General features: G+C 49.0%; 5 protein-coding genes across 5 annotated transcripts in view; 3 read left to right on the top strand and 2 right to left on the bottom strand.

The window, feature by feature from the left end:
- The window catches only part of Pcnt (pericentrin), an 84,353-nt gene extending 46,255 nt beyond the window's left edge, over positions 1-38,098 (bottom strand). Inside the window, exons 1-17 of the mRNA XM_032911050.1 lie at positions 37,916-38,098; positions 35,751-35,963; positions 32,202-32,279; positions 31,314-31,569; positions 29,082-29,137; positions 28,717-28,891; positions 28,046-28,182; positions 24,549-24,660; positions 21,668-21,908; positions 20,724-20,811; positions 15,048-15,502; positions 13,286-13,850; positions 11,551-11,757; positions 2,689-2,840; positions 2,228-2,379; positions 1,686-1,918; positions 402-564 (exon numbers count right to left, since the gene is read on the bottom strand). Coding sequence (XP_032766941.1) covers positions 402-564; positions 1,686-1,918; positions 2,228-2,379; positions 2,689-2,840; positions 11,551-11,757; positions 13,286-13,850; positions 15,048-15,502; positions 20,724-20,811; positions 21,668-21,908; positions 24,549-24,660; positions 28,046-28,182; positions 28,717-28,891; positions 29,082-29,137; positions 31,314-31,569; positions 32,202-32,279; positions 35,751-35,963; positions 37,916-37,969 — 3,337 coding nt within the window. The 5' untranslated portion in view covers positions 37,970-38,098. The remainder of the gene's footprint in view (positions 1-401; positions 565-1,685; positions 1,919-2,227; positions 2,380-2,688; positions 2,841-11,550; positions 11,758-13,285; positions 13,851-15,047; positions 15,503-20,723; positions 20,812-21,667; positions 21,909-24,548; positions 24,661-28,045; positions 28,183-28,716; positions 28,892-29,081; positions 29,138-31,313; positions 31,570-32,201; positions 32,280-35,750; positions 35,964-37,915) is intronic.
- Positions 38,099-43,956: 5,858 nt separating this feature from the next.
- Positions 43,957-55,551, top strand: C8H21orf58 (chromosome 8 C21orf58 homolog). The gene is made up of 7 exons (XM_032910247.1): positions 43,957-44,198; positions 45,204-45,240; positions 46,291-46,364; positions 47,167-47,325; positions 50,273-50,384; positions 54,415-54,530; positions 54,788-55,551. Exons 1-7 carry the CDS (start codon positions 44,136-44,138, stop codon positions 55,028-55,030), a joined length of 804 nt encoding a protein of 267 aa, XP_032766138.1. The 5' UTR covers positions 43,957-44,135; the 3' UTR covers positions 55,031-55,551.
- A 4,623-nt stretch (positions 55,552-60,174) lies between these two features.
- On the bottom strand, positions 60,175-66,444 carry Ybey (ybeY metalloendoribonuclease). Its single transcript, XM_032911046.1, has 4 exons — positions 66,383-66,444; positions 65,917-66,039; positions 62,085-62,153; positions 60,175-60,440 (listed from the first exon to the last, which is right to left on the bottom strand). The coding sequence occupies exons 2-4, from the start codon at positions 65,989-65,991 to the stop codon at positions 60,354-60,356; spliced, it is 231 nt and encodes a 76-aa protein (XP_032766937.1). The 5' UTR covers positions 65,992-66,039; positions 66,383-66,444; the 3' UTR covers positions 60,175-60,353.
- Positions 66,445-67,391: 947 nt separating this feature from the next.
- On the top strand, positions 67,392-104,697 carry Mcm3ap (minichromosome maintenance complex component 3 associated protein). The gene is made up of 28 exons (XM_032911045.1): positions 67,392-68,741; positions 68,909-69,132; positions 70,005-70,083; positions 70,258-70,402; positions 70,918-71,108; positions 73,630-73,769; positions 75,268-75,465; positions 75,761-76,029; positions 77,537-77,699; positions 80,733-80,893; positions 81,736-81,977; positions 82,280-82,479; positions 83,214-83,314; positions 83,820-83,951; positions 84,487-84,600; positions 87,310-87,462; positions 90,495-90,692; positions 92,037-92,105; positions 92,189-92,323; positions 93,828-93,981; positions 94,640-94,898; positions 95,108-95,205; positions 96,012-96,402; positions 96,977-97,234; positions 97,981-98,110; positions 99,966-100,166; positions 101,401-101,551; positions 104,422-104,697. Exons 1-28 carry the CDS (start codon positions 67,529-67,531, stop codon positions 104,578-104,580), a joined length of 5,928 nt encoding a protein of 1,975 aa, XP_032766936.1. The 5' UTR covers positions 67,392-67,528; the 3' UTR covers positions 104,581-104,697.
- Positions 104,698-111,603: 6,906 nt separating this feature from the next.
- On the top strand, positions 111,604-139,508 carry Lss (lanosterol synthase). Its single transcript, XM_032911044.1, has 22 exons — positions 111,604-111,717; positions 111,893-112,061; positions 113,774-113,912; positions 115,346-115,454; positions 116,067-116,188; positions 118,177-118,273; positions 119,456-119,591; positions 120,093-120,201; positions 120,621-120,739; positions 121,575-121,672; positions 122,213-122,240; positions 123,906-123,962; positions 124,578-124,649; positions 125,505-125,555; positions 126,104-126,253; positions 126,796-126,892; positions 127,458-127,563; positions 130,221-130,286; positions 130,892-130,972; positions 132,003-132,173; positions 136,488-136,566; positions 137,105-139,508. The coding sequence occupies exons 1-22, from the start codon at positions 111,704-111,706 to the stop codon at positions 137,234-137,236; spliced, it is 2,202 nt and encodes a 733-aa protein (XP_032766935.1). The 5' UTR covers positions 111,604-111,703; the 3' UTR covers positions 137,237-139,508.
- Positions 139,509-140,477: the final 969 nt, after the last annotated feature.

Here is a 140,477-nt window from a genome sequence, read left to right as displayed (position 1 = left end):
GGCAAACCATGTGGAAGGGTGACAGAGACTGCAGCGGGGCCTGTACAAAAAGCTGATGTGGCTGGAGAACTGGAAGGTCAGAGCAGATCGCTCCTAGTCAGTAACCCTCAGAAGGGTTCTAGACAAGACCTGATCCCTCAAGAGAGCTGAAAGCAGGCAGCCCATTCATCTGCACAGAGGTGCCATCTGTGTGACAGAGCAGGTGGCCTGCCAGAGGTGCTCCTGTGACACTGATTCACAGAACAAGAGAGCTCAGGACCATGTGACTCCAGTCATTAGGACCCTTGTAGCCCACACACAGACCGATCAACGTGGCTTCCCAGAGCCAATGCAACTTACCAGAGAAAACTACCGAGGGGCCGAGCTGGCCCCTCACCCTCATCCCACCACGTACCACTCACCCTCAGCCGTGTGCAACTCCAGTGCCAGCCCGTCCTTGGCCGCACTCTCCTCCCTCAGGCGTTCCAGCAGCTCCTGCTGCTTCTGCACAGCCTGGGCCATCTCCTCATCCCGATGCCGGAACTCTTTCTCAACACAGCGATGGAGTTGACGGGCGTCCTCCAGCTGTTGAAATACATTGGAGAATCCCATGTATACATGAATACAGAGGTGTGAAGAGAAGCCGGGGTGGGTGTTAATATCAGAGTCCCCACCACTAGTCCTGGGGGCAGGGCCGTGCGTTGTAACAGAGCAGTCTCTACATGGGTCGAGGCTCCTCCTTACCCTCCTCTGACATCCCCTCCCAGTAAGGCCTAAATGGGCCTCAAACATGAAACACCCATACCCCACGAGCCCCCATGGACAACACAGCATCAGGGCCCAGGAAAGTTTCACACAGAAACCCTTACTGGGTGACCCCTAAGCTCTGGAGAAGTCATCTGTTGCTTTCTCCAGCTTCGTGTTTCCATGTTTGTTCTAATAACAAACTCCACTTCTTAGTGACAATAAGCTCCAAATACAAAGCATTATAGTATGAGTGAATTGCAAAAGGTGGATTTATAGGTTTTGATTGATGGTGGTCGTTTTTAGTTCAAAGGCAGGGTCTCACTATACAGCCCTAACGGGCCTGGAACCTGCTGTCAGACCAGCCTGGTCTCCCACGTGCTGGGACTAAAAGTCCACACACGTGGCCCTGCGGTTTGCTTTTGAGGCAGGACATTATCTACCCTAGGTTGGGCTCAAGCTTACTGTTAAGCAGAAGATGACCTTGAACCCCTGATCCTTCTGTTTCTACCTCCTAAGTGCTAGGACCACAGGCGTGCACCACCGTGCCTGGTTTACACGGTGCTGAGGATCGGACTGGGGAATCAACCAAGATTCTGGCTGTCCTTCTCACGGGATGCTTCCTTGAAAATTTTAGTTCAGAAAGATGTCAGCTAAAGAAGCGTACATGAAAGCTTACACAATCAGCCGTAAGAGAGTAAAATCAACGAGAAAGCAAACATCACCCAGAAAAGGTTAAGGTCTCTGTCTCCAACCACATGGTGGAAATAAGGCATGCTGGGAGCACCTGTGAATGCGGATGTGCCTGGACAATGACGATATCTTTGCGTCCTGCAAGCCGGGATGAGCTGGGAACACCGAGTCTGTGCCAACATAACCGTCTGTGCGCCCCGTCGTCGGTGACTCGTCTGTCTCCTCTACCCACTCACCCGGCGGCCTCTGCTGTGGGGCTTGGGCCTCACCTGTTTGGAGGAGTCCAGGGCCATGTCCAGGAGGCCCTCCACGGCGGTGCTGAGGCTCTGGTAGACTTTCCGAATCGGCTGCTCACACTCCTGGGTGTTTTCGGGGCTCATAAAGAAACTCTCACACACGTGACTGCTGATTTCGCACACGGACGATGTCTCTGCCCCTTCTGGCAAGGCTCTGTCTATGTCTAGTAGACCCTCGTCGGGCCACATTTCGCCAAGGGCTGCAGCTACAAGGCAAACACACACAGACACCCACACCTTCATTCAGTGAGCTCACTACCTGGGCCGACCTGGGACCAGCGTGTGGGGGTGGGGGTGGCGTGGGAGGTGTGGGGAATGGCGTGGGGAAGACACAGATGATTCACCTCCTTAGCACACTAGGAACCAACCTCACACTCAGGTCGTTCTACCTAGGCCTGATCCTTGCTCTCCAGAGTATGGGAACCAATGGGGAACAAAGATCCCGAGGGCATTTGGGGTCCCCTTCCTGGGCTACAGAGGTAACAGGCAACACCCATCTTGGTGGGTGTCTGTACCTGCTAACTGGGCACCGCTTGTATCTACAGCATCTTCATGGTCCAGGAGGAGCCCCGCACGCTCACTGATCCGGCTCTTTAGGGTCACAGCTGCCTTCAGCGTTTCCCCAAACAGATCGAGAAGTCTCCTCAGGGCATCTCGGAGGGCTTTCCTAAGAGAGGGGAAAAAAAAAATCTATCATCAGAGCTGTTCTTGCTCCTTCACAAAATGCTAACCACATGCCTGCAAATGCTTTCATTTGGGGGGCGGTTGGGGGAGGGTGGCCATGATTACAGGACTTCAATAAAGCAATAGATTTGGCTGCTCTTCGGTAAACTGTGAGGGGCTGTGAACGCGTCCGGGTATCATTAGGACTGGAGAACAGCATGGCTGGTGTCTCTAAGCCCCGGTGACAATATGTTCAGAAGCCCAACAACAAGCACAGCGGGCCGGGAGCGGCCGTGCAGGACGAGGCACTGACCCTTCGCTCTGAGCCAGGTCCACGTCAGCCCTGAGCATGCAGATCAGAGTGGCGCCCTCCTGGTTCTCCCGCTCCCGCCTCTGCTGCAGCTGCTCCAGCTCGCCTCGGCACTCCTCTAACTCCCGGCTCAGCAAGAAGACCTGGTCCCTCACCTGGTGAGAAAAAGGGGCAGACGGCTGTGAAAACAGCTTGGGCTAACACAAGTGCCTGCTGGGAAATCCCGTCACGACTTTTAAATTATATTAAATAAAAACATGGCTGGCGATGAGCGCGAGAGTGAGTAAAGGTCAAAGCGCTGCTCTTCATCGTTTATTACTTCCTGAAGTATATATATTCCCTGATACATGAGAAATGAAAGGGCAGATTCATATCGCAAATAATCATTCAAAATAAAAATCCCCGGGCCTCATCGCTCACCATGAAATTAGTCAACATGCAGACACGGGTCCTTCATATGTGTTTCTCTTCAAAAACAGAGGCAAGCCTGGAGCGGTGGCTCATACCTTCTCTCCCAATACTCAGGAGGCAAAGGCAGGAGGATCTGAGTCTGAGGCTAGCCTGGTCTACATATTGAGTTCTAGGACAGCCAGGGTTATGTAAGAGGCACTGACTCCAAAACAAAACAGGCAGACAAAACAAGGGCTCAGAGTCTCAGCCGCCATTCAGGACAGGTAGCAGGTAGACCTGTTCTGTTGCTGGCCACTCAGGCTTCCCTTGATGTCCTAAGCAGTAGCTTGGCATACAAGGGAAAGATACCACAGCAGCATTAATCCAAGGCTCTTTGGCCTGGGCCAGCTGTGAGTGACAAAGAATTTTGGCATTTTCCAAATGAAAGAGAAAAGTACAATTACCACACAGGCCCATGGAGGCACCAGGCAGAACAAAGCAGCCATCTTCCTCTGGTCAAACAGAGGCACACTTCCACCCCTCCAACACACATCCACATCTGTACCAGAGCCCGGATCAGCTGATGTACCGACACGCTCCAGGTCAGAGGAAAAAAAGACAAGGAGCCTAAGACCAGTGGCCTCCAAGCAGAGGCGCTGTACGCTGCACAGCACTAAGTGGTGAGCGCACGTACCCATGACCATGACAAGAAAGAACTATACAGTGGGACACAGATGGGCCAGCGGCCCATGAGAAGTCAGTGGCCTAGAAAGCACAAAAATTAAACAGGATATGCTAGAGAGACGGCTCCGTAGTTAAGAGCACTGGGAAGCCATGAGGACTGCAGCTCAGAAATCAGCATCCACGTAGCAACCCAGGCGTCCTGAACAACAAGTCACAAACCCAGCTCCGAGAGGGTTAGAGGCAGGAGGATCACAGGGACTGGTTGGCTTCCAGTCGAAAAACACAAACTGACTATAAACATATGAGCTGACATTATCTTCTTAGTAATAAGGAAATGCAGATTACGACTCGTGATGTCATATCATAGCCACAAAACCAGCAGGGCGAGAAGGGTGGAAGAGAGGAGGAGGTGCCAAGTACAGGAAAAAACACAGGCGCTTTCAGTAGAGAGAGTCCAGAGACGGAAGCATCCTGGATGTGTGCAGAATGCTCTGAGCTCTGATGTGAGAAGATTCACAAAACAAAGCTCACAGGAACAAACCTGACGAAGGTGGGAAAATGGAAAAAGCCAACAGCCCCACTTTGGTTCACGTCTCAGAAGGAAGCCCAGCCATGAAAAGGGACCAATTATCTTTCACAGACCATGCCGATCCTCTGTTACCATGGAGGCAATTAGGCCAGCAAAATGGCTCAGCAGATAAAGACTCTTGCCGCCAAGCCTGAGGACCTGAGTTCAAAACCTGACTCCCACATGGCAGAGATGCATGATGACACACACATATGCACACGCACACACGCAAGCACACACACACACACAGCAGTAAATAAGTAGAGTAGGGATAATCAAAATTTCAAAAACAAAGTTACACAGTGTATTATTCAGAGGTGCATTAAGAAAAAAGAAAAGCAGGGGTTGGGGATTTAGCTCAGTGGTAGAGTGCTTGCCTAGCAAGCGCAAGGCCCTGGGTTCGGTCCCCAGCTCCGAAAAAAAAAAAAGAAAAAAGAAAAGCATTAGTAAGTGTACAAGAAACCTAAAAGCAGAGGATGGAAGGGAAGGGGTATGAGCTCACGGAGGAATGCTGCTGAGGCATGAGCTACTCTGGTAGCATGGACATAATCACACGATGTTATTTTCTCAATGTTACTTCAACTGAACATGTAGAGTTCTAAAGATGCTAGTAAGACTATGTCACGATAAAAACAGAATTTTTTGGAGTGTGGTCTGCCTAAAGGAACGTTTGCCCTTCTCTTAGCTGGAGTTACCACTGAGCTTCACGGGTAACTCCCGTGCAAGTGGTAATGTGGTAGCTTACACTTAGTTTCCCTTGCCGTACGCACGCACCGCCATACGCACCGCCAGAACAGCAGATGCAGCCGTCCGGGGCCACTGACTGCACTGGCTCTCAGGCAACTGCAGGCCCCTCTGTGCCTTTCTCATACACACGAAGTATGAACCTCACTTCCCCCGGGTAGCCACCGCATCACCTTCATGATTTCCTTATCAGTGTGATTTCTAACTCTGCTAACTGCCTCCCCTCTGCTTTTTTGAGAGAGGGCGTCACCATGCAGCCTAGGCTGGCCCTGAACTTGAGATCCTCCTGCCTCAACGTCTTACATGTATGCAGTTTCTTTTTACTGAGTTTGCACAAGCATACACGCTGATCTTAAGTGGCCTTCGCTATTTTTGAGAATTTCTGACATGTAAATCATGCCTTTGCAGAATACTTTGAAGGCTACGCCCCCTCATGTAACCTCACCCCACACATTTGGATCCAACTGTCTCCAAAGCCTCACCTCACCTAGGCTTTGCTTGCCCTGTTAGCCACTCACCTTCCTGTGCAGTCACCACCATGTCAGTCCACCTCTCAGCACAGGCAAGGTCTCTGTAGTTGGACTAAGCCCTGCTGATCTGTTACTGCCATCAGACAACTGCCCTGATCCCATCAAACACTCTGACAGAATGCTTACTACAGATAGTAGTGCTAGCATTTAACAGCCACCTGATTTTGAAAATCACAGAATTCCCACTGACTTCTTAGGGTTTTACTGCTTTGAACAGACACCATGACCAAGGCAACTCTTACAAGGACATTTCATTGGGCCTGGTTTACAGGGTCAGAGGTTCAGTCCATCATCATCAAGGCCAGAGCATGGCAGCATCCAGGCAGGCATGGTGCAGGAGGAGCTGAGAGTTCTACACCTTCATCTGAAGGCTGCTAGCAGAATACTGACTTCCAGACAGCTAAGACTAGAGTATCAAAGCCCACACCCACAGTGACACACCCACTCCAACAAAGCCACATCTCCAAACAGTGCCCCTCCCTGGGCCGAGCATATGCAAGCCATCACCTTTCACTCCCAGGCCCCAACAGTCTTGTTCAATGGGGGCCACACCTAAAAGTAGCATTTCAAAAAAAGTACATTTTAGTTCAATTTCCAAAGTCCACCGAGACTATAGCAGTCCCAACAATGTTAAATGTCCAAAGTTCAAAGTTTCTTCCGAGATTCACCCAATCACTTAACTGTAACCCCAAAAGCAAGACGGGAAACCAGCTAGGCAAACTCCAAACATCTCTATGTCTGATGTCAAAGTGCTCTCCAGATCTCCACTCCTTTTTTAACTTTGTAGAATGCAACGAACTTTTCCCCTGGGCTGGGTCCACTCCCTGTTAGCAGATTGCCTTGGCAGACATCCCACAGCTCTGGCCTCTCTAACATCTCGGGGTCTCCAAGGCAACTTTAACTTCACAGCTTCTTGTTCCAATGTCTGGGATCTACACATGCTCTTCTGGGCTCTTCCAGAGGGCTTGGGCCACTTCTCCAGCTCTGCCCTCTGTAGCACTCTAGGCTCTGGCTGATTCCTCCATTGCTGCTGCTGTTCTTGGTGATCATCTATGGTGCTGGCAACTGCAGTACTCTGGACTCTTCTGCTGTAACTAGGCTTCACTAATGGCCTCTCCTAGGCCCTCTTCATGATGTCAAGCCTCAACTCCTTTGCCTGACCCCATCAGTCCTGGGCCATCTACTCGAACTGAGGCTGCACCTTCACCAATGGCCTCTCACAGTGCCAAACCTCAGCTGCTCTTCATGACCTGTCATGGCTTCCTGGGTGACTCTTACACATTACCAAGTACAGCTGCAGCACGAGGCACAACCTTGGCTCTCTCTGGAACACAGCTTCTTTGTGCTCTCAGAAAACACTTCCCAGATTTCACCTCACTAACGCTGGTCTCATCTTATTACCACTAAAATTTCTTAGCTCCAGTTAACCACCATCATTTGTGCCAGCAGTCCCTTCTATTCTGGACTCCGAAGCCAGAGCCACGTGACCAAAGCTGCCCAGCTCTGCTCCTTGCAGGAGCTGGAACACGGCCCCCTTGTTCTATTACGTTATCACCAGCTCTCTGTTTTCCAGCTCCTTCACTGCCTAAGCTTGGCTGTCCTGGATCTTGCTGTGTAGATTGGCCTTGAACTCCGAGATCTGCACACCCGTCTCCTGGGATTAAAGGTGTGCACTACCACACCAGGACTCAAGCTTCTCTTCACCTAGAACTTGCTCCTCTGTCTCAGTTGGCCTTGAACTCAGTGACCTGTTTGGCCTTATCTCCTGGGTTCGATGTGTGGAATCTTGCCCCAAGTCCTATTCTCTCCATTTGCTGCCTCCTAGAACACAGGACTCAGCTCCAGTTCACCTCTTGGTGCCCCCTTAGTACTCAAACCATAGACTTTATAGTTTTCCTTTCTAAACTTACCATGCTTGTTCAGAACGCTCTTCATAAGACCTAACCAGAGAACAAAGTCTCTGCTGGGCGTATCTGAGACTTCCTTTGTCAGTGCAATTGACATAAATCTCTTCACCTTAGCCTCAGGTAGACACTTCAGACCAGGGAAAAAGCAGCCACATTCTTCACCAAAATTCCACAAAAACAGTCTCTATGCCACATACTGAAATGCTTCTCCCTTGAAACCTCTTGGGCCAGGTCTGCACAGTTCAAATTGCTCTCGATAACAAAGTCTTCATATTCCTACTAGGATGGCTCATTAAGGCCCATTGATAGCATTCCACTGCTTTCCAAATCTAAAGCCCCAAAATCCACATTCGTCTGAACCAAAGCATGGTCAGGCCTATCATAGCAATACCGCAGTCCCTGGAATCAACTTCGGTCTTAGGGTTTTACTTCTTTGAACAGACACCATGACCAAGGCAACTCTTCTAAGGACAACATTTAATTGAGGCCGGCTTACAGGTTCAGAGGTTTGTCCATCATCATCAAGGTGGGAGCATGGCAGCACCCAGGTAGACATGGTTCAAGAGGAGCTGAGAGTTCTACATCTTCATCTGAAGGCTGCTAGCAGAAGACTGACTCCCAGGCAGCTAGGGTGAGTCTTAAAGCCCACGCCCACAGTGACACACCTACTCCAACAAGGCCACACCTCAGGCCACACCTCCAAATAGTGCCACTCCCTGGGCCAAGCATATACAAACCATCACAGTCCCAGTGCCCAGTGTTTAGCACACAAGCAAGAGACACAGAATTGAGATTGGGCTGTTAAGGTCCTGTTACCCTGTCGTGTCAGCAGCTAGAAGAGAGTAGTGATGCACTGAATCACTAAAGACCAACTGTATGGAAAGGCATTCATATACATTAGGAAGCCATCAATTACAATGTTGAGATGGCTTAGCAGATAAGTGTGTGTGTGTGTGTGTGTGTGTGTGTGTGTAACATTATAGACTAAGCAGGTTGTATTTACACACACACACACACACACACATATATGTATAGATATAGTGTGAATAAAAATAAATCTTCAAAAGGGAAAACAAATGATACTTTTTCAGTTATTTTTTGATTTCTTCTGCAGTAGAACAGGAGAGCCTACCAGACTGGTCATCTGTACTCTCTGTGACCTCACTGACCATGAGCAGAGAAAACAGTGGTTTCATGTAGGATCCCACTAGGAAAGGCTAGCAAAGAAGCAGGGAGTCCCCTGAACTCAGCTAAAAAGGCTGACACTGGGCCCTCTGCCTTAAAGCAGAGCTGTAGGACCCGTGGCTGGAGGCACAGCTCTGCAGTCTTCACTCTCCCTCTGTCAGAGGAAGGACTTGAAGGCAGTTGACAGATATATGTATCTATAAGGACGTATGACTCCATGGGAAGCAAGCAGAAAGCAGGCAGCCCGACCTCCCACCAGACGGCCGAACCATCAGGCAGAACACCCTGGTCTGTCCTAGGGAAGCCTGCAGCAGGATAGACCCAGAGCATTCTACATGTTCAGGAGTGGGTGAGGCACTTCCGCAGGTCTGTGACCGGAATCTTACAAGGTTTCAACGACAGTCACAAAGCTGACGTGACTAGGTATGGCCAATATAAAAAATGGCATTTTAGGGGCAGGAGAGATGGCTCAGCAGTTAGAGATACTTGCTGAACTTCCAGAGGTCCTCAGTTTGGTTCCCAGCACCCATCAAGTACCCATTGTCCAGTTCCTGAGGATCCAATACCCTCTTCTGGTATCACACACACCATACACACAAACACACACACACACACACAAACTCACGTGCCTGCATACATAAGTAAAAATAAAAAGAAACTTTTCAAGAACTTTTTTAAAAGAACATACTTTTAGATTTCTCCAAACATTCATGTATTTTCATACATGAAAGCATTACATGTGGTTAAGTGGTTAGCGAACAGACCAAACATGCCTGGGAAAGTGTCAGGAGAGACGGTGCACAGAGAACACCACTTAGAGCGAAGGTAAACACTATAGTAAGGCACAGACATTCAAACGCCATAAAACTGACTGACTCAGTTCTCTTACCACGTCCAAGGGTTAGCCTGCAAACAGGTTTGGGTTTTATACAAGAACATATGGAACAGCCCTGGACAATGAGCACTGGCCCCTCTGTAGCTACTTCCGGACCACGATCTTGCTTAGGGTCAATGGCCAGGGAGACTTCTTCACGGGACACGCCCTTCTATCTGAAGAAGACCCAGCTTACGTTTTCAGAGAATGATTTTCACAAACTGCAAATGGCGGTAATCCGGAAAATACCCCGCCCAACCGTTCTGCTGAGAAGAGGCTTGGCTCTGCGGACAGGTGCAAGATATTTGTGGCTCGCCAGAGCCTGCGAGGCAGTAAGGACAGCGCGTCCCTGCTATTTTGAGATGCCAGTCCTGGCATCCTGGGTAGCACTCTGAGAAGACACTGGAGGAAATGTCTCAAAGCCAAGCAAGTCTGATCATGTGGCAAGACTGACCGTGCTTACTGACCTGCCCGCACGAATCCAGGGTAAAGGGTAAAAGGCTGACTGTCGCAAGAACGAAAATTAAAACACTCAGTGCCCACCCAGCCCTGTCCAGACCCCAACTCACACAAGCACAGTGAGAAAGAGGCAGAAGTGTAAGCCAGAAATGGGATGACACGAAGGTGACCTGCTGTACCACGGCAGTGGTGGTCAACCAGACACGGCTCTTTCCAGCCCCAGAAGATCATGAAACAAGTCTTTCTGATCTAAGAACACCCAGGCGGATGAGCCTGAGGGGTCCTCAGGTGACTCTAGGGAGTTGGGGTGGGGTGCGGTTCTAGCCTACAGGTACAGAATGAAGACTATGTGCATACACTGTGTTCTATGTATATGTGTATACAAACACATATGTGCTGTGTACATGGACCTATAGGAGGATTGGACTTGCCAGGGTCAGGGCCTCTTAGCATATTACATACTGGGAGACCAAGGCAACGAACAATACCTTGCCCTGATGTAGAAAGGGGTCTCAGCCAGGTCCCTCCAAAAGCTTCACAAGCTGAAGGGTTCCCATTGCTTTGTTAGACTCATCTCAAAATTGCCATGTGATATTGTCAGGTCATAAAGACGAATTCTGAAGAAGCAGCCATACTGTGTGTACAGACTTCTAAGTGTGTCCAGTTGTACTGTGTCCATTGCCACCTCCACTCTTCCCATGTGGAACCAGCAGGTTCACCTGATGCCCGCTGTGGCTGTCATTGTGAACAGGCACTTAGTAAACCCTGCTTTGAGACAGGGGAGATGGCTCCGCGGGTGCTGAGCTCACAAGAGTTCAAAACCCCAGGACCACATCCTTATACAAGAGGGTTTACCCATAATCCCTGCGTGCAGGAGGCAGAAATGAAACCTCAGGGCACAAGGGCCATCTAGACTGGTTGAAACAGTGAGCTTTAGATTCAAGTGAGAGAACCAAGTTCCATAGTAAGACGGAGTAATCGGGCCCACAGAACCAACCAAGCAGGGCTCACAGGGGCTCGCAGAGAACAAAGCGGCAAACACAGACCTTGTATGGGGCTGAGCTGGGTCCTCTGGATATACCTATGGCTGCATAGCTTGGTGTTCGTGTGGGACTCCCCACAGTGGGAGTGGAGGCCTCTGACTCCGTCACCTGCTGCTCGGGACCCTTTACCTCCTTCCGGGTTGCTTCGCCCAGCCTTGATGTGAGAGCTTGTGCCCAGGCTTATGGTAACTTGTTAGGCCATGGATCTCCCGGGCAGACCTGCTCTCTTTTTTTTTTTATCTTAAGGGGAAACAGAGGAAAAGTGAGAGGAGGAACTGGGAGGAGTGGAGAGAGGGAAAACTGCAGTCCGGATGTAAGTTATGACAGAAGAGTAAAGAAAAGATGGTGTGAGCTCAAGCGGAGACCTCAGTACCCTCCGCCAGCGGCTTTGCTGCGCTCCTCGACTGCTTGCCCTAGGGAGCGCGGCGTCACCCAAAGTGCTGCCCTGAGGGACTGACTGACTGTTCAGGGCAATGCTTACCTGCGCAGCCTGGTCCTTCGATGCCTGCAGCTCCTGAGGTTTGGCCAACTCTGCTTGTGACGTCTGCATTTCAACTGTGTGTGGGTCTCCCCGCTCCCGAGGCTCAGCGTGGTGCTGCAGGCCCTCGGTGTCCGCACCACCCAAGGCTGCATCGCCATCCTCCTCCAGCCGGTGCCCTTCATTGTGCAGAGCCATGGCCGGGGCCTTCTGCTGAGAGAGTTTCCACAGGGCTCAAGGAAGGGCAAACCCCAGATTTCCCCACCCCAAGGAGCATAACACATGCAAGAAGTGGCCAAGATTCCAGTGCTTCCTGTAATTAAACTCTGCCGCCAACGAAACTCAGCCATGGTTTAAAACAAGTATTTGCATGTGATCTGCATGTTTCTGCTTTTAGAATATTATCTTAACATTTTATTTTATTTTAAGATATATTTCTTGTTGTTATTGTTGCTGCTGCTTTGTTTTGTTTTGAGGGATTTCTGTGTAGCTCTGGCTGTTCTGAACTCGCTATGTAGACCAGGCTGGGCTAGAACTCACAGATCAGCCTGCCTCTGCTTCCTGAGTGCTGGGATTAAAGGTGTGAACCACCATGCCTGTTAATTCTATTTCTATTATTTTTAATTATGTATGGTATGTGTTGTCTGCATGAGGGTACGGGTACATGACAACAGCTGTCCCCAGGAGCCAGAGGTGGACAGAGATGTCCACAGGCCCCTGGACCTGGGGTTACGGGCTGAGCTGCGTGTCATGAATGCTGGGAACCGAACTTGGATCCTCTGGAAGAGCAGCAAGTGTGGAGACATCACTGCAGCCCAGAACTTGGTTTTCTTTCAAACGAATGAATCAAGATGACCTGCAGGTCTGGGGACTGGGAACAGGGTCCAGTTCCTTAACTGTACTGGTTTGTGGTAAGTGCAAACAGAAGTCTACTAAGACCAAGGTTGCAGCTCCAGGACCAGACTGAGGGAAAACCTCTCAGCAGCATCAAACCTTATCCCGGCTCCGAGCTCTGGGCCTAGACACGAGGACGGATGCACCATTTGCACTAAGTGTCCCCAGCTGCTCTGGCTATTGTTATGTGCATCCGCCATCTAAGAAGGTCACAGGGGGTACACAGCACACTAGATGGTTTTAAGTTAGCTATGGCTTAGTCATGACCGCAGGCTCCTGAGTCCTGTGAGCAGACATAGGGCACCTGGGAGTTTGCCAGAAATTCCCTCTTCATATATAAAAGTTAATTTCAAAAAGTAACAATAGGAAGAGAACCGAGGCTTTGCACATAACAACAGGAAACATCAGATCCATCTACTGAGGTCTCAGAACTAAGACTGACGAGAGGGCTTAGGTCAGCTTCGTGGAGCGCCTGAAGCCTCTCAATGCCATCAGTGCAAATGTGACCTGAACCCCGACTGTGACCAACCCTGACTGTTACCGTATCATCTACAGTGAGACCATAAATCACCACCACTATCAACCAACCATCTGTGAGGCTCAGACACACACACGGACAGGGACACACTAGCACACACACAGACACAGACACACAAACACACACATATGCGCCAACACAGAGATGTACACGTATACACAGAGGCACACACAGGCACAAGGGACACGGGTACACGAATACACATTCCGATGTGGAGCCAAGACACGCAGATGCATGTCCACAAATGCCCAGACACAGAACACGTGGCCAATGCAGCAGGCGCAGCGCGTGGCCCTGGCACCTCACCTGGTGGGCTCCCTGCAAGTCAGCGGCCGGGCCTTTCCCGCTCTCTGTGTGCTGGGCACTCATTTTGACTCTCAGACTATTCCTTACGGACTGAAGCTCCTCCGCGTGTTTGAGTTTCAGCTTTTCCAACTCCTGCGTCAACATCTCTCTGTGACAAGAATCCTTTTTCTGTAGCTGTTCCTCCAGCTCCGCTCGCAAGAGCTCCAACGCCTTTTTGTGCTCATCCCGAATGGTCTGAATGTCGGCCACGTAACAGGATTCTAACTCATCCAGGTTTGACAGGTGTCTCTTCTCCAAAGCACTAATCTCGGCATCGTGTTTTACCTGCATTTCGGCCACGTGAGTCTCCAGGAGCGCCTGCTGCTTGCTCTGCAAGGAGGCGAGCTGCTCGGTGAGCTCAGAGTGGTGCCTGGTTTCAAGCTCCACCCGCAGAGCCAGGAGCTGCTGCTGGTGCCCCTGCTGGAGGAGCTGCAGCTCGTGGTTGTGCTTCTCCTGGGTGTCCAGGAGGAAGGCATCTTGCTCCTTGGCAAACTTCTCCATGATCTCTTTCCGCTCTTCCAAAAACCTGAGACAACACTCAAGGAGAACACAGGCAGTAAGGCACGGGCCCTCAACCAAACTTAGCCTCTCTGAGCCACGAGATACACTGCCCACAGGGAGCTGCCTCAACCCTGGATTTGAACCTGTCCTAGGAAACACTTGGGGGCCACAGGAAGCCTGAGGAACTCCAGGACAAGTAACTCTAAGAGCCACAGAGCCACCAGTGGGGAAACTGTACACACGCCCCTACAGGAAGGACCTCAAATGGCAGCCTCACCTGCTAAGTTGTGACACCATTTTATCCCAATGAAGGACATGCCCACAGAAGACCTTGTAAGGGACGTTCAAGATTGCTACTGAATGCCAGGCATGGTGGCACATGCCTTTCATCCAAGGTCTTGGAAGGCAGAGGTGGGAGGGTTTCTATGGGATCAAGGCCAGCCTGCTCTAGATAGTGAGTTCCAAGACATCTAGGACTACAGAGACACCTTGTCTAAAAAAAAAAAAGAAAAAAAAGGACCCTGCCACTGAGTGTGAAGAGATGTTGAGAGGTTAGACAGACATGGGCTGCTCTTCCGGGTCAGGGGCTCCCTGCACGAGGAAGGCTCACAATGCTCTGTAACTCCAGTTCCTGGGGAGCCGATGCCCTCTTCAGGCCCTCAGAGGTAACAGGCAGGCATGCAGGGCATAGCGGTACATACAAACACCCCCACACCTAAAGTAATTTAAGTTCTAAGAACTTAAATACATGAAAACAATAAGATAAAGAATAAAAAAATTAAATTTATTATAAAAAGACAGGAGTTAAGAGACTAGCCTGGGCTATACACAGAGAGGCCATCAAAACCTATAGAGAAGGTTCTGTGTCAGAACAAAAGTTAGATGTACCTACAGTTAGTTACAGCACTGAGGAGGCTGAGGAGGGGACTGTAGTGTACCTTAAGTCACCTTAGTGACAGAAGGGACCTCTTCTCAAAATCAAGCAAGCACGAATGGAGGTGCACAGGCCGAATGTACACTTAGCTTTATACAAGGGACTCGAGCTCCCCCGGGCATGGGGCTATGCTTCTCCCAGCAAGCCCATCACAGAGCACAGGGCTGTACAAATATCACAGCTTCTTCTACCCGCTTTGAGAATTTCTCCACAGCCAAGCTCTAGCCTCTGCCGGCACTTTGGACAGGGGGCTCCACACCAAACCCACCATCCCACAGCTTCACCCACCTATTCTGGGCCATTAGCAGCTGGAGGGCACAGTCTTCCTTCTCTCGGAGGAGGATGGCATTCTTCTCATCCTGGGCCACAGGGGGCTCCTTGCCGCACTGGCTACACAGCAGAACTTCGTCTCTGGTGAGTTCCTGCTCCAGCTGCCTCAGGTGACCCTGCTGCTCCCTCAGAGATCGCTCCAGGTCCAAGATCTGAGCGGCCTGCTGATCCTGCAGGTGCCTCATGCTGGCCTCCCGCAGCTCAAACCTGTTTATTATGGACAGCTTCTCAGACTCGGCCTTTCCCCTCAGCTCCAGAAACATGGAGGCTAGTTTCTCTTCAGCGTCTCTCTTTAGGTCCTCACGCGAAAGCTCCCACTCTGCTTCCTTCTTTTGGAACTCTTGCTTCATTAGCTCAATCTTCTCAGCGTTGCTGAGTTTCTCCTGATAGTCGTCAATCAGACTGCCCTGAGCCTGTAAGGTGGCATGGTTTCGTTTAAGAGGAGAGGCATTCTCTTGATCTGGATGAAATGACGCTAGCACACCCCTACCACGAAGGCTTCTACAACTTACTTCAAAATACAGCAGTGGGAATACAGCTTGGGTTGATGGGAATGGGAAGACTCTAAAATTAAAAGTAAAACTACACTTTGCTCTACAAAAGCAACACCGGGAACCATGCACACAGCAGGCAGGCACACGCTCACGCACCCCTGGAGCAAAGACGGACCCATGGGTCTGTTTCAGGGGAGACCTCACCCAACAGCGGCAAGAGGAAAAACCCAAGAGACAGTTTCAGTCACCTGATCTATTTAATAAACCAAGGGATTCTAAAGGCCCCTTGAACAGGGAGACAGATGAAAAGGGTAAGAATGGACAGATACCTAAAGTTTCAAGACAGAAAAAAGGACAGAATAAACTCTCGTCAGTAAGAGGCAAATCAGCACTGCAAACGGAAGTGGGGGAGCGAGTGCCATCCTCTGGTAAACAAATCTAAGCCAACCGACTCTCCCTGGTGTGAAACCTCTAGGCTGAGTGCAACATCAGACATGGCCCAAATTCTGACTGACCCCGAATTAACGCAGATGTAGGACGGGCCCCAAAAAGCAGGCTGGCTAAAGCTAAAAGAACTGAACGAAACACTCGCCGCCCCAAAGGTGCAGAGGCGAGCGATCGGTCTGCATTTGTCAAGGTTACTGCCCACTAGAGCCAAATTTCAATGTGCTGCGGAAGCCGCTCTCGAAAGATATCCCTACAATATCCAGATTAACACAGAGCTAGAGAATGGAAAACAAACAAAGCAAAACAAAAACAAACAAACAGGGAACTGTGACCCACGCTAACATTACACGGATAGAACAATCCATTTAACAATCCCAAGGCGGCACAGAAGAGGAAGTCATCAAACCAGGGTCTGACTGATAGCCATAAATCTTAACCAAAACCACCGAACAGTTCACTGCAGGCACATTGCTGCAGCAAGGGCACTAAGAAGGAAGATGGGATGAGGCCTACTCGATCATGGTGGATGACGGTTTAGTGTGTTCCTCAAGTCGGTCTGTGAGCATTCTATTGAGTGCTTTGGTTTGTTTTTTTAAGATCTATTTATTACATATGAGTACACTGTGGCTGTCTTCAGACACACCAGAAGAGGGCATCGGATCCCATTACAGATGGTTGTGAGCCACCATGTGGTTGCTGGGAATTGAACTCAGGACCTCTGGAAGAGCAGTCGGTGCTCTAACCACTGAGCCATCTCTCCAGCCCTCTATTGAGTGTTTTTACATCAGGGAAATCGGTCTGGAGCTCTCTTTTTGTTGAGTCTTTGGTTTAGGTGTCAGGGCAACTGTGGCCTCATAGAATAACTTGGGCAGTGTTCCTTCTCTTTCTATTTTGTGAACTAGTTTGAGGAGTATTGGTGTTAGCGCTTCTTTGAAACTGGTAGAATTCTGCACTAAAAACCCTCTGGCCCTGAGCTTTTTTTTGGGGGGGGGGAGGGGGTGGAGTTAGCAGGGAGGGGTGAGAGACTTTCAATGACCGCTTCTACTTCCTTAGGGGTTGGTTATAGGGTAAGTGGTATCTTTTTTATAATAAATTGAATTTTATTTTTCCATTCTTCATTTTATTGTCTTCATGTATTTAAATTCTTAAATTACTGTGTGTGTGTGGGCGTTTGCCTGTATGTACCTCTAGGGCCTGCATGCCTGACTGCATGCCTGAGGGCCAGAGGAGGGCATCAGCTCCCCAGGCACTGGAGTTACAGAGCACGGTGAGCCATCTCGTGGGTGCCGGGGACCCCTTGGCCTCAGCGTCTCTCCATGATCTCAACCACAGGATCTCTGTTTGGACCCAGACCCCCCACATATTCATCACGGATGTGCTTGGTCTTCATGTAAGTCCCCTGACAATGGGGTGGAGGCTGTCTTGGTCTCTGCTCCTGCCACTGGCTTCCCTTCCCCTCACCTGGACTGCCTGGTTGGGTCTCAGTGGGAGAGGGATGTGCCTAGACCTGCTGGAACCAGATATTCCAGGTTGGGATAGTACCCAAGTTGGGGGAGGGGGGTCCCCTTCTCTGAGGAGAAGGGGAGAGGGACCTGTAAGGGTGGAACTGGGAAAAGGAAAGGGGGGGGGGCTCTGATCAGGATGTAAAGTGAATAAAAAATTTTAATTAAAAGAAAACACAAAAGAATAAAGATGGAAAATACTTTAAATAAAGAAAACTTGTGTGAAAGAGTCACACAATAATAAAATGATAAACGCTGAAGAAAATTCTGAAAATACGGAGAAACCATGCACGCGTGAACTTGTACCCTCGGGAGGGATGAAGGCCAAGACTATCATTCCCCTTCATTTCTTTCATTTCTTTTTGAATTTTTTGGGGGGATTTTGTTGCTGTTCTTTTTTTATTTTTTTATTTGGGATAGGGTCTCATAATACAAGCCAGGCCGGCCTCCAACTTACTACGTGGTCGATGATGGCTTTGAACTCCTGATGGAGGGCGGCCCTCAGCCTCTGGAGTTCTTAGAATACTGAGTTAGGGGTTCACGCCACATACTCAGCTCCCTTCTCGCCTCTCACAAACGGGACTTGAGAGCAAACCTTACAACACTGCTGTTGCCATGACAACGACACACATGGGCGGGACACGAGGAAAGTGCAGCAGGAAAGGCAGAGAAATGGAACAGAGGAACATGCTGAAAACTATTAAAAAGATGGCAGACCTCAAATCTAACCACATCAATAAAGGCTTGAAACAGTCACAGGCTTCGCACTGTAACTAAAGGGCAAACCGTATCGAAATAAGTTAATAAATTTAACAAGGCCATTTACCTGACACACTTCACCTCCTCCACTAGCCTCAAGACTTCAGGATTTAAGATTTTTAAGGCAAAGAGTAGCAGGAGATGTTTTATTAATAATAAAAAGATAAATTCTTCAGGAGGACACAATCACAAACTTGTTAAGTGTAAAACCCAACTTCAAAATGCTTAAAGCAACTGAACAAAATTTAACAAAATTACTATAAGAGAATTACATAGTCCTTCATTATTCTGTTGTTGTTGTTGGTTGGTTTGGGCTTTTTTGGAGACAGGGTTAATCTGTGTAGCCCTGGCTGTCCCGGAACCTTCTATGTAGGCCAGACTGGTCTTGAACTCAAAGATTTGCCTGCCTCTGACTTCCAAGAACTAGGATTAAAGGCGTGTGCCACCATGCCTGGCCACATTCCTTTCTTGAACTGGATCTCCAGATAGACATGCGGCCTGGGAAACAAGCATCTACTGTTTAGGAAACTGCTTTGTCCACGGTGTGTGGGACAGATCGCAGGTCACAGACTGCAGACTGCCCACATACATGCCCGCACACAGCTGTTGGTTTGGGGAAGCTGGCTCGATAGGTTTCCCACAGGCCCTGTTCTATCTTACGCCCAGACATTACCGGTTCCTTAATTCTAAAGACAACTTGGTGATCAAACCTGCGGGCAAAAAAGAAATCCTTCTAAAGCTCTCTTCTGATGGAGGAGGATGAAAATCCCAAAGTCACTCACAAAGAACAAGGCATGGATGCGGAAGGCATGAAAATCATGGTACCAGACATGGCCATACGCATGACGAGGAGACCACGGTTTAGTTAACATAAAAGCAGCAAAAGACAGGAACCAGTTCACAGCCCTCGAACGGCACTGGCTGCATCACGAAGCCCTTTTGTAACTTTGAAGAACCTGACATTTTTCCAGCTGTCCACACCCATGATGGAGAGGCCACAACTTTCAAGCTCACAAAATGTCTGATTTTTCTACCATAGTTGAACAGTCACCATGAATGAAGACTGTGAAGAATCAGGACACAGTTGAAGACAGAGGCATGAAGATCAGAAAGTTGTCAGAGCCTCTCCTGGGAGCCCCTGAAGATGTCTGAGATTTCCAAAACCCAATTATGAGGCGCACAGGAGTGACAGGTGACAGAAAACCCACAGGCCAACGAACAGTACAGCCAGAAGGAAAACACAAGAAGGGAGAGCCTGGGAAGCAAGGGCCTCACCTTGCAGGTAGGGTGAAAAAGGGTGTGGGGTCCTCATACCCCAGAGCATCAAGAGACACAGGATGCAGCCATACCAAGGGGTATAAGATAGGACACAGGGAAAGTCTGTCCCACTGACCACAGCAGGGAAACAGGTATTCAGAGACATGGGCAAAAAAAGATTTCAAGGGCTGGAAAAAATTCTGTCATGCATTGAGCTGTGATCTGCTCGCAAGTTCAAACACTATGGCCCTAATCACTAGGACTCAGGACAGGCCTGTTTAAGACAGGGTGTACAAAGTGCAAATGAGGACATTGAACAGGCCACAATCCATGCTGACGACATCTTTATACGGAGATGACATCAACGGCCTGGGACAGAACAACGCAGTTGACAGGAGCCTGAGTGCTTATCTGGCTTTGGTCCCCGGCACTGCAGAAAACCAAATGTGATGGTGCACACCTATAGTCCCAGCCCTTGGGACATGACGGCCAGAAGTCAAAAGGCCAAAGTCACCCTCAACTACACAGCAAGTTCAAGGCTAGCCTTGGCTACCTGAGACCTTATCTTAAAAAAAAAAGGATGGAAAGGATAGAATCCATACCCACACACGCAACACACACAGAAAAAAACCTCGCTTGCAAGTCAAGAAGCAGCATCCCACAAAAGACTGAGCTGACCTTGGATATTATCTGTTCTCTTAATTCCTCCGTCCATGATTCCTCACGGCAGCCTCGAGCCAACTCACACAACGTCATGAGGAGCAACCACTCAGCCACTCACAGCAGAAGCTGGTGCTCAGACAGGGCAGGGGACTCCTGCCGTCGGTCACACACACACACTCACACTCACACATACGCACACTGAATAGACAGAAGTTTTAAATAAAGCCTGGCTTCACACCCGCCAGAGGATGCCCCAGTGACAGCTGGGAAATGAGCAGGACAGCAAGCAAGCGGGACTAGGGGAAGGGAGGACGCAACAGCCTCCGACTCGGTCCTGATTCCTTAGACAAGCCCAGAGGCACACGTGAGGTCAGAGAGGCCTTCCAAGCACCTGAGCGACGAGGCAAACAAGGACAGAACGGACTCTAGGACATGAAAGACGGACGGCCAAGTGCTAACTTAAAGACGAGTGACTCTCAACCTTCTCAGAGTAAAACCACACAGCCTGTCACCTTCGGCTGCTCAAGCTGAAGATCAAGCGGGTCGGGTGGCTCCTTCCTTTCTCTGCCAGATGTCTCCTCTGGAAACATACAGGATGAACTAGAGAGAGAAGACATGTATAAACGCTTTAGTGTGCTGGCCACGGGGGTGCGCACCTTCAATTCCAGCACTCAAGAGGCACAGGCAGGAGAATCTGTGAGTTCAAGGCCAGCCTGGTCTACACAGTGAGCTCCAAGACAGCCAGCCACAGGGTGACACCCTTTCTCAAAAGCAAAAACAAAAATAAATACAATAAAAACAAAACCTGCGGCTGAAGAGATGGTTCAGGGGCTAAAAGCACTGGTTGCTCTTGCAAAGGACCTGAGTTCAATTCCCAGTATACAAATGGTGGCTCACGACCATCTGTAACTCCGGTTCCAGAGGTGGCTATACCTTCTTCTGACTTCAAGGGCATGTGATACACAAACATATATGCAGGCAAAACGTTGATTCACAAAAAATAAATAAATAAGTAAATAAATAAATAAATAAACCTTAGATGTTTTTCAATAAAGTAAAAGCTTTAGTGCACACACTCTGTCCCTGGCCCAACCACACAGAGGGAAAGTAGCCATGTTAAGGACCAGATGATGCTAGGTCTCCGTGCTGTTTAGCCGTAACACAAGGAGATTTGACCACAGGGCCACATGCTGGTAAGGCTGCATCACACGGGGTTCTAGGGCCAGCCAGGAAGTACTGATATAGTGATTCACACCTTTATTTCCAGGATTAGGAAGGTAGAGGAGAGGCAGTTGGACCTCTGTAAGTTCCAGGCCAGCCAAGACAACAACAACATCAGAAAAGGAAAAAAAAAAAAAAAAAACCCAGCTCTACCTTACGCCATTAGTGTGAGGTCACAAACAATAGTGCACACTTAGCTCAGAAATTCACTGAACCGGAAGAACGTTTCTACTACCTGATTTCTGCAGACTCCAGGGAATCCTCCCTTGCCTCCTGCAGCCGTTGTTGGAACACAGTCAGGTCTTCCTGGTATGTCTTCTCAGCATCGTTCAACTTCTTCTCAAAATAGACCCGCAGGTGCTCCAGCTCGGACTCGTGCTGGGCTCTCTCCTGCTGCTGCTGCTGAGCGAAGTCTGACCTCAGGTGCTGCAGCTCTTCCAGGTGAGATGCCTGGGCCAGCAGTGGCTCCCATGACCCTGTAGCAGGAAGAAGCACGTCGTCACCCCAGAGGGGAGCACACAAAGCAAGAGAGCAAGGTCACCGGGAGGACTCTGACAAGGGCCTGCCCGTAAAGACGGAGTAGGTGAGGGCCTCCTGCCTCGTGCCTCGTGGCTCGATCAACATCTCAGGAGTCTCTTAAAAAGCTACAGCAGGAGGGGTTGGGGATTTAGCTCAGTGGTAGAGCACTTGCCTAGCAAGCACAAGGCCCTGGGTTCGGTCCCCAGCTCCGAAAAATAGAAAAAAGAAAAAAAGCTACAGCAGGGCTAGAGAACTGGCTCAGCAGTTAAGAGCACTGGCCGTTCTTCCAGAGGTTCTGAGTTCAATTCCCTGGCTCACAATCATCTGTAAAGGGAACTGATGCCCTCTTCTGGTGTGTCCGAAGATAGCAACAGTGTACTCATATAATAATTAAATCTTAAAAACGAAAAAAGAAAAAAAAAGCTACAGCAATTTGGAGTCAGAGCGACTGGCTGCAGCAAGGAAATGGCCCTTAGCAACAAAGATCTCTATACTATCACAGTCTCAGTTACTCTAAAAATGTGTTTGGACCAAAGCACAGCCGCTGACACCCAGATGTGAGCTGTGGGAGTTCTTGGGCAGAGGGACACGACATCCCAAACGTTCTTTGAGCTCCAATTTTGAGGCTATCAAAGTGATAATGTTCTACACAGCACCGCAGACCACATGTAAGCTCAAGATCCAGCAAATGCTGCCAGCTGGTCTATGGCAACCTCTAACAATGTGGACCGAGCAGGTACATCCCAAAAGGTTTACGTCAAACTTCCCTGCAGGGTGAGTGAAATCCCATAGAAGAGCGTGCCAGACTTATCAAGTCACCTCTTCTCCAGTCTCCAGTGACAGAGGGCCCTAAGGGAGCAACAAACTGACAAGCTGGCCACCATATCTGGTCATGAACAGCGCTCCAGGCTAGAAGGTAGAGGCCAGGCCCCACTCCCCACCCACCGTGTAACAAGGTAATTTGCCAAATGTCCCTGATTCTGGTCCTTTCAAATAACTAACTGTCCCTTGCTCCAAAGCACATTTACCCTCCAGGGCAATCAGCAGGCTTAAAGGCTCTGCTTACAGAGAACCCAGGAAGAGGATGCTAATTGGGATGAGGCTGATGTGACCCTGGATGCCAGGGCCTGAATAGGACCTAGCTGGACACTAGTGACTCTGCCTGCTCTCTGAGTGGCCATGTCCACCTGGCTACATGGCCACGTTGCTGCCACAGGAGAGAGTAGAGTCGGAGGGTAGGCTCGATTCAAGGCAGGATGAGACTGGAGTTGCCTCCAGCAAGAGCAGCCACAGTTGCTGGGCCCTGGTGACTCAATGGTTAATTGCCTTATAAAACCGGAGCTATAGTTACAGGCATCTGACAGCAGCTACCCTGGGGAAGCTCACAGGATCCCTTAGTGAGCAGAAAGACCCCATTTTAGAGCCCCAATCCTGGCTAAGGCTCGCCCGGCCTTGGCAACCAAAAGCATTGCCAGGTGAAGCCTACACATGAAGGACACTTTACACCAGAAGAGCCTGTACCAGCAGGGACGCAGCCATGTGAACTACACTCAGCTGATATGCTGAGGGACAAAGAAGAAAAAGGAGGAGGAAACCTTTCTCTATATACAAATTTCCCTTCCTTGTTTAAGGATTCATTTGAGTATGAATGTTTGCCTGCATACGTGTATGTGCATGCAGTACCCACAAAGGCCAGAAGAGGGCATCTGCTTGCCAGAACTGGAGTTATACGCGGTTGTGAACTGCCATGAAGGTGCTAGGAACCAGGCATGGGTCCTCCATAAGAGAAGCAACCACACTCTCATATCAAAATCTCCATCTGTATATCAAAGTCAATCCTCCCTCCCTTCCACCCTTCCCCTCCCTCCCCTGACTAGTAAACTCTACGGTTCAAGTATCAAAAGTCAGAGTTTCAGGCTGGGCCTTGATCAGTGGTACAGCCCTTGCTAAGAATGTACAAAGTCAGGCTGGAGAGATGGCTCAGCGGTGGTGGCTCACAACCATCTGTAATGGGATCAGATGCCCTCTTCTGGTGTGTCTGAAGACAGCTACAGTGAACTCATATCTTTAAAAAAGGAAAGAATGTACAAGGACACCTTATTAGTGGTGTTGTTCTTCTACCAGTCAGGGGCGAGGAGAGGGCAGTTCTTTGATGCCTGGCTCGGTGGCCAAAGCTGTCTTATACCTGAGACTCATAAAAATCAAGTCACATCAAATCCAGAAGAGGGCACCAGATCCCCATTACAGATGGTTGTGAGCTACCATGTAGGTGCTGGGAGTTGAACTCAGGACCTCTGGAAGAACACGTGTGTGTGTGTGTGTGTGTGTGTGCATGTGTGTGTGTGTGTTTGTTTTTATTTTGTGGGGGGAGGTTGCAAGGGGCGAGCGGTAGAATCTGAGAGGAGATTGGGGAGGTGAGCGGAACTGAGGTACATGATATAAAACTCACAACTAAACAATTTAAAAGTTAAAAGAAAAAAAAAAAAAAAGAATGCACAAAGCCCTAAGTTCCAGCATGACACTTCAAAAACAACAAACAAATAAAAATCTGCAAAGCTTAGCTCTGAAGGATCTAAACGTCCCACAAAAGTCCTCACCATTCTGTTCCTCTCTGTTGGTTTTCATAGACTCGAGCTGGGACCACAGGTGTCTGATTTCTTCCTGGGACTGAGCCTTGAGGTCTTCATAGGATGCCTGAAGGGTCTCTAACTGCAAAGAAAAAAAAAATGTTCACGTTAGAACCAAAGGAGATGGGCAGACGGCCCGCGTGTGGCTCTATACTGAGTGCCACCCGAGGGATCCACGTCTCAAAAGGAATCATGAGACACAGAGAGTAAAAGCTCGGATCCTGAGCCTGCAGCTCAAAGAGCAGCAACGCAACAACCAAAACCAAGCAGTTTGAACAGCCTCAACCAAACAGGGCCAAGGCGACTTCGAAAACAACAGTGCTGTACACGTTGTTGTCCAGCTGTTAGAGTGTGCGGCAGAAAAATCTCCTGAGCGCAGCCCTTTGGGGCCAGCCTGGCCAACATAGCAATACTCTTTCAAAAATAAGCATTAAAAAAATAAAAAATAAAGTAACTTTGTTCACAGTGCAGCTTCAACCGTGCCCATGCCTGGGAGCAGTGTGCCTCCTGCCTGTCTACTGACCTGAACTATAGATGTAATATTTCCATACCCTCTGCGCCATGTATGCTCACTGTGAAACCATGGATGCCCACATAGAACAAGACATGGTCACTTTGAAACTACTTATGGAGTTCTAGGTCAAACATTACAGGGGGTTCCACTCCAGGTTTGTCTGGAGGACTCTCAGAAAACAGCATGAACCACAATAACTGTCATTTGCAAAATAAGGAATCTCCCGCATTTCACATCAAGGAAGTAGGTTCCCTCTAACCTTTTGATACAGTGGAACACCCCATTGCAAAGCGTTCACACAACTACAGACAACAACTTAGGGAAGAAATCTTCAGGTGTTGGGAACAAAGATGGGGCCAGGACCAAGGCTGAGGTGAAGCCCTGGCTGATAGGCACCTCTAGTTTCCACACGACGGCCTCCGGGACCACCTAACCACACCCAGCAGGAGCCTGAGTGGCCACTTCAGGCATCCTCAGCATCGAGGCCCAGACAACACATCAATGAAAGAGAGTCATGATTTAGACTGCTGTCTGGCACCGTGGGCCGCAGACCCAGCACCTAGAAGATGCTGGGTCTGACCTGAAGGACCCTGCCCGAGACCAGCTCTCCTAGTTCCAGAGGATTCCATACAAGCTGCCCAAGAGGGGAAGCCATCAACAGTCTACGCAGCTGTGACACCTGGGGACCGCAACGATAAACAGTTCAGCAAGGCACCCCTAGGTACATTAGCGGCCCTCATACCTTGGCGGGAACCAGCAGCTCCCTAAGTGAACAGAGGGCCGCCTCGGCAGCAGGGGAACATGCCTGCTACTAGAGGCCTAATCAGCTACCTGGGGCTGGGGAGGCCATGGATGTTAGAGGACAATCTACTACCCCGTAATTAGACCAGCATAATCCCCGATTTAGACTGCATCTAAATGCTCGACCTTATATGCACAGCTAAGTGTAGCTCTCACCCCCACAATCAAAACAGCTTCTCCTTGTAGCAGGTATCATCACAGAAAACCACGAGCGGTGAAGATATGGATGGCCAACGTTTGCGGTGCCCAGCACTAATCCATCCATCTACAGCACATCTCTTCCATCTAAGGCTCAGAGAACACGGCAGAACAAGGGGCAGAAAGATTGTCAGAGCCAGCAAAACCAGGACGTCGGCTGTGAAACTCTGTCTTAGAAACGACAGGGAAGCCTCGCTTACAATGGCTCAATAACAAGGGTTGCCAGTCTGTGAGATCCCAATAGCAGGGATGGGGAAACCTCCAAGGGCCACACTACTAGACAAAGAACCACAGACAACTAAGGACGACTGAGAGCCTTAGAATTAGCCCTCCCCAATGATGAGCTCTAATTAGTTACTCAACATCAAACACACATGATACACACAGAAGCAACACTAAACAGATCCAGTAGGGGGCAGTTTTATATTTATGCATATGTAACACATAGATGTGGGCTGGAGAGATGGCGCAGAGCACTGGCCGCTCTTCCTGACATCCGGAGTTCAATTCCCAGCACCCACATAGTAGCTCACGACCATCTATAAAGGGATGTGATGCTCTCTTCTGGCATGCAGGTGTACATGCAGCAGAGCGCTTGCATACTTTAAACAAATAAATAAATGAACAAAATCAATATGCATTTGCACAATAGTAATCAGAGGAACGGAGACCATCATTTTGAGGACTGTGGGCTTTGAGGACATGGGAAGGCTTAGAGGGAGAAAAGGGAAGGGCAAAAATGATATACTTTTAATTAAAACTTTCAAAATCATTTTTTAAATGAGTATTGCCTGCACGCAGTCTAGTTTTTGGCCTTCTTTTCAGGAACCTGGGCTCCAGCTCCTTCTCAGGTCAATTTCTCTCTCTCTCTCTCTCTCTCTCTCTCTCTCTCTCTCTCTCTCTCTCTCTCCCTCTCCCTCTCTCTCTCTCTCTCTCTCTCTCTCTCTCTCTCTCTCTCTCTCTCCATGAGCAAGGATACACACTGCCAATGACCAGTGGGGAGGCCAACAGCCCTGGGCTATACACCTGGTCAGGAAGGCTGAAGGACCGCCCTCATGGGCATCTCCTTGTGGGCCCCGGCCTGGGATCAAACATGGAGAGACAAGGCCTCTGTGGGCTCCGGTTTACAGCATGAGTGGCGGTGACTGCGAACCGAGCCCGCCCTGCTCACAGGCCCAGGAACAGAGGTACACAAAGCCGTTTTTTGTGGAGAATCTAAAATGACGTGAGGTCAGGACGGGTTCACACCAGACCGACCTCTGCGTGAGGAGGGTACAAGCCCTTGAGCTCCAAAAGGCCAGGTAGGGCCTCCTGCAGATCTTAGGACTCGGCACTTCCTCTGCTCAGGTCTGCAGCTCTGCACACAGCCACAATAACTCCTGCTTCTGACTTATTTTTCCCTAATTATTTTTTTTAAGATTTATTTAAAAGAAATCTTAAAAAAAAAAATTGAACATTATTTCGTGGGGTTGGCCTGGAAGCTCTATGCCTCTTGTACCAAGAACTCAGTCTCTTCGAATTCAGCACTTAAGTTTCAGCAGACATCGAAATATGAAGTGGGCCACCTCCAAACTGTTCCAGAACTTCTCTAATAAACCATGTAATTGGCTGTTGGGACGTGGCTTGGGATATACACGGTCTGCTACCAAGCACGCGAGAACCTGAGCTCAGATCGACAGCATCGTGTAACAGGCAGGGTGTAATGGGAGGATCGTGACGGCCACCAGCACTGGGGTAACAGGCTCCGAGGGGTGCCAGGCAGCCTGGCCGACCTGTGAGCTCACGGGTCAGTAAGAGATCCTGTCTCAAGAAGTAAGACAGCGTGCAACAGAGGAAGACACCGACACCAACCATGGTGGACGTGAATCCACACGTATCCTGCCCACATCAGAAACGCAGACACACATACCCCGTCCCCACACACAATCAAATGACTCGAAATGCTTGGGCTTACCTCCAACTCTTTTGCTTTTTCCTTCTCTCTGAATCTCAGCTCTAAATCCTGTAAATACTGGCAATGCTCTGACCGCAGGTCTTCTTGCAGCTTCCTGATGGCTGCCTGGTGCTGAGCCTCCAGGTTTTTCAGGGAAACTAGAAAGCAGCACAGAGGTCACCGATGACCTAGTGACAAGGTGACGCTTCCGTCTTTGGTAGCGGTGACTGATGGCATTTCACGACAAACCCACAGTTTACACGCACACTACTGTGTCTACCATGTTTCGATCCTGAACGCCCAGGATTGCCTGACACGGGGATGTACCGAGGGCACAAACAAGGGGGCTCCATCTGAGCACCGCCTCAGGAGCCAGCTTGTTCTTCCCACGGAGGGAAAGAGCCGCACGGGCACAGACAAGAGCACATGTCTCTCACGAGAACCTCCATGTTACAGAACATCCGGAGTATCGAAAGTGACCAGCCACCATACTCCTGCTTCGGGAGGAACAGTAACTGAAGATGTTAGAGGGCCCTATGAAACACCCGTGCCCTTGTATGTGTGTCCCCAGCAGCTCGCACTGGAAACAAAGATGGGAAAAGGCAAGTCCACTGCAGACAGTGCTCTCCCTAGCAGGCACTCAGCCCCCCACCGCCACCCCCCATTACGCTCACCCTGAAGCAGGGGCTCACCTTCAGCCTCATGCTTGGCCTGAAAAATCTTCTCCAATTCAGCCTTCTGTTCCGAGAGCTCTTTCTGAAACTGGTTTTGCAAACCCTCCATTTCCGACTGATGCTTTGCAGACAACTCTTTGCGGAGATTTTCCAAACATAACTCTCTTTCAGATTCCCAATCCTGCTTCAGGGTCTAATTTAATAGAAAAAGCAGGTTGTGGCACAACCCAATCTCTGAGGAACGTGGTCAACAAAGAATTGACTTCCTACCAGCACATTCCAGCTCCCTTGACTGACTTTTCTGCCTTATGATGGGGGAGGTCAGTGGAATGTGAAGGTAAAACAGAATACGCACAGAACTATAGTCCCAATCAATCACACACCTCCATCATCTGAACGGTCTTCTCCATTTCTGAACGCAACTTTTCCTTAAGCTCAGCTGCAAGACAAAATGTTAACAAGTTGTTCAGACCACAGGATCTCAACTTTCTCCACAATCTCCTTACCCAGGAAATGATGATGGAGCGGTGGACAAGATGATGATGAGTGGACAAGTTCCCACTGTCCACTCCATTGCACACAGGATGACAAGACATCCAGATGATGGTTCGTTTAAGTATGAGACTTAGTCACATCAAAAGAAAGAACGCTGAGGTTCCCGGGCTCTCAGGTTCTCCTAAGAGTACAGCTGAAGATCAGCTGCTGGGGTCCCATCCCCAACCCCTCCAAACCCGTGTGAACCTTCAGACAAGAGAACTGTGGGGCACTTTAGTTCATGGGCCCACTCCAGGGCCAAGGTAAGCTACTGGAGAGTAAGACATGAGGAACTAACTGTCCTACCACCCAAGAGCTCCCAACTCAAGCAGGGAGAAGCGCAAGAAGATAGAGTCCAGGAAGACCTCCTCGGATGGAAAGGTGCACAGAGGGCAGGCCTGAAGAAGCCAAGCAGGGCAGGGGGCAGGGGCAGGGGGCAGGGGCAGGGGGCAGGGGGGGCAGGGGGCAGGGGGCAGGACAAGGCAGCAGCAGACAAGTCTAAAGCTGACTGAAGTCTGGAGTCCATCATTGCTGGGTAAAGTACTACTTCCCAGGACCAGGGAGCCCTTTGCCTTCCTTCCCTAGGGCTGCAGGCCTAACCAGGGGGCCCCAAGGATGACAGCCTCTGCAACTGAGATGGAAAGCGGAAAAGGCTAAAAGAGAGAGCTTCTATTGGAAAAGAAAATGAAACAAAAACACGTATGTATTTTGTTTTAAAGCGCCAAAAGACACGTAGAAAGCATTGGGAAAAGAAAACTGGTCTTTCCCACTGAGGAGAGCCAGGCAAGGGAGAAGGTTCTCTTCAGCGCAGCCATGCTACTCAGCTAGAAAGAAAGAAGTGTTTGTTGCAGGGATGCTGGGAAGGCAAATAGAAAAGTAAGCCCTCTCTCCAGGTAATAGACTTCCTCACCCTTAGCTATGGAAACACCTACGGAACCTACGTAGATACAGCAATGGCTACCGAAGTGTACTGCTTATACACAGAGTCTGTGTGACAAGGGAGTTATTTCTCAATAAAGCTGATACTTAGTTATATTTAAAAAAGACGTGGGGTGGGGTTGGGGATTTAGCTCAGTGGTAGCCTAGCAAACGCAAGGCCCTGGGTTTGGTCCCCAGCTCCGAAAAAAAAAGAAAAAAAAAAAAAAAAGATGTGGGGCTAAAGAGATAGCTCTCAACAGTTAGACGGCTCAAGAACTTCTAGATGACCTGGGTACATATCCCAGGACCACACGGTAGCTCAGAACCATCTGTAACTGCAATGCTAGAGGAACAATGTCCTCTTCTGATGGCCACAGGCACTAGACATACATGTGGACCACAGACATAGGTGCAGGCCAAACATCTATACACACAAACTACCACTAACTAAATAACCAACTAAAGAGAAGGGCACCCCGGGCTGCTCTATGGGCAGATGGCAGCAGACAGAGTGTATCTGACCCAGCACACAGACCTGCAATACGACCACATCTAAGATGAATAGCCAACCAAGCACGCCTAGTCGAGTTTGCCTGTGTTTGCAGGGGGCCTGGCTGGAACGCGATCAAGGACTTGCCAACAGAGAGAACCCACTGGACGGCTTCCCTCCCTCACAGAAGACCCACTGAATGGCTTATCTCCCTCCAGGAACAGAAAAACAAAAAACAAAACAAAAACCAGGAACATGGGCTGGAGAGGTGGCTCAGCCGTTGAGAGCACCGACTGCTCTCCCAGAGGTCCTGAGTTCAATTCCCAGCAACCACATGGTGGCTCACAACCATCTGTAATGGGATCTGATGCCCTCTTCTGGTGTGTCTGAGGACAGCTACAGTGTAGTCATATACATAAAATAAACAACTCTTTTAAGAAAAAAAGAAACAGGAACGTGTAACGTGTACTTAAGTAAAAGTGATCTGGAAAATCAGCAGGCTGCTTCAAGTGTGTGCGTGTGCGTGTGCGTGTGTGTGTGTGTGTGTGTGAGAGAGAGAGAGAGAGAGAGAGAGAGAGAGAGAGAGAGAGAGAGAGAGAGAGAAGGGGTGAGAGGTCTGGAAAGATGACTCCGCTACAACCAGAAAAAGACAAGCGGTACAGATGCGCAGTACCTGTCTCCTGCTCGTTGCGGAGCGCCATCTCTTCCTTCTCGCGGGCGTGCTGCTCTCGCATCAGCTCCAGCTCACACTGCTGCCTGCTCTGCAGCAGCGCCAGCTCCTGCGCCCGCCGGCCATTGAGCATTTCCCGCAGCTCCGTCAGCGCGGTCTCTTTCTCCTTCTGCAGGTTGGCCTGCGTCAGCTCCAGCTGTGCTGTATGCATGTTGTTCAGGCTCAAGCGTAGAGCTTCTAGTTCAAGGCTATGGGCTGTCTGCGGGCAGAGGAGCCAGGCCTCATGAGACCCAGGTCAGAAACCCGGATGGCCAGGGGAACACCAAGCAGAGATTGCAAAAGAACATGGGAGGGAAAGGAGCAACTAACTTGAGAGGGCGCTGCCCTGTCTCTATGCTGCTGTGTGATTGACAGCAGTAGGGTGCCGCCCCAGTCTATGCTGCTGTGTGATGGACAGCCAGAGGGTGCCGCCCCAGTCTATGCTGGCATGTGATTGACAGCAAGAGGGTGCTGCCCCAGCTCTATGCTGCTGTGTGACTGACAGCCAGAGGGTGCCGCCCCAGCTCTCTGCTGCTGTGTGACTGACAGCAAGAGGGTGCCACCCCAGCTCTATGCTAGCATGTGACCGACAGCAAACACACATCATAGCCGTGGCAGACTCCCAACCCCAGGTGTCCACACGGGACCCTCCATTTGTCTGGGGGAATGGACTCACAGAGAGAAGGCGGAAATAACAAGACAAAAGAGGAGATGGCAAGCCACCGCCCCCACCTGTCTACTTTAGAATAAGTCTCTCCCGCCTGCCCACCAGCAACCGGGACCCACTGTGCCCTGGTAACACTGGCAGAGCACAGGTTAAGACCCTGTGAAGCTGAGAGCTGTGCCCATCACCTGGGGTGGCTGTGGCTGCTGCTGTGGCTGCTGCTGTCCCTGCAGGTCAGTCACACCCAGTTCACAGTCTTGTTGTTCCTAGAAGGAAAGCAAAGGATGTAGCCTAGAGAATTCCCAAATACTTCATTCAACATTTGGTCCAATCTGTTGACATGAAAATGCTAACACGTAATACAATACAGGCAAACGGTGAAAACATGCTACACGAAAGACAGAAATCCAGGGAAAGACAGCATGATCCTGAGTTCAAGGCCACCCTGGGCTACACAGTTTGGATTGGGATAGGCTAGATAGCTAGACTCCGTCTTTAAATTAAAAAGGAAGCTGAACACAGGGGCACACCTGTAATCCTACCACTCTAGAGGCTGAGGCAGAAAACTTGTAAACTCAAGGTCATAGGTTCAAAGCTAGCTTGGGTAAGAAGAACACCCGGACTCAGTATTAAAGTAAAAGAGGATGGAGGAGAGCCAGCACCACAGACAGCTTCGTGCTTACCCCAGGAACCTCTGTGAAAAGCCAGAGGTAGCAGCTCACGTCTGTAATCCCAACACCTACCCGCAAGGCAGGAGGCAGAGACTAGGGAATCTGCTGGAAGCTCAGGCCTGCAGCATTGCAGCAGAAATAAGAGACCATCTCACTAGGACGGTGGAAGGACAGAAGTGACACCTGAAAAGTTGACCTCTGACCTTCACACTCTGGGCCATGGCACAAATGCACCCCCCCATGCTACCCCCTTTTGCTGTTTTTGTTGTTGGTAGTGGTGGCTTTTTGTTTGTTTTGTTTTGTTTGTGAGGCAGGGTTTTGCTGTGTAGCCCCGGCTGTCCTTGGCACTCACTCTGTAGATCACCAGTTCCCAACATGTGGGTGGTGCCCCCTTTGGGGATCAAACAATGCTTTCACAGGAGTCACACATCAGATATCCTGCATATCAGATATTTACAGTACAATTCGTAACAGTAGCAAAATTATGGTTATGAAGTAGCATTGAAAATAATTTTATGGTGGGCGTCACCACGACACGAGGAACTGTATTAAAGGATCCCAGCTTTAGGAAGGTTGAGGATCCCTGCTGTTTACCAAGCTGACCTTGAACTTAAAGAGATCCTCCTGCCTACGCCTTTGGAGTAGTGGCATTAATGGTGAGTGCCACCACCGCCTGGCATAAAAAAACTTCTTAACTAGTACTGAGAAAAGAATTACCTCAAACAGGATGTTTTTAAAAAGCCAACTAGGAACCAGAAATTTCACAACCCAAACGAGAAATTCAGCAGAGACAAGAGATTGTGGCTTAGGAAGAGAGAGACATGGGGTAGGAATTGAGGACAGAGAGCCACAATGAAAATAAATCAAGTTACAAATAGTGACCAGAGAGCAGCCCAGCAGTTAAGAGCACTGGTTTGTTTGTTTGTTTTCATATTTTTGCTTTTTCCAGGACAAGATTTCTCCGTGTAGCCCTGGCTGTCCTGGAACTCACTGTATAGACCAGGCTGGCCTAGAACTCAGAGATCCGCCTGCCTCTGCCTCCCAAGCACTGGGATTAAAGGCGGGTGCCGCCACCGCCCAACCAACAGCACCATTGTTTTGCTCCTCACATTTCATCCCCAGGACGCACACGGTGGCTCACAGCCACATTCCAGGGAATGAAACCGCCCATGACGCACAAAATGATACAACAAAATTTCTTTTTACATGGTGGCAGACGGGTGTAGAGGCAGGTTCCCAGTCCTGGGAACACTCTCGCCGGGAACTGAACTGAGCCATGAGGACAGATGCAAACAGACATTTCATATCAGGCTGGCCTGGAACTCACAGAGATCCACCTGTCTCTACCTCCTGAGTGCTGGGATTAAATGCATATGCCACTACCTCTGGCTCTAATTTTCTTTAATGTCTCTGTTTAAAGGTTGTTACTTTTTTTAATTTTTAGATTTCTTTATGTTTATGTATGCAAGCATTTCCCCTGTGTATATGTATGCACACCATGTATGTGTCGGGTGCCCTCGGAGATTAGAAGAGGATACTATATTTCCTAGAACTGGAGTTAAAAATGGTTGAGTCATCACGTGCTGGCATCTGTTGTCCTACAAGAGTAGCAAGAACTCCAAACCACTGAGCCATCTCTCCGGTCCTAATTTACACATTTTGGTCTTTTATTATTTTGTCCGGCCCTCTTTCCTTCTATCCGTCTCCATCCCCTCACTCATTCCCTTTCAATCCACCAACACTAGGTAGGAGAGAAGGAAGGCTGATTGGGGGTGTCATGTTGCTCGGGGCAAGTCTGAGCCTAGCTGTCACAACTACTTAACAAATCGTAACCAAGGGCAACCAACCTACAACCAGTCACCCCTATTGGGCCCAAGCATTTATATACCCTCTAAAAAGTCCCCAGAACTCCAAAATGCTACACTCACAAAAACTACCTGCAGCTGGCCAAGTCACGCCCCTGCTAGAGCACGAGGCAAATCACAGTCAGCTGCTGAGCACAGTCTGAAGCAGCCACACATCCCCACCTGGGATTAAAATGAAAACATTCTTATCATACGTCTGTCTTTATAAAGAAACCAAAATTCTCACTCCACATTATGAGCTTCTCCTGAGGGGGTCTGAGGGGGCCTGAGGGGAGCCACACAAAGCAGCAGCACAGCTAGCTAAGCAGAGGCCAGCTGGCATGGCTTCTAGCTTCTCTACCACCGAGAGAAGCTAAGGGAAACTACGGCGAATGGCAGCTAATGGCCAACCCTGGAGCACAGTACACAGAGTGCAGAGAAGGTAAGCCCGGCACAAGCATGCACCCCTAGAGAGCTCCAGCTTGCCAGAGCACAAGGGGACACCAAAGTAAGGAGTCTCAAAAGAAACAAAATCTCGACTCTGCAGGTAGACCTCACATCTGATATACTGACGATTTTTCCTCAGATAGGGCAGTCAAGACATGTCACTGCTTTCAGTGAAATTTTACCCCTTGAAATTCTATTCTGGTTAAGAAAAAATCTGAGTTTCCCAGCCAGCCAGAGCCTCACATTATCAAGGCCTCATTTACAATCTGCACGCACAAGAGTTCCAAGGAAAGAGTAGTCTGCAGGGCCAGGGAGGTGAGAAAGTCTCAGAGGGGAGGGGCGTGCCCCCCACTATCGACAGAACCAGACAGCCAGAAGCCAGCTCTTTTGGCCACATACCATTTCTGCCGCCCCTTCTCCCTTCCCCTACCCTACGGTCAGAAAGTGGATAAAGAGACAAAGACGCTGGTGCATTCAAAAGCAGACGAAGGAAAGTCACACAGAACCACACCCACAACCACACCCACAGCGCCCTCACCTGTAAAGTTCCCTTACCATAGCACCAAACTGACATTCCTCCCGAAACTCCTCAAAACTCATATTCGCCCGGCTTGTGGGTAAAGCCGTTGCCACACAAACCAAGCAACCGAGGTTCGATTCCCAGAAGCCGCATTAACAGTGGAAGGAGAAGACTTACTCCAGAGTCATCCTTGGCGGGAGTGACCGTACACACGCAGCAAGAAACGAGTCATTTATTATGAGTAACCAACCCTACCTGAGCTGCAAATGCCCCTCCGGTCCCCTCCAGGGTGTTGCCGCAGGACTCCCTTTCAGAGACAGCCGCTCCTTGGGGGAGCTCGCTGTTTGGTGGGGCTACCGAACCCTCCTCCTGGACAGACGCATGGACAGCCGAACCCTTCCTCTTCGCCGTCTTTTTCTTCGAATTCGGACCGTCGCCTTTTGTTTTTCTCTGTCGGAAGTTAGCAAGCTGCGGAAGAATTTGGAGATGTAGTAGAAGCAGAGGTAAACGAGGAAAAAGTAGCAAAGCCACAAAGTCACCACACTTGTGGGGAGCATGAGGTGCCAGCCAGCTCTGACCACTCAGCCACACCCGGCCGAGCGACCACGGTCCCAGAAAACACCGCCTTCACTGACATCTATGACCTTGGCAGTAAACTCAAGATTACACCAGAGTCTCCAAATGGCTATTATGCCTACAAGCAGGCAAAAGAAAACAATATGGCTGGTTGGTAGATTAGCTGTTCTAAGCCTTGATGGTTTACAGCAAATTAAAAATGCATCTATTTAACACACTGAGAGCTTAATTAAGGCACATTCGAGTCTCAAAACTATTATATGAAGCTAGATCATCCCCTTCTTGCCCCCATTCTTCCCTAATCGAAGGCATATATCGCCCAGCCAAAACTTCTTAGCCATAGACTCTGAGACAAGGTACAGAAATAGCAAAAACTTAATTAAGCCAGGTCAATCTAGCTAGCATCTGCCTTTACGGAATCTGATGTTCTACTTCTCCTGACACAGTGCAGCAAAGCACTGGGGACCGTCTCAGAATGCTGCCTGCCAGTCGGAGGCACAGCCTAGCTTCTTTCAGTCCCTCAGATACAAGATTTTTCGACTGCACCCGTGCACCGTCTCCCTTCTCATAACCCATTCAAAAGGGCAGGCGCTGAAGCACCAGAACTTCACGGGGGAACATCTATTCCCACGAATCACAGCCAAGGCCATGCGAGCAAATGGGCCCCTGTCGATGAAAACAGAAAGGCACAGTTTCATTGGTGGAGGAAATTAGCAAGGCCACTTATCTGTGTGAAGAGAAATTGTAAGGGCACTGCCTACAGTACTAACTCTGTTCTAATCTCTTGCCTTCCTCCACTGAATGCAAATGTCTTCTACAGAGCTCCCCTTCTGCAACATGGACTTGGTCTCCGGCCATGGACTCTTGGTTCTTCTCATTAGCCCCAATCTCCCTTAAGGACATCTACTGGGGATTCACAGATCACCCAAGTGCAGACACCAGTTTCCCTGGTGAAGCACAAGACTTCACACTCCCTCTTTCCTCAGTGTCTATCTACATGCGTCCTGCTTCTGCCCTATCAGAGGGTTAAAGACCACAATGGCTTCTGGCTGGTACCTGTAATCTGACATCGCTGTGCTCTCTTTTCCGCTGCGTAGTTTGTATATTTTTATGGGGCGGGGGCAGGGTGGTGGTGGTGGGGTTGTTGTCTCAAATGAAGAATTGCTGCTACTAGGCGAACCATGAAATCAACACAGTTCTTTCCTGGGGGCTATTCCTAGCTAGTCCTGACAGTACAGGGTGGGGAACCAGGGATCCACTTCCAAAATGTCCGTACCTCCTCTTCCTCTGGGTCCCCATCACCTTTCAAACAACTATCTTAACAGACACAAGTGCTCCCAGCGTAGAGTATCAAACAAATTCGAAATCGGAGGCAGAGGAAAGTGAGAAGAGGACCCGCCAGAGAGCAAACAACGAAACATAACACGAGGACACCATTCTGGAGCAGAAGCTCATAGTTCCCTGGAAAATGAAAGTCTGAAGACGGTCTTTTAAAAGCCTTGAACAGTTGGGTCCCAGGGAAGTGCCTGAGCACCGGAAGCACAACAACTAAGAATGCTAGGTGACCAAAACCCGCCCACCGCGCTCGGCCCCGCCTACGAGGAGGCGTGGGTCTCAGACGCTGATTGGCTGAGGCTGCGATAGGGCGGGGCGAGACCGAGGGCGCTGGATTCAAGATGGCGGCGCCTAGGAAGTGAATTCCGCAGAAGCGGCGGGAAGGACAAGCGCCCGGCAGCTTCCATTGCTCCACCGCCACCGCTTTTGTCAAGCGGCAGTATGAGCACCGGAACCTCCTTAAGATTTCTCCCCACAGCGAAGCGGAGGGAAGGATGCTACGGTCTAACCTTGGCTCTCCCAGCCTCCACCTTCCTGCGCCGCTGCTCCTGCTCGTCTTCCATCTCCGTCTGGGCTGCTCGAGAATCGCTCAGAGGCGGCAGGACGGCCTTGAAACCGACTTCGCTCTATTTACACTCCCTCCCTTCACCCACTCGCCTCCCCACCCCCCATACACACAACTGTCAGCGCCGCCCCGCCAATCCGGAGCCCCGTGTGGCCCTGCGCACGCGCGCTCCAGTGACGCTCCAAGGGCGGAGAGCCATCTCTCTTGCCCCCAATTGGTACGCTGACGCTCCCCACCCTCTTCAGCAACACCAATGAGCGAGACGCGGCGTTCCCGGGGCTCGCGGTCGTTCGTCGACTGTGCGGCGGTAAGGTTTGTGCAAACCGTTTCTCCGCGGCGGTGCTGCCGAGCGCCCTCTCCCGACAGGAGGAGGGCTTACACGCGAGCGGCTGTCGGCGCCTCCGGGGCGCTCCGTCCACTCTTCTGCGGGACTTGGCAGAAGTTGGTTTTCTGTCGCGATGTGTTTCTGCGAACCCTGGGAGATCCTCTTGTCGCCTTCGGCCCCATAGTCCCTCATCCTTGGTAGGATGCTGGCCTCTTTAGTCCTTCTAGACAGGATGCTGTGATTCTTGTTTGGTTCACAGGTGCGCTCAACCTGTAGAATCACTTGGATTCCTCTTGCCTCCCCGCTTTGAATACTTCTTCCCCTCCTAAACACTGACCCCTGTCTTCAACCCGGATCCAAAGTACAGAGTATAGCCGGAGTTATTCATTGAGTGACACCTAAAACTTAGACCGCTGTCCCCCAGATGGACCCCGGAGTTGGCACCGAAGCCTATTCTGCCTTCATGCACAGCTTCCATGTACAGAGTCACTGTGTTTTCAGGCTCCTGACTCTCACTCCAGCACCTCTACCAGGAAACAGTCTTTTCTGCTGTAAGGAAATAAACTATAGTCCATTTTAGTAGTAAGAGGCGCGTTTAGAGCTCATCAGGGAAATTACAGATAATTAGGAAGTATCTGTCCCCTGTCTACCCCAGCCAGCAGCCGGTTCTTGCTAGCCTAGGCACTTATTAATTTATGAAAAGTTATAGACTGTTACGTGACTAACATAAAAGGAGCGGATCTTGAGCTCCAGGATATATGTCAGACAGAGCTTTGCATCCTGCACTGATAGTGTAGGGAATCTGGAGAGAGGGTAACTCCTGTAAGATTGGATCTTCCTGAAGAACTCGGTGGTGAGGAATTTGGGAACGGGGAAATGTGGTAAGGGCTATCTATCAAAACTACCGTTTTATACCAAATCTGCAGCCGTTTTTCCCTTCTCCCTAGGCTGACATCTGACTTTACAAGATCAGAAAAATCGTTTCACTTTCGTTAGTCAAGAGGCTTCAGGACTCTTAGGATGTGTTCTGGCACTGATGAAAACACCAGGGGGGTGGGGCTCTGGAATGACCTATCCTCCAGGATATGTTGGCCTCAATCTTTTAGCAATGCAATATCTAAGAAATGTCTTGGTAGGGGGCCATATTTTACTTATCAAAAATCAGAGGACTAGAGAGAACAGCAGTTAAAAGCACTAGCTGCTCTTAGAGAGGACCCCGGTTTGATTCTCAGCACCCAGTGGTAGCTCACAACTGTAACTGGTTCAGAGGATCTGATGCACTCTTCTGACTTCTGAAGGTACTAAGCACTCAATGTGGTGCATATACTTACACATAGGCAAAACATTCATACCCATAAAATAACTTTTAAATATAAATAAATACCTAATATTTATTTCCTTAAACTATGAGTATGTGTCTCTGTGTGGAACTGGCTGATACCCTTAGAAGCAGGAAGAGAGTGTTAGATGCCCTAAAGCTTGAGTTATAGGCAGTTGTGTGTCACCAGATGTGGGTTTTAGGATCTAAAGTATCCCATCACTAAGGAAATCCCCATTGTGTATAGTGTCGCATGTCTTTAATCCCAGCACTGGGGAGGTGAAGGTAAGTGGGTCCAGGCAGGGCTATAAAGAGAGAGCCTGTCTAAATAAAAGATAAAAAGACTTGCCTGCTTAAAGCCCAATCTTATGAAGACATTTTCTCCAGTGGGGTTTCCTTCCCTTAGAACCAGATATGGGTTCTGGAATCTAAATCCTCTTAGATGACTGTAGCTTGTCCCAAGCTGACATAAAACTAGCAGCCAGCACTGAGTGCATACTGCTCTCAAAAAGGACCCGAGTATGGTTCCCAGAAACCGTGCCAGCCAGACAGCTCACAGCTGCCAGCTCCAGGGGCGATTGGATGCCTCTGACCTTGTCAGGACCAACAATCACATGCATACACATAATTAAAATAATTGTTAAATTTTTAAAATATAATTAAAAATAAAATTGGGGGGTACTAGAGCAATGCCTTGGGGTTTAAGGGCTCTTGAGGAATGTTATAGGGGTCTGGAGTAAGGGATAGACATCAAGGAGTACCACCCAATTCAATCCACAGGCTAGACAAGGAGCGGATGTCCTGGGAAGAAGACCAATGTGGAGACAAGGAAAGCATCAGGCTTGAGAAATGGGATGCCCTCAGAAGCCGGGAACGTGAGAGTAACAGAGAAAAGGAAGGCTGGGGATTTGGGGGACAGGAAGTGGCTAGCTTCTTCTTCCAACCGGCCTGGGGGGGGTGCGAAGGGGGAGGGGGGTAACCCTAGCAGCAAGAAACAGCCGCTCTTTGTCTTGTCTGGCATTCTTTTATTCTGTATACAAAGCTTTTAAGCACACAGTAACTAACTATCCTATCAATCACAACAAGGCGTTCTGTCTCCCCCTCCCTGCACCCCGAAGCCCCTCAAACAGGTTTTGGTAAAGCTGTGTGTAGCACTCCGTGGGCTATTCAAAACTGAAGGCTTCAGTGTTGTTCTGAAGAAGGATACGTACAAACAATTCAAAACACGCGTTGCATTAAAGTGACAATGTGAGCAGAAAGGCTGGTGGAGTAATTGGATGTGTCTTGTGTTCTTGTGTTATTGTTCTTAGCAATAATAAGAATGCTATGGTCTTTTTTTTTTTTAAGATTTTATGTTATGTATGTGATTACACTGTCGCTGTCCTCAGACACACCAGAAGAGGGCATCAGATCCCATTACAGATGGTTGTGAGCCACCATGAGGTTGCTGGGAATTGAACTCAGGTCCTCTGAAAGAGCAGTCAGTGCTCCTAACCGCTGAGCTGTCTCTCCAACCCGGTGAGGGTATTCTTTACAAGTAACCTTTGCTACCATACACATCATAGGAGGCCCCACCTCCAAACTGTTCTTACTATCAGGACCCTTTCTCAGCAGGGAAGGAGGGTCCTTGTGGTGTTGGAAAACCCTTAATCAAGGGAAATGAGAAGCCATTTTGTTTATTGGCAAAAAGGAAGGGGATGTGGGGCCAGGACATTCTTAAGCTATTCCAGTGTCTCTGATGGTTTCCCCATGTGGAGAAGGGTAAACACAAAACTCAACCGTGCTTGCAGCTCTGTCTGGTGACGCCAGTAGTGATAGCACAACTCTCTCCCTATATGTCTGTAGCTAGGAGATGATTTGGGAAGAAAGACGGAGGCAAAAGAAGACAGGCCCGGGCATTTTCTTCTAATCTTTCTTCAGATAAACCCCATTATCTGAATGTGCTGCATGCCTTCTTGACAGTAGTTCAGTGAGCTCTGGCTGCCCTTTGTTCCGTACGCCTACCCCCACACCTCCAGTTGAACATGGCTTGTTGCTGGGAGCTAGGGGTGGGTGGGGCGTATGCTGGGCTTAGCTCCCTCTCAGAGCAAAAAAACAATAACAACTCCTTCCCTTCACTCACAGGAGTAACACTTTATCAAAGGACTTGTCAGGCAGCCTCAGGATAAGCCATGCCGCTAAGTGAGTACAACACAAACAAAGACTTCAGGAGGTTTTGAATGCCCCAAACAAGCATCCCACCATGGGCCAGATCAGGACTTCTTGATTCCTGGACACAGAATTGGGTGTTTTGTGCAAATGAGAGAGCGGGCTGGACTCGTTAGATTAAGGGGCCAGAGAGATAGCAAGGTCAGACTTCTCAAGAACAACCAGAGCCCGGAGTCATACTTGAGCCTCGAGTTTTATGTATTTCAATTTTTTTACAACTGGCATGTGCCCAGCTCGCCTGGGCCAACATCCTCAGAAAGTCCTTGGCATAGAAACTCCAGAGAAACTCTGCAAGTGTAGTTCTTGGATCTTATTTCAATTTATTTTTAGTACTAAAAGCCATCGAAGTCAGGAAGACAGATGTTCTCGCAATGGGCATGGCTCCCTACCCTGTAAACATTTACTGTGCCTAGCAACGGCCTACCAAAGAGGAGAGTATGGAGAGAGGATGACGGGAATTTCGCAGCCAGTTAGCTGCGTCTAGGCCAGGGAGCCAGGGCCAGCATGGCAGCGGTTAAGTTGTGTCGATCGATACTACCCCCACGTGATACCACGTGATAAGAAAAGCACTAATTCCCAGGAAGACGTCGATGTCCCAGCTGGGCACAGTGTCCCCTTTGCCTTACTGGCCCTGTTTAGATGCCCACTACCATGCTTTGCTCGCTCTCGTAGCAATGCCTTCTGGGAACAAGTAGCCACCATCTCAGGGAGGCCTCATTTGCTTTCCTTGTCTACATGTGTCCCTCTTGTTAGCATTCTGTCTAGGCTCCACCCCCACAGTTACCTGGCAATAGTCAGGTATGCTCCGCCCCACAGTTACCTGGCAACAGCCAGGTAAGCTCCGCCCCACAGTTACCTAGCAACAGCCAGGTATGCTCCGCCCCACAGTTACCTGGCAACAGCCAGGTATACTTGACAGTCTAAAAGGGGCTGTTTGCCTCCTCCTCACTCTCTTGTTCTCTCTTGCTCTTGCTCTTGCTCTCTTACCTCCTTGTCCCTTCTCTCTCCATTCCCTTCCCGGCTCTGCTCTCTACATGCTCATGGCCGACCTCTACTCCTCTACTCCTCTCCTCTTCTACTCCTACTTCTCTACTTCTCTCTCTGCCCCTACTAACCTCTTAACTCCCTCCCCATGCCCTGAATAAACTCTGGGCTGGGGAGGTAGCTCAGTGGTTAAGAGCACTGACTATCCTTCCAGAGGTCCTGAGTTCAAATCCCAGCATATACATTAAATAAATATTAAAAAAAAAATAAACTCTAGGGGTTGGGGATTTAGCTCAGTGGTAGAGCGCTTGCCTAGAAAGCGCAAGGCCCTGGGTTCGGTCCCCAGCTCCGAAAAAAAGAAAAAAGAAAAAAAAAATAAACTCTATTCTATACCATACCGTCGTGTGACTGGTCCTTCAGAGGGAAGGGGTGTCTCAGCATGGACATCTATGGGTCTTTCCCCAGACCTCCATAGAACATAACCCCCCCTTCTCTTTATCCTTTTATAGCATAATACCTCTCACTCTCATTCAATCTGACACAGTCTCCAGGGTTACCTAGGTTCCTGGGGGCATTGTCCCTACCCTGGTTGTTTCTTGGGTTCATAAGGTGATTGACTTAAATCCCAACTGGTTTAGAACCTCAACCCCCATGTATGACCCCCCCTTTTCTTTATGCCTGTGTGTGTTCTCTATGACAGCACACCCTCTGGCCCAGGGTCCCCTCAGGGGCTGCCCTTGACCCCTCTCTGGCCAAAATCTCTACCACGAAAAGTCTCCAGAAATCCTCAAGAAGCTCCTGTCTGATGGCCTTCCTGGGTATCCAGCCACGCTGCCTTTTTATTTCGAGGGTTCCAAGGAAGGACAAGAGTGTCCCAGAGGCAGCAACAATTGACCAGAGTGGTGTGGGGTGAGTCTAGGGGCAATGGGGAGTCTTCCACAATTCTTCTATGCTCATTCCCTGGGCAAGCGGCATCTGGAGGAATGTGAAATATATCTCTCTGGCCTTTTACCTCCCCACTCAGCTGTGCCTGGCAACACCCGTGAGTCAGTGTTTACAGGTAACCCATTTGGAGACACAGAGCTGAGGAAGGACTCTCAGAGGTGTCATGGCAACCCAGGACCTCCCTTCCTCACAGGCTAGCACATCACAGACTCCAGGGAAGGCTCTGGCACTGTGGTCTAGAGAGGGATCTGACAGTCTCCCATTTACATGTCTTGAGACACCATGACCCCTGAGGGGGCTCTTTGCTGCACATAACTAAGGACCAGGGCAGAGTGAGGACCCCAGCCTCCTACGTCTCTGCAGGCCCCTTTTCAGTCAGTAGTCATGACGTTGGACTCCTCAATGGCGGATCAGATGACCCGGCTGAGGTTAAGACTCCTGGAACAGGTAAGACAGAGCCTTTCCACTGCTGTGCTTAATCTGTCGCTTCACTCAAATCTCCCGCCTCTGTGAACTGCCAGGAGAAGTCCCAGCTCCCAGAGCAAACCTTTTCCCTGTGTCTGGCTTCCTAACGAACAGCTATGGTTTCTTGTTTTGCTGTGCTGTACAGAAACCCATTAGGTTCTGGCAGTTTCCAAAGTCAGGCGGCAGGCTGTGCCTACCAGCAAGTGTACTTCTAGGGCACGGTCCTCCAGAGCTCCTGCACCTTCAGACTCCACTGTTTGAAGGGATACTCCTTACTGTGGAAACTAAGCCTAACTTACCCAGGGAAAAGCCTGGTCACCCCCAGTCTTCCCCTTTGCAACCACATATGAAATTTGGAGTGACCCATGACCAGCATACCTGCCTATGTACACCACTAAAGCATAGCTCCCATGGGCAACGTCTCTGTATGCTCTGCCTGTATCGCTCCTCTTCCAGTTGCTGTCTATTACCAACGCTGGAATCCCTAGTTCAGGGCCCAGGTGACCCTGGGTAGACCCTGAGGGTAGTCTCTCAATCTGCCTGGAGCATTTCTCTCAGGACCTTCAGGGTAACCCTTGGGACCCGTGAAGGAGCCCTCTTGGGAACCATCAAATCATCTATCTTGGTTCCCATTACCGTGTCCCCAATGGGGTCCAGTAGGCAACACTTTGAGACCCATCAGGATAGTCCGTGTTGTGCATCAGGATGCCCTACCTGTTCCTCAGCAGAGCATCGCCTTGGGTATCATCATCCCCTCTGGGCTTAGGATGGAGAGCTTGCATTATGTTTGAGAACATTACCAAAATGTAATGGGGGACCGTTGCCCCCCACCCACTCACTTTTCCAAGTGCTTCTTGCCTTTCATACTTATTTTTGGGTGCTGACCACTCCCAGAGCTCTTGGCCTGTCAGCAACATAGGAGGTGGGCAGCACAGACTCCATTCACCAACCTGGAGCCAAGTCACCATCATAGCTTCTTCCTCTTAGATGCTGGAGCAGGAACGAGAGAGCATGGACAGAGCAGGTAAGAGCTGAAAGCTGATTGGGCACATCCAGGGAGGAAGGGGAACAGACAAGAAGAGGAGCAGGCAAAGCAGGCCCTGGATTTGTTTTCACCTGTAAAACAACACATGCACATACATGCACATATGCATGCATGCATGCACACACGCACACACACACTGGCACTGCACCACTAGCCCGAATCCTAGAGGGAAAGCATCTTGTAGATGAGGTCAGGTGACCTAGCTCAGGTTGTTCAGTGCAGAAACTTGTGCCTGTTAATTCAGACTCACATTGCTCCGATTGCAAGGGTAGTCAGGGGCTCGCTCTTATCCTTCTCAGTACCTGGGACCAGAATCTAGGTCCATGGACAGCTGAGTGAGGATCTGAGGCCAGAAGAGCATGTCTAGTTCTTTAGAACATGGAGTATCCACAGCTATGGGTAACTCTGGGAACCTTGAGGGCAGCTAGACAAACCTGCGTGCCTCAAATCTAGATAAAAAATTGCACACTAGGCCACATGACCCAGGGGACCTACACTGCATCCGATGGCCACATATGTGCCAGAGGTTATCCCAGGGGATGATTCCAAAGAAGCCTGGGCAGGCATCATCAAAATCCCAGCTCCAATAGGATGTCAGGGCAAGCAGACCCCTTCCTGAGCTTTCTCTCGAGTAAGACCTTCTCCTTCCAGTTGGCGAACATGCCTGTCCTTCCCTTGGCATTGGAGCCAGGGCTATGGAGGTATGACTGGGCCTATGGAGGATCCTTCAGTACAGGAGTGCTAGGAGTCAAGAGAGATCTGTTCTACTGACTTCCAGTGCCTTACAGGACCAAGAAAAGCCACTAGGCCGACTCTAACCAAGTCCTTCCCTCTCTACCGTAGCCCTTGTTCTCCCTGCCCCAACCTTGGACCCTATTTCTTTAGGATGGATGTCCATGAGACACCTGAGCTCAGGAGCTCAAAAGCTCCAGGCTACTCTGAACCCTAGAGTGCAGGGAAATTGGGGCACTCTGTGTTTGCCACCAGCCAGGTTTGTAGACCCCATTGATGTGTGCCTTCTTTATGCAGGACAACAGGAAAAGCCAGACCCTGCCCTCCAGAGTGCTTTGATGAGAAGGAAGGACCTTCTACAGAGGCTCTGGGTAGGCCTGCACCTTCTGCCAAACTCGTGCCTAACTCCCCGTGGATGCTGTATTCATGGAGGGTCATTTAGCTAATGTTTGCCAATTGAGGATGGTTAACTGACCTGTGAGCGTTCAAGAGAAGAATACTCCCACCCCATCACTTCCCTGAGGAAACTAGACAAATTAAAACATCAGGTGTAGGCAGTACGTAAGCTTAGAGACCGCTTAGGTAGCTGGCAACAGGGAAGGCAATGAGTCAAGGCCCATCCCCACAAGAAGAGCTCACCTAAGCTAAACTGGCCACCAGCAATAAGTAGCCATGCCTAGAAACATTGACTTGGGTGTTATCCCAGCATGGCTGTGGGACAGGAGGTTTGCTCTTTCTACAGCGAGGTGGATGCTGAAACGCACGAAAAACCACGAGAGTTGGCCGAGAAGCAATAAGGACAACCAAAAAACTCAACAAGTAACTGAAATGCGTTTAGAGAAGAATTTCCCAGTGTTTACCAAGGAGCACTATTGAACTTGGGGTCACAACCTGTGCCCCAAGTCCTGTCTGGCCACCCATTCGCAATAAGCCAATTAAAAGTCAACAGTTGAAAGCAGAAAAGGGTGTTTATTGAATATGGTCACGTCAGGAAGAGAGACAGAGATCCCTAGTCCCAGGGACTCCACACTGAACATTTGGGTGCTATATTCCCTGGTGGGGTGAGGCATGGTAAAACCATGCTGGTGAGGGTCCGTTCACCCAGTGAGGTTCACAGGTTGAGTCAGAACCCTCTGCCGATGGCTCTCCCGCCAACTGGCTCTCCCTTTTCAGGAGCAGCAGCTGATGGACGAACACTCCCCGGCCTGGAGGACACATGGAAAAGCCATAGCGCCAACCCTGAACCCAGAGGTCCCTCCCATGGATGTCTTCCCTGCTGCCTCCCCCTCTTTGCCCCAACCCCCAGAGCCACTAAGGATCATCCAGCAACCGGTAGGGAGGACTCTTGGGTGACAGCAACTTGTGGTGGGGTAGGAGAGGTCTCAACAATGCAGAACGGCACAGTGTGGCCAGCAGGCCATCCAATCAGAGAGACCAGAGAATCTCTCTCCCCTCCTACCTTCCAGGGAGGCCAAAGGCTCTCTCTTTCCCAGGAGTTGCCAGCAGGATGCCGGTGCTCTGGAGAGGTTCATTCTGCTAACAGACAACAGATGCTCCACTTGCTGTCCATGACCCCTTGGGTCCTCTGTGGGAATTACATAAAGGACTGGGTTGGGGGTGGTCAACTCTCAGGACAGACTCACCTCCCAGTAGACCAACCTAACAGCTACAATGGAAGAATTAGGGGAGTTTAGCACCAGTGGGCCCTGAATTTGGAGAAGCGCCGCCCTTTAATACTTCACAGTGACCAGGGATGATTAAGGCTCCGACTTAACGACAGAGCTACAACAGCAGAGTATACCATTCTGAGAACGTTCCCTGGTGTAGCCTACACACAGCACCCTGAATCACGAGCAGCAGAAAGCAATGGATTTCTCGAGCAAGCAATATACGTGCTTTAAATTGTATGTACTATTAGTGTGCACATGCTTTAGGGCTTCCATTGCCGTGAACAAACACCATGACCAAGGCAACCCTTCTAAGGACAGCATTTAACTGGGGCTGCCTTACAGTTCATTATCATCGTGCCACGGCAGGCTCCAGGCAGACGTGGGGCTGGAGGAGCCGGAAGATCTACATCTTGATCCAAAGGCAGAAAGAAGGCTGGCTTCCAGGCAGACAGAAGGGTCTCTCCCCGCCCCCCAACAGGGCGGAGCTTGAGCACCAGAAGACCTCAAAGCCCGCCTACATAGTGACATACTTCCTTGTTGGAGGCCACACCCCCTCACAGTGCCATTTCCCATGAGTCACGCTTAGTAAAACCACCACAGTGCATGAGATACACATATGTGGGATGCACGCCACAGTGCAAACATGGAAGTCAGAGACCGTCATCTCTCCACTCTTATGTGTGTTCTGGGTATCAGGTTGCCAGCCCTCCTGGAAAACACTTTTATTTGCTAAGTCATCTCACTGGTTCAAAAAAAAAAAAAGTTCTAAAGCAGGGAGGTAGGAGGACCAGGTGAGGTCTCTGTTTGGTACTCAGTGTGAGGGAAGACAGGAAGTTGAAGGGAATAGGCACAGGGGTATCTGGAAGACATCTGTCCTTTGGGCAGAGGGAATGGATCTTCCCTCTGCTGGTGAGCTAGCTGTACCCAGGTTTCAGGTACTCCAGCCGCTGTTCCTTCCTGTTTTCAGGACCATTGTATTTATTATTATTATTAATATGATGATGATGATGATGATGATGATGATGATGATGAACCTTGATGCTTTGCCTAAAGCGGGTATGTCTGTGTGATGGCTTCAGATCTCTTGGAAATGGAGTCACAGACCATCGTGTGCTGCCTTCTGGAGGCTGGGACTAGAACCTGGGTCCTCTGGAAGAACAGCCAGTGTTCTTAACCATTGAGCCATCTCTCCAGCCCCCCACTATGTTTGCTTTTAGGATCTGGTTGGTCTTACTATGTAGCCCTGGCTGGCCTAGAACCCACTAATACAGACCAGGCTAACCTCAAACAAAACTTCCCACGTACCGAGATCGGAACCACACTCCACAATACCTGGAGGCTGGTTTCGTGGTTTTTTTTTTTTTTTTTTTTTTTTTGGTTCTTTTTTCAGAGCTGGGGACCAAACCCAGGGCCTTGCACTTCCTAGGCAAGCGCTCTACCGCTGAGCTAAATCCCCAACCCCTGGTTTCGTGTTCTTAAGTGCTTGCTGGAGGGGACTGGAGAGATGGCTCAGAGGTTAAGAGCACTGACTGCTCTTCCAGAGGTCCTGAGTTCAAATCCCAGCAACCACATGGTGGCTCACAGCCATCTGTAATGACATCTGATGCCCTCTTCTGGTGTGTCTGAAGACAGGGACAATGCACTCACATACATTAAATAAATAAATCTTAAAAAAAAAAAAAAAAAAAAAGTGCTTGCTGGAAAAGTAGAGGAACCACACCTGGAAACACAGGAAGACGCACGTCTTGATTGTCATGAACTAGTTACTTATAGGGATGCTGTTCCCATCTGTTGGTAGCTGTTCTTATTTTCAACAGCAGAGCAGACACTCAGCGGAGCCCATGTGCCCTGTGAGTCCAAACAATTCACTACTTGTACTCTATAGAGAAAGCTCACAGGTCCGGTCTAGGCCACCAACTCCATGAATAGAAAGAAAGAATGAGGACCATATGTGCCCCATCATATAGGGTAGAGTTGCAGTAATTAATAAAGCTGGTAATGGCGCTATAGCAGCCAAGTCACTGTAAAGAACTGTGAACGCCTGACCTTCGAAAGCAAGTGTCTACCCCTAGACTTCCTACACAATGAAATCCCACTCTACTTCTGTTAAAATGCATTACAGTTAAAGGACTGGGCACATTAAAGCAAAATCGACCAGGTATTAACTACCCTCCTGAAGGAAGGAATTATGAGAAACCTTAAAAAATATGTAGTTGCCAGACATGTTGGCATGTACCTAAGTCCCGTACTCCGGAGTCAGAGGCAGAAGGACCGCCACCAGCTCAAGGCCAGATAGAGCTACCCAGGGAGAGCTTGCCTCACAAACATAACAAAACCATGTCCCAAGGATAGCCGGATGTAAATAGTTTTCTCTCCCGTTATCTATGCTAACTTACAGGGTTAACTGTTAACCTTCTCTTCAGCTGGATGCTGGATGGAGAGATGGGTAGATGGGTAGACAGACAGAGAGATGGACAGGATGTGTGGATGGATAAATGACTGGGTAGATGGATAGATGGATGGACGGTTGATCAAGTGTGCAGGCAGACAGGTGGGGGCTAGCTGCAAAGACGGTGCGTTTAGACAGCTAACCAACCCACCTTTCTCAGGTCCCCCGGTCTCCTGCAACCATTATACAGCAGTTACCCCAGCAGCCACTGATCGCACAGATTTCTCCTCCTCAGGCCTTTCCCGCTCAAAGATCAGGAAGTATTAAGGAAGGTAGGTGTGCAAACCATATTGATATTGCTTTTGTTTCGTGAAATGAGTACCGAAAGGGAAAGTATTTTCTAAGTAGATGTCTTGGAGTTTTACTGCTGTGAACAGACACCATGACCAAGGCAAGTCTTATAAAGGACAACATTTAATTGGAGCTTGCTTACAGGTTCAGAGGTTCAGTCCATTATCATCAAGGTGGGAGCATGGCAGCATCCAGGCAGGCCTGGTGCAGGAGGGGCTGAGAGTTCTACATCTTCACTTGAAGGTTCCTAGGAGAAGACTGACTTCCAGGCAGCTAGGAGGAGGTCTCAAAGCCCACCCCAATTTCCACCAACAAGACCACGCCCACTCCGACAAGGCCACACCTCCAAATAGTGCCACTCCTTGGGTTACGCAAATTCAAACCATGACTGTAGGTGTTTTCTCAGTGAGAGGCAACGTAAACATCTCTCCATCCTAGACAATCAGTAACAGACAAAAGTAACAGTACCATCAGAGGCCAAGCCTGGTGAACTAACGAGTTTATTGAGGTTACTTAGAGAAAGGCTCCTTGATCAAGTCCCACCCCAGAGCAGGTACTGAGTCATGAAGCTGGAACCACAGAGCTCTTTGCAAATCATGAGGTCAAAGTCTCTTCCGTGCACCTTGGCTGCTCTCAACCCCTCAGCAGCCATTACTGCTTATATAACTCTAGAGAAGGAGGAACTTCGGTTATCTGGTTAGTAGGTTTCAAAGACTTCCTGAGACTTGTGAGTTGGTTGCTTTCCACTACCTTGGGGCTTTGATCTGTTGGAGGTTTTTTTGAAGTTAACAGAACTCAATGCCCTTTCCAGAGACTGGGGGTTGAAGGAAGAGATAACAGGTTATCCTGACAAACAGAAACCCACTTCTCAAGGTTTCTGAGGAGTGCTGTTTAGTATCCTGGATCAAAGTCCAGCCTAAGCTGAGCCCAGACTGTCCCTTTCTTGGGGAGGGAGGATCTGACATTTCTTGAGGAATTTTAAAAAAGGATTTTTGTTTTGTGTCTTGAGTGTGTATTGCTCTCAGAGGCCAGCTGAGGACACCAGATCCCCTAGAACTGGAGTTACAGAGGGCTGTGAGCTGCTGCAGATGCTGAATCCAAACAATCATCAGCCAGTGCTCCTAACCACAGGACCATCTCTCCAGCCCCGTATTTTATTTTTAATTACATTTAATTAGCCATGGGAGCGGGTGTGTGTGTGTGTGTGTGTGTGTGTGTGTGTGTGTGTGTGTGTGTGTGTGTGTACACAGCACAATGTAATACAAAGAACAAGCCAGGTAGTCCCTGGTGATAACAGACTCAAAAAATAATCTGCCAAACAATGTGCTTTACACTCTGGAAATAGAGGGTATATGAACAAGCAAGCTGGAGAGATGGCTCAGTGGTTAAGAGCACTGACTGCTCTTCCAGACGTCCTGAGTTCAATTCCCAGCAACCACATGGTGGCTCACAGCCATCTGTAATGGGATCTGATGCCCTCTTCTGGTGTGTCTGAAGACAGTTACAGCATACTCATATGAATAAATAAATAAATAAATAAATAAATGTTTTTTAAAAAGTTGAGTTTAAAGGGAAAAGCAAATAAAAAATATGGTCTCCAAAAGACCGTAATTCCTTCATAATCAAATCCAAAGATAAACAGTTAAAATTCTAGAAGAGAATTCAGAAGTCTAGTTTGAGCCATTAGTTTCTCCCCAGCATCATATAACCCAGCTGTGGTGACACACCTGCCATCCCAGTACTTGGGAATCCAGAGGCAAGAGATCCAAAAGTTCAGGGACACCCTTGGCTACGTGAGGCCTCGTCTCAGAAAACAGAAAAAGCAAAACATCAAAACCGACAAAACAGCTCGGCTAAGCAGCACACACCTTTGATTCCAGGACTGGGGAGGCAAAGGTAGGCTGAGCTCTAGGAGTTCCAGGGCAGCCAGGGCGATGGGGAAAGACCCTGTCCAAAACAAAATACAGGACACCCGAAATATTTATTAATGCTCATTGCGATGGTGTGGAGTAAACGACACTGTTGTATTACAAAGTCCTTTTTAAAAACATTAGTTTTTTTTATTCTTATGTGCAGGTGTGTTTTGCATGTATATATGTTATGTTCACCATGTTCATGCCTGGGGCCCAGGGGGGATAGAAGAGGGCATCAGATCCTCTGGAACTGGAGTTGTGAGGTCCTATTTGAACCTCTTCCAGGATCTTTTCTTTTTTTTTCTTTTCTTTTTTTTTTTGGTTCTTTTTTCGGAGCTGGGGACCGAACCCAGGGCCTTGCGCTTCCTAGGCAAGCGCTCTACCACTGAGCTAAATCCCCAACCCTTTCCAGGATCTTTTCAATGAGACTCACAGAGGCGGTGATTGATGCACAAGCAAGAGGAATTTAATTCCCACATGTCGGGGTCCTCTCACTTCAAGGGGAGACGACCCTGAGCAGACTCTAACAGGGAGTTATATCCCTTGCAAACAACTGGGGCCGAATCCAAACAATGGTAACTAGGCAGGGTGCTACTGATGGGGCGAAGTGACCTCCAAGCTGACTCATGGTCAGTGCACTGACCATTCTGGACTTTCCAGGAGGGACGGTTGGGAGTCATAGGCAGCTTTGTTTGACAGTTTGGCTTGTAGCTGTTCCAGGAACGGCTCTAAACTAACTCTGCTCCTAATGGAAGGGAGGGGTCTTTCTGTGCTGGGAGGTTTGTGGTGGAATTCTCCCACTGGCCTCAGACTGACCCCAACTCTGGCTCTTTCAGAGTTACGAATGTTCGTGAGCGACCATGCGTATGCTGGAACCAAAGCAGGTCTCCTCTGCATGATAACCACTGAGCCATCTTTCCAGCCCTACAAAGTATTTCCAATACCTGATCATATGGCTTTTAAAATATTCCGTACCTTGAAAGTGTCCCCCCACAGTCCCTGTAACCATGATTGTTTTTTCTTCTTTCTGATTTTGACATTGAGTATGTAACTGGAGTCACGTGATTTCTGTCTGTCTGTGACTGTCTTGGTTTGGTTAATATAGCATAGCTAGGGCCCATCCACACTGTAGCCAGGGACAGGTTGAAAGAGACTGCAGAGTATGGGTGACCACATTTGGCCCCATACCTAGTTGTCCGGTATTGGAAGGAAGCCCAAAAGCTCAACTTAGGAGAACCTCCCTTTTGGAGCACCTGCCACTCCAGCTGCTGGCTGGAGCCTCCTCCAAAGCTCCTTGAGTCTTTGTTCTGACTGGTACTGTCACTTGGCCTCTTGACTCTGTTTCGCAAGGGATTGCTGCAAAGCTCTGACTTCCTACCTTGCTCCTACGGCCTGGCCTGTGCCAACCAGTTCCTGGTGCTTCTGTGTGAGCCTCTCTGCTATGCTGGGCTTGGTTGTTTGACTGAGAACTGAAGTAGCCCTGGGGGATGTTCCTTTAAGGGAAGCTGACAAGAATCCCGGCACTGGTTTGCAGAGTTTAGCTGCTGTGGGGGGAAAACTGACATTTGTCCATTCCGTTGTCAGGAATTAGAATGTTGACAGGTACCTATGTGGGTGAGTGATAAAACACACTGGACCTATGGCAACACAAGCCCCAACGCTGGGTGGCTAAAGCCATCTGGAAATCCAGGGTTGGGCAGGAATCCCCTCCCTGGGATACTGGGAAAGTCTCTTCTGTTTCGTCCTATTCCCTCCGGTCTCCCTCATCTTCCCTCATCGCTGATCTTCTCTTTGCTCTTTAATGAAAGCAGACACATTTGCCGAGATGCTCTCCCTGCTCTCAAACTCCCCTCCTGTTTTGTTTTTTGTTTTTGTTTTAGTGGTCTGAGTACACTGTGGTCAGACACACCAGAAGAGGGCACCAGATCCCATCACAGAGGGTTGTGAGCCACGATGTGGTTGCTGGGAATTGAACTCAGGACCTCTGGAAGAGCAGTCAGTGTTCTTAACCGCTGAGCCATCTCTCCAGCCCTCCCCGTTCGTGTTTTTAAGGACTATAACGAGCGGCTAACGCATAAGTCCCCGACTCTCCTTTTAGACATGGTGGAGATGATGTTGATGCAGAACGCACAGATGCACCAGATCCTCATGCAGAACATGATGCTTAAAGCCCTGCCCCCCGGGCCCACGGGGCCGCGTGCTACTACCCTGCAGGTAGGTTTGGGTGCTGAAATGTAGCCAGTGGATGGGGGAGGGCGTTGCTCCAGAGGACCCGTGCGAGGATTTCTCTGGTTTCCGGTGAAGGCAATGTTTGCCAGTCCTCTGCCCGAGGAACGGGGTAATGCAGCTGGGGCCCAGAAGCTCTAAGCCCAGGTAGGGCCTCCAACACATTCTGCTGCCTTTCCTACCACTTTGGGCCCGGACCCAGGGAAAGGATGGTGAAGTTCTGATCCGGCTGTGTACTCTGCCAGGACCAACGATGGGTGCACCACGGGGTCCCGAGAGCTGAAAAGCAGAAGCCACCTCCGGTTCACCACCACCACCACTATGCGCCCACCACCCAGCTGCAGGCCACCTCCGCGGCTGGCGCCCCTTCCGGTTATGCCGGGTGGCCTCCAGTGGTTGCAGCCACTGCACTCCCACATGCAGCCAGCTTCTTGCCCACTGTGAGCCACCTGACCGAGCCATCGACCTCCCATCCTAGCTACCCTTAGCACGCCCAGTGTGGAGGGAGAAAGCTAGTGTCTTGCTGCAGGTAAGCCCCAGTCGCCAGGCCACGTGGATCTCTGTCACCCTCTGGAACAGTTGTGTCAGGTTGTCTGAGAGCCCAGCAGGGTTGGTCTCATAGGCTGTCCGTCCCCAAGAGCTGCACTGAAAAATACGGTCTGCTTTTCCAAGCGTGTCAGACCATTCCCGGATCTCAGCAAGCATCCTAGCATTTGCTTGCCAACCTCCGCTACTCTCCTGGGCCTTCTGGGAACCCTAGGGGAATGAATGCCTCGCCCAGACGGAATACAAACATTTTATTATGAAAGACTAAAGACGGGCTGGAGAGATGGCTCAGCGGTTGAGAGCGCTGACTGCTCTTCCAGAGGCCCTGAGTTCAAGTCCCTGCAGCCACATGGTGGCTCACGGCCATCTGTGGTGGGATCCGATGTCCTCTTCTGGTGTGTCTGAAGATAGCTACAGTGTACTCATATAATAAATAAATAAATCTTTAAGACTAAAGACAAAACGACTGGAGATCAGAATGGGTCGTTACAGCTACACATATGTTTTGACACTCTTCTGGAAGGCTGGAATAAGAGTCGGATTGAGGGGGTTGGGGATTTAGCTCAGTGGTAGAGCGCTTGCCTAGCGAGCGCAAGGCCCTGGGTTCGGTCCCCAGCTCCGAAGAGTCGGATTGAGGCTGGAGATAGGGCTCAGACAGTCTGTTGAACACGGGTGAGGCTCTGCGTTATACCCTCGATGGGCCACACATGCCCACACATGATGCAAGGGGCAGCCCAATTCCGTAGCTGAGGAAGACATGTTTGTTGGCCATACCCGGAGTGACCGCTTCATTTTAATGTGAAAGAAGCAAGCTGAAGAATTCGTGATGTGACTGACTTCAGTTAAAATAGACAGGGCCAATGGATGGTTCGGCAGATAAAGGTGCTTGCTGTGAAGTCTGATAACTGAGTTTTAGCCTCATGACACGGGGTCACTGGTGGGGGTGGGGCGGCCAACTTCTGTAGGTTGCTCTCTGACCTCCAGTTTTGCATGGGGGGGGGGCACCTGGAACCCAGCGCCCGTGACCAGTTAAATGTAATTAAGGCTAAAATAAAGAACTAGACATAGTTGCGTGTATCTTTAGTCCCAGCGCTCAGGAGGCAGAGGCTGGCAGGCCTCTAGTTCAAGGCCAGCCTGGTCTACAGGGTTAGTTCCAGGCCAGCTAGAGTTGCACAGAGAAACCCTGTCTCTAAAAACAAACAAGCAAACAAGAAAGGGCTGGAGAGGTGGCTGGGTGGCTAAGAGTTAGGGGCACTTGTTCTTACAAGCCAGGTTCGAGTCCCAGCACCACCTGGCAATTCGCAACCATCTGGAAGTCAAGCCCCAGCCTATTCAGTGTCCTCTTCTGACTTCCAAGGACATCATGCACGCACAGGACACACATAAACACATATAGGCAAGACACTCATACATATAACATTTTATAATCTTAATAACAAGACCGGGACTGGAGAGATGGTTCAGCGGTTAAGGGCACGGACTGCTCTTCCAGAGGTCCTGAGTTCAAATCCCAGCCACCACATGGTGGCTCACAGCCATCTGTAATGGGATCTGGTGCCCTCTTCTGGTGTGTCTGAAGACAACTACAGTGTACTTATATATAATAAATAAATTAATCTTAAAATAAATAAGTAAATAACAAGACCCAGGTGTGAGGTATGCATGCACGCACACACATGTGCCCTGCAGGCTGTGTAAGTATGGGTGAATGAATGCACATGCCATATAGAAAGCATTATTTGCTCCGGGAGGGTTGGATGATCGCTTTCTCAGTTCCATCCCCACCGTGGCCCATCAGGTAGAGAGGAAGTCATATCCATGTGCATGCTTCCTGTACTTTTTGGTGCCTCTTTTTGTTGCATTGGAAAAGCTGATTTCCTTTTTGGTTTTATTGCTTTTGAGCCCAGGCTGACAACAGACTACAGCCCTTCTCTGGTAGCTTGCCTGCTGCTAGGATTAGACTTGTGTGATCATGTCTGACTCCTTTTTTGTTTGTTTGAGATGGGGGTCTTACTCTGTAGCCCTGATTGGTCATGTACTATGCAGACCTGGCTGACCTTGAACTCATCCTCTGAGCTCCACCTGCCTCTGACCACTTCCAACTTCCGATAGCTGGCCTAGGGCTTGCCTAACCAAGCCTAGTTTCTTTGTTATTTTAATGGTTTTGTTTGTTATTGTTTTTTGAGGCAGGTCTCTCTTACTTGGTGGCGGTTGTCCCGAAAGTCTCTGTGTAGACCAGGCGGGGCTCACACTAAGAGATCCATCTGCCTCTGCCTCCTGAGCACTAGAAGTGCACAGCTACGTCTGGCTTAATCTTTTATTTGGAAAGATTTATGATTTTTGTGGTATGGGGTTGAACTCAGGCTTTCAAGCACATTAGCCAAGTACTTTTCCATTAAGTTAACAGCCACGGACCTCTTACCACTTTGAGACAGCACCTCACTGAGTTGCTAAGGCTGGCCTCAAACTGGTAATTCTCCTGCCTCAGTCTCCCTACTAGATGGGATCACTGGAGTGATACATGGTAAGTTATTTTTCCGCTGGTGAAACGAGTCAACAGGTGTATTGTGCAGGCGAAATCACTGGCCCCAAGGAAGGAGGCCAAGGAAGTTGCTATGGGAACGGAGAGAGGGGAGAAAGAAGAGAAAGAGCATGCTCGGAGAGGAGGAGGAGGAGGAAGAGGAAGAGGAAGAGGAGGAAGAAGAGGAGGAGGAGGGGGGAGCAAGGAGGGGAGCAAGGAGATCACAATGTCTGGGTTACATTAGAGAGGAGCCTCTGGGGGAAGGGCACCCCAGACCATGGGCTAGAAAAGTCCAGGTTTGGGGACAAGGTATACAAGGTAGGACTGAGGGATGCTGGGAGAACCTGGAGACCAGGTCTTTTTTGCTATGCAAATATGCACCTCAGCCCCTTGTCCCGGGCCTGAAACCAAATACTACAATCCACCTGCCTTAATAGATTGTTTTTTCTTCCGAGAATTATAGTAAGCTGTCATTTGCCTAAAGTGAAGTTTTTCATTTGCTAAGTTCCTCACCAAAAAGCTAGTGTCTGTTTTAGAATCCCTGAGAAACTTGTTTTTGTTACAAGCACCAGTTAAAGAGCTCCCACAAAGGGACTGGAGAGATGGCTCAGTGGTTAAGAGCACTGACTGTTCTTCCAGAGGTCCTGAGTTCAAGTCCCAGCGAGTACATGGTGGCTCACAACCATCTGCAATGAGATTCGATGCCCTCTTCTGGTGTGTCTGAAGACAGCGACCGTGTACTCATATACATAATATATAAATAATAAATTCTTTAAAAATATTTTTAAAAAAGCGCTCACAGTTTTTTGTATTTGTGATGCTTCTAACATCACACAATTTCCCTTTTCACGTGATTTAATTATTAATCTGATGGAGGCAGACGTTTGGCAGATGTTTGGCAGGATGGCCTGACGATGCCGGGCAAACAAGGAGGAAGCATGCTAGCACCTGGGTGCACCCTGGCTGTATGACCACCGGGGAGTGCTCATGGACCACCGCCACACTTAGTCTTCCTAGTTCCTTTCGAGCCTGCTGTTTGGCTGGAGAGTTTGAGCAGGCCCTGTAGAGGGCTTAGGGGTCCCCCGTGACTGGGGTAAAAGCTTCTCCTGGCCACGCCCCTTAACAGCGCCGATAGGGACTGAGAGCCATTTTGAACACCTGTATCCCGAGAAGATGCACAGCGCGCCCCAGGGATTTTAAAGATGGCCCAAGTATGTGAGCAGCCAATCCACAGAGTCCGTGTAACTTTCATCGAGATGATGGGCCCTTCAAGGAAGCGAGGGATTGAACCTAGAATAAACAGAAACTGAGGAAGCAGTGATGATCGCTGTGCCTCCTGGAACAGGACAGAACTCGCCCCCACAGGCCTGGAGTCATGACAGTGTGGCTGCACTCAGATACAGCTGCTGGCCAAACCACAGATTTAGGGCAGCAGAGCGACAGGCCCGGAATGTGGTAAAGGACTTACCGAGCACAACAAGGCCCTGGATTCCATCCCCGGTGCTGCAAAACCGAACCAAACCAAAAAACACCCACCAGACCAAACCAGAAATGCCAAGCAGAGAAGGGAAACAGATAAGTAAGTGACACAGAAGCAATCATTTCCCAAGGATGCTCAAAAGCGAACCAGGTAGATGGCCGAGAAGGGAACAGGCCGCATAAGCGTATATGGGGGGTACACCCAGCAGAGGGGTCAGGAAACCCTATCTAGGTTCAAGATCACTGGCTACTCACTGGGAAGATGAATGATCCAGATTTGAGTAGGTGTTCAGCATGGACAGTAAAGGACTTCAGGTCAACCGGAATTCCATGTTCTGGGACTTGAGCAGAATTATCATGCCTCTAACGGCCAGTAGGGGGAGCCCCAGTGGCGGGACCACAGTGGCCCACAGGATGTCAGTGGGATGGTAAGGCTGATATCCTGAGTTCCATCTCTGGGACACTCATCATAGCAGAGAGCCATCTCCCGCCAGCTGTCTGACTTCCCCACGCATGCAGTGAGAAATTCGCACCCACACACGTGTACACACACACACACCAAATAAACATAGTCTGAAACAATTTAAAACAGCAACACAGGTGGGGAACACACCTGGATCTCTGGCCCCAGGAGACAAGATCTGTAGGTCAGTGGGCTGTCTTATGGTGTCTACCTACAGCCAACAGCTTAAGAAAGGCGGGGGCACAAGGTGGCTCTTGGGAATGGAGAAAGCAGGTCACAGAGTTCCTGAGGGTAGGGGTGGGAACCTTGTCCTTTTGAGCCTGCTTGTCTGCAGGCGTCTGAGAATAGATTTCAGTGTTCTGGTATGTTCCTTCTACTTCAGGAAGACAGGGCAGGACAGTCCATCCAGACTCTAGAGTTAGAAACTCAATGAAACATAAGAGTGTCTATGTTTCTTGTCTTGGAACGTCCTATTCTGCTCACAACAGTCCACCCAGCCTTTTTTTTTTTTTTTTTTTTTTTTTTTTTTTTCTATTTTTTGAGCTGGGGACCCGAACACAGGGCCTTGAGCTTGCTAGGCAAGTGCTCTACCACTGAGCTAAATCCCCAGTCCTCCACCCAGCCTTCTAATCAGAGTGAGGGCCGGCAGGCACTTCCTTGGTACTTTCTGAAGCCAATGCCCACTCACAGAACGAAGCTGTAGTATGGGCTGATGCCCTCCAGGTCAACATGACCCGCAAAGATCCACCGTGGAGGGACAGGACTCTGTCCATCATGTCCTCTGTCTCAGAGCTTTGCGGCATCAGTAGAGTCCCCTGCTCAGAGGCTGGAGCCTAGCTCCAGTGTGGTGGCTCAGTTCCTCCAGCACCAGCTTCTCCTGGTTATACATCTGGAACACAGCAGCACATAAGCTGATAGGAGGCGACTTGGGGACCCTTATCCGGAGTGAGAGTCCTCACAAGGTTCACCTCCTTCTCCCGAGTGAGAGTCTCACAAGGTTCACCTCCTTCGGAAACTTCCCCCCTTGTTCTTCCCATCCCCCCTTCCATCCCCCAGGCTCTGCACAAGTCTATCAGGCAGCAGCTGAATAGAGATTCAAAGAGAGCTGTGGGAGGACGGGAGATGCAAAGGAATAGGACAGCAGGGAGTGGGCGCCCAAAGGATCGGGGAGAAGCTGGGGTACACACGGGGTCCAGGGAAGTGTGGGGCAGGGAGGGAGAGGGCATAGAAAGGGCTGGGTGGTAGCAGAACCAGATGGGGATCTACTTTCTTCCCCTTTTTTTTAAATAAAAGATTTATCTATTTATTATATATAAGTACACTGTAGCTGTCTTCAGACACACCAGAAGAGGGCATCAGATCTCATTACAGATGGTTGTGAGCCACCCTGTGGTTGCTGAGATTTGAACTCAGGACCATCTGGAAGAGCAGTCAGTGCTCTTAACCGATGAGCCTTCTCTCCAGCCCCCCTGGGGATCTACTTTTTTTTTTTTTTAATTTACTTATTTATTATATATAAGGACACCGACACTGTCTTCAGACATGCCAGAAGAGGGCATCAGATCCCATTACAGATGGTTATGAGCCACCATGTGGTTGCTGGGAATTGAACTCGGGACCTCTGGAAGAACAATCAGTGCTCTTTTTTTTTTTTTTTTTTTTTTTTTCGGAGGTGGGGATCGAACCCAGGGCCTTGCGCTACAATCAGTGCTCTTAACCACTGAGCCATTTCTCCAGCCCTGGGGATCTACTTTTTTTTTTTTTTTTGGGGGGGGTCTACTTTTAATTGGGAAAAAAAAGGTTCATTCACAGGTGCTGGAGAGACGGCTCAGCAGTTGAGCGCACTCACTGTTCTTACGGATCACCTGGGTCGGATTCCCTGCCCCCCCATAGGAAGCTCACAACCACTGGTAGTTCCAGTTTCAGGAGATCGAGCCCTCCTCTGGCCTCTCTTGATAACCAGCACACACACAGTGCCCATAAGCTCATGAAGGTTCGCACTCATAGACAGAAAACCTTAAAAAGAAAAACGTTCATTCCGAGCAATAGACTAGTACCTGCAGATCTAACCCAAGCCTATTGGACAACTCAGTGGGCTTTATAAGTGTGGTGCCCATCAGCCGTTAAGAGGAAACAAACCACTCCCTCCTTAGGCGAGTGCTCTACCACTGAGCTAAATCCCCAACCAAACCACTCCCTCCTTAACATTACTCATTGCCAACTGATGGGTAAGGGTTGTTTTTGGTTTTGTTTTTGTATGTTTTTCTGACCATTAAGTAATCCCTTGACCCCCATCAATAATAGCTCGCATTTAGGGAATTTAACTTTTAATCCGTCTGCCCCGGTGTGAAGAATTATGAGGATCCAGAACCTTTAAAACAAGACTTCACCTTTCCAGGCAGGATAGATGGAGGCTGAGGTTCCTGCCTCTTGCCAAGGGGTGTGCATGCGGAAGGGGTGCTGGGCAGCAGCTTAGGGGTTAGGGTTGTATCTGGAGGTAGCACACAGCCCCTTGCACAGGTACCGCTCTTACCTTTTGCCACTCAGCCTCGGAGCTGTGGGTGAAGCCCAGCAGGTGACAGAGTCCATGCGTGGCTGTCACCTGTTGGAGTAATTGAGAAGTCAGCTCAGGGGATGATCTAACAGAAAAGAAAGCTGGCCCTTCAGAGTCACAGAGTACCCTTGGAAGACTGCGCTGTCCTATGCCAGGGGCAGGACCCTGAGGCAGGATACACAGTTGCTGCACTGGACAAGAGTTAAAAGCACCTCAGCTGTCTCCTGTCTAGGCAAGTGCTACCAGTGGGACCACACCCCAACCTAGGTCACCTCCTATCTTAAATGGAACAATTCACCCAGGGCAGTATTGGGGAATCCAATTAGAATTAAGCAGGGGTAGCTCACGGTTGTAGTCTCAGAGATCTAGAAGGCTGCACTGAAGTACTGATCGAACCAAAGAGTGCGAGACCTGGGTGATATAGTGAGTCTACATCTCTTCATTTATTTACTCTGCCTTCAGACAACCAGAAGAGGGCATCGGATCCCATTACAGAGGGTTGTGAGCGACCATGTGGTTGCTGGGATTTGAACTCAGGACCTCAGGAAGAGCAGTCAGCGCTCTTAACCACTGAGCCACCTCTCCAGCCCTACTAGTTTTAAATTGTGCGTATGCGTCTGTGTATGCGCACATGAGTACAGCCATCCCTGAGGCCAGAAGAAGAGTTGTTTAACACCTGACATAGGTGCTGGGAAGAGAACTCGGGCTCTCTGGAAGAACAGTGGCTCCTATTAACCACTGAGCCATCCCTCTAGCCTGAGCCTGTATAGCTAAAAAAAAAAAAAAAAAAAAACGTTAAGCAGCAAGAGAGTCTAAACACAAGAAAAGGAAAGCTGGGAGCAGGGCTGACTCTAAGAGAGAAGGAAAAGAGCCAAGGATGTGTGCTTAACCCTGGAGAGTGAAGCCTTGCGACTGTGGCATAAAACGAGGTCAGGGCATCTGTGCGGAGTGGGCATAGTGATCAGGGAGAGACAGGATGGGGTTTGAGGTGGGTGGAGGCAGAGGCTGGATGGGGGAATCAGTGTGGCCTGCTTCTAACTGCAGACAGGACTGGGCTTAGCCCACAGAAGAGGGGGTAGAACAGAGTCCGGCCGAGGGGAATGAAGGTCTACACCAAGTCTGAAGAGGCCACAGCTAACAAAGAGCCTGCATGCTGTCTAGCTTTGGTCGACCAGAACACTAAGATTTATAGAGAGGACTACTACAAACCAAGCTAAAGTTACCTCGGGCGATCTCTAGCCCCTTCTAATAACCATTTACTACCAACCTTGCTATCTGTCCTAATATCCTCATGTCGAGCAGACCACCTCTTGGGAAGGATAGTTAGTCTGACACATTTCTAGCCTCCGCCATCCCTAAAGCCAGGGACACTTGGGTCACGTGGGAAACCTGCAGAATTGCCACCACCGCCCAGCATCCTGTCTACCTGGTGTCTGCACTGAAGTCACCAGTGACTGCATGGACTTGTGTGCCTCTCTTTTGTTCCAGGACTATGCAAGTTCACATAACCCCTTCCACGTTGTAACATATCATTCTCAGAAACCCAGATCTGTTCTTTGGCCTCAGTAGCCACCCACACTTGCCTCAGAACAAACTAGTTTCTTATTTCCTTTAAAGCAGAGCTGTTTGGTCAACAGGCAGTGAAGAGGCTGGCTCTGGGCCACTGCCTTCACAACAGAGCATTACAACTTATAGCACAGGCTCGACTACCCTAGATCAAGGGCACAGTCAAGGCCAAGGCCCAGCTCCTAACTCTGGGTCACCTCCAGTGCCTGCTTTGGGTCACTCAAATTCTAGGAGGCTCACAGACAGCAAGGCTGTCGCTGCTCTGTCAAAGTGGAGTGCTTCTATTGAGCGACGTGCCATTGTTTCTCTTGTCAGGGCTTTCCCTTCCCCTCTCGAACTCTGAAATGAGGAGGCTCCTGTTCTGTGTTGGGTAGTGTAATGAGAAGCTAATCCGGCAAATTCCAATTAGGGAAACATGGTCTCATTTCTGGAGAGAAAAGCCAAAAAGGTCCCTGGGAACTCTCAGTGCATCCTCCTTCCCTCAAGCCTGAAGCTTCCTGTCCTCCGCTTTTAAGTTCTCCTCATCGATACAAATGGTACACGTGGATGCCACGTGCACACAGGAGCCCCTCCTCAACCTTCTCCAGGGTTGAAGTTTGTTCATAAGTGGATGTGACTTTGCCTCCCCACTTACCATCAGGACATCATAGTAATCCTCGTTTCCTTTGCAATGCTGGAAGATATACTCCACTCCTAGGAAAACGTCTCCCAGATTATAGTCATCCGGTGAGCGTGGCTGAGGAAATTCACCTGCTTTCAGATTCTGCAAAGGAGAAAGCGAACTGGGAGGCCTTGGCGAACAGTGGCCGGATTACAAGGACTCGACCCCCTTGTTTGGCAGAGGACACAGGACTTCTGACCACAGGATGTTCAAGCCACGTAACAGAAGCTAAGGGCCATCGAGGAGTCGGAGGGGGTGGAATGCAATTATTACACACAGTGGCTCTCACGTGCTTCGATTTCATCAAATTATCTACTTCCCCTAGTCACATTCAATATCCTTGAATTGGCATACAGACACAATCAGACTCTTCCCCACTTGCCTGCCTGCCATGTTTTCCTGTTAAGCAATAAGGCGAGTGCTTGGACACACTCTTACACTGTACCTTTGTCACGGTTTGCATTTATTTCTCTAGGCGTAACACCCGTAGATGGTGGCACTCACACATTTCACAGCCTTTTGAAGCACCGTTTACTATCTATCAAAAGTCGCTCCCCAGGAGGATTGCTCCAATAACAATGGGTTAGACAATGTGGTTACTTGTAACTGTTGCAAGGGAGTTGAAAATGCTTACCACTTTTAAACTTTTCTGTCCACGCATTCACTACTGAGATACCCTTACAACTGGAGAGGCCCAGGCTCAGTGGTTAAGAGCACTGACTGCTCTCTTTCCAGAGGTCCTGAGTTCAATTCCCAGCAACCACATGGTGGCTCACAACCATCTGGGATGGGATCTGATGCCCTCTTCTGATGTGTCTGAAGACAGCTACAGTATAGTTACATATATAAAGTTAATAAATCTTTAAAAATAAATAAATAAACTGTGCAGAGGTCCCTTCTTTGAATTCTCTGATAGCATTGAGTGAGGGTGGTCCCTGCATAGAGGAATTGTGATGTTTAAGGATAGACATACTTAATGGATATAGGTCAGATCTGGGTGGCTTTAAACTTAGTGATCTGCCAGCCTCTGCCTCCCAAGCACTAGGACTAAAGGTGTGTGCCACCACCACCACCACCACCTGGCTGAGATAACGGCTTTTTTTTTTTTTTTTCCGAGCTGGGGACTGAACCCAGGAGCTGGGGACTGAACCCAGGACCTTGCGCATGCTAGGCAAGCGCTCTACCACTGAGCTAAACCCCCAACCCCGAGATAACGGCTTCTTAATGTGGCCCTTGTCTGGCCTTGAACTAACTAGACAGACCAAGGGTGGCTTTGAACTCACAAACATTAGATTGCCTCTGCCTCTTGAATAGGTGGGATTAAAGGCACGCACAGTTACACCAGGCTAGACTCCAATGCATTTCAAAAATCAAAGATAACCATATCTGTAAAATAATTAACAGGTACTGGGAGGAAAGTAGGCCATACAAGAAGAACATTTTTTTTACCTCATGAAATGGGAAAGAAAGCACATCAGTTGGGACATTTTTATTCCTGTAGATCCTATTAATGTTCTGAATATTCTTGTTGTCAACACAGATGATCCCCAGGTCAAATTTCTTCACTCCTAAAATACTCCTGACTAAATCCATCTTCCTGCGAAGTGGCATTCTTCTGATGGGGACCACCCGCTGAAGATTTTTAATCACCAAACTCATTTCAGGAAAAACACCCAGCCAGCCCTTTAAAAAACGGTTGGAAGGAACCTGTGGTTAAAGTTCGAGAAAAAAAAAAAAACCATAAGAATTAGAAAGTGATAAATTATGTAAAAATACACGCGCGCGCTCACAATAAAACAACTTTATTTGGTGGCAATTCTAAGGGAAATTACATTCACCGTAGGAAACAAACAAGGTAGGCTGGGCACAATGTGCAGAATAAGGTAGGTAGTTTGGGAAAGTTGCAATGGTGTAGGACCAGGTGAGAATGAGTGTGGATGAGAAAATGGGGTCGCTGTGGGTCCAGCGTCTCTCGGGCACTCAGGTGGGAGGATCCACGCACGAACTAGGCGCTCCCACGCCGCGCAAGGGCGAGTCGCCGCGCACTTACCGAAGTAAACGATAAAGAAGGCAGGGAGCCCGGCAGTCCACCTGCCGGAAGCTCAACAGCAGCACACCGGAAGCCGGATGCAGAAGACCGGAAGTTGGTCCTACGAATTTGATGTCCGTAACACACAACTAAGAGCCCGCCCCTGCGGCCGAGGTGTTATGGTGCGGTGAGCCGGCTAGCGGCTGAATGCAGACTCTGGGCGAGCATAAGCGCTTGCGACAGTGGCGATATCTGGCGGACCGGCTCCTTCCGCGGCCTCTGCTTTTCTTTGTGTTCTGGCCGAGTTGCTGAAGGCCTGGCTTCACCATCTTCGCTCGAAGGCATCTGATAGCTAGCGACCGGTTTCCCGTGTGTTGCGAGCATAGGAAAAAAAAAAAGGCTGTTCGTTCTAGACCAGGGCATCTCAAGTTCGAGTTAATGAGATGGTAGGAAGCCAAAGCAGTAACATTTTAACAGTATTGGATTGTAGTTCTTTGGCCTTGGAGATCGCAAGAATCTGGTGGTAAGTGATGTTTTCCCGTCTTATTACTGAGATTTTTTTTCCTTCGAGAAGTTACCAGTTGAATAAAATGACTTGCATTTTTATTTTAATCTTAACGGAATAGGCTTCACCTAAACCTGATAGAGCACACCTGTGATCCCGGCAGTAAGGAGGCTGAGCGGGAGAAAGACTTGTAAGTTTGAGGCAAGCCTGGGCTAAGTGAGAAAGCTTGTCTTTAAAGAAAAAGAAAAAAAAAAAACTTTAAACCTCTCTTACGCCATAATTTATTTTTCATACCCTGTGTCCAAAACCCGTGGGTTCTGTGAGTGGTTGGCGGCCCATGGTGCCCCTGCCTTTTAAATAATCGTCCTTAGAATATCTGTGGTTGGGGTTGGGGATTTGGCTCAGTGGTAGAGCGCTTGCCTAGGAAGTGCAAGGCCCTGGGTTCGGTCCCCAGCTCCGAAAAAAAGAACCAAAAAAAAAAAAAAAAAAAAAAAAAAATCTGTGGTTTAAGAGCCGCAGCAAAATAGGCTGTGATGTTCTAACATTTGTCTTTCAGGTTATCCTGAGGATGAAGGAGAGCTTCCCCAAGCAACAGATAGTTTAAGGAGGAGAGCTAGTTGTGTATAGACCGTATTTATTGCCTTCAAGTAATTGGGTTGAAGATGAACCCGGTGAACCCCTTCAGTGGGCAGCAGCCCGGCGCCTTTGCTGTGTCTTCTAGCGCCACGGGAACATTTCAGACTAAGTCACCATTCCGATTTGGCCAGCCTTCCCTTTTTGGACAGAACAACCAAGCCAGCAAGAGCCTGGGATTTTCACAGGTACCGAACTTTGCAACACCCTCTGGTGGAAGCCATTCTTCCTCTTTGCCAGCCTTTGGACTTACCCAAACCTCAAGTGTGGGACTTTTCTCTGGTCTGGAATCCACACCTTCTTTTGCAGCTACTTCTGGGCCTTCAAGTTCATCTGTGCCCGGAAATACGGCATTCAGCTTCAAGTCAGCCTCCAGTGTTGGGGTTTTCCCAAGTGGCCCTACTTTCGGGCCGGAAACTGGAGACGTAGCAGGTTCTGGTTTTAGGAAGACGGAGTTCAAGTTTAAACCTCTGGAAAATGCAGTCTTCAAACCCATACTGGGGGCCGAGTCAGAGCCGGAGAAAACCCAGAGCCAGATTGCTTCTGGGTTTTTCACATTTTCTCACCCTGTTAGTAGTGGGTCTGGGGGCCTCACCCCCTTTTCCTTCCCGCAGGTGACAAACAGCTCAGCAACTAGTTCAAGTTTTATCTTTTCGAAACCAGTTACTAGTAATACGTCTGCCTTCGCCCCTGCTTTGTCTAACCAAAATATAGAGGAAGAGAAGAGGGGACCTAAGTCAGTGTTTGGGGGCTTGAATAGTAGCTTCAGTACTTTCCCCATGGCGTCACCTGGATCTTTGGGGGAGCCCTTCCCGACCAACAAAACAAGCATCCGCCAAGGAGGTGAGGAAGCCATCTCCCAGGTGGAGTCACATCCTGCCCTCATGAAAGGATTAAAGAGGAAAGAGGACCAGGATCGCTCCCCAAGGAGACATTGCCACGAGGCAGCAGAAGACTCAGACCCCCTGTCCAGGGGTGACCATCCCCCAGATAAACGGCCAGTCCGCCTGAATAGACCCCGGGGAGGCACTCTGTTTGGTCGGACGATACAAGAGGTCTTCAAAAGCAATAAAGAAGCAGGCCGTCTGGGCAGCAAGGAATCCAAAAAGGACAGTGGCTTTGCGGAATCTGGGGAAAGTGACCACTTGGCCATCCCAGGAGGGAGTCAGTCCACCCTGGTAACTTCCCGGCTTCCACCTGTGAATAAAGAGGAAGAAACAGAAGGTAGAGATGAAAAAGAAGGTGGGTCCTAAAAGTGTGTGTGACCTCGCTGCAGAGCTCTCGTACGTTTCCTCGTGGTCACCTGGTTTAAGTCCCATGCATGAACTTTGCTTTTTATACCGTAGTGGCTCCTTTCGCTTGGAAGTATTGTGTCTGATGGACTTGTGTGTCTGCTTTCTGAACTCCAGATTCTCTCCGGGGAACGTCTGTGCGGCAAAGTAAAAGAAGCGAGAGCACAGACAGCCTGGGGGGCATGTCGTCTTTAGAGCTCACGGCCATCCAGTGCAAGAACATCCCCGACTACCTCAACGACAGAGCCATCCTGGAGAAACACTTCAGCAAGATCGCTAAGGTTCAGCGGGTCTTCACCAGACGCAGCAAGAAGCTCGCCGTGATTCATTTTTTTGATCATGTGAGTACTTGCAACTTGCCTATAGCTCATCCTAGGTTTAGAATTATATATGTGTATAAACGTTTGTGTGTATATGTGTGTGGGCAGGTATGGATCACGATAGAGACGGGGTCATGAAAGAGAATAAGGTATAATGATACACAGGTGTGTATGAAACCCATTCCTAGGCATGCTTGCTGAAGTAATTTTATTTTTTTTCTTTTCTTTTTTTCGGAGCTGGGGACTGAACCCAGGGCCTTTCGCTTGCTAGGCAAGCACTCTACCACTGAGCTAAATCCCCAACCCCGCTGAAGTCATTTTTTTAAGAGAGTAGAGGAGAAACTCTACTTAGGGATTACAAAATGTCTGCTTGGGATGATGAGAACGTTCTGGAAACAGATAGTGCTACGATCACCAGGCATGGTTGTCACACCTTTAAGCAGACCACTCAGGAAAAAGACAAAAAAGGCCAACTGTCCTAGGTTGGATCTCTTGGTGCTAGAACGATAGGTGGTTGTGAGGCGTCTGGTAATGGTATTGGCGACTCAGCTTGGGTCCTCCAGAAGAGCAGAGCAGCAGGTCCTCTTTCTCTCTAGTCCTTAGATTTGTACTTTCATTTTCATTCTGTGTGTTTGTGCACATGCGTGCGTGTGTGCGTGTGTGTGTGTGTGTGTGTGTGTGTCTGGAGGTCAGAGAACAACTTTTGGAGGTCCTTTCTATCTACTCTGTGGGTGCAGGAGATTGAACTCGCTCTGGCAGGTGCCAGGTACCCAGTTCAGCTGTCTTGCTGGCCCTTCTCTTATTTCTGAGTAGCCTGTTCCATTTTTCAGCACTCTGGTTACATTGTGGTCTCTCTGTGTCGTCATACTTTGTGGTTGTGAACTGTTTTTCAGGCATCTGCAGCCCTGGCTCGGAAGAAGGGGAAAGGTCTGCATAAGGACATGGCTATCTTTTGGCACAAGAAGAAAATAAGTGAGTTTTCCACTATTGTGCTCTCAGTCTGATGCTCTGTGCAGGGTTCTGACATGCGAATGTGGGTCCTTTCCCCAAAGCCAGCGGTTCAGCTGGCTAGCTCCAGCTGCATCCTGTATCTCACAGCCGTTTCTTTGCATTTTGCAAACCTCGTTCTGACCCTTGTGTCTTCAGGTCCCAGCAAAAAACCCTTTTCCCTGAAGGAGAAGCAGCTTGGTGAAGGTGAAGCCAGCCAAGGCATAGAGGACTCTCCCTTTCAGCACTCCCCTCTGGGCAAGCCCATTGTGAGGCCTGCCACCGGCAGCCTCCTGAACAAAAGGTGGGTTCGTCTTCCCGGGAACTGTTCAGAAGAAGGGCAGCCTCGAGCTATGGGGCCGGCTCGAGCTATGGGGCAGGTGCAAAGAGCTTTTGAATCCCTGCCCTCACGTGGGTGAGTCTCGGACAGCTGGACTCAGTCAGGCAATCCTGTGTCAGCCTTCGGGGTTATTGGAGCAACATCTCCTTTATTTAGGCTTTGGTTTTGGGGTTTTTGTTTGTATGTTTGTTTTTTTGTTTTTTTGTTTTATTTGGGGAGAGGGAAGTTGAGACAGGGTCTTATCATGTATCTCTGACTGTCCTAAAAGTCATTATATAGACCAGGCTGCCACCAAATTCATAGAAACCCACCCGTTTCTGCCTCTCTAGTGCTGGGATTAATAAAGTCATGTGTCACAACGCCTGGCTGGCTTCTTTGGTTTTAATGCTGTATTTTCTTAGCTTTAGAGGACCAAAAGGTCTTGAACGATTAGGAAGTGGAAGTGGTCCAAAGGCCCCAAATGTTTGTTTTCTCCGTAGCTCTCCAGTGAAGAAGCCCGGTCTTCTGAAGATCCACCAGTTCGAGGCAGATCCTTTTGACTCTGGATCTGAGGGCTCCGAGGGCCTTGGTTCTTGTGTGTCGTCTCTTAGCACCCTGATTGGGACCGTGGCTGACACATCTGAAGAGAAGTACCGCCTTCTGGATCAGAGAGACCGCATCATGCGGCAAGGTATGACGCACAGAGACACGTTCCAGATTCCCTGCAGGGTTGTGTTGAAGCAGCTTCTGGGGAGCCACAGGGCTCTACCACCACTGACTCTTGGGATTTCTGATAAGCTGTGCCTGGTCTTACTGTGCGCTGGTCTCTGGAGATGTGAGCTGCGTGTACTAATGTGTGATGACCGCGTCTGTCTGTGTGTGTGTGGGAGGATGTAGGGGAATTACACTGATTATTGGTAGAGAGGAACAGGTGTCTGAAAGGCAGAAGTGAGAGGGGATTCTCTGTTTCAGGCATTGTTCCCCTTCGGAATGTTAGACTGAATGTACTACTCTCAAAGAATGTTAAAATAACATTACACGTGCACGGTACCCCATATGAAAACCCATGGATTCTTTACAATTTTTTTTTAAATTTATGTTTATTTTACTTGCATTGGTGTTCTGCCTGCATGTCTGTCTGTGTGAGGGCATCAGATCTCTGGAACTGGAGTACAGAGAGCTGTGAGCGTCCATGTGGGTGCTGGGAATTGAACCTGGGTTTTCGCAGGAGCATCTTGTACTCTTAACCTCTAAGCCACCTTTCCAGCCCCTACGATTTTTTCTTAATTTTCAGCTGTGTGAGATTTCTTTACAGCTCTTAAACGCATGCTAGCTTTGAACTTAACAATTCTCCTCTCTCAGCTTCCTGGGATTACACATATCTATCCCACCTGGCAGGATTTATAGATTTGGCGATTTATGCATTTCTAATAAATTTATTGTCTTAGGGTTTCTATTGCTGCCATGAAACACCATGACAAAACCAAGTTGGGGAGGAAAGGGTTTGTTATCGTACATTACCAGTTCATAGTCCAGCATCGAAGAAGTCAGGGCAGGAACCTGGAGGCAGGAGCTGATGCCAAGGGCATGTAGAAATGGCACTGTTGGATTGCTTCCAGTGGCTTGCTTATTCTGCTTATAGAACCCAGGACCACCAGCCTAGGGATGGCGCACACACACACACACACACACACCCCATGGGCTGGGTCCTTCCATGTCAGTCACTAGTGAAGAGGATGAACTAACTGTAGGCCTTCAGCTGGATCTCACGGAGGCATTTTGTTTATTGCGTTTCCCTACTCTCAGATGACTTTAGTTTGTGTCAAGTTGACATTAGAATGTCCAGGATTCTTATGACAAGGAAACCTGGCTCAGTCACACGTATCCACAGTCCCAGAGCCTGGCCAGCTGTAGCTGAGAGCTCTGTAGAGGCAGGACAGTCTGCTGTACCCAGTGAGCTCCAAGGTAGCCTGAGCTAAGTAGTCCAAAAAGCAAAACCAAACCCAAAACATTCAAATGAGCTTAAACTAAGGACTAAAATATGTATATGTTGTTTTGAAAAGTTTTGCTTAAAACCTTTCATTCTGTGAGTAAAGAGAATGGCACTCACTGAGGTAACCGGCGTTCTCACCCAGGTAACTTCATTAAGCAGTTCTGAATGCTAAGACAGAGTCCAGGATACTAGGATATTTTTACTCCTCCATACCCTCTCCCCCGCCCCGCAGGGTTTCTCTGTGTAGCCCTGGCTGTTGTAGAACTCACTGTGTAGACCAGGCTGGCCTTGAGCTCACAGAGATCTGCCTGCCTCTGCATCCTACGTGTTGGGATTAAAAGTGTGGGCCACCATGCCCAGATTATTTGTCTTTAACAAATTTAGAGGGGGAGAGGAGGAGAGGGAGGACAGACAGACAGACAGACACAATCTTACTATGTACTGGCCTCAGACCCTGAGATCTGCCTGCCTCTGCCTCCCAAGTGCTGAGATTAAAGTTGTGTGCTACTGGCGTCCAGCCTGCAGATTTAATTTGTGATTACATTCCTGCATTATTACATAACCCCCTGAGGCCATGGTGAGAAATAGGGACTCTGGCAGAGCACACTTTTAAGTGCTCTGTCTTCTAACATTTTTAAATGTTCTATTTTACGTGTGTGAGGTTCTCTCTATACTTGTCTATGTACTGTTTGTATGCCTGTTGCCAAGGAAGGCGAGACTCCATTGGACCGGACTCACATAACAGTCGTGACCTGCCATGTGGGTGCTGGGAATTAAGCCTAGGGCCTCTAGAAGAGCAGCTAACGTTCGTAATCACTGAGCTGTCTCTGTAGTTCCTGTCTTCCATCCTAAGTCTGTGGTGAGTGTGTTTGACGATTGGAGAGGGAGGGATGTAGCTGTGGCTAGGGGCTTTCGTGAGACAAAGATACCGATCGTCTGGCAGGGTGGGCCACGAGGCCTATCGCAGAGGCCCAAGCTTAAGAGACATTTCTTTTTGTGCTGACCGTTGAGGGGCAGTGCCCAGATGAAGCAGGATCTCCATGTTCTAGACTGACCTGAACTCATTACGTGGCCCAGGCTGGCCACAGATTTAGGATCCCCTTGCCTCAGCCTCCTGAGTGCGGGAATTACAGGCAGATTTCTCCGTGCTTTATGAAAGTACACGTCATTAGTACTCCTGTGGTACATGCATCCTTACCTCTGGCTTGGTGTCACTCAGCTCGGGTGAAGAGGACAGACCTGGACAAAGCAAGGGCGTTCGTCGGGACGTGCCCTGACATGTGTCCTGAGAAGGAGCGGTACCTGCGGGAGACTCGGAGCCAGCTGAGCGTGTTCGAAGTTGTCCCAGGGACTGACCAGGTAGGGCCCCATGTGTCATAATGGCTTCTGCTTTTCTCCTGCTGCTTGGATTTTGATTTTTTAAAAATATATTTGTTTACTCTGTAAGTGCAAATGTGTATGTGCGTGTGCACATGTGCCACAGTGAGTGTAAGAGTTGCTCCTTCTACTGTGTTCTGAAGACTGGACTCGGGTTGTCAGGCCTGGTTTCAAGTGCCCTCCCCTACACTGAGCTATCTCAATGGCCCCTAGTGTTTTCTTTGTGTCTGGTTAATGGATTTTTGAGACAGGGTCCGTCTGTATAACCCTGGCTGGCCTAGAACTCACTCTGACGAGGCTGGCCTCACAGTCAGATCTGCCACCTCTGCTTCTGTCCCCGGCCAGCACTGTTTTTGTTTGTAAATTGGTTCTGTTTTCCTGGATCCTGACTGTTACATGTGTGTGCCGAAGGGTGTCGCCTTCCCTGCACTTGAGCTGTTTCCCATTCTAAGTTGTTTGAAAGAGTTTGCACAGTCTGCATTCTGTGTCCTTCAGTTCTGCTTGGCCCAGGGTCTCCAGCCTGGCAACATGTGTCATCGTTGACCCAGGGCTTCTGCTCTACAGACAGCCAGGGCCCGCGTCTCCACCGCTGCACACGGCTGTTGTCTTCTGCAGATGGGAGGTGGAGCTACAGCCCCTCGTGGGAAGTTCGCACCTCCTCCATCAGGCCTGCACCTCCTCCATCAGGCCTTGACCCATGGGACCCTGCCCTAACCCTTTCTGGTCCTCACTCCCATTTCCAGTTTATTTATGGTGTGTTGGTCTAACTTAACACTTGAACACAGCTGAGATCCGTCCTGGTGCTTGAAGCCCGTCTACCTGTTACAGCTGTGCTTTGGGTGGGCTGTCTGTCTTCATGCACATTCCTATCCCTCTCACACCCTCTTGATGCCTTGTTGTATTTGCCTGACTCAAGTTTCTTAGCTTTTATTGTCCTTGAAATGTCTCATGTTTAATGGAACATTTTCATTTAACAATTACATTCTCAAGCATTGATGTCATGTAGATGTGTGTCTTAGGATTTTACTGCTGTGAGCAGACACCGTGGCCAAGGCAACTCTTAGAAGGACAACATTTAATTGGGGCTGGCTCACAGGTTCAGATGTTCAGTCCAGTATCATCATGGCAGGGAGCATGGCAGCGTCTAGGCAGGCATGGTGATGGAGAAGGAGCGGAGAGTTCTGTATCCTGAGAGTTTATCTTGATCAGAGGGCAGCCAGGGGACTCCCTCTGTAGGCAGCCAGGAGGAGGCTCTCTTCCATCCTGGGTGCAGCCTGAGCAGAGGAGACCTCAAAGCCCACTTAGGAGTGACACACTCCTCCAACAAGGGCCTGCCCCCTCCAATAAGGCCACACCTCCTGATGGTGCTGTTCCGTATGGACAAGCATTCAAACCACCACAATGTGTACGTGATTTCCTCCTGAGTTTTAAGGTCCAGAAAACTGCCATGAAGCAGTTTGTCCCTATTTCTTGCCCCCAGGTGGACCATGCAGCAGCCGTGAAGGAGTACAGCCGGTCCTCTGCGGATCAGGAGGAGCCCCTGCCACATGAGCTGAGACCCTCAGCAGTTCTCAGCAGGACCATGGACTACCTAGTGACCCAGATCATGGATCAAAAGGAAGGCAGCCTTCGGGACTGGTATGACTTCGTGTGGAACCGCACACGGGGTATTCGGAAGGTATCTGCTCCCTCCAGTCAGATAACTAGGAAATGCCGTGTATATTCACAAAGTGAACATCTAACTTTCGTTTTACACAGATATTTTTATCTGAAACAAAAATAGAATTTTCTTTGAGCCCTTATAAAACTATTTGATTGTTTCATTGGGTTAGTTTCAAGTTCAAATGTAATTCAACTCATAAGCATAATTTTTTTTCTCATAGTTGATTCTTCGTGGATCTTGTGTGTTTGTGGCTTCTGTGTGAGCGGTCAGTGCATGTGTGAGTGTGTAATCCTCCTCTAATCTTGAACAGGACATCACACAGCAGCACCTCTGCGATCCCCTGACGGTGTCTCTGATCGAGAAGTGCACCCGATTTCACATCCATTGTGCCCACTTCATGTGTGAGGAGCCTATGTCCTCCTTTGATGCCAAGATCAACAACGAGAATATGACCAAATGTCTACAGAGTCTGAAGGAGATGTACCAGGACCTGAGGAACAAGGGTGTTTTTTGTGCCAGCGAAGCAGAGTTCCAGGGCTACAATGTCCTGCTCAATCTTAACAAAGGTGACATTTTGAGGTATGGTTTCTGATTCAGAAGTTGGACCTTGATGTATAGAAGTTCCGTAGTGCAGTTGGCAGACCGAGTCAGGAGCAAGCACTGGGAGCAGCACTGGGACCAGCATGTGCCGTCCCTCTGGGAGTCCTGTCAGGGGTAGCAGTTCAGCTTTCAGAATGTTTGCTCAATGGCATGTGCTAGAAGGAGGAGTTAAATGACATCAGAGAAGGTCGGTTGCTGGAGCAAATGAAGTTGAAATGCTGGCTTGGCATTTCAGTAGACCTTTAGGAGGGGAGACAGGGAAACTAACATGGAAAGCAGTGCAGGATGACGCCAGACACCCTTGGTCTCCTGTGTACATGTATGGGTGCCTGTGAATACACATGCGGGCGCCTGTGAATACACATGTGGGCGCCTGTAAATACACATGTGGGTGTCTGTAAATACACATGTGGGTGTCTGTAAATACACATATGGGTGCCTGTAAATACACATGTGGGTGCCTATAAAGACACACCGGTTATATTTTCTGTTAGGCTGTTTTGTTAAACAGGTGTCAATCAGTTGGCATTAGTTTGAAATAATTTTTTAATGACTGATGGCTAAATTATTTCTTAAACTTTTAAGAAATCCTTTTAAGTTATTTATTATGTATTATTTACTTATTTATTTTGTTTTTTTGAGACAGGGTTTCTTTGTGTAGCCTTAGCTGTTCTTGAACTCATTCTGTGGCTCAGGCTGGCCTGAAACTCAGAGATCCTCCCACTTCCACCTCTGAGTGCTGGGACTAAAGACACGGCCACCATGCCCAGCTGTTTATCATCTGTCTCAGATTTTTATTTAGTATTGTTTTTTAATTGTGTGTAGTATGTGTCTGTGAGTCGGCCTGTGCATGTGAATGCAGAGTCCCATCAAAGCTGAAGAGTGTGTCAACTGTCCTGGAACTGAAGTTGTAGACTAGTGTGGGAGCCACCTGACATGGGTGCTGGGAACCTAGCTTGGGCCCTTTGCAAGACAAGCAAGTGCTTTTAACCCTTGAGCCATGCTTCCAGCCCCACAGTTTATTATCTTTTTAAAGAGACGCTTTAAAAGCACACATGTGATCCTATTAGAAGCTCAAAGCCATGTTTGTCTACATAGTGAGCTTGGCTCTCACCTAGGATACAGAAGATTCTGTCTCAAGTGGATGGGTGGGTGGGTGAGTGGGTGGATGGGTGGGTGGATGGGTGGGTGGATGGATTGGTGGATAGATGGGTGGTTGGGTGGGTGGATGGGTGGATGGATGGGTGGGTGGATGGGTGGGTGGATGGGTGGGTGGATGGGTCGATGATGGATGAGATAGGTGGAGGAGGGGTGGATGGGAGACCATAGTGTACCAGCTGAGTGTGAGAACGGCAGCTGATTATGGGACTTGGACTTCAGTGGTCTGTGTTACCATTCAGACTTGCTGTCTCAGTATTGCTGAAACATAGTTAGTTATCCGATTGACCGAGATCAACATCCTGACCTTTACCTCCCTGACCTGCAGAGAGGTGCAGCAGTTCCACCCTGACGTTAGGAACTCCCCGGAGGTGGACTTCGCTGTCCAGGCTTTTGCTGCATTGAACAGCAATAATTTCGTGAGATTCTTCAAACTGGTCCAGTCAGCTTCTTACCTTAATGCGTGCCTGTTGCACTGTTACTTTAACCAGGTGAGTGGAGCGCCTGCTGCCGCCAGAGTAAGAACAGGAGCAGGAGCTATGCAGCGTGTGCTTCTCTGTCCTGCACTCTGCCAGGAGGGAGGCCAGCTGTCTCCTCAGGGCCCGTCACAGCCCAGCAAGGGGCTTCTGCTTTAGTCTTGTATGACGGGATACCCGGTCTCCACCAAGAGACCGTGGAGTGGAGTGCAAACATGGTTCACAGAAATCTTAGGAGTGACAGGGTGAGTTCCTGAAAACAAACCACAAACCACAAATCCTGTATTGTACAAAGTCCTTTACGTTGAAATTATTAATATTAATAAAAATTTTGAGAGAACAGTAGTGTAGAAAGACTCTGGATAAACGATTTTGAGAGTGAGGCTGCTGCTGATAAATTCATTTCACTCAGTACCTGAATTGTGCTTTTCCACTTGGCCCTGTCTGTGGCTTGGGGTTACAGAGGCCTTCAGAAGACCGCTTACCCTCTGTAGTGAGAGATGCCCAGGAAGGAGCATCACGCTTCTTCTCAGAGCATGCCCTTCTGTGAACATGCCGCCAACAGGAGAGGGCGGTCTGGAAGCTACTAAGCCTGCAGTTCTGCGCTCCCAACTTTCTTCTCTTGGATCACACCAAGTCCTGGAAATGCACAGTCATATTCTAGGCAAAGAATTCATTTTCAAAAGTCGTATTTCTTTTTTTAACTTTATTTTTTGAGATTATAATACAGTTACGTCATCTCTCCCCTCCCTTTCTTCCCTCTAAACGCCCATGCTCCAGTCCTTACTCTTTCAAGTTCATGGCTTATTTCTTCATAAATTGGTGTCTATGTGTCTATATATGTGTGCATCTGTCTGCCTGTCTACACACACACACACACACACACACACACACACACACACACACCCCTAAATATAAGGACACCATGCTCAGTCTTTTCGGGACGGACCATTTGGTGTGCTCTTCCCGCTCTCGGCCTCCTTTCGTTGCCTGTTGTTCTGTGCGAGGGTTGAGGCCTCCTGGACTTCCCCTGTCTGCATCAGTGTGACTGTTGGTGCTGTCCTTGTTCAGCTCATGCTTAGCCGTGCTGGGGAGTCTTCATGAATGTCGCTTCTGATTTCTGACACATCTCATGACAAACCTCCTGGTCCTCTGGCTTTCCCAGCCTCTGCTTCCCGCCTCCCATACTGTCCCCGAGCCTTAGGTGTGGGAGTGGGATTGGAGCTGTGCCCTTGGCATTGGGTCCAACAACTCTGCACTTTGGCTGGTTGTGGTTTTCTAGAATTGTTTCCACCTGAGGCGTGCGGACTACACAGGACAGATATTTAGGGAAATGGCAGTTAGAGGAAGATTGGTGGCTTCACCAGCCCTGCGTAGGTGGCTAGGTTTCCTTACCAGGCACGATTGCCCTCTCTCTGAGCAGGCCTTAAGTCTAGCGGGAGAGCTGTTGGTCACTACCAGGCTGTGTGTCACCAACACACCCAGAAACTAGAAGGTTTCTGCCAGGGAGTTCTGCATCCACTTCTCGATGATGTTCCTGCAGTTTGTGTCCTCTCCTTACAGATTTGCAGTGTTACAGCAGATAGTTAGGGGGGATTTTCTCACTCTCCAGCAGCAGGCCTGCCCTTCACAGCCCCGACCCCTCCAAGCTCCTGCTTTCCTTGTGGTCACTTCCGTTTCCTGTCTCTCAGGTCTCTACTTTACACATAATCCAGAGAATCTTAAGTCAAGCAAAGTCAGTTGTCTTTCCACTGCCCGAATGTTTTCAATCCAGATGTCACCTGGTGGTGTTTGCACATGGTGGCTAGCGTTTCCCAGACTTCTCTCTTCTACACTGCTGCCTTCTCAGGTTGACCCCCGAAGCAGATGGTTAGTCATGGACTTCCAGGTCCAGAGCAGGAAGTTTGATGGTGGTTGTCCTCAGCGGCCAAGGAGAGAGAGAGTAGTTACTACTATTTACATGAGTGGCTTTACTATATGATATTGGCTACCATAGGTAACTTCACATAAGGAAAATCTGGATTTTTTTTAGAGTCTTATATATACATATTTAAAGATTTATTTGTTTCTGTTATGTACACTGTTGTCTCCTCAGACACACCAGAAGAAGGCATCAGATCTCATTACAGATGGTTGTGAGCCACCATGTGATTGCTGGGAATTGAACTCAGGACCTCTGGAAGAGCAGTCAGTGCTCTTAACCACTGAGCCATTTCTCCAGCCCAAACCTGGATTTTTTTTAAAGGAAACCTTTCCACTGACAGCGGCCTCTGTGGTCCTGAATCTTAAGCCCTTTCTTGCTCCTTCAGCCCAGCTCCAGCTGCCCTAGTGCCTTCCTGTTTCCTTACTCAGCAGAGCTCACCCTGATCTCTCAGTGCTCACATTGCCTCAGACTGCCTTTCCTCTTTGGTTACGTGATCTCTGTTAAATGTTCTTACACATTTACATCTTCACTCTGGTGTCTTCCTAGCTTTCCGGTGGTGTGGGGATGGGGACTTTGATGCTGTTGTTTGCACTGTACTCTGAGCACTAAGAATACACCAGACACTGCTCTCTCCAGGAGAATTGCTGGCAATTAGTGACCCCTGGGAGGAGACAGACAGCATAGGCCCCCAGAGGCCCCGACACCTAAACAGGCTTTCCTTCGGATTTTCGTGATTTTCTTTGGTGTCTTGTTATGTATTTGTTACACTGCTATGAACCAGTTTTGTTTTTATAATTTAATGGCTTGCATTTTCTCCCACATCCCATAGATTTCCGTGGTTTCATTACCTGGGCTACTTTTGGTTCAGGGGATGCTAGACACTTTGTTTTCATCCCCCTCCTCGAGGGATACATTCTGGTTTTTCTTATAAGTAAACCGCCCCATACCATCTCTTTCTTTGGGACTGTTTGGCAGTTTTCATTCCTCAGTATCTGAGTGTCCATAAGCCCAGCTCCCTAATTGGTTGATTGCTCTCACAGGAACTGAGCTGTAGCAGGAGCTCAGGGTTGTATGGCTGGCTTTCTACGTTTTTTCTGAGCTTGTATTGACGTGGCTTCTTTCAGATCCGTAAGGATGCCCTCCGGGCACTCAATGTGGCATACACTGTAAGCACACAGCGTTCTACCGTCTTCCCCCTGGATGGTGTTGTCCGCATGCTGCTGTTCCGAGATTGTGAAGAGGCGACCAGCTTCCTCAATTACCATGGCCTCACTGTGGCTGATGGGTAAGAGCTGAGACAGAACCTGTGGCCTTCCGTCTTCTCTGCCCCTTCCCTTTCCTTTTCCCTTCTCTTTCTGACATAGGTCTGCTTTCGGGGCTCTTGTGGGTGCTGCTTTCCTGCTGTGAAACTAGGGATTCCCAATGAACATTTGGGGCCACACCAAGCTCACCCTTTGTTTGAAATAGGGTCTTATGTGTAGTCCTGGCTGGCTCGGACCTGGCATGTAGACCAGGCTGGTCTCACTGAGACACACGGAGATCCACCTGCCACTGTCTCCTAAAGTAGAATAAAAGGTGTTCACACCCAGGCGAATAAAAAGAACCAGACCCAGTTCTTTCTTATCCCCAAATCATTGTTCTTCGTCAGTTACCAGACAACCTAAAGATGAAGATAAGACTTCTCCATTCTGTTCACTGAAGATTGCCTTTGCTCACCCATGTTTGCCCCCTGCACACCTGATAGACGACCTGGGGAATTCTAGGAGGCCCTGCTGAGGTGTTCTGTTCCTGTAGTCAGGGAGCCACTGGCGATGCTCACAGGCTTCTCCTAACAGATGGCAACATTACAACTGACACCTATGCTTGTGTTTCCTCAGCCCACGGCAGCTCTTCCTTCTAGCTCTATCCTCAGGGGGTGGGCCGCCATCTTTGAAAAAGGACCACAGTAGTTTGTGTCATTCCGTGCATGACTGGAAATGCCCTGGGTCATGATTCCCCGAGACGAAGCTTTCTCGTGTCACACCTGTCCAGTCTTGCTTTGATAGGGGATCCAGTAGTTGGGAGTGAGGAGACATAGCCGTCTTCTTTTCCTGCTGACTCCTCTCTGCACTCTTTGTGGTCTGGTAGCTGTGTTGAGCTGAACCGGTCGGCATTCTTGGAACCAGAGGGACTATACAAGGCCAGGAAGTCGGTGTTTATTGGCCGGAAGCTGACAGTGTCAGTTGGAGAAGTTGTGAATGGAGGGCCACTCCCTCCTGTTCCTCGCCACATACCTGTGTGCAGCTTTAACGCCCAGAACAAGTATGTCGGCGAGAGCCTGGCTACAGAGCTGCCCATCAGCGCTCAGAGATCTGGTGGCGACTCAGCAGGTAAGTCAGTCACGCTGTAGTACGTCTTCCCTCTTGGAAGCCTCCCTGCCACCTGAAGGTTCTGTCTCGGCCAGATGCTTAAATGTCTCTCACCTTGCCTAGATTTGGAGTTGTGAGGCCCTGGTTGGGCTTGTGGTACTACGGTGCGGTTTCCACACAAAGCATCTGTTACCCTATGCCATGTCCCTTGAGCTGTTGTCAGGAGGGCAGTCTGTTCCTCGTGTTACCGGTAGCCCCGTGTCCTTCATAGACTTAGTTCTGTGGTTCTGGAACAGTGTCTTCATCCGTGTGTTTCTTTCTAGGTGGTGGGAGAGGAGAGGAGGTTGAGGCGGAAGTGGATGTGACGCCATTGGCTGTCCTCCCACAGCCGCCTCCTGTGCCCTCAGCCACACCAGTGCCTCATGTCCAGCCACTGACCCAAGCTGTGACTCCTAGCCTTTTCCAGGCCTCCACGCAGCCTGAGGTGCTGCTGCCAAAGCCCGTGCCTGTGTACTCTGATTCGGTGAGGATCTTGCATATTGAAGCTTCATGGAGTCTGGAAATATTCTGTGCAAGGGCACTGTGTGCCTTGGTCTCCTTAGATAGGAGGGTGAGGGAGAGAGGATGGAGCTACTCAGGGTCACAGCCTGGCTGAGCTAGGGCCACTGCCTTCAGTACCTACAGGGGCCCATCTTCATCACAGCAGTCAGGGCTATACTTGAGTGGGTCCCTCCCATAATACCCAGCTGAACCCTGCGTGTCTGTTCTGACTCATGCACCTGCTCCTGTGTGACACACCCAGCAATGGACTGACCAGGTCTGTGGGTCACAACACTGCTTTGTACCTGTTGACAGAGGGTGGCTTTGGTTTTGAGCAGATCTTGTTTGTTGAATAAGTGAGAACTTAATTGTGTCTCACTGGCCTCTCAGATGCTGGGCACTGTCCCTACTGGAGGCCAAGAGAGCTTAGAGGCAAAGCCTGAAGGTCACAGAAATTGAGGACTTCGATGTGCATAAGAAATGACGGATAAAGGTGCTGCTGGGCCACCTGCAGGGCAGTCCTCAGCAGGCTTGCCCTAAGCCCGTGGAAGGAAGGCCCCTTTCTGTGGTTCAGAGGTCTTCCTGGAGAACTGCACCAACCCTGCACTGAGGTCCCTGTGCTTTGCTGGGACCTTCACAAACATCACTAAGGGTCTTCATCCGAGATGTCTGCCTTGGCACACTGCCTGGTCTGACCCCATGCTGCTCTCTCCCTAGGACCTAGTACAGGTGGTGGACGAGCTCATCCAGGAGGCTCTGCAGGTAGACTGTGAGGAAGTCAGCTCTGCTGGGGCAGCCTACGTAGCCGCAGCTCTGGGGTGAGTGAGTGGCACCTAACATGCCAGCCCGTCTTGCTTGGCCTTCCTTATAAGGCTGTTCTTTCTCCCTTATCCGCAACCCAGTTCTGTGTGGTTAAGACCCACGTTACTGTTCCATTTACAAAAATAAGATGATTTATGATATGAAATAAGTACACTGTAGCTGTCTTTAGACACACCAGAAGAGGGCATCAGATCTCATTACAGATGGTTGTGAGCCACCATGTGGTTGCTGGGAATTGAACTCAGGACCTCGGGAAGAGCAGTCAGTGCTCTTAACCACTGAGCCATCTCTCCAGCCCCCACTTCTTTGTATAGGAACATTCGTTGTATGTGTTACTAATTACCATGATTATCCAGGTTAGCATACTAGCACGGCATGGCAGCCATTACTGCTGAGCCCCCTTGCCCGCCTGTGATTGGTTTTCACATGCTGAACTGTTCCAGAACTCAGTCTCACATGGCAAGAGGGAATGGTGCTCACTGGTTTCTGCTCTGTTTTAAGAGTCTCCAATGCTGCTGTGGAGGATCTGATAACAGCTGCCACCACAGGCATTCTGAGGCACGTTGCAGCTGAAGAAGTATCCATGGAAAGGCAGAGGGTAGAGGAAGAAAAGCGTCGGGCTGAAGAGGAAAGGTGAGTATGTCTTGTTTCCATAGATAGATGGGCATGGAGGTCAGTTTGCACCAGCCCTGACCCCCTGACCTCTGACCTCTGATCCCCCTCCTGCCATCTGACCCTGTTAGGCCATTCACCACCCTCATGATTTGAGATTTGACTAAGGGAAGGGGGTGTGTGTGTGTGTGTGTGTGTGTGTGTGTGTGTGGGTGTGTGTGTGTGTGTGTCGTGTCTATGTCTATGTCTATGTCTATGTCTATGTCTATGTCTATGTCTGTGTGTGTTGGCGGGTGGATGGCATATTAATGTGAGTGCAGGTTCCTGTGGAGGCCAGAAGAGGGCGTTAGGTCCCTGGAGCTGCAGTTACAGGCAATTGTGAGCAGTGTCATGTGGGTGCTGGGACCTGAACCTGCAAGAACACTATACATTCTTAACCACTGGACCATCTCTCCCGTCCACATCTATCTTTATTAATTTTTTTACCTCCCCGCCCACTCCCTTTCTTTATTATTCCTAAGTATTATCTTTGCGCTTTTTTTCTCTTTACCTCTAGGTTGAAGCAAGAGAGAGAACTGATGTTAACTCAGCTGAGCAAGGGCCTGGCCGCAGAGCTGACAGAACTCACGGTGACCGAGTGTGTGTGGGAAACCTGCTCCCAGGAGTTAAAGTGAGTGGAGTACTGTGTCCTGAATGTCACTGCGGTAGGAGGAAGGAGGGACTGTGGCCAAGCTGGTTGTAATGTATGTATGTATGTATGTATGTATGTAAGTAAGTAAGTAAGTAATCAGGGTCTCCATAGCCCTGGCTGTCTGTACACAAGCTGGCCTTGACCAAGCTCAGACATGCAGGCCTGGCTTCCCAAGTGCTGGCATTAACGGCTTGTAGACAGCCAAGTGTAGCACGCTGTTCTGATAGGGAGGCGCTCTGCCTCAGTGTCCTTGTCAGGAGGCATGAGATGTGTCTGTTGGCAGATTTCCTAGAGAGCCTTTCTGTAGCGGGCCACATGCCATTGTTCTTCAGGTAAGGGAGCCTTTCTAAAACTCGTGTGTGTTAGGCTTCCTCAGCCTTTTCACTGAGAGCTTTAATCGTTTCGCTGTTGCGCTTCAGGAAAGAAAGCCGCCTGGTCGTGGAGGAAAGTCTGCCAGTGTGTTTATGTCTACTGAGAGCGGGTGAAGCTGGCGGACCACAGTGCACAGCACAGTCCACCACACAGAGGCAGAGCCTTTTCAGTCGATGGTTCCTTCCATTCCTGTCAGGAGGGAGCCTGCTTCCCTTTGCTCTAAGGAAGAGCTCTCACAAAATGATGGCAAATGTCTGTTCTCTGCGGCAGGGCACACTTGTAGCTCAGAATGGCTTAACACTGTGTAGTTCCTGTTGGGCTTGAACTTGGGTTATTCTTTTATGCCAGCCTCCCATGTACCAGATTAACTCAGTATATAGTTTGTGTTTTGTTTTCTAAGACAAGATCTCACTATATAGTCCTGGCTGGCCCTGAACTCACTTTTTCAGGCCAGAGTAGTCTCAAACTCAGAGAAAGCCACCTACTTGCCCCTGCCTCCCGAGTGCTGTAATTAAAGGTGTGTGCCACCATGCCAAACTCGTGAATTTATTTTTAAAAAATAAAAACCCAGGGCTTGATGACATGCGAGATAAATGCCTGCAGGTTTAGGTATTGTAGAGTTTGCTCTCTGTACCTGCAAGGCTGAGTTACTGGGAATGAATCTCCTCTGTTTATGGTTACTTCCGTTTTAACTTGATAGTTTTTCTGCTGCTGCCTTGTTTAATAGAATTCTTTTATTTAAAAGTTTCTTTTCTAAGGTCAGAGAGATGGCTCAGTGATTAAGAGCGCTTGCTGTTCTCCCAGAGGTCCTAAGTTTAACTCCTAGTATCTACAGTGGGTGCTCACGGTCACGCGTTACCCCACCTCCAGAGACTCGGAAGCCCCTTTCCGGTCTCTGCAGGCTCCCAGCATAGGAAGCATACACACCTGCATCACGTGACATTCTTTCTCTTTGTATCTGGGTACAGCCATACATGCCTGTCATCCGGATACTTGTGAGGCTGAAGGAGAGGAACAGGTTTTAGCCACCTCAGGCTACAAAGCAAATTCTGGGGCCAGCTGAGCCGTCAGCTGTCTTTGAAAAAGAGAAAAGTCTGAGATACTGATTTATCTGAGGGCAACCATGATCTGACCAGAGAAAGCCATTCCTAGTAGCCACTCATGTTTATCGTGTGTGGATTGTAGATAGCACATACTGCTGGTGAGACTTTGGAGTGGGCTAAGTAGTCATTTAAAAATAAGAGTTCAGGGGTTGGGGATTTAGCTCAGTGGTAGAGCGCTTGCCCAGCAAGCACAAGGCCCTGGGTTCAGTCCCCAGCTCTGAAAAAAAAAAGAAAAGAAAAATAAATAAATAAATAAATAAATAAAGAGTTCAAAGGCCCTATTGCCGAGCTTAACGGCCTGGATCCCGTCTCCAGAGCCCACCTAGTGGACATTGTCTGTAACCTCCACCTGTACCCATGGTGGGTGCACTGGAGGTAACACCACCCCCCCCCCGCACCCACCTAACAGAGTAAAGTTTATGTGTGGAGGCTCCGAGTGTGGGCTCTTGTTAGGTTCAGCTGCTGTGCTCAAGTGGTGCTCTCACCTCAGGTTCCTGGGTATTAGGAACAATTGTGAGTTACAGCTTTATTTCTGGATTGTTACAGCGGCCTGTTTGGACTTGAACTGGCACCCCATATGACATTTTTCTGTTATCTTCCCAGGTTTCTGCTTTTAAGTAAAAATAAGTCTTGAACTTTCTCTTACAGTGGAAATGTTATATGTTATTACATTTCCACATGCCATCAGACTCCAGCTTTTTCTAGGGTGGTGCAGCAGTCAACACCAGGGCCTTACACATGCTAGGCAGATACTGTCGTGGTTTGGTTTTCATGGCTGTGATAAAGGCCATGACTGAGAAGCAGCTTGGACAGGAAAGGGTTATGTGCCTTACACTGCTCTGTCACAGCTCATCACTGAAGGAAGTCAGGACAGGGACTCAAGGCAGGAGCTGGAGCGGAAGCCGTGGAACGCTGCCTGTTGGCTGGTTTCCCCTTGTTTGATTGCCTTCCTTCCTTATACACCCCAGGACTGCTTGCACAGTAGTCCACCAGCCCAATCTGGCTGGGCCCTCTCACATCAATCATTAATCAAGAAGATGCCTTACAGACTTCCCTATCTTGGCAGTCGGATGGAGACGTTTTCTCCATCGAGGTTTTTCTTCCCATAGTGGCATACCACATTCCCGGCCCAGACTCGCTCTTTTAAAGCAGCCGCTTAAGTGTCCGTAACCTTTGGTGTAGCTGTTTCTGTGGTCATCGCCCTCTATTCTAGGAGTGCAGTAGAGACCGACCAGAAAGTCCGCGTAGCCCGCTGTTGTGAAGCCGTCTGTACACACTTGGTGGATTTGTTTCTTGCTGAGGAAATTTTCCAGACTGCAAAAGAGACACTCCAGGAACTCCAGTGCTTCTGCAAGTATCTACAAAGGTTAGTCCTGTGTTCTTACGGAGAGAGTCCACCCACACACAAGTCTTTTATCGGTTCTTTCTACGGGAGCTATGAGTTCATTAGCCAGAGAGGAAAGGCTCACAGATTCATAAGGACGACTATCTGAAGGAGATGTGGAATATCCTGTATTTGAGCAGATATTTATAGAGTGCTTGATTGTTATCTATTGTGTTTTATTGGCAAATGTCTTTGATTTATTTATTTATTTATTTATTTATTTATTTATTTATTTATTTATTTATTTATTTATTATAAGTACACTGTAGCTGTCTTCAGACACACCAGAAGAGGGCATCGGATCCCATTACAGATGGTTGTGAACCACCATGTGGTTGCTGGGATTTGAACTCAGGACCTCTGGAAGAGCAGTCAGTGCTCTTAACCACTGAGCCATCTCTCCAGCCCGGCAAATGTCTTTGAATATGTTAGACAAATAATTCATGATGGCTTCACTAACATGAATGATTCTCTCAAACTGGTATTCTCTTATAAAAAACTGATACTGCTTTTAAAAAAACAAAAACTCAAAACCATTTATCTTTTAGATTTATTTTATTATCTTTCTTGTATATGGTGTTTTGTCTGCTTGTTTGTATAAGAACCTCATGCATGCCTGGAGACCAAGGATGTCAGAAGAGGTGTCGCATCCATTGGAGCTCAACTTAGAGACAGTCGTGAGCTGCCACCGTGTTAGGAATTGAACTGGGTCCTCTGCAAGAGCAACGAGTACTCTTGACCACAGCACTAACTGCTAATAGTGATTCTTTATGATGGTGTTACCTCGTGGTAACTCACTGTGAGCTGAAGATGCGTTTACTACCCCTGCCCTCCCCGTACCACAGCTCAGCCACAGAATGCACTCAGCAGCAGGGGGATTGCTTTCTTGGCTGCCTGGGTAGTAGGTGTAGAGGGTTTTCTCATGATATTGAGAAAGAATCTCAGATCTAGGACACAGATCTAGGACAAACCTTAATGTGGGGTTCTGTAACTGACTCTGAGGGTTGCAGAAAAATAAAATGACGGCACTAGTCAAGGTTTCTGAATGTGCAGTGACTAACGGTCAGTTCACAATCAAACGTGTGAGGAACCCAAGATCATGTTTGGTATTGCTCGCTCCTCTGCCTATCACACTTCACTGTGGCTGAAGACATAGCCTGTGGATTCTCCACCGCTGTGCCGTCATACGAGTGAGTGAACATTGTCTGACTCAAGACAATGAGTCTTTCTATGGAGGACCTGAAGTTCCTTACTATTCAGACAAAGCTTTATGCTATAGGAATAAACTAGTTTAGTTAGGGAAAACACAGAATCTTGACTATTTCCTTAAGGATTAATCTATTACTTTACGTGTGTCAGTGTTCTTCCCGTATCTGTGTCTGTGTGCCATGCGCATGCAATGCACAGATAGCAGAGGAAGACTCTGATTTCCTAAGACCCGAGTCACAGACTGTGGGAGCTGGGAATTGAACCCTGGTCCTCTGGAAGAGCAGCCAGTGTTGTTAACCGCTGGGCCGTCTCTCTGGCCCCTGAGAAGCTCCAGAGCCATAATATTTTAGTATCCTTACCCCTTAGAGGCTGTCAAAGTGCTACAACTGGGTCACATTGTGTTAGACAAGACAAGCATATCTATGTCCTTAGTACGCAAATTATGTTCATATTCAATATATGATAGTTATATATTCACCAAAGTAAATTTCTTCATAATTTATTATCAGTAAATGTTTGATTTCTATTATCTATTTTATATACTTTTATACCAGGGGTTATATACAGATTTCTTGGGTAAAAAAGCGAATGTGAATAGAAAGCAGTTTAAAAAATCTTAAGCCAGGAAATGAAATTTGAAGTCCATTTTTTTATGAATTCATATCACTTTGGTAATGTCATAAAGTTACCAAAAAAAAAGTCTAGGTATTAAGTTTGAGTTTCTCTCTCCATAGTAGAAAAATGATCAATTTATGAAGAAATACAAACAGTGTGGTTTCAAACTAAGCAGTGTAGGCCACTCTAGGTCGGGTAATGGCGAGCGTAGTCCGAGCATGGTGGGAGCACAGAGGTGGTTGTGTACAGCTGTGGCTTAGCACCCGGTGCGTCACTTCAGCTCACCGTTCAGGCGTTAAGTGTGCTGTAGGGTGATTCGTTTTAAACTGAAATCTAAAGCAGCAATAGTATAAAAAGAAGCACATCTGGGAGAAAATTTTCTAGGACAGACCATCGTCCATTCTTCAGAAGTAGCAGCTACTGCTGCCCTTCTAGAAACTTTACCCAATACAAAGAAGATGGAGGCCTGCCCTCTGTAGCATGGTGTCAGGTTCTCCTGTTACTGTTAGCTCGGTGTTGCAGTATGCTGTTAGGAGTGTCTGTGCCTTAAGGGACTGACCCTCTAGTGACTCACATGGCTGTGACAGTGCCTTAGCGACTTCACTTGTATTAACATGTTACATGTCTGTTCACTCGCATGTTGTTGGGACCTACATGCCTGTTTGCTGGTCTGAGGGGGTCACTGTATAGTAAATTTGTGTCCAGACTGCCTTTCAGAGATAATTCAGTGTTAGTACTGTTATGTCTGGCAGCTTGGAGCTCACCGCTCTTGTTTTTACCGTGCCCACATTTTGATTGAGATTAATTTTCATTTTAAGCACTCTTGCTGAGAAAAAACTTAAATCGATTGTCAAAACCACACTCCAGGCTGGAGAGATGGCTTAGTGGTTAAGAACATTTGCCATCCCTACAGAAGACCTGTGTTCAGTTCCCGGAACCGTCATGGTGGTCACAACCATCCATAGTCATGTACAAGGTGCACATATATGATCACAGGCAAAACAATCACATACATGAAAATAAAATAAATAAATCTAAAACATGATAACAAACCTCATTTCCATATTTGTATACTGGACTTTGTGTTTTTTTCCCTAGTAGAATCCATAATGCTTTGCTATCTGTCCTCTAGGTAGAGGGAAGAGCCTTAAACACACGGTCCCATAACGCTAAGCTGTCTTGTCTTCTAGGTGGAGGGGAGCTGTCGCAGCCCGAAAGAAACTCCGGCGTCAGATGCGGGCCTTCCCTGCAGCACCGTGCTGTGTGGATGTGAATGACCGGCTGCAGGCACTAGTGCCCAGTGCAGAGTGTCCCATTACTGAGGAGAACCTGGCCAAGGGCCTTTTGGACCTGGGCCATGCCGGGAAAGTAGGCATCTCCTGTACCAGGTCAGTCCCAGTGGCTTGTCCCCAGGCTCCATGCCCAGGTGGTTATAGCCTGGGTTAGACTGAAGACTTTGTGGATGAAGACAGGTAGAGCCGGCAAGTACAGACACACATAGGAATGCATCTGGAAGGTTGTTTCCTACAGTTCTGAACGTGCCACTTGGCCACCACTAAGGGGACAGGCTCCGGTTTGTAACCTTGAAGACCTAGGTTCTGTTGAGACTGAACAATGATTCTCAGCCTGCCCTGACTCTGCTTCCCACTGTGCTTCCTTCAGATCCACCCCCATCTGCTCTGGCAGCACCCCTTCTTCCTGTGTCCCCCTCAGCCAGGCCCTCCCTGCTGCTCCTTCCAGTCTCCCTGTGTAGTCCAGTTCCTGAGGCCACAACTGTCCAGTCCTAGCTCTCGGGCTTGCTGTTTCTGTCGGCTCAGTATCAGTGCAGTTTGTAGTTTGTTTGGTTTTGGTTTGTCAAGGGGCTTTCACAGCCCTCGTGGGCAGGCCTTAGGAGACACTGGGGGTACCAGGCTTACGCCGATGGGTACGACTCTTCCTCTGGTCAGCACAGGAGCTTCTTCCTGAGCATTTTCTCCTGAGGTTTGTCTGGTCCATTAGGTCCCATCTAATGTCATCTTGGTGCCGTATGTAAAGAGGGATGGTAGTCGGGCCCGTACTCTGAAGTCAGGGATCCATGGCTGTTGGGACAGGCTGACTTCCTGTTTTTTGAGACAGGGTGTCTCCGTGCAGCCTTCAACTCAGATCACCTGCCTCTGCCTCTCAAGTGCTAGGATCAAAGATGAGCGCCACCATACCTGGTGTATAGGCATGTTCTGAGAACCACTCTAGCCACCACGGAAGTTCTTCTCACAGAGGCTCCCCTCTCCCGTGAGAGCATGTTCTAGGAAGGCAGGGATTTTGTCTGTTTCTCTTAGCCGGCTCACGGTGAATAGTGCAGCAGGTACTTGATGGGGTTGGAGGACTCGTTTTCTTATCAGAGTCTAAACTTTCTCCCCCACAGGAAACACTGAGCCATTACTTTTCACCCAGAAACACCAGGAAATACTGTTTCTTATTTAAGTTTTTCATACAGTATATTTTGATTGTATTCCTTGCTCTCCCCTAACTCCTCCCAGATTCCTCACCTACTCGTGTTCTTTCTCTCTTACAAGCGAAAGATAACGATAACAAAACAAAGTCCATGGGGTCTGTTTCGTGTTGATCAGCTACTGCTGAGTGTGAGCGAGCGTGGTCTGTAACCCACTGCTGTATAGGGAAGGGAACACAACCAATCTCTCTCTGTGGTTGGGAGTCACCTCTTGTAGTCCTTGTGTCTTCGTTATTATCCGTAGGTTGAGGCGGCTTAGAAACAAGACGGCTCACCAGATGAAGGTCCAGCACTTTCACCAGCAGCTGCTGAGGTCAGTCAGTCTGTCTCACTGTTTGAATTGTTCTTGCCTGGGTACTGGTCGTTGGCTCACCCCTGGTGATCTGTCCCTTCCAGTAATGCTGCCTGGGCACCTCTGGACCTGCCATCCTTTGTGGCCGAGCACCTCCCTGTGAAGCAGAAGCGAATATTTTGGAAACTGGTGCTGGTGCTGCCTGATGGAGAAGAACATACTCCAGAGAGTCCTGGCAGGTCAGAAGTTTTCCATGTGGGGAGGATGGATACCGTTCTGGAGCAGGGCTTCTCTATTGAGAGTTGCAGGCCGGCAGGATTTTTGTGGGGTGTTTGTCTTGTGTATGCGTGGACATTAAATGTTTAATTTGTGTCTCATTGCATTTTGCTCATGGTATTTATTTAGATTCTTACCGTTTTCCCATATTCTTGGTGTTATTCCATAGAAGTCCAGAACCTATAGCGTGGTATCCTCATTAGTATCTACTTTATTTAAGATCTGGCAGCCTGTGTATTTATGCACCTTGTGCTTACACTCCCACAGAGGCCAGAAGAAGGCATCAGGTCCTCTGGAACTGGTGCTGGGAGTTGAACCAGGTCCCTTGTGAGAGCAGCCAGTGCTCTTTACTGCTGAGCCGTCTCTCCAGCCCTGAGGAATATTTGTTTGCATGTGCACCTGTGTGCCACAGGGTATGGGAGTCAAAGAACAGACTCGCAGAAATCTGCTCTCTCCTCACACCAGTGGCTCTAAACCTTCCTAGTGCTGTGACTCTAGCACAGCTCCTCACACTGTGGTGACCCTCAACCATAAAATTATTTTCATTGCTACTTCATAACCGCCATTTTGCTGTTGTTAGGAATCATGAATATCTGTGCTTTCCGATGGTCTTAGGTGACCCCTGTAAAAGGATTGTTCGATCCCCCTAAAGGGGTTGCAGCCCACAGGTTGAGAACCACTGCCTAACACCACCTGGGCTCTAGGGCTAGAACTCAGTTGGGCAGGCTTGGCAGCAAATGTCTTATCTACTGAGCTGTCTCACTGGCCCGGTATCGGAAGTTTGATTCTGTAAAACAGTTCATTGGCGGTGGTGGTGTTTCTTTGAGACAAGGTCTCACTGTACCCTGACTGGCCTGGAACTTGCTATGTAGATCATGCTGGCCCAAACACAGAGATCCAGCTGCCTGTGCCTCCCAATTGCTGGCATTAAAGGTGTGCACCAACCCAGCTTACTGAAATGGATATTTGTGACCCCAGGGGTGGGTTCTTTTGCTCAGGGTCCTTTGCTTTTTGGTTCACAGGTTTTTTTGTTTTTTTTTTTTTTAATTTATTTATTATATGTAAGTACACTGTAGCTATCGTCAGACACACCAGAAGGGGGCATCACATCTCATTACAGATGGTTGTGAGCCACCATGTGGTTGCTGGGATTTGAACTCAGGACCTCTGGAAGAGCAGTCGGCTCTCTTAACCACTGAGCCATCTCTCCAGCCCTGGTTCACAGTTTTAAATCTCATTAGAATGAGCCAGTTCCATGACTGTCCTTTCTATTTACTTAGATAAATAATTGGAAGAGGTCCAAACTCTATCTTAAAATAATAACCTGTTTTGTTCAGGTGAACTTCACAATAAGATCTGGTGTCTGGGACCCTGTATCCATATGGTATTTCTCTTGTTTTCCTGAAGATTTCTGTAAGTCATTTTAAAATTAGACATTCCCTCAAATGTTACTTCTTTCATCTACAGAATACTAGAAAATTGGTTAAAAGTCAAATTCACAGGAGATGGCAGCCTGGTGGATGACACACGAGATAATGCTGGTGACATCCAGACCCTCTCAGTCTTTAATACACTCAGTAGTAAAGGGGATCAAACAGTTTCTGTCAACGTGTGTATAAAGGTGAGTGACAGTCACTTCGTGTTATCTCTCATCCGATGTACTGAAATTATAAAGGTATTTTTTACAATACCTTTTCTTGGTTTAGTCCCTTGCCTGACATATGCCCTCTGGATGGTTCTGAAGAAAGGACATATGGGGGGGCAGGATTTCTGATTCCCTTTCTCTCCAAAAGTATACTTAACTTATCCCCCTGCCCCCACTCTCTGTCTGTCTGTCTGTCTCTGTCTCTCTCTGCTTTTTTTTTTAAGATTTATTTATTTATTTTATATGCGTACACTGTCGTCGTCTTCAGACGCACCAGAAGAGGGCATCTGTGAGCAGCCACCATGTGGTTGCTGGGAATTGAACTCAGGACCTCTGGAAGAGTGGGGCCATCTCTCCAGCCCCTCTCTGCTTTTCTTGTTTTGTTTTTGTTGGGTTTCTCTTTGTATCCCACACTGCTCACTGTCCTAGAACTCACTCTGTAGACCAGGCTGCCCTTGATCCAGCACTCGGAGATCCACCTACCTCTGCCTCCTGAGTGCTGGGGGAATGGCATGAGCCACCATGCCTCGCTCAGCGTGGTGACTGGAACCCCGGAGCTGTCCTGGCTGAGGCAGACTGTCTGCTCTGTCTTGTCCTCTGGTACAGTCACCCTGACATCTTCGATTTGCTGCAGGTGGCTCGTGGCACCCTCAGTGACAGCGCCCTCGATGCCGTGGAGACACGGAAGGACCTGTTGGGAGCCAGTGGGCTCATGCTGCTGCTTCCCCCCAAAGTGAAGAGTGAGGATGTAGCAGAGGAGGACCTGTACTGGCTGTCGGCTTTACTGCAGCTCAAGCAGCTTCTCCAGGCCAAGCCCTTCCAGCCTGCCCTGCCGCTGGTGGTCCTCGTGCCCAGCTCCAGAGGAGACTCCACGGGGAAGGGAGTAGAGGACGGTGTGTGAGGGAAGCCTCATTGCTGACCCAGCACCTTTAAGAAGTGGGTGGGGCTTGGGCATGATGGATGGCTGGCAGAACAGTGTGGGAACTTTGGGGACTAGAGCCTTATTTGTTCTGTCTACAGCGTGGAGGGCCAACGACCAGCTTGGGATGTGTCACATGTGTAAATGAGTATTATTACATGGGCCTTCCTGTTTCTCTTAAAGGTCTGATGTTACAAGATTTGATTTCAGCCAAGCTGATTTCAGATTACATCGTTGTTGAGATTCCTGATTCTGTTAACGATTTACATGGCACAGTGAAGGTAACGTTTCATCCTTTTAGAGGTCTATCAAGGCCCTTTGTGTTTTCTTGAATTTTATGTAAGTGGTTGTTATTGTTTGGATCTCAAGTTTGCTAGGCAGTCAGGGTCACCTAGAAGTGAAGCTGCCTCTCCCTCTCTGTTGGGAATATAGGCACGTGCCGCCCTCTCTAGCTCAGATTAGTGATTGCCATTTTATGTTTTATATATATATATATATATATATCTAAAGATACCAGCAGGAATAAAAATAAAATTTAAAAAATCCATAGTTATGCTTCCAGTAATAAATTAAGTTTTTTGGCTTTGCTTTTATGAATTTAAAATGACCATATCTTACATCTGAATGTCAGATTTACCTAATTATTTTTTTAGAATGGTCGCTTTTACAAAACACAAAGAAATAACATTACCGAGATTTCCTGAAAAGGTTGCTGAAAGTGGTTTAGGAGAGGAAGTGTAGGGATTCTATCTGTCCCAAGGCTGAAGCCGCTCTTCTAAGGTGGTGTGGCTCTGCTGCCGTGGGTGGCAAGGAAGACCTCATGAGGTCCTTGGTCCTTTGAGGAGCCCTCTGCAGGCTCCACTTAGTGGTTAGATGAGACTCGGGGGACACCCTTGGGTGCTTCTGTGAGGCACGTCTGCAAGGCTCTAGAAACCCAGACGGAGGGCTTGTGCCTGAGAGTTCGTTCTTGGGCATTTTCCTATACAACAAAGGGCAGAGTGCTAGTTTTAAGCCCCTTTAGAAAACTACGTTTTAAAATGAGTGTGAATTGTTTGTGCAGACCTCTCCCAATTGTCTTGTTCCTCAGGTTTCTGGAGCAGTCCAGTGGCTGATCTCCCGGTGCCCTCAAGCCCTAGACCTTTGCTGCCAAACCCTTATTCAGTATGTTGAGGATGGGATCAGCCGTGAGTTCAGTGGTCGGTTTTTCCACGACAGGAGAGAGAGACGCCTGGGCAGCCTGGCCTCCCAGGAGCCTAGCGCCATTATTGAGTTGTTCAACAGTGTGCTGCAGTTCCTGGCCTCTGTGGTGTCCTCTGAGCAGCTGGGTGACATCTCCTGGCCTGTCACGGAATTTGCTGAGGTGGGAGGCAGCCAGCTACTTCCTCACTTGCACTGGAACTCACCAGAGCATCTAGCTTGGCTGAAGCAAGCTGTGCTTGGGTTCCAGCTTCCACAGATGGATCTTCCACCCCCAGCGGGTATGTACCTCTCTGAGGAAGGAGTGAAGGGCTAGCCTCCTGTTGTCTTGTTTTAGAGACACTGTACAGGGGTGTGTCCCAGTGTGAAGTCTACAGTTCACTTCTACTGTGCACCTGTCTGCATCAACTGTCAACCTTTGGGTTTCTGGGTCGGGATAAAACAGGATTTTCTGGAGTTGGAGCTGTTGTCCTTTTCCCCAGGACAGTCCTGAGACAACTGTCCCACAGGTCCCACTTACCAGAAGAGATAGGCAGAGCATGAGGCTTCTGCGACTGTCTGAGCTGCTGAGTCTGCTGGTCCACAGCACTTATGCTAGTGTGTGTCAGTGTCCTTTAAAGCCTCACTGCCTACCGTGTGTGGAGAGGCCTATGGGCTGTTGTGCAGACTCCACAGGTAGCCAAGGCTGACCCAGACCTGATGCTGCAGTGCCGCTCTTTCCTCTCTGTGGCACTGGGAGGGAGGGAGCCTGCTCAGTGGCTGGCAGAGCTTGTGGCCTTACACACTGAGGAAGCAGAGCCTTGATCACAGTTCACGCTCACTGATTGTTGGTCAAACCTGTAACTTTCCCTGCAGCCCCCTGGCTCCCTGTGTGTTCCATGGTGATCCAGTACACGTCCCAGATTCCCAGCTCGTGCAGGACACAGCCTGTCCTGCGGTCACAGGTGGAGAGCCTGCTGTGCAGAACATACCAGAAGTGGAAGAGCAAGAGCCTCTCTCCAGGCCAGCAGTCGGGGCCTTCTGTTGCCGAGATCCCGTGGGATGACATCATCACCTTATGCATCAATCACAAGCTAAGGGACTGGACACCCCCCCGGCTCCCCGTCACATTAGGTGGTTGTCTTCAGTGTTTGGGGGCTGGGTCCTCAGGAGACGTTTCCTAGGCTAATTTTACCAGAAGAGGGGGTGGGGTTTCAGTAAGTTAGGTCGGTAGTTATTTGTTTTAAATGGGGTCTCATTGTGCAGCTCTGGCAAGCCAAACAGGCAAAGCCATCTCTGTTCTTTTGTTAAAATTAGACCAGGAAAGTCTTAGAAACTTTGTGAAGCACTAAGGCTTGACTGGGCATGGTGGTCCATGTCTTATCCTTTCACAGGATGATCTCTGTGAATTTGAGGCCAGCCTGGTCTACCTAGCAAGTTATAGGATAGCCAGGACTATATAGAGAGACCCTGTTTCAAAACACACAAACAAGGCCAGGTATGAGGTACCTTTACTCCCAGCACGAAGGATGCGGAGGCAGGCAGATCTCTGAGTTTTGAGGCCAGTGTGGTTTTTAGAGCAAGTTCTAGGATAGCCAGGGATACACAGAGAAACCCTGTCTCAGAAAACCAAACAAATAAAAAAAAAGCAAAACAATCCAAAAAAGGTGCTAGGAGAAAAGAGCACTGACTCCCTTCCCTGGAATCGGCCTCCTGTGAGCCCCTCCACAGTCTGCATGGAGGCAGGTCCCATTCACGCACAGCAGTTACATTAGTGAGGTTTGCCCTTAAATAGGTGGGTTTAAGTGAGTGTCAAGTGGTCATCTGTTACACTTTAAATGTATGATTTCTAAAAATCCGTTCTTGTACTGTTTCCTCAGATGCGCTGAGTGAAGATGGTCAAATATGTGTATATTTTTTCAAAAATCGTCTAAGGAAATACACTGTTCCCTCGTCATGGGAGCAGGCCAGAATGCAGACCCAGAGGGAACTTCAGCTGAGTCAAGGATGGTGAGGCCCATGTGGAGTGTGTTTTCTGTCTCTGTTCTAAACTGTGCTGGCCACATCTAGACCACTACACCTGTCCTGTCACAGACAAACTGACAACCCTGCAAAGCACGGCCGCTCCCCCAGCATAGACACTTACTTGAGCAGCCACCTCTCTCCATTTACCAGATGAGCTCAGGTCAACCCTAACTGGAGAAGGCAGGTAAAAGGCTGATATCTCATCTCATAAACCTAGTTCACAGTTACTCAGTGCCACCCCTGTATGCATTCCCAGAAGCCTTTCTCCCAGAAGAAACAGTAGCAGCAGGAGAACTCTATATATAATTTGCCACTACAATAGAAGAAAGAGTAGGTGACTATTTCAGTAAGTGTTGGAATAATTTAAAATGTTTATGTATTTTATATATATGGTCGTTTTGCCTACATGTATGTCAGTGCACTACTTGTGGGCCACCATCGTATTCCCTAGAACTGGAGTTACAGATAGTTGTGAGCCTACGTGCAGGCGTGGGAATAGCGTTCTCTGGAAGAGCAGCAGCTGACTCAGCTCCACAAGATGAACTTCTTAAAGCTTAAACTTGGCGAGATGGACAGCTCAGCAGGTCAGGGTGCTTGCTGTTGCAGCCTGGCAGCCTGAGTTCGAACCCTGTGTCAGTTGGAAGGAGAGAGCAGACTCCACAGAATTGCTCTCCGACCTCTACCTGTGCACTGCCCATGGCACTAGGCTACTGTCTTAGGTCAAATACTCCATCGACAAAAGGGACCTGGGGGAAAGGGTTTGAGCTTCTATTCCAGGCCAGTTTCTCACGGTGGGGAGGTCAGAGCAGCTAGCTGCTGTCCAGAGTGAAGACAGAATGTTTACAGGTTGGCCTCAGTAGAGAGTGGAGGCTGCAGTGGTGGCTTAAGTCTTCCCACATTGTCGTCAAGACAGTCCTCCACAAACATGTCTTCAGACCAAGTCCCTCATGGTGACTCTTTCCTAGAGGGTTCTGCATGCTTTCTAGCTGACAGGTACAACTGACCACACAGCTACCTATCAAAAATCTGCTAAAGCAGAAATGCAAACACACCCGGTAAAATAAAAGCAGCGACAACAAAAAATCATGTTCTCCCATAAAGCATTAGGCATGAAGGCTGGACAGTATGTGCTGTCCGGGCTGTCATTCAAGGTGCCTGATGTATTTGAGGTCCCAACAATACAAGACAGCTAGGCATAAATATCAAAAATGAGAATTTCTAGGCAAGCGCTCTACCACTGAGCTAAATCCCCAACCCCTCATAAAGTATATCTTAAAATACACACTTGACAGACAGAGTTAGACTAGTATAAGAAACAAAGGCCTGGATTAAAGCACTTCTGAGAGCCCAGTGTCTCTAGAAAGTGAATGTTGGGAAGCAATAGCTGTCCTCTGTGTCTGTCCATCTCCCTCTCCATCCTTCTCTCTCCCCTCCTTCCCTTCCTCCCTTCCTCTCTTTGATGTTTTGTATCCCTGGCTGGCCTGGAACTCACTATGTAGGTGTGGCTGGCTTTGAGCTCACAGAAATCTGTTGTGTCTGCTTCCAGAGTGTTGGAATTAAAGGTGCATGCCACCAGGCCGGATCAGCAGTGTCTCGATGTGTGTGAGAGAATCACTGTATTAGCGCAGTACGATAGCTGCCCTCTGGTTGCCATATTCCCTGACTTGAGGGATGTGGAGGCAGGCCCAGGGCTGACATGAGTGTAAACCACCCAACAGAGCACATGGGTCTTGAGGCTTTTGTTCATGGCACGAACACGTGCCCAGGCCTGTCTGTGCTTTGCACAATATTGTTATCTACTTTGCATCTTGACTGTAAGAACTTGACCTTGTGTTTACAGTTCGGGGATAAAGTCTTTTCATCCTACAAGCAGTTTTCCTACTCCATTGCTTCATGTACGCCATAAAGGGAAGAAGAAGGAAGACGGTGGCCGAGAGGGGAGCCTCAGTACAGAGGATCTGCTGCGAGGGGCCTCTGCAGAAGAGCTCCTGGCGCAGTGTCTGAACAACAGTCTGCTGGAAGAGAGAGAAGAGAACAAGAGGTTCGTCTGTCCCCGTCCTACGTAGTCATTCATTCCTTCCACTTCTGCAGGAGACTGACCATGGCTCTGATAAGTCAAGACAGCCAGTGCTCGGAAGGGGCAGCTGGGCTGGCAAGGGTTAAAGTGATGAGACTTTATTTAAAAAGAAAAGGGGGCGGGCTGGAGAGATGGCTCAGCGGTTAGAGCACTGACTGCTCTTCCAGAGGTCCTGAGTTCAATTCCCAGCAACCTCATGGTGGCTCACAACCATCTGTAATGGGAACCGATGCCCTCTTCTGGTGTGTCTGAGGGCAGCAACAGTGTACTCATATGAATAAAATAAATAATTAAAAAAAAAAGAAAAGGAAGGGAAAGAAGAGAGAAAAAAGGAAAGGAAGTCAAACATTTCTAGAGTATAAGCATGGGCTGGAGCTAGGCTCAGAGTTTAAGAGCACATGCGCATTTCCCAGAGGACCTCTTTTTGGTACCCAAGGCAGGTGGCTCCACCGATCTCACCCCTCTGGCCTCTGTGAGCGAGCGCTCATGTGCACACACTCAGATGTGTACATACACACACCTATACTAAAAAGAATTGTTAAAAATTATAAGCTCTTAAGAGACAGACTAGAATATTCTAGAAAGAATATTCTATGTTTTGTCATTTGAAATTGGCTTCGTTGCTTATTATTTTAAAAATTTGTTAAATGTTCTAGAGGAAGGAAAATGTGTAGCTAAGTCTACCTAGCCTGGTCTGCATTGGCTGACCACTGCCTCTGGGCCCTTGGGAAGCCTGGCGCTTCAGTGGATATCTCTTCCTAGGTGGGCGGGAGCTAGTGCAGAGCCTCCTCTGCTTACTGACTTCCCTTCCTCTGTACCTTCCTCTTCCGGGCATTCACCATGAGAAACGAGCTGGGAAGACAGAACTTGGTCAAGCTTGTCTTCCTTCCCATCACCCTGCCTTGCCCCGCCACACTTTCCAGCACTGAGTACTTAAGCTGCCCTGGTGCGCCCCTCCCTCCTGTTGCTAGAGAGGACCACTGCATTCTGTAGCTGAGGGCAGCTCTCCCCGGGGGTTGCAGTTTGACCTCCAGCAGTGCTCCACCCCCAGGGCTCTCTGGGCACTGCTCTCCCCTCTCCTAGGCCGTGCAGGTCAGCACACAAACCCGCTGACAGGCTCCCAGTACCGGACGTGAGTGCTGGTCAGGCTCTTAGAGCTAGCTCTGTGTTCCTCACTTGGGGATCTCCTCTGTCTCAGGTTTGAAGATCAACTTCAGCAGTGGCTATCACGAGACTCACAGGCCTTCACCGAGTCAGCCCGCCTGCCTCTCTACCTCCCTCAGACATTAGTGCCTTATCCTGATGCCATCAAAACTCAGACCAAGGTGAAGACATCCACAAGTCCTCAGGTGAGAGCAAGCCCCTTGACATTTCCAGAGTTAAAGGCAGAGTGCACCAGCCTCAGTAGACCACACCGTTAATCCCAGCACTCCATGAGTTCGAGGCCAGCCTGCTCTACAGAGTGAGTACCAGGGCAGCCAGGGCTACACAGAGAAACCCTGTCCTGAAAAATGAAGGAGAAAAAAGAAAAAACAAACCCAAAGCCATTTTAAATTCTTTAAAAGTTCTGTCTTTTTAAAAAAATCCAAAAGTTCACTCTTTCCCTGTCCTTTCCTTCTCTCTGGCCTCTCCCTCCTTTCCTTCCTCCCCCCCCCCGTCCTCCCTCCCCCATCCTCCTGGCCAGCCTCTTCCCTTCTTTCTGCTCTCTCCTTCTGTCCTTCACCTTTCTTTCTATGCCCACGCTCCCTTCTCATCCCGCCTCTCATGCCCCAAATAAACACCATTTTAGACTTTAAAAAAATCCAAGAGTTCTCTAAAATATCCAGAACCTCTATAAATATCCAAAGTCTCTAAAATTCCTATGTCTTTTTGAAAGTTAAACATCTCTGAACTATAGCACTTGTAAAATAAGAACTAGTTACGTAGGTTCTTACTCTAAGAAGGAAAATATGAGCACAGTCACAGCCCAGAGAAGCCCAGGCCAGTCTGACATTCGCGCTCATCTCCTGGGCTTCTTCAAAATGCCTGGGCGCTGGCTGCCCCTTCAGCTTGTCTTCCATGCTCGGGCTGGCTGCACGCCACAGCTGCTGCGACCCCTGGTGCTCAGGTCACCTCATGTACAGTCGTCTCCAGTGCTTTTGAGTCCCCATTGCAGCCGGGCAGCTCCTGCAAGAATAACGCCTCTCGGGCTTTCTTCAGGGTTCTCTGCTCCTGCCACGAGAGGCAAGCATTACCTCACCACGACCCTTTCAATCCTGAGCCTTCTACTGCCCCTCTGTGCCCTCAAAACCAGTGCGACCTGGCACAGTCTTACACTCCCAAGTTCAGATGCCAACATGCGATGCAGCCTTAGTTCCCTCTGGGCCATGAGCCTCTGTGTGCTCATCCGGAGTAAACACTTCAGAATATTTCACCTCAGTGCTCCCAGTTTCTTACTTGTGACTGATTCTGCAGCTCCCAGCAAAGCAAAGGTCTCACTGTATTATGTAAACAACCATAGAGTACTTGAGGGACTCAAGACTCCCCTCTCAGACACCCCAGGCCAGGCCTCCACCATCTGACTGTCATCGTTTTCTGTGTTCCCACACAGTTCCTTAAACTCTGAACACTCAAGGGCTTTTCTAGTCCAGAGTTCCAGGTCCATGCACAATCCTCCAAAATGCTTGCTCAGGTTGTCCCAGTGGTGCCGCAAGGCCCAGTAACGAATTTCTTAATCAGTTTCTCTTGCTGTCCTAGAACACCATGACCATAGCAGCTGAAAGAAAGGGTTTAGAGTTCATCCAAGGAAGTCAGAGCAGGAACTCCCTGGAGGCGGGAGCTGATGCACAGGCCACGAGGGTGCTGCTTCCTGGCTTGCTTCCATGCTTACTCAGCCTGCTTTCCTATAGAACACAGACAAACTAATTTCGGGGTGGCCCCACCCACAATAAGGCCCTCCCACATTAATCAAGAAAAAGGGGGCGTTTTCTTGATTGAGATTTTTCTCTTCCATAACAATACCTAGCTTGAAACCAACCAGCACAGCTAGGAAGTGGGGGCACACACCTTTAATCCCAGCACTTGAAAGGCACAGGCAGGCGATCTGTTGAATTTGAGGCTAGCCTTGTCTACAAAGCAAGTTCCAGGACAGCCAGGGCTACACAAACTGTCTCAGAAAATAAAACAAAATAAACAGGACCAAACCAGCACATACAAGAACACTAGCTCTTCTGTGGGGCCCTAGAACTGTGTGAACCTTAACACTGACCAGACTCAGTTCTGGGATTAACTTTCCCTGAAGATAAGTGACGAAGGTGAGCTCACAGAAGTAAATTTCACAGCCAGATCTTCCAGGCCCCAAAGCCTCTCCATGTTTTTCTTGGCGGGTGAGGAGGCAGGAACAGTTTAACTGAGGGAACACGCCGGGGGCAGGTGAGAAAGCCTCGCAAAAGGAAGGAAAGTAAGAGCACACTGTTTGCCTTTACGGGTTTGGTCTTCTCTTGGGCTGGAGAGATGGCTCAGTGATGAAGGGCACCCGACTGCTCTTCCAGAGGTCCTGAGTTCAATTCCCAGCAACCACATGGTGGCTCACAACCATCTGTAATGGGATCCAATGCCCTCTTCTGGTGTGTCTGAAGACAGCGACAGTGGACTTATATATAATAAATGAATAAATCTTTTAAAAAAAATACTCTTTGCGCTTGCCTAGGAAGCGCAAGGCCCTGGGTTTGGTCCCCAGCTCCGAAAAAAAGAACCAAAAAAAAAAAAAAAAATACTCTTCTCTTTGACTTACCATGAGGCATGGTGGTGTACACTCGTACCAGCACTTGGAGATGGATGGACGTGGGCAGCTCAGGAGTTCAAGGCTAGCCTCTACTATGTAGCAAGTTTGAGGCTATCCCAAGCTGTATTCCACCCTTTCTCAACTCCACTCAACCCCCTCCCCAGATTTATACTCTGACTAATTCTCTCTGAAGACGTTGCCAGCTAGTTACAAAGTGGACTGTACAAGTCTTCGCAGTGGAATTGATTATGTGTAGAATTAATAGATGACCCACGGTGGGAGCTCGGCTAAGCCCCCATAGAGTACTGGCTGTGTGTGTAGTAGAGGAGGCTGGCAGGTGGAGGAGACACCAGGCGAGGCCTCTGTTGAGCCTGAGAGGCTCTAAGGGATGTGAGCATGAATCGGATGCGATGCCTCCACACATCACCACTTTTGGCCTCTGTTTTATTCCATTAGAATGCAGGGACAGGAGACCACGTGCGGTTCTCAGAGGCATCAGACACATCTCTGACTGAAAAGCTGAAGCACCTGGAAAGGCTGATCCAAAGTTCAAGGGCAGAAGAAGCGGCCTCTGAGCTACATCTCTCTGCACTGCTGGACATGGTGGACATATGAGCTGTCTGACGAGAGAGAGTTTTCTTCATAATGGCTTGTCTGTATTCAATTGTGTTGTAAATGCTGTTGGAAATGTGACTATTAATTATGCAAATAAACTTCTTGAATCATTCAAGAGCCCTAGTTTCATGTATAAAAGACTATGTGATATTTTTAATAGTATTTGTTTTGTGCTCTTAGACTTCTCTCACACACAACAGAAAATACTCTGAGGGAGTGTTTGTAACTTTCTGGTTTTCTTTCATTTTTTTAGAGATTTATTTATTTTATGTATATGAATACAGTGCAGCTATCTTCAGACACAGCAGAAGAGGGCATCAGATCCCATTCCAATGGCTGTGAGCCACCATGTGGTTGCTGGGATTTGAACTCAGGACCTCTGGAAGAGCAGTCAGTGTCTTAACCGCTGAGCCATCTCCCCAGCCCCAACTTTCTGGTTTTCTATACATACATATTTTGAGAATTTCATGTATGAGCATACTGTATTTACATCATTTCTGCTCCTCCCTCTCCCCCTCTACACTGGGATTCATGACCTGCTCTTCTGTAATCCTTACATATACATACATCTACTGAGTCTATTTAATGCTGCTTGTATGCTTATGAATTTAGGGCTGACCATATAGGATTGGAGAACCCAACAGATCTGCTACCTGGAAAAAAACCGATTCTCCCTCCCTCGGTAATCCATTGACAGCTTATACTGTTTGTAATAGATGATTAATTCTCTTAGTAAAGTCACTGTCCCCAATGTCCTAGATATCAGAAATGCAGGGACAAGTAAGACACAGGCCTCTCACTGCAAGGTCAGCTTTGCTCATCAGGAGAGCCAACAGACACACACGTATGTACGTACATACATACATACATACATACATACATTTCAAGACTATATGGGTACACATTCAGTTTTGAGAATGTATAGTATCCGTGAGAGGGCACCAGGAAAGCATAGAGGCATGAGTTGGTGGTGCAGCCAAATGAAAGGAACAGGCCAGCAGGCTCACACTACACTCCGAGGGCCATAGGGGATTAGTTGTGGAAAAACATTCGAAGTGACCTGATCCCATTTTCTCTTAAAAAATAACATGTGGGAGAGGTTGGAGGGATGGCTGTCACTTCACAGTTGTTCTTGCAGAAGGACCGACGGTGGTTTCCAGAAGATCTTGCATCCCTCTTCTGACCCCTGCAGGCACACCTGCACGGGGTGCACTACATGAGTGCAGACTACACGGGCACGTAAATATGTCAAATGGCATGTTGCAAGGAGTGGGAGACGTATTAATAAACATAGTGATGGCCACTTCTCTTAAATTGGGCACTAAGCCTTTCCAGACTCTCAGCCCTCAGATTCTAGTCAAGAAGAGCATTCGGTCCTCTGATTTCCACACATACACTCACAGAAACTTTCAGGAGTCAGTTCTCTCCTTCCACCATATGCATCTGGGGATTGAACTAGGATCATTTGGCTTGGAGGCAAGCACCGTTACCCACCGAGCCATCTCGCTGGCACAAATATCTCCCTCTCCCCTTTCTCCATGTGTGCACGTGTGCATGTGTGACTTGTGTGCATGTGTGTGTTGTGCACTTGTGCATCCACAAAGGGCTCAAAGAACGACTCTTAGGAGTCACTTCTCACCTTCCATCCTTCTTGAGGTAGGGTCTCTCATTTACGGGGCTGTATGGTATACCTCAGGCTAGCTGACCCTTGAGCTCCCAGCCAATTCTTTCTTATGTGTATGAGTAATTTGCATTTATACCTGTATACCACGTGTATACCTAGTGCCCATAGAGGCAGAAGAGGGTGTCAGATTCCCTGGAACTGGAGTTACATATGGAGTATTGGGACTCCAACCAGGTTTTCTAGGAGAGCAGCTAGTGCTCATAACCACGGAGCCATGTCTCCGGTCCCTTCCAACCAGCTCTTGTCTCCATTTTCGTAATAGGAGTGCCAGGCTTACAGATGCACACCACTGCTTCTGTGTGTTTGCAGGGTCACACGTAGGCTATTAGCTGTGTAGTTCGTGCTTTTACCCGCTGAGCCCTCTCCCCAAGTTTTTCCCCTCCTCAATGGCTCACTGTTAATCAAGAAACATTTGATGTTATTTTAAGCATTTATTTATTGTGTGTGCGTTACTTTTCTGTGGCTGTAATAAGACACCGTGGTACACGCATTTACTGGGGGTGTTTAGAGGGTATTTAGGGTGTTTAGGGGTACACCGGGCAATAGGAAGGCAGGCAGGCTACTGGAGCAGTAACCAAGGGTTTCGTCTTCATCCACAGGCAGGGGACAGAGCCAACTGGAAGTGGCCTAGGCTTTTGAAAACTCACCCCACCCACCCCAGTGACACACCTCCTCCAACAAGGCCACGCCTCCGAATCCTTCCTAAATAGTTTTACCAACAGAGATCAAGTACTCGAATGCAGAAGTCAGGGGAAACTTGCATTATTTTTTCCTACTATGTAGGTTCTGAATCAACCTAAGGCTTTTATGATTGGGGCAAGCACTTCTGTCTACTGAGCCATCCTGTAGGCTCCTGAATGTTTACTCCTTAACCTTGGATTTTAATAGTGACATTATTTTCCTGCAATAAAAGTACTATCTGCCCTACAATGTATATCACACCTATCTATATATCTATGTTTTCCCTGCTACTTGTCTTCTTATTTAGTTTACTGATGGCTGAATTCGAAGTTCAGTCTAGCTTTACGTTTACTGTTAGTGGCCGAATTTATTACCAAATTATGACTTTATTTCATTCAGGTACAATTTTGGCTGTTCCTGTTTTGTTTTTGTTCTATGTTCTCGACACGACTTCACCCAAAACTCTCAGGCCATCTAACACAGTCATGTCTCTAAGGTAAAGTTCTAGTTCCATTTTCTCTTGGTGACCCTCGAACTTTCCTGAGTTCTGAATCTTCTTCCTCTATACTAGTATGTTTTTTATTTTATGAAGCTCATGCTATAGTACCCTCTGAGCTTTCGAATGTAGAATGTTTCTATTCCTATCCTTATATTTGATTCAGCATTCAGTGAAAATAAGGTTTTAGATGGGGAATTACTACCTTTTAGTCTTCTTGTTTCTTGAAAAGAAGTTTAAAGATATTTAAAGTTGTTCTTGAAATGTGTGTGTGTGTGTGTGTGTGTGTGTGTGTGTGTGTGTGTGTGTGTTGTACACGTGGATGGTGTGTGTTGGATGGGGCATGCATGCCACCAAGTGTACACAGAGAGCAGAGGACAACTTTGTGTAGTCGGTTCCTCTACCCAGACTTATACATCGAGTGCCTTTACCCACGCCCACTAAGCCATCTTGCAGGCCCTTGAAATTTCTAAGGTCACTTCTGAGGGTGGTGGGTGGACTTCCAGAAGTTGGGCCATAGAGTGAGGATGAATATGATTAAAATACATCAGACACAGGGGTTGGGGATTTAGCTCAGTGGTAGAGCGCTTGCCTAGGAAGCGCAAAGGCCCTGGGTTGGTCCCCAGCTCCAAAAAAAAAAGAACCAAAAAAAAAAAAAATCAGACACATTTGTGAAACTAAAATTTAAAATACCGTAGTACACCACTTCTGTCTATGGCACTCTCAAATGTCTCAACTCTCTGCCTTTTATTAGTCTCCCCTACCCCAATTCATATTACCATTAAACAAACTTATTCTAAACGTAATAGTTTAAAAATGAGGACTCATGGGCTGGAGAGATGGCTCAGTGGTTAAGAGCACTGTCTGCTCCTCCAGAGGTCCTGAGTTCAATTCCCAGCAACCACATGGTGGCTCACAACCATCTGTAATGGGATCTGATGCCCTCTTCTGGTGTGTCTGAAGACAGATACAATGTACTTATATATAATAAATAAATAAATAAATCTTTTTTTTTTTTTTTTTAAGTAACAGAATTTTAAAGAAATGAGGATTTGCCTGGGCAGCTTTTTCTTGGCGCTTCTTTTGTAGTTCAGTGAGGTAATGTGGAGGTGCAAGTTTCTTTTTTTTATTTTTTTAAAGATTTATTTACTTTATGTATACGAGTACACTGTCGCTGTCCTCAGACACACCAGAAGAGGACATCAGATCCCATTACAGATGATTGTGAGCCATCATGTGATTGGTGGGATTTGAACTCAGGACCTCTGGAAGAGCAGTCAGTGCTCTAACCACTGAGCCATCTCTCCAGCCCCAGCCTGGAGCTTTTAACTAGAAATATCTTCTGTCATCTCTGTTTCCTAAGGCTCCTCAGTCAGTAATTATTTCCCCATGTCCAGTCAGCAATTACCATCAAGTCCATTTTATAATCCCTTCAGAGCCTGTAATAATTTCCCTCACAGGGAATGAGCAATTACCATCAACCCCATTTTATAACCCCCCCCCAGCCATTGACTAGCCACTTCCCCCACATCTAATCAGCAGTTACCATCAACTCCATTTTGTAATCCCTTCAGAGCTTCCGTCAGACGAAGTCTTCACTCGCTCTCCTTGACTCTCTTCCCTTAGTTTTTCCTCATCAACGGACTGGGAAACTAGAGCTCCTCTGTTCAGCTTCTTGTCGATCTTATCGAATCTGATGATTTCAAATGCCTCCCAGTGAGTCTCAGATTCCTCTGTCCAGCCTTCTCTCTTTTCTGCTTAAAACTTCCCCTCGGATGTCTGATATTTGTCAAACCATATCCTCAGTGGAATTTCCTAGCTCCTCTGATCTTTCCCAACTTCCACACACAGTTAAGGCCTTCCTCCTTGGTCTGTCTTGAAACCCTCAGGCTCCAACGTCTTTGTCAGCTGAGGGTTTCCCAATCTTCATATAGATCAGGTGGAAGCTCATTCTATACCCAGTTGTCCAGGTCCCAAACCTTAGACTCTTCTGCATTTGGTTTCTAGAATAAGCTAAACACGGTACAAGTTGTGACAAACATTTCTTACGGTTGTCTCTAGTAATTTATCTATGTGAATTTGCAGATGGATTTCATATTTTTCTTTCCCAGCATATCACTTTACTCATAAGATGTTTAGCCCATGGGGTTGGGGATTTAGCTCAGTGGTAGAGCTCTTGCCTAGGAAGCGCAAGGCCCTGGGTTCGGTCCCCAGCTCCGGAAAAAAAGAAACCAAAAAAAAAAAAAAGATGTTTAGCCCAGTAAAATATCAACCTAACTTTTTTTTTTTTTTTTTTTTTTTTTTTCGGAGCTGGGGACCAAACCCAGGGCCTTGCGCTTGCTAGGCAAGCCCTCTACCACTGAGCTAAATCCCCAACCCCTCAACCTAACTTCTTTTGCAGCCAATATCTTTGCCATCTCTCTAGCTTTGCTGTTCTTCAAGTCTGACGGACCAGAATTCATTCTTCCGGTTTTTCATGATTTAACACAAAAGGACTTCCCTGGAAAAAGCTCCAGCTTCTTTCTCCAGGGAAACCACATGACTCGTTTAGTGAATTTGGGAGAACAAACAGGGTCCAGTGTGCTAGACTTCCCTGGGCAACCTTTTTTTGGGTCTTACATGTGTGCTTACATGTACTTGGTGGGTACATGTAAGACTTCCCAAAGACTTCAGTTGTTCACCTGGGTCAAAAGCTGAGACATGTATGTGTAGGGGAAAGGCATTCATTGTGAACCAGTTAGCTAGTCCAGTTGATTACCTTCAAACCAACTTTTCTATTGGAATTTTAAAAATTAAAATTATGTTTGTTTTATTGACATCTATGTATGTATGTATATCCCATGCATGCCTGGTGACTGAGGAGATCAGGAAGTGGCATTAGATTCCTTGGACCTGGAGTTACAGATGGCTATGAGTCACCTTGTGGGTGTGCTAAAAGCCAATTCCAGGTCCTCTGATAGGGCAGCAAGTGCTCTTAAGAACTGGACTTAAGGTTGGACGCCAGTTCTCAAATCAGTAGTCTGAGGCAAGGCTCAGTTAAAATGCCTACTTGTCTTAGATCTTTCTAAGTTTCTAAGCTGGGCTAGGAAGAGATTAATGTTCCTGACTAGCCATCTAAAATTCCAATATTCCATCTAGGGAAGGTGTGCGGGTGTTTTTTGCCTCCTCCTCCTCCTTCCTCTTCTGATTTGTGGTCCATGGCTGCTTGACAGCGTTTTGAGGGCTAGGTGTAGGAAGGCGATCTCGTTTGGGTAGTTGTAATGAGGTCAGAGCTCTGCAGGACAGATGAAGGCACACCGAGCCGCTGTGAGTTCTTGGAACTATATTTTTCAGATCTCTGGTTGTCATCCCTGCGGGCCAACAATGCTTTTCAACTATTTTCTGTCTCTTCAAAGGCTCTCCATTGAACCTCACTATTTGATTCTGTCGATATATCACAGACTTCCCTCTCTACTTTAAAACACAATCAAGACCTTTCCCCCGTTAACTTGTAGGACCCCCATGTTCCAGGTATCCTGAGAGTAGTTCTGTGGCCAGGGAGGTGGAGCTCTACCTTCTCCTGGGATTCAGGACACAGCCTTACCCACACTCCTCAGCTAGTCCCTATGAGAAGCCTGTGCGGGCTTTCAAGCACACTACTCTGCTCTTCCCAACCACGTGTCATCATAGTTTCTTCCTTCACCCGGGTCAAGGCCCCTGCCCCATGATGGTCCATCGTGGCGTCTCATCTTCCTTTCACCTCAGGCCATTCTAGCCTCCTCCGTACTTCTGAAGCAGTCGTGGTTTCCGCGGCCTCTTTCCTGCAGATGTTGGGAGAGGCCGGTCTTCACCAACCCTGGAGGCTTCCCATCTCAGAACATCCAAGGCTGTCTATCAAAACTGTTCTGGAGGGCCGGCTCCGCCCCGCCCGCCCCGCCCCGCCCCGCCCCGCCCCATCCAGCCCCGCCCCGCCTCTCCCACAGGCCTGCCTCTCCCATAGGCCCTTCTGGTCCACAGGACCGCCCCTCTCGTAGGCCCAGCCTCCAAAGCGCTTTCCGCTCCGCAGACCCCACCCTCTAGTGCCCTCGCGGAGTCGGGCGGCCCTGAGCCCAACCACTGCGGTCGCGGTGCGTCTTTTGTGCCCACCTGGTGATGCTCTGATTGGCCGCGCTCGCATCGGCCCACCCAGTTGTTCCGGTCGGCCGAGGTCTGCGCCTGCGCAGTGCACTAGGCTGTCAGTCAGGTAAAGGGCTGGCCGGCCGGTGGTCCAGAGCAGTGCTGTCATGACCGAGGGCACGTGAGTCGCGGACCCTGGGCCTCCGGCGGGTGTTGCGAGGGACACGGCAGGGCGGTGGCAGGGAAGGTGCCTGGACAGCAGGGTGGCATGGCTGGTGACTCTGCGTGCCTGGATTGCTGGCACCCAGCCTGGGCGGAGCCTAACGAAGGCTGCTTCCTCTCGCTGGTCCCCTTAGGTGTCTGCGGCGTCGTGGGGGACCCTATAAAACTGAGCCCGCTACCGATCTCACCCGCTGGCGGCTCCATAATGAGTTGGGTCGGCAGAGATGGACTTATTACCAAGCGGAGGAGGACCCTGGTCGAGAACAGACGGGGCTAGAAGCCCACTCTTTGGGACTGGACACAGTAAGTGATGTGATTCTAAAGGCACCATTTCATCCCAAGTCTGGAAGCCACCACTGATCAGCCTTTACCATGCCTTCCTGAGCCAGAGCTCTGAAACAGCAGACAGCCTTGTTCAAAAAGCGGGCGTCTAGCCAGTAATATATGCATATATGTAAACCAATGTGTGTGGGGGTGTAGTGTAACATGAAGAAAAGCTGACTGTAAGGTGATCAGGAGAGTTCACGAGTTACGGAAGAAGACGGTGAAGCTAGCTGTTTTTCTAGTTCTAATTCTGTCACGGGGTTTGTGGTTTGGGTGATGGAATTCTTGCATAAAATTTATTGGGTACTGAAAGTAAAATTTTATGGAAAGTTTCACAGACTCCCTTTTCAAACGCCAACGTCATTAAGTTGAATAGACTTTGTGTCTGATTAATTTTGGTGTGCGATGTTTTTATTTATTTGCAGTGGTTCTTTTCTTTCTTTCTTTTTTTAATAACAAGGCTTATTTAAAACAAACAAACAAACAAACAAACAGGTGTGACTGGCCTTTAATCCCGGCACCCAGGAGGCAGAGGCAGTCAGATCTTTGTGAGTTCGAGAGCAGCCTGGTCTAAAGAGCAAGTTCTAGGCCAGACAGTTCTATGTAGTGAGACCCTTTCTCAAAACAATAACAAATAAGACAAAAAGAGGGACTGGTGATGTAGGTCAGTGTGTGTAATGTTTGCCTCAGTTCAGTCTAACCAACAAAAAGTGTGGTGTCTCCTTCTAGAGACGAGAATTGAAGCACCCCCATTATTTAAGTCCCTCCACCTCAGAAACCTGTGGAAGAAGTTGCCCTAATTTGGTTTTATTTTGAGCACTCTACTTTGCTATGTAACTTTTGATTTGTAAGAGAATTACAAAGATGGGTGTTGATTTATTTGGATCCAAAAGATGAAAATACCTTTGGCCTGATTTTCTGGTTGTGTGCATCCATGCATGGGTGAAGTACAGATAGCCATGGAGTGGTTAGTTAGCTAACAGGCTTCCTGTGAGTCTTGGCCATCCGCTGGGGAAGATCTTTGAGCAACCACTGTGCTATTGTGTGGGCCCTCTCTGAAAGGGAAGAGTCCCAGTACCAGTCGGGCATCAGTGCCCTGGCCTGTGTTCTATGCTGGGTTTAGTTAAGATGTCTTGAAGTTTTGAAGAGATTTGTAGATCACTAGCTGGAAGGTAAATTGTGACAACGTGGAATTGCCTTTTTATTGAACATGGGGTGTCTTAGTTAGGGTTTTACTCTGTGAACAGATACCATGACCAAGGCAACTCTTACAAAAGACAACATTTCATTGGGGCTAGCTTACAGGTTCAAAGGTTCAGTTCATTATTATCAAGGTGGGATCATGGCAGCATCCAGGCAGGCCTGGTGCAGGAGGAGCTGAGAGTTCTACGTCTTCACTGAAGGTTCCTAGGAGAAGACTGGCTTCCAGGCAGCTAGGATGAGGGTCTTATAACCCACACACCCACAGTGACACACCTACTTCAGCAGGATCACACTTTCTAATAGTGTTACTCCCTGGGCTGAGCATATACAAACCATGACACGGGCTGAAATTGTCATCATTCCGTCTTGTTTTAGGTCAAAACAGTTGAAAATTTCGAAGTAATTTAGATTTGACTTGGGTTGTGAATGACAAGGGTTCCTTGGGGCAGCAGGCACCTTCAACCCTCATTTCTCCCCTCCCTTCACAGACGAGTTATTTCAAGAACTTACCTAAAGCTCAAACAGCCCATGAGGGGGCCCTGAACGGAGTAACCTTTTATGCCAAGCTGCAGGCTGAGGATGGACACTGGGCTGGTGATTATGGTGGTCCACTCTTCCTCTTGCCAGGTAGGAGGAAAGCACTACCTCAGTTCCAGGGAAAGGCTGTTTTAGATTGTCAGGGCATGCACACCAGGTGTGTGTGGGGGTGACTGATCTACCCTGGTCAAGCAGGTTAAAACCCAGGAGCTCACTGGAAAAGCTCTGGGGGAGGGCGACCTCGTATCCCAGTCATCCTGCTTCCAGGATTAGGGAACAATGGTTGGGTATAGCTAGCCCAGGCTAGATTGGCAAGTACTCTAATAATGGAAGTAAAGGGTTCTCAAGGAGAAGGGGATGAACGCTCTTGAATCCCAGAACAAGATGGAAAGGTAGAAGGCCCAGCCAGTGCTAGGGTCTTGTCAAGGGGCAAGGTTAAGGATGAGGAGCTGGCGTCCATGCATTGGTTGTTTGAGAACCGTGATATCCCTTGTGGACTTGTTGTCAAAGGATGGCTGAGAGAGTTCTGGCCGGGAAACCGCAGGTCCAGGTTGGTGAATGCTAGAAGGATTGTATTTGAACACCAGTCTTGGATCTAGTTTGGTTGGGTAAGGCTCTTTGTATCCTGGATTGCCTGGTTTCTAAGGAAACCCGTCTTCACGCATCAGGACCCTTTTCTGCATTGAGTTGTAACCCTACTATCTCAGTAGCCTGAATTCTCAGGAGAATACGGGTTTGTTTCTGTGGTAGCTGCCCTATGATGCCCTTTCTGTGCCATGCCAGGGGCATATGATTAGCAGCTGCCCTGTGGGTCATGAGGGTAGGCATGTGCCCAAAGACCAGCATTGGAATGAAGATTTCTTGTGTAGTATCATCTCTCCCCATATATGCAGAGTAGCACATACATGTAAAGAAGTTTATAAAACGCAACAGTACATTCTAAGCAATAACCATTATCTTGGCTGGGTGTGCACGCCTTTAATCCCAGAACCTGGGAAGCAGAGGGAGGTGCATCTCTGAGTTCAAGGCCAGCCTGGTCTACAGAGTAAGTTTTAGGACAGCCGAGGCTACACAGAGAAAGCCTGTCTTGAAAACAATCAGTCGATCAATGAAACAAAAGCTGTTCTGTGGCCCGGGATTAGCATCTTAGTACCCCAGTCCCAAGCAGGTGTTACAGCAAGACCTGGTTGCCCGCTATGGACCCGCTGGCTCTTCTCACCCTTCAGGGCACGTGCGGGAGGCTCTGCAAGGCTCGGCACTGTTTCTCTCACCCACACTATGCCATTCAGACCAGGCATAACCACTCGAGCCCTGTGGGCCCTGGCCTGGGTTGTTCTTAGTGTTCCCCAAAGCCCTGTTTCCAAAGCCATTGACCAGGCTTAGGAAGAATGGCCTTCCTGGGCTTGGTTGCCTGGGAGGGAAAGCCCCAGGGCTGCTGTGTCAGGGAGAAGGTTCTCAGGAGAAGGGCTTGGGTTAGCAGCTGGGTACCTGTCACTATGTGGAGTGTCCTTCTCACCACACAGGTCTCCTGATTACGTGTCACATAGCACACATTCCCCTGCCGGCTGGATACAGAGAGGAGATGGTACGGTACTTGCGCTCAGTGCAGCTCCCCGACGGCGGCTGGGGCTTGTGAGTATGCGTAACAACACATACACACGCGCGTGTGCTTAACAACACATATACGCATGTGTGTGCTTGCGTGTGTTCTACGTAGCTCATGCTTGGGTTTTCAGGCAGCTGTGGAGAAATGGGGTGACTGTAACCATGGACCTAGGGTGGGGCGGGTGACAGCCTGACCGGAGGAGAGTAGGCTGGTGCCTGTGCGTAGCCTGGCCACAGTTTTACCTCTGCTCTTGTGAATGGGTCTTGGGGTTGGTAGCCTCCTGAGTCTCAGGTGCCAAGATAAAGCCGTTGTATCTTAAACCTGTGGTGGCAGCAGAGATGACAGCAAATGCAGGGTCCCACAGACCTATCTCAGTCTGCTTTCCTGATGTGGTACACACACTGGGAGCAGACGGGTAGGGCAGGCCCTGCCCGGGTGGTTTTGGAACATTCGGTTATCTTCTGCTGGGTGAACTAAACTGTCTGGGCGTCCCTGAAGTGTGCTTTCTGTGTTGTCGGGTTGGCGGGAGCTATTACAGCAATCTTTCTAGGTGACGTCCTTGCCAGTGTTGCTTCATTCCTTAGAAGTAGCGACAGGTGACAGAAGCCCTTTCCCCACCAGCCTTATTCTTCCATTAGGCACATTGAGGACAAGTCCACGGTGTTTGGGACCGCCCTGAGCTATGTGTCTCTCAGAATCCTGGGTATTGGACCTGATGATCCTGACCTTGTGCGTGCTCGGAACATTCTTCACAAAAAAGGTTCGTCCTGTATGGCATGCCGGGCTTTCCTCACACCGACATAAGAGCTCTTGTGAATGGGAATTAGTCAGACGTACCTCCAGTTGAAACAGTCAGAAAACTACGAGTAGGGTAGAAACTGTTGAGCTGTTTAATGCTTACTATATTATTGCTAATTATTATTAATTATTACGTTTTAACTATTTGAAAGACGTATTTATATTTATGTGTATAGGTGGTTTTGCCCGTGTGCATGTCTCTACCACAAGCATGCAGTGCCCATGAAGGCTAGAAGAGCGTGCTAAATCCTCTGGAACTCTTGCCAGCCACCTCATGGGTTCTGGGAACTGATCCTCTGTTAGAGCAGTCAGTGCTTTTAACCTCTTGAGCCATCTCTCCAGCCCTAATTTTATTCTCTTTAATTAATTAATTAGTTTGTGTTTATTTTGTGTGATGAGTGTACACTTAGCCTAGCTACAACTTGAATTTTGTTTTGTTTTGTTTTGTTTTGTTTTGTTTTGTTTTGACACAGGGTCTCACGGAGCCCAGGCTAGCCTTGAACTCACTGTGTAGCCACAGTTGGCCTTGACCTCCTGATCCTTCTTTCTCTGCCTCCTGAGTGCCGGGATTACAGGCATGTGCCACACGCCTGGATTATGCAGTGTTGGGGATTGAGTTTAGGCTTGGTGCCTGTGAGAGAAGCTCTCTACTGATGAAGCTATAGCCGCAGTCTAAAACAATTTGGCAATTTATAGGCTGCTTTCTTTATGGATTGGTAAAGGTTTAAAAGCAACCGCCTGTGGGACGGTCCGTGCAGTCTGCCTTTTGGAGGCAGCTGAGCTCCAGGTTAGCAGCCGCACTGAGAGTTCTGCTCATTTCAGTGCGCAGAGCCTGAGCGTAATTGCTTCTTCCCCTCACCTGTGGGCTTTAAAGTCCCTTCCAGCCTTCAGCAGGCGGCGTGGGCTCCCACTGCTCTTAGATAAGTAAGAGAACATGTGCTCTTCTCTTGTATTACTATTCTGCAACACCTCCTGTGGTCCTGTACTCTGCCCCTCTAAGGCCTGTGCTCCTATCTTGCTCTTTGCTACGAGCTCCCGGCCTCCTTTCATTTTGTGAAAGTGGTTCCGTGCCTCAGGGCTCCCATGCACTGTATCCCCTCACCCCGCTTTCCACCTTGGCCTTGCTGTCTTGGAAACTCCTCCTTGCATTTTACAGTGTTGTCTTAGATTTCACCCCTTCAGGATTTCTTTCTGACTTTCCAGGCTAGGTGAAGTGTTCTGTATGCATTATGAACTTCTGCAATCCTCTTTCAAGTCTCTGCCCCTGTGGTGCTTAAGTAAGTCATCGTCAGCCTCTGACGTTACTGATCATGTACTCTGGGGTTTCCTTCTGCAATCCTGTTGCTCTCTTATCCCAGTGCTTGCCCAGAGGAGGAATGTGCTTGCATCATGCTTTAACTAGTGGCTTTCTCTGCCCTTTGACTATGACACACTTGGATTTAGGATGGGATTCATAAATCAGTGTTGCCCTGTGCTGCACAGAAGACTCACTGTTGCTTGGTAGGGCAAGGGAAGGCTCAAATGTGGGGCTGCATGTGACTGTCCTGGAGTCACTTCGTGCTAGGCTACCTGCTGAACACAGATGTGCAGTCTGGTCTTGGTTGGAGAAAGAGCAGCCAAGCAATCTCCCCTCTTCCCTCTTCTCAGGGCTTATGCCATGTGTGTATCTGGGCCCCCGTCTCTCTGAACTACCTGCGCAAGTAGCTGCCTCCCTGTGCTCCTGCTGAGAACAGGGGTATATGCAGCGCTTTGCAGGGTGGACACTCTTGTTCCTGCTGCTGTTTCTACTTAGTGGCTGTGGTGTCTTGGGCAGCTGTGGAACATGTCTTCTCATCTGGGAGTCACAGGACTCATGGAAGGCTGACCTTTAGTTCATGCAAAGAGACATAAGAGAAAACTACAAGCAGTGTTCATTGTAATGGTAGCTGATTGTTCCTTCTCTCTTTCCAGGTGGTGCAGTGGCCATCCCTTCCTGGGGGAAGTTCTGGCTGGCTGTCCTGAATGTTTACAGCTGGGAAGGAATCAATACCCTCTTCCCTGAGATGTGGTATGTCTGCCCTCTGCCTGTTACACCTCCTTCGAGTAGCTTGATGAGACCTAAATGGGGGGATTAGTATCCCACTGGAGGCCCTTCTGTGTTCTGTAGATATTTAGAAAGGGGACTCTTTTAGGCAAAAGTAAGGCAGCAGACCACCCAGCTCTATAGCAGGCTGTGGGACCCTGTAGGGTAATTACAGAACCCATTGTGTGGCTTGGGCTTTGTGGGAATAGACAACAGATCATACCTGGCAATTACAAAAACTTGGAGTATATATAGGAGTAAAGGAAAGCCCCCTCCCCCATCTCTTTTTCTGAACTAATTTATGGTAAATGTTTGGAAAGTCCTAGATATTGTTTCACCAATGAGCACTTACATGTGCATCCTTAAAATTTGTTTTTATGTATTTACCCAGCAGAGTCAATGCCTATCCCTTACTAACTGAAACCTATGCTCAGTGTCTTTTTCTATTATATCTTATATGTCTTATAAAAGCATTGGCGCCCTATGTAATGCATATGTAATTTACTCCCAGATTACACATATAGGCGGTAAGATCCCAAGAACTATACAGAGTTCATGCAGAGCCTGCTATCCTCTTGAAGACAGAGTTGAGGGTTCCTGAGGTATAACTTTCACGTGTGGAAAGACAGGATGTGAGGAGCCACTTGGGAAAGGACAGCAGGGTCCTAAAACAAGAATCGAAAGGCTTTGCTCCACAGTCTGGTTGAGTGGGGATGACTGACTGTGTGGCAAATGTCAGGCCCAGGGAGAGGTGTGGGGGGAGTATCCACGTGTGGGGCAGGGTGGGTGTTACTTGAGGTACTGTTACTTGAAGTAAGGAGATATACTAGACTTGTGCTAACATCCAGTGGTCTGCCATTGGCAGCTCTCCTACTAGGGGCTAGACTTGCCTGGGGAGGTGTGGGCAGAAGAAAGCCTTGTCAGGGTGGAGTGGGGTGTGAAAGCCTGGGCCTTCTGGTCCATGTCGCCAGGCTGTAGGGCTCCTCATATGACTCCACATATGTGGAACGGTAGCTCCAGTCACTTGGCTTGGACTGTAGGTGCAAGTGTGTACAGGGTGAGTGTGCTCACGGCAGCATGCGTGGAAGGGGCCCAAGGCCTCAGGGCTGCTAACAGTGTAGGTAGGCTTCTGCTCCTCTGTCCTGCGGACACAGCTGTCTCCTCCAGGCTGCTTCCTGAATGGTTTCCCGCACATCCATCCACTCTGTGGTGTCACTGCCGGCAGGTCTATCTGCCCATGAGCTACTGCTACGCCACTCGGCTAAGTGCCCCAGAGGACCCACTGGTTCAGAGCCTCCGCCAGGTAAGTCTTGTGATCTCTCGGGACCTTGCGAGGAAATGGCACACAGCCTTTGGGGTCTTGGGCCTTGAGAGCTTAACTGCTTCTCAGTACTGTGGGGGTCCTGAGGAGTCTCTGCCTTCTCTCCAATAACAAGCGTAAACTGCTCAGAGGGACCTGTGCTGTGGGAAGGGCGTCTGCCATTGCACAGTGGTCCAGTGGGACTCGGAGAGTTCAGAAGCTGCAGTCCTAGCCTATGCTGGCAGTGACTGTTCTGGGGAATAGCCCTGAGATGGACTTTGAGAACAGGGTTTGCACTTAGGGCTGGGACAGCTCCTCAGATTGGCCCTGGTATAAGTGAACTAGCTGGACACCCTGTTGTGATCTCTGGCTGGGTGTCCCTATCCCTCCAAAAGAATATGACTCAGACTCCTGAGAGTGCAACCAGAGACCACTGGTAGCTAGAGTTAGTCTACTCTGTGTCTGCTGCTTCTGCTAGGCACTCAGGTACGCCCTGCCCTTTAGGAACTCTATGTGGAGGATTATGCCAGCATCGATTGGCCAGCACAGAAGAACAACGTGTGCCCCGATGACATGTACACGCCACACAGTTGGCTGCTGCACGTGGTGTATGGTAGGTGCTTCTGAGGGTTGGGAGAGCCTGGGTAGTGCAGTTAAGATGTTCTTGGCTCTCCGTTAATTCATTCACTCTGTCAGTGCCACAAATGACCTCTGTCCTGGGCCCTGGAGTGGGAGCTGAAAGCACATATCCTTGCTGCGGTTCCCCCGCAACGACCAGCTGCTGCTCAGTGATCCCCACTCAGCATGGCCTGAGCAGGGCAGGACATGGCGGGAGGTATACAGCAGTCCTTCCTAGGTGGGAAGGAGGAGGAGGCACAGATGAGGCAGAGCGAGTGGGAGGAGGGATCCCAGGGGAAGAGAGAAGTCCAATGCTGTGCTGTGGAGGACCTGTTCCCATCTGAATGACTAGGGCACAGCCTGCCACATATCTCTCCTGTTGCTGGGTGTCCACTAATGCCTTCTCCCCTGCAGGACTCCTCAACCTGTATGAACGTTTCCACAGTACCAGCCTGCGGAAGTGGGCCATCCAGTTGCTGTATGAACATGTCGCAGCTGATGATCGGTTCACGAAATGCATCAGCATTGGCCCGGTCAGTGTCCTCCTCTCTGGTCCTTAGAGCAGCTTTGGTGGTAGTGGGGTCCTCTCAGATATCCTAGGAGCTAGGCTCTGTTGAGCTAGGAGTGAGGCAGGCTTATTTCCCAGATCCCAGCACATGTCCTTTTGGGTCAATGCCTTTGAAGTATCACCTGCGTCCATTCTCTAGGCTCAGTGACGCTTTTCCTCCCATTGCCCCGCCTGGCTCTTGTCCAAGTCTGAATACCTCCTGGAAGACCACTTCTTGAGCTTCCTGGCCAATTGGGTGGGGTGTTTCCCCCCTACTCCTCACAAATCCCACCCTAGATAATCCACCCTCTACCCCTTATAAGTGGCAGGATTATAGGTGCCTGGGGGAATGAGAACAGTGGGATCCCCGTGTTCCACTCCGATCTCTCTCCCGTCTGGTGATGGATACCAGGCGAGTTTCTGATTTTGCTTTGCTTCCTGGGTCTGGCTGACTGTGTGCATGCTTAGGGACCTTGAGCAGCACACGCCTGAGGCTGTAGTCAAGAGTATACTGGCCAGAGTTACTAGAGACCCACTAAGGAAGCTGTCCTCATAGATGGGAGACAATCTACTGTACTATGGTGGGTTCCCCGTAGGTTCTCTGGATAAACACAGCTAGCACTGAACTTCCTCCCCTCTCTCTGTGGAATCTTTGTCCTTCTTTGTCACAGTCTAAGCTCGCCCAGAATCTTACAGCTTCAGATTGAGCTCTTCCCAGGGACATGAATATATAGAGAGTACTTAGGAAACTCCTTTTAGAACAGATGGGGGTCCGCCTCAGGGTAAAGTTGCATGGCTCCTGATGGCCACATATCCTACAGATCTCAAAAACTGTCAACATGCTTATTCGTTGGTCAGTGGACGGACCATCCTCCCCTGCCTTCCAGGAGCACGTCTCGAGGATCAAAGATTATCTTTGGTGAGTGTGGTTAAGTGGCGGCTGGGATGGGTGCAGGGTACTGCCTGTAGACATGTAGCTCTAAAGCTGGGCCCTGTGGCTCATCCTGTCAGGGGCAGACTGTCCAGCCTCTGAGAACGCTTGATGAAATCAGAAGCATTGCCAGCGAGATTGTCTTGGGAAGTAACTCGCTGTAACTATGGCGATTCCCAGAGTCAGAGCCAGGAAGCCTAGGAACACTGCCTAAGGTAGGGACGGTCACAGGGAAGGAAGCCCTGCACTTACAGAAGCCATCTTCTCTCTGGTGGCGGTGTGAGAGGATAGCTAGGTAGACCGGCTGTAGAAGCCTGTGGCACAGGCCAGTGTCCCTGGGTAAGCCGCTGTCTTGTTTCTGCTAGATGTAGCCCCTGTGCTTGTGAGCCCGGCTGGGCAGCACTGAAGTCAGCATTGAGGGAAGTGGGCATGGAAGCTCCTGGGGACTGTATGCTTGTGTGTAGCTCCTCAGGATGCTGGGACTCCAGCTTACACCATCCCTGACCCAATCTCTTCTTATCCCCACAGGCTGGGCCTTGATGGCATGAAAATGCAGGTAAGGGCTGTAGAGCGGAGGCTGCTGACTCTCTTGGTAACCATCTCTGGTCATTTATTTTTAATCCGTTTAGATTTATTATGATTCAGAAGTAACAGTCAGCCGTGGTGGCACTTACCTGTAGGAGCACCACTCAGTCGATTAAAGCAGGAGGATTGAGTTTGATACCAGACAGTGCTGTATAGTAAGGCCCTGTTTAACGGTGGTTGGGGGAGGCGGGGAGCGGGGGGGGGGGAGGATGGGGATGGGCAGGAGTAACAAATCATGGGAAAACCAAAGAAGAAAATCCCCCAATACCGTTCTTGCAGTAAGAGGAGACTTAGTCACCCTTTAATCCTCATGTGTGTGGGGCTGTGGCACCTTCTGGTCTCTCTCTGTGGCTGCTGTGTGTTCTCACATGTCCCTCTGCTGTCAGTCTTCAGAGCGGACTAAATCATGACATCCAGGCTTGGCTCAGACCCTCCAGAAACCTCTGTCTATTACTGTGACGGAGCAGTGGCTCTCGTGGTAATGGCCTCTCTATAAGGACATCTGGATGCTCTTCTGGCTAAGCCACTAAGAGCTGTGTATGCTCAGATCGCAGGGTAACCCTAGAGATTACCCTCTTTAGCCACCAGTACGGGAGGGGCCTCCAGGTCAGAGAGGCGGGCCCAGGTCTGGAAGTTGTCCTTTCTGTGGCAGAAGGAGGGTATTTGTAGTCGCTCGGGACAAGCAGGAAGTGGTTTGCTGCAGATAGAATGTTGGAGATAGCACATGATGTATGGTGAGCTTCCCTAGGTCTTCTAGGGTTCTAACCAAAGTGGGGACAAGGGAGATGTTCTCTCTCTTTTTTTTTTAAAAAGATTTTATTTGGCTCACATTTCACTATTGTTGTTGTTCTTGATGATGGTGATGATTATTTTGTATGTGAGCACACTGTCGCTGTCTTCAGACACACCAGAAGAGGGCATCAGATCCCATTACAGATGGTTGTGAGCCACCATGTGGTTGCTGGGAATTGAACTCAGGACCTCTGGAAGAGCACTCAGTGCTCTTAACCTCTGAGCCATCTCTCCAGCCTGATGTTTCTTTCTGGTCAGTTATTTAGCTGGGATCTTTGGCCCCTGTGGAGCTATGAAGGAGCTCAGGTCTGATCACCCTGTAGGATTGGGAGCTGGGGTTTCTGTCTAATGTTTAGAGATTCCTGAAGAAAACCGACTGTGGACTTGATCATCCATTTCCTACACTGAGACCTAAGGCTGCTGCTCAGAAAACCAGTTTCCAGGGTGGGATTTGAAGGGACCTTCCCTGCTGTTTCAGGGCCACAGTAATATGTCAGCTGGGTCCTTGACACCTTAAGCATGCGTGGAAGTGGAGGGACTTTCTTTCTAGTTGTCCCGTGACTGGGGTACCATGCTGTCATGGGGTATGGAGGAGTCTGCAAGGGAACGTGCGGTTCTGGATACGTCCTGAGAGAGTGCTGTTCTGCCAGGGCCTTAAGGGCGGGTGGGGCTGTGTTACCCACGGCTGCCTGCAAGAGTCAGTGTTCTGTCATTCCTTTGTCAGCCACTAGGGTGCATGGGGCTCAGAAGCTGGTATAGGGTACTAACTGGGCACTCTCTGGCACCGTTGGGTCCGTGGAGTCAGTGGACGGGGTTGCTCTAACAGTTTGTTCTCTGTGAACAGGGCACCAATGGATCACAGACCTGGGACACTTCATTTGCTGTCCAAGCCCTGCTGGAGGTATGAGACTATTTCTCTGTGCGGCCCCCACGTGATCGTCCTGTGTGTATGAGCTACACAGGCACCCCGAGAGACACGGTACTGCTTACCGTGCCTCTGTGCCTTGAACCTCTCACTTGCCTGTCTCCCAGTCCCCTGGCGGTGATCCCAAGGGAGCACAGACTTTATCTGGCAACCCCAATGCTAAACTAGCAAGTGCTTTAGGAGACGAGCCTGGGGAGTGATGGCAGGTGGCACCTGGGCTGGGTGGGCCTGAGGCTCTTAGAACACTAGCTGCTACCTGAGCTGGAGAGAGAGAGCGTTTCTCAGCAAGGGGGTGTGAGGTCAGTGAGATCCTGAGGGTGTCCTTGGATGACCCAGGGCCTGGGCCACGTTGAGCTGCCAAAAGTAGGGCCTGACAGAAAGAACAGTGGGAGTTTAGTGCTATCCAGGGTGGTCTCTTCTGTCTGTTCCAATCTTTAGTCTCCTTGTCTTTTCTGTCTTTAAAGCGGAGAACACTGGGGAACCCTAGAAAACTCTTTAAGATGTGTCAGTTTCTGGAGGTGGGGGTGGGTGGCAAGATGTCGCCAGGACACTGGAGGACTGGCTCAACAGGGCTACCCTGTTGTCTTCTAGGCAGGTGCACACCGAAGACCTGAGTTTTTGCCCTGCCTGCAGAAGGCTCACGAGTTCCTGCGGCTTTCCCAGGTGAGGCCTGTGCCCTTTCCTCGTCTGCCCTGCCTCCCCACGCTGGCTTTCTTAGCTTCCTTGTGTGTTGCTCTGCCTTAGACCATGGTGGTAGGCCTAGTCACCCCAAGGAAGCTCCAGCCGTGGCCTCCAGTGGCTCGTCACTAGCTGGTGACGTCTGTTCTTCATGCTGGAACGGCTGTGGGTGGAGGGCCAAAGCCAGCCTATGGCACAGTCAGGAGTTGTATCCTTGGGTGACACAGCCTGTTCACATCCTAGCCATCTTTGATGTGCCTCAGGTCTGTGGGTGCACTCCCTGAGGTCATGTGTAGCCATCCGGCCTGACTTTATTCCTGCCTTCCAAATCCACCTAGAGCCCCATCATGTGCTGCTTTTTCAGACTGGCCTTGCATACCCTGCTGCAGACACACTGGGTGTCTTAGGCCTTGATCCCACTGGCTTCTTCCTCTGAGTCCTCATGTTCCTCTTCCCTGTCCTCTGATCCCAGTGGGGTGTAGCTTCCTCCATGCAGCCGATGCCCGTGTTTATCTAGGGTGTTGGGGGTGAGTCAGCCTGCTCCAGGACATAGCACTGAGTGACAGGCCTTTAGAAGCCCATCTGACTGGACCCCACTGCACGTGTAGACTTGTTTGTTTGCTCCTTGAACTGAGTCATGCAGCTCAGGAGTACTGAACCCATGACGCTGGGCAGGAGAATAGATTGATCAACCCTCTGTGGATGACCTATTACCTAGTAGTGATAAAGCCATAGGGGGCTCATGGGCGTCTTCAGTAGATCTGTCTCCTAGATGGCAGTACAGGGTCCCAGGCACCAACTCGTTTCTGTTTTTCACACATGCTCCTTGATGCTCTCCAGGTCCCAGACAACAATCCTGACTACCAGAAGTATTATCGCCATATGCACAAGGTATGTATGGGCAACCCACCCAAGCCCAGAGCTCAATCGTCTTCCACTGGCTTTCCGTTGCTTTTCCAGCTTCTTGTCTTGTAGCATCTGCCTTGTGTCAGGGGCTTCACTATCCCCTGAAGCAGCCTGTCCCCTGTGGCCCTGCGTCAGGGTCGTTCAGGTACCTAGCACACACATAAGAGCTGAGCGGTGAGCTGAGGTGCTGAACTCAAGGCAGAGGGTGTCAGGGACTCGAGCCAGCTTCGGCCTCCTTTCTGTAGGGCCTGCTGATAGAGGCAGGTTGTGGAATGAGACGTGCCATAGCTGCTGCCTCTCCATGGTGGGGTCCCTGGGGTACATGTGCTGCTGTTTAGGACCTGTTTTATTGCTGAGATCTGAGGACATTCAGGATGGGCATGAAGTCCTAGATAGCCCTGTGCTGAAGCTGGTCTGCTCAGCTGGTTAGGTGCCCCTGGGCCGTGCTGGATAGGCCTTGCCTGACTGTTGCAGCTCTGTAGGAGGGCACTGTTACACACTCACTCTCTCTCTCTCTCTCTTTCCCTCCCTAGGGTGGTTTCCCCTTCAGCACACTGGACTGTGGCTGGATCGTTGCTGATTGCACGGCTGAGGCTTTGAAGGCTGTGCTGCTCCTGCAGGAGCAGTGTCCCTCAATCACCGAGCATGTCCCCCGAGAGCGACTCTATGATGCTGTGGCTCTGGTGAGTTTCTTCCTCCATGTTTGCTGCTGTGGCTGTGTCTTAGCGGACTAAGAATGAGATGTAGGACATCAGTCTAAACCCTGGCATAGATCCTTGGAACTTTGTTGGGTGCGAAGCCTCTGCGCTGTAAGGAATGGGGCCTAGCCCATCCCGGAAGTTACAAGGAGGCTGTGTGGTCCCGGAGGCTTCTCGTCTTAGCTTACAAGGCTCAAGGAGCTGCCCGTATTTGGGATGAGATTTCTGCAGGTCTCACTGGGGAGGTCTGGTGGTCTTTGCTGGGTATCCAAAGGACTGGAAATGTCTGTTCATCTTTGTGCCAAGTCCTTCTAGCCCATCTGCTTTGTGTGTATTTTCCCCTGGAGGTCTATGTTGGCCTGACATGGGAGTATGTCTCCAGATATTGGGTAGCTGCACCAGGCACCTACCATACGTGAAAGCTGGCTTCCTGTCCGTCATTGCTGCCCTTTGGCTGTCAGCGGTGCTTTGGCAAAGTCTTACTGTCCTCTGTGCTCAGTTCTCCGTGTTCCCCTCTCTTGTTCCAGTTGTTGAGCATGAGGAATTCCGATGGAGGGTTTGCTACCTATGAGACTAAGCGTGGCGGCTATTTGCTGGAGCTGCTGAACCCCTCAGAGGTCTTTGGTAAGTGTGGTGACTGACAGCATGGTGTGTAGACCAGGCCTGGCATGCTGCTAGGTCTATGTAGAGCTCTCTAGAGCCCCAGAGTATACAGTGCCTGCATTTTTCTGTCTCAGGGCATGGAGACCTCAGGGGTCACATTCCCTGCTTATCCCAGGGCCTTGTGCTGTGTGGGCACTGCCATGTGCCCTGCATACACTCAGTGACTTCCAGCACTTGTAAGGACCTATGTCATGGGCATGGCCATGACTATTGTCACTGAAGTTCTTCTAGTCTATCAGGGCCAGCTCTGTCTCATGGACTCTGGCACCTTCTCTCCCCTTCCCTCATGCCTTCTAATTATCCTATGCTTTGACCTGTCATACATACGGGGTTTGGGGGTCGGGTGGCAGTGGTAATAGCCCCGATGTTTTGTGTGGGCCTCATACATAGGTGTGCAGGTCTCACTGTGCCCATGGTGGCCACATTGCCCAGGTTGACCTTGGGATAACGTTGTTAACACCCTTGCTCACCACATTCTGGCCTGAACCACAGTGGAGCTCAGGTGCCTCCTCCTCTCCCTTCCTAGGAGACATCATGATTGACTACACGTATGTAGAGTGTACCTCCGCAGTGATGCAGGCCCTGAGGCACTTCCTCGAGTACTTCCCAGACCACAGGGCTACAGAGATCAGGTAAGGAAGGTGAGGCAGGACTGAGCAGGGCCACGGTCAACACTGCCTGACAACAGACTGTGGTTCTTCAACAAGGTGAGGGGAAGCACTGGCTCGGGAAAATACAGGGACAGCTTCAGGTGCTTACAGATCCTTTGTGTGTGTGTGTGTGTGTGTGTGTGTGTGTGTCTGTGTGTCTGTGTGTGTGTGTGTGTGTGTGTGTGTGTGTCTGTGTGTGTGTGTCTGTGTGTGTGTGTATGTCTGTGTCTCTGTGTGTGTGTGTCTGTGTCTCTGTGTGTGTGTGTCTGTGTTTCTGTTTGTGTGTGTGTGTGTGTGTGTGTGTGTGTGTCTGTGTGTGTGTGTGTGTGTGTGTGTGTGTGTGTGTGTGTGTGTGTCTGTCTGTGTGTGTGTGTCTATGTGTGTGTGTGTGTCTCTATGTCTGTGTCTGTGTGTGTGTGTGTGTGTGTGTGTGTGTGTGTGTGTGTGTGTGTGTGTGTGTGTTTGTCTCTGTGTGTTTGTGTGTGTGTGTGTGTGTGTGTGTGTGTGTGTGTGTGTATGTGTCTGTGTGTGTGTGTCTGTGTGTGTGTGTGTCTGTGTGTGTGTCTGTGTCTGTGTGTGTGTATGTCTGTGTCTCTGTGTGTATGTGTGTGTGTGTGTGTGTGTGCATGTCTGTGTGTGTTTGTGTGTGTGTCTGTCTGTGTGTGTGTGTGTGTGTCTGTGTGTCTGTCTGTCTCTGTGTGTGTGTGTGTGTCTGTGTCTGTGTGTCTGTGTGTATAGGTCTGAGAAAGACAGTACAACTGTAATATAAGAGTCGGTTATTTTTCCTCTCTTCTTGAGCGTGTTTTAAAATGGACATACATACCTAGCTTCACCACCAGTGTCCAGGTACTAAGTGTTTTTTCATGTTGAGAACCACTGAATGGTCAGAAGCTCTTTGAGATTGTTATGTGGGGACCCTGTCATCACCTGATTTACACCCCTTTGTCATTCCCTCGTGAAGGGACTGCCCTCTGTCCTCTTAGTCGTGGACCGCTGTTGCTCTCCTGACCCTGCCCTGGTGGAGTCCCACACTAGTGTGTTAGTTACATGGAAGTGCAGGGAATGGCCCCCCCTCTCTTGGTTCTTGCATTCGTTTGGTCCACCTTGTCTGTGGTATTTCTCGAGTCTTGGAGAGGTTGTATAGCTGTTCATTTTCTCCATCTATGGCAGAATATTGGGACATAGCAACAGTGACGTTGTCTCAGGAGCTTGGCTGTTTGAGAGTCTTTGTGGTACACCTCTCGTGATTAAAGCTTCCATCATGGCTGAGGACAGCTGAGGGCAGCGGTACTGTAAGGCGTAAACGCAAACGTTTACAAGGGGCAGCACATCACACCTATGTAATAAAGCAGTAGCAAAGGGCTCCTCATGGGGCCTGTGACTTTCCTACCATGACCTTTGCCCTACTTACAGGATCACATGAGAGTGTCTTCCTGCGGAGGGGGCCTTCCATCACAGCAGAAAGCAGTAAAGTTGCATTTTATTACTGTCGTATTAACGTGTTACTTTTGTATCGATGGGCGTCTCTTCCCTGACGCTTCTACTGTAACAAGCAGGGTCCATAGCTGAGCTGGACTGTTGGACACAGTTCTGCACCAACAGCCTGCGTGCTGTCTCCAGTATTCTGAAAGCCAGCTCTCAAGGAAGTAGTTTCTTCTTTAGTCTTAGCCTAATTTTGCCAAAGCATATGGTGTCTTTAACAGTAGGCACTATCTAGTTTTGTTTTGCAACCAAAAAGAGTGGCAGTGGCCTTATGATTTGAGGGGCCAACGTTCACAATAAATAAATAAATAAATAAATAAATAAATAAATAAATAAATAAATAAATAAATAAATAAAACGATACACATTAAAACACCAACCACAGATACACAGATAAAGCGAGGAGAGATGGTTTAGCTAATAGCATTCCGACGGATCTCGCCCGTCCCCATGAAACATGAGTCCGGTACGTCCATCTCAGAGCGTAAGCCCAACTGAACTCTTCTTTGGTAAACCGCTTGGCTGTGGTACTTCATCCCAGCAACAGAAGAGTGGTACAGAAGCTGGCACCAAGACAGATTGCCACGAGAGACCTAAGCACGTTTCTGGGGAGAACCTGGACGGCTTTGTAACGCTGGACTAGAAAAGCCATTGAACGCTCTAAGAGGAGGAGGGACCGGCCTAGTAGGAGCTTGGAAGACGGTGCTGAGAACCATGCCACCTATGGAGGCCCAGCTCCACAGGTTCAGGATGGGAGCATTACCAGCTGGGCTAGAGACCATTCTTGTAATGTTTTAGCAAAGAATGTCGCTGTTTTCTGCCCCGCCCCTGAGAACTTGCCTGAGGCTAAACATGGTCAGTAATTGCTCTAGGCAGGCGTACAATGAAGAAGGCAAATGGGGCAGAAATACAGATGCAGAGGGGATTTAACGTGGGCGCCAAGGCCTGTGCTGAGAGAGAGCATGTGTTTCCCTGAACTTTGACAGCCTGTGCTCCTTGCAGTGTCCCACAGCTGCTCTCCCCTCTTCGAATGTTTGTTTTGCTCTGTTTGAAGGGGATGCCATTCTCACTTTCCTGAGACCCTTGTGTGGGCAGGATTGGGGAAGGCTCTGTGACTTGGTCTGCAGTGGTCGGCAGGCTAACTGTCTGTGTTGCAGGGAGACCCTCAATCAAGGCCTGGACTTCTGCCGAAAGAAGCAGAGAGCGGATGGCTCATGGGAGGGGTGAGCAGACCGTAGCTGGGAGGTGGTGTGCATGCGGTGGGGTGGGAGTCTGCCCTTACTGCCTTTGTCCTGGGAGACTCAGGGAGCTGCCACTTCCTGGGAGTCCTGTTCCTTGGCTGATGCTTGCTCTCCCACCACACTGAGAGCTTGTGTTGACGTGCTCTGTGGCCTGAGCTCACCCTCCCTGCTGTACGCATTGGCAGTTCTGTGTGCCTTGGTTGGAGGAAGCTGTGGCTGAGCCAGGGGAATTGTACCACCTTCAGTAGCCGCAGACTCCCGCTGCCTGGGGCGTGTGTGAGCACTTCTTTTACCAACTGCCAAAGCCCCTTCCTCCCCTTTCCTCTCCCTTTCCAACCTTCATCCTTTCTCTGTCCCTTACTCTCGTTGGTTTTGTAAGACAGGGTCTTGCTGTATGTCTCGGGCTGGTTTTAAATAAGCAATCCTCCTGCCTTAGCCCAGTGCTGGGAATATAGACATTTGCCACCATGCTCCGATCCACTTCTGCCTCAGTTCTCTAACTGAGGTTGTCCTAGTACCTGGGTAGAGTACCTGTTCTCTCCCTTTGCGTGAAGACGGAGTCTGACATTCTCATCTGTCCCCTCTAGCTCCTGGGGGGTTTGCTTCACCTATGGCACCTGGTTTGGCTTGGAAGCGTTCGCTTGCATGGGACATATCTACCAAAATAGGTAAGTGTGGCTTTCAGGCTGATGGCAGGTGAGGGCATTGCCATGGTAACCGTTCTGTTCTGTTTTCTGTGCTGTGATAAAGCAATGGCCAACAGCCCCTTGGGGAAGAGAGAGTTTACTTTAGGCTTAGACTTCCAGGTCCTAATCCATTGCTGAGGGACGTTAGGACAGGAACTGAAGCAGAAACCATGAAAGAAGTCCCACTCAGCCAACTCTTACCCAGTGGGCTGGACCCTTCCACTTTCTTCCACTGGTCTCTCTTCCCAGGTGACCCCGTGTTGACAGTGAAACTTAACAGGCCAGTAACACTCTGTCATGGTGGTCTTTTTTCTTTGATATTTGATTTTATTTTGTTTAATATTTTTTTTAAATTTTTTTTTAAGATTTATTCATTTATTCTATATAAGTACACTGTAGTTGTCTTTAGACACACCAGAAGAGGGCATCGGATCCCATTACAGATGGTTGTGAGCCACCATGTGGTTGCTGGGAATTGAACTCAGGACCTCTGGAAGAGCAGTCGGGGCTCTTAACCACTGAGCCATCTCTCCAGCCCTTGTTTAATATTTTTTAAACAATGAGATAAGATCACTATTTCAGAAAATGGGAATTCTAAGAACCATACTTTCTTGGCTCATAAGCCTTGTCTAGGCGTTACCTCAGCGTCTTTTAAATCTCTCATCCCGATGAGAAAGGACTAGGGTCTAAGAACTCAGGAAGAGGGGGGTTGGTTAAAACCCTGTCTCTGGCTGCCCTAGCCAGTGCTTTAAATCTAGTGGGTTTGGGGGGTTAGGATGTTGTTCTGAGGCAGATGCGACCCAAGGGTGCCTAGTTCTGTTTCTGTGTACCCACATATCCAGCCTGCCACATGCGTCTGTAGCTGCAGCGTATTTTTCTCGGTTCCAGAAGCTCTGTGAGACATGGGCACCCGCGTCCACTCACCTCTGCAGGCTCCCTGACCGTAAGGCCTCCTGTCAGAGTAGGATCCACACAAGGCATGGTGTTCCAAACCTCTGCTCTCTCTCTGCAGGACTGCTTGTGCAGAAGTAGCTCAGGCCTGCAACTTCCTCCTGTCCCGGCAGATGGCGGATGGCGGCTGGGGGGAGGACTTTGAGTCCTGTGAGCAGCGGCGGTACGTGCAGAGTGCCGGGTCCCAGGTCCATAGTACGTGCTGGGCCCTGATGGGTTTGATGGCTGTCAGGTAAGAGCTGTGGGAGCCATCCGTGGGAGTGTGTCCTAGGGACAGTCAGCTTTGGGGAGGTGGCCTAGGGTGTGTACAAATGTGGGAAGACGTGAAGGCAGCCATAGGACGGAGCCATTATTCCTCTGTAACTGTGGATGGAGACAGCTTCAGAAACCACACACCCTGTTCCCGGGCCAAGTGGCAGCCCGTCTGGGTGAATGGTACCTACAGAGAGACTCATCTCTTAGAAATGGTCTTCTGTCCATTGGTGGCCAGTACTTGTTGGCAGAGCAAGAAAAGCTGGGCCTGAGGGAAAAGGAGACAGGCTGTGGTGGGGAAGTAAAGCACTGCCTCAGGACTCAGACTGCAGCTGCTTGTGGCTCTCTCGTTTCCATGGTTCGTCCTGAGCCACTTGCGTAGCTCTAGTGTACACAGGTCCACATATGTATGCACATGCACATGCACGTGCATGCATATGTTTGGGTATATACATGTGTTCACACAGGTGTAGGAGTAGATACACACGCACGCACGCGCGCATGTGTACATGCTGTCTTAGCCTGTGTTGCCACAGTACACTTGGAGCCATTTGGAGATCTTCTGAAATCCCCTTAGTCAGTGTGCATAGGGAGCCCAAGGGCAGCAGAGTCATCAGTCTGTCCTACGCAGTCCGCAGCCGGTGTCTTAGTCAGGGTCTTACTGCTGTGCACAGACACCATGACCAAGGCAACTCTTATAAGGACAACATTTAATTGGGGCTGGCTTACACGTTCAGAGGTTCAGTCTAGTATAATCAAGGTGGGAACATGGCAGTATCCAGGCAGTGGTAGCTAAAAGGTTTACATCTTCGTCTGCAGGCCTCTGAGACTCACAGGCAGCTAGGACTAGGGTATTAAAGCCCACACCCACAGTGACACACCTACTCCAACAAGGCCACACCTACTCCAACAGGGCCACACCTAGCCCAAGCACATACAAACCATCACATTCCACTCCCTGGCCCCTATAGACTTGTTCAAACATGAGTCTATGGAGGCCATACCTAAACATAGCATAACACAAAATACTAAGTCCAACTTTCAAAGCCCCCACAGTCTGTAGCAATCTCAATGATGTTAAAAGTATAAAGTTCAAAGTCTCTTCTGAGATTCATCCAATCACTTAACTGTAACCCCAAAGCAAGACAGGAACGCAGCTGGGCAAACTCAAACTCTGCATCTCCATGTCTGATGTCAAAGCAGCCTTCAGATCTCAACTCCTTTTTCGTCTTTGTTGACTGCAACAAACTTCTTTCTCCTGGGCTGGTCCCACTCCCTATTAGCATCTTTCCACACCAGATAGACCATGGCTCTGGTATCTCTAACATCTTGGGGTCTCCAAGGCAACTTCAATGTTACAGCTTTTTGTTCCAGTGTCTGGGATCCACTGGGCTCCTCCAGAAGGCTTGGGCCACTTCTCCAGCTCTGCCCTCTGTAGCGCCCTAGGCTCTGGCTGATCCACTCCGCTGCTGTGCTGCTCTTGGTGATCGGCCATGGCACTGGCATCTCCGATACACTGGGGTCTCTGCTGCAACCAGGCTTCACCAAGAGCCTCTCACAGGCTCTCTTCATGGTGCCAAGCCTCAAATCCTTTGCCTGACCCCTTCAGTCCTGGGCCATCAACTGCAACTGAGGCTGCACCTTCACCAATGGCTTTCCAGGGCCTCTCACAGTGCCCAGCCTCAGCTGCAGTTCATGATCCCTTCATGCCTTCAAAACCTGTACCACCTGGGTGACTCTTACACATTACCCAGTACAGCTGCAGCACGAGGCACAACCTTGGTTATCTCTGGAACACAGCTTCTTTGTGCTCTCAGAAAACACTTCCCAGATTTCACCTCAGTGATGCTGGTCTCTTCTTAATCACCAGTAATCTCTTAGCTCCAGCTGACCAGCATCAGTTGTCCCAGCAGTCCCTTCTATTCTGGACTCTAAAGCCAGAGCCACATGGCCAAAGCTGCCCAGTTTTTCTGCTTCCTGTGACTGGACATTATCTTATTATTGTTGTTGTAAAAATATAAAAAATACTAAATTTATTGTTGTCTTTTACCTCGCTACACATCCCAACTCCACGGTGGCCCAGTGTCTCCTGCCACACACTTTCCTACACTCAAACCGTCCCATAAAAGAACACACAGCACAGTAATCTTTGACCCAGTTGGTAAGATATAATTGCCCACTTAAACATACAAAACCCGGTACCATCCATCCCTTAAGAACATTGATAACAACCTGTAAATACACAGAGCGAGATTTTAACATCAGCCTCCATTGTCCTGCCACGGCTTCTCGGCCTCTCCTCCTCTCTTTCTTTCTCTTTGTTCCAGTCTTCTCCTCTTCCTTCAAACTTTTCTCCCACCCATCCTTCTCATCCAGTGACAGGCCTCCTTCTATCTGCCTCACCTGTGACATCATCCCACATATTATCTTACCAGCTTTCTGTTTTCCAACTCCCTCACTGCCTAAGCTTGGCTGTCCTGGAACATGTCTGTAGATTGGCCTTGAACTCAGAGATCTGCGCCTGTCTCCTGGGATTAAACCTGGATTTAAGCTTTCCTTCACCTAGAACTTGCTTTGTCCCAGGTTGGCCTTGAACTCAGAGGTCTGCTTGGCTTTGTCACCATGCCTGAACTTAGGTGGGTGGGATCCTGCCCCAAGGCCCCACTCCTTTAATTTGTTACCTCCTACAACAAAGGAATCAACTCCATTCTACTTCCTGGTGCCCATACTTGTACCATATATTTTGTATTTTTCCTTTTGCAGCCTGCTGTGTTTGTTTAAAACGCTCGTCATGAGACTTAACCAGAGAACAAAGTCTCTATTGGGCTTTTTTTGAGACTTCCATTGTTGATGCAATTAATATAAATCTTTTTACCTTAGCCTCAGATAGTCTCTTCAGACAAAGGCAAAAAGCAGCCACACTGTCCACCAAAATATCACAAAAACAGTCTCTTGGCCACATATTAAAGTTTTTATTCACTGAAACCCTGAGGGCCCGCAGGTCTACACAGTTCAAGTGCCCTCAGCACCACTCTCTTCTATAGTCCTACTAGGTTGGCCCATGAAGCCCTACTTAAAACATTCCATGACTTACCAAATCCAAAGTCCCCAAATCCACATTTTTCCAAACAAAAGCTTGGTCAGGCCTTTCACAGCAATACCCAACTCCTGGTACCAACTTCTGTCTTTGGGTTTTAATGCTGTCAACAGACACCATGACCAAGGCAACTTTTTTTTTTAAGTGTTTATATATTTTATGTTTGTGAATACACTGTAGCTATCTTAGACACACCAGAAGAGGGCACCAGATCCCATTCCAGATGGTCGTGAATTGCTGGGAATTGAACTCAGGACCTCTGGAAGAGCAGTCAGTGCTCTTAACTGCTGAGCCATCTCTCTATCCCCCAAGGCAACTCTATCAGGAAAACATTTAATTTGGGCTGGCCTACAGGTTCAAAGGTTCAGTCCATTATCATCAAGGTGGGAGCATGGCAGCATCCAGGCAGGCATGGTGCAGGAGGAGCTGAGAGTTCTACATCTTCATCTGAAGGCCTCTAAGAGAAGATTCACTTTCAGGAAGTTAGGACTAGGGTGTTAAAGCCCATGACCACAGTGACACACCTACTCCAACAAGGCCACACCTCCTAATAGTGCCCTCTCTAGCCCCATCATATACAAACCATCACAGCAGGGCAAGCATAAGCCTCGTCTCCCTCCCTAGGGCATCTGTCGGCACCGTGTGCCAGCCACATCGTCATGGCAACCATATTGCCCCACCTGTGCACCCCCATGCTTATGCATGCTCTGCTCTCAGGGTTCATGGGAAGATCATAGCAGGAGTCTTGGGTGTTCTGCTTGTTAGGGTTTGCCTATTGTCTTAGGATTTCATTGCTGTGAGGGGACACTGTGACTACGGCAACTCTTTTAAAGGAAAACATTTAATTGGGCTGCCTTACAGATTCAGAGGTTCAGTCCATCATCATGGCATTGTGCAGGTAGACTCTGTGTTGGAGAGGGAGTTGAGAGTTCTACATCTTGATCATCAGCAGCCGAAGGGGACTGTCACACAGGGCATAGCTTGAGCGTACATGTAGCCTCAAAGCCCACCTCCACAGTGACACCCTTTCTCCAGCAAGGCCACACCTTCTCATAGTGCCATTCCCTATGGCCAAGCATTTAAATACATTCCCATTCAAACCACACCAATCATCGTCATGGTATTTGGAGAGCTTTTGTTCTTCTCCTGGGGTGCATGTTTATACCACATGTTCACGCCTGTCTTCTTACTCCTCAGGCATCCCGACATCTCTGCTCAGGAGAGAGGAATCAGATGTCTGCTAGGGAAACAGCTCCCCAACGGAGACTGGCCTCAGGTGTGTGAGGGATGGGTACTGTGGTTCCCACATCGATTTTTAACTAGCCCATTAGCTTTTGCGTACTTTCCTGCACCCGTGTTCCTCTGGGGGGCTTTGGAGACCTGGGAGTGGACAGTGCCGAGCAGAGGCTTGTCCTGCTTGTAGAGCTGAGAGGTGTTGAGCACACTTTGCTATCTGCAGAAGGAACTGGCTGGGGGAAGGACTGGAGAGTTGAAGTTTCCTGCACAACCTCAGCTCTACCGTATGTGTGGTCCCTCGCTGACAAGACGTGCAGATGGGTCTCCATGTGTCCCTGTGGTTATGGGGATTGTTAGAGACTAATAGTCCAGGGAAGAGTGTTTACCTGAAGCTGTAGTCTCTGAGCTGGAACCAAAGCCGAGCAGGATGGCGCCAGCCCGTGCTTGCCTGTCTGCTTGCCGGCCTTTGGTTTCATCAGCTTCCCCCTCGCAGACTTGTCCTAGGGCTGGGGGATTCAGTGGTTAGGACCACCGTCCAGGACAAGCTCCCTATCGCTCCATCTTCCGTGTCTTTCCAGGAGAACATCTCTGGGGTCTTCAACAAGTCCTGTGCCATCAGCTACACAAATTACAGAAACATCTTCCCCATCTGGGCCCTGGGCCGCTTCTCCAGCCTGTATCCTGACAATGCCCTTGCTGGCCACATTTGAGCGTGTGTGCCTGTGCGGCACCTGGCCAGCGTCAGCGCTGTACAGGCCCAGGCAGCCTGGTTTCTCAGCTGGGTGGTAAGCGTCCTCCTAGCCCACTTTGGCATGGTTCTCTATTTCTGTAGACATGAGGCTGGGGATAGGGTCAGAGTCGGTGTCTGGACACTGGGCAGCGTGCGCTCGGCTCTTACGATAGCTTCAGTGAGGAAGGGAAGAAGTTGAGCCTGAGATCCAGAGCGGCACAGTGTACTCCAAAGCTCCTGGGTGTCCTCCTTGAGGGAACAAGACTGTAGAGCTTTCGTGATCAGTGACTTCCCTGTGAGGGAGCAGCTGGCTTCTTCACTTCCTCCCTTGTTGACTGTGGAGTGGGCCCTGGGGTGCAGGCATTGCTCAGAGAAAGGCTCAATGGAAGAGGCAGGCCCCTTGCTCATTGTGTCCTGAGCAGTGTCTGTTGTCCCAGAAACTTACCGTTCATGACTGCATCACTGTACGAAATACCAGTTTTCCAGAAAGGAAGTACAAACTCGCTCTGTACTAGAAATGCTACTAAAAGTCGTTTGAATGATCACCAACTCCCTTAATAAACAGACACTGGGCTGATGGCCCAGTAGTAAAGAACGTCGGCTGCTCTTTCAGAGGACCTGGGTCTGGTTCCCAGCACCCACCTGGTGGCTAACAACATGGAACTCCAGTTCTCAGGGAACCCAGTGTCGTCTTCTGGGCTCTGCGCACTGCACACACGGTACCTAGACATACATACACTCAACACCTATACACATAAAATAAACCCTGAAAATAAAATATTAAAAAACAAAAGCCCCCCTTCCTGAGACATTTCATCCTGGAGTATCCTGAGTCTGTGGCAAGGAGCCAGATGTAGCATCCAGTTGTGGCCCTGGGTTCTGAGCTTTTCCACATCGCAATGGTTTCTGGGATATCAGCATCCTGATATCCAAGTGTTTCAGTCTTCTTGTTGAGATAGAGAAGCACACATGGGAAGACATTAGGGTAGATATTGGTTATAGCAGTTCCTGCCATGGGACAGTGCTAGAGCAAGGACTCTGATCACCACTCACCACTTAGACCCACCGAGCCAGCCAGGAAAATGCCCACGACACCCAAAGCCCATTATCAGCCCACATGCCAGCTGTACCTTGAGTCCAAGTGAGGGCCAGATTTCTGAGGCAATCCTTAGGTGTGAGCTGATTCTAACTGTCTGGCCAGCATGCAGACAGAGTCTAGGGTGGAAACTATGTGTCTCCTTGAAGTTACTCCTTTTCTCCCTGGTGAGCAGGGTCCAGCTGGATGCCTCCTTAGTCTAATGTTCCACACCCCTAGTGCTTTCTGCCCTGGGAGCTCCAACCTCTTCCTGGCCCATAGTTTTCCCTGGGACAAGCAGAGAGCTGTGTCTGAACCCCTTTCCTCTGTGCAGGACCCTCTAGGGCAGCCATTTGCCATGATACAGATTCTTTGGGCCTTGTGCCGGCTGCCTCCTGCCCAGCTCCTACATGGACACCTTCTGCTGTGACTCAGGGCTTTCCTGCCTTAGACTGTGGCCTGTGCTGTTCACAGCACTGCCTTCCTAGCCCCTGCCAGGAGTAGAACTGATGAGTTAGTTCCCTAGCTCTGCCCCTAGCAGTTGCAGCCATCCCTTGGAATTCCCGGCCGCGACCAGATCACTGTACGTTCGCAGACAACTGGTGAAGCATGGGTTAGGCTGTAGCAGATCACGCTGCAGAGTTCCCAGCATGTGCTGGAGTACGAGCCCCAGTTTAGGGAGTTCTCTGGACTCTGGGGAGCTGGTGGGGGACACTCACCGGATACCTGTCCAGAAGTTCTTAAGTATTCTTAAAATGAGTTTGTACCAGTGCTTGTCAGGAATAATTTGGAATGGGCTGACGGCTTTTCCTGTGGATTCACAGTGGATTTTCTCTGTTAACTGTGATGTGGACTTCAACACTCTGTTGAGGGGTTCTTTAGTGAGGAATGTTGACTCCCTCTGCCCCCTGTGAAGCAGTTTTCCTGTGTGGTACTCACCATGACATGATCTTCACTACTAGTCCAGGGTGGCCTCAAGCTTGAGGGTAGTCCTCCTGCTTCCGCCTCCTGAGTGTTGGGATTACAGGCATGTGCTACCATTCCTGCTCAAGGGCTCGATGGCTACGCCTCTCTGACAAAATATTTTTTTCCTTCTAGAATACGACTTATTGCTAAGTAGAATTAAATTTACTAAGATGTTTTTCTTTTTTTAAATACATTTTTGCTATATGCTGTTTTCTCGTTTTCTGTTTTAGCAAATACAACTGTATGGTGATAATATAGTTAACTTGATTTATTTTTCATTAGTTAATTAAATGGCTTGAGACAGGGTCTCACCGTATACCTCTGGTTATCCTGGAACTTATTATGTAGACCAGGCTAGCTTCCAACACACAGAGGTCCACCCACCTCTTCCTCCCAAGGGCTAGGAATAAAGGCAGGCACTATGACACATGACTTCCAATTTGATTTATTTTTTTTTTCTTTTTTCTTTTTTCTTTTTTTCGGGGCTGGGGACCGAACCCAGGACCTTGCGCTTCCTAGGCAAGCGCTCTACCACTGAGCCAAATCCCCAACCCCAATTTGATTTATTTTTATCTATTTTATCTCTATTTATATAGATACTACTATCTATAGCATAAATTACTGTTTTTCTAAAGTTTCAGATATTTTTATTCAAAGGTTTGCAAAAGAAATAAAACAGAAAGAGCTAACAGTATGATCAAAGGCACAGTTCCAGATTTCTGAGTGTTTAACAAGTGGGTCCTAGGAAGGAAACTACAGTCACCCTGACTGGTAGATAAGTCACTGGGCAAGGCCGTAGTACCAGAATGCTAAGAATTAGCTCTCGATCGTGTAGATCACTGTGAAAATCTTTTTTAAAAAATCTTTAAAAAAAATCTTTACAAAAGGTCTTTATCAATCAATTTTTTAATAATGTAATGGTCGTCTAGTATGTGATGTTTAACTGTCCTTTGTTTCATGTATAGAGATTATATTTCCCAGATCTGACCCAGATGACTATAGTCCTCAGTTCAGACATATCTAACAGCAGATTGTCCCTTCTCCAGATTGAGTTATTCACTTCTTGTCTTAACAATGGAAAACATATCAAGCAGTGAGAGACCCGGGATGATAAGTGTGCTAGGGTCAGGGATGGAGAGGTGTTCGGTCTGGACTTCCAGAAAGCAGATGTTTCGGATGT

Source organism: Rattus rattus, chromosome 8, assembly GCF_011064425.1.
Source record: "Rattus rattus isolate New Zealand chromosome 8, Rrattus_CSIRO_v1, whole genome shotgun sequence".
In the NCBI taxonomy this organism is placed as follows: Eukaryota; Metazoa; Chordata; class Mammalia; order Rodentia; family Muridae; genus Rattus; species Rattus rattus.
The sequence above is the reverse complement of the archived record's forward strand: the minus strand, read 5'-3'. Positions and strand labels throughout refer to the sequence as shown.

What these genes read in the sequence shown, in the direction of transcription:
- C8H21orf58 (XM_032910247.1), top strand. Translation starts at nt 44,136, where the DNA reads ATGACGTTGGACTCCTCAATGGCGGATCAGATGACCCGGCTGAGGTTA. An exon ending in ACCTTCTACAGAGGCTCTGG is followed by an intron (nt 46,365 to 47,166) that starts GTAGGCCTGCAC and finishes CTCCCTTTTCAG; the next exon opens with GAGCAGCAGCTGATGGACGA. An exon ending in TAAGGATCATCCAGCAACCG is followed by an intron (nt 47,326 to 50,272) that starts GTAGGGAGGACT and finishes CACCTTTCTCAG; the next exon opens with GTCCCCCGGTCTCCTGCAAC.
- Ybey (XM_032911046.1), bottom strand. Translation starts at nt 65,991, where the DNA reads ATGAGTTTGGTGATTAAAAATCTTCAGCGGGTGGTCCCCATCAGAAGA. An exon ending in TTCGCAGGAAGATGGATTTA is followed by an intron (nt 62,154 to 65,916) that starts GTCAGGAGTATT and finishes TTACTCCAACAG; the next exon opens with GTGACAGCCACGCATGGACT. An exon ending in CCGAGGCTGAGTGGCAAAAG is followed by an intron (nt 60,441 to 62,084) that starts GTAAGAGCGGTA and finishes GCTGTGTTCCAG; the next exon opens with ATGTATAACCAGGAGAAGCT.
- Mcm3ap (XM_032911045.1), top strand. Translation starts at nt 67,529, where the DNA reads ATGAACCCGGTGAACCCCTTCAGTGGGCAGCAGCCCGGCGCCTTTGCT. An exon ending in AACAAAGGTGACATTTTGAG is followed by an intron (nt 76,030 to 77,536) that starts GTATGGTTTCTG and finishes CCTGACCTGCAG; the next exon opens with AGAGGTGCAGCAGTTCCACC. An exon ending in GGATCTTCCACCCCCAGCGG is followed by an intron (nt 96,403 to 96,976) that starts GTATGTACCTCT and finishes CTTTCCCTGCAG; the next exon opens with CCCCCTGGCTCCCTGTGTGT.
- Lss (XM_032911044.1), top strand. An exon ending in GCGGATGGCTCATGGGAGGG is followed by an intron (nt 130,287 to 130,891) that starts GTGAGCAGACCG and finishes TGTCCCCTCTAG; the next exon opens with CTCCTGGGGGGTTTGCTTCA. An exon ending in CCAACGGAGACTGGCCTCAG is followed by an intron (nt 136,567 to 137,104) that starts GTGTGTGAGGGA and finishes GTGTCTTTCCAG; the next exon opens with GAGAACATCTCTGGGGTCTT.